Source organism: Perognathus longimembris, chromosome 17, assembly GCF_023159225.1.
Source record: "Perognathus longimembris pacificus isolate PPM17 chromosome 17, ASM2315922v1, whole genome shotgun sequence".
NCBI lineage: Eukaryota > Metazoa > Chordata > Mammalia > Rodentia > Heteromyidae > Perognathus > Perognathus longimembris.
Window position 1 is genome coordinate 48501080 of NC_063177.1, and position 144179 is coordinate 48645258.

At 38.9% G+C, this 144179-nt stretch overlaps 2 protein-coding genes and 3 long non-coding RNA genes across 5 annotated transcripts; 3 read left to right on the forward strand and 2 right to left on the reverse strand.

Annotated features, from left to right (window-relative positions):
* Positions 1-48: 48 nt before the first annotated feature.
* On the forward strand, positions 49-9059 carry LOC125366213. The gene is made up of 2 exons (XR_007213819.1): positions 49-2013; positions 7295-9059. It is a non-coding gene; the product is annotated as an uncharacterized LOC125366213 (long non-coding RNA).
* A 15586-nt stretch (positions 9060-24645) lies between these two features.
* On the reverse strand, positions 24646-26212 carry LOC125366212. Its single transcript, XR_007213818.1, has 2 exons — positions 25855-26212; positions 24646-25790 (listed from the first exon to the last, which is right to left on the reverse strand). It is a non-coding gene; the product is annotated as an uncharacterized LOC125366212 (long non-coding RNA).
* A 14338-nt stretch (positions 26213-40550) lies between these two features.
* On the forward strand, positions 40551-41849 carry Kcnj16 (potassium inwardly rectifying channel subfamily J member 16). Its single transcript, XM_048366761.1, has one exon. The coding sequence runs from the start codon at positions 40552-40554 to the stop codon at positions 41845-41847; it is 1296 nt and encodes a 431-aa protein (XP_048222718.1). The 5' UTR covers position 40551; the 3' UTR covers positions 41848-41849.
* Positions 41850-42142: 293 nt separating this feature from the next.
* On the reverse strand, positions 42143-66355 carry LOC125366211. The gene is made up of 3 exons (XR_007213817.1): positions 66343-66355; positions 63430-63437; positions 42143-42294 (listed from the first exon to the last, which is right to left on the reverse strand). It is a non-coding gene; the product is annotated as an uncharacterized LOC125366211 (long non-coding RNA).
* Positions 66356-68745: 2390 nt separating this feature from the next.
* On the forward strand, positions 68746-76211 carry Kcnj2 (potassium inwardly rectifying channel subfamily J member 2). Its single transcript, XM_048366016.1, has 2 exons — positions 68746-68915; positions 74060-76211. Exon 2 carries the CDS (start codon positions 74280-74282, stop codon positions 75561-75563), a length of 1284 nt encoding a protein of 427 aa, XP_048221973.1. The 5' UTR covers positions 68746-68915; positions 74060-74279; the 3' UTR covers positions 75564-76211.
* Positions 76212-144179: the final 67968 nt, after the last annotated feature.

Here is a 144179-nt window from a genome sequence, read left to right on the forward strand (position 1 = left end):
CCTGCTCGGGTTCCTGGGGCTTGAGGTAGGAGGATTGTTTAGCTCCCATCTTTCTCTTCTGTTTTACCAGGCATAACTACAATGCTGCTGAGATGAATAATTTTTTTCAGGGCATATGGGGAAGAGGAAGAAATGAGTGGATGATTAGTTGATTCCAATTGTCCTGTCTCGGTTTTCATTGTCATATGCAACCCCAGACCTTCCCTGCCCAGGTACAGACAATGTGTGGGTAGAAAGGATTTCTTTGCATGATTCCGATGAAATTGGAAAACTGACCTGAGTATTTCCATCGTTAATTCTTGGCAATCCTGTTTGTAAAATATGAGTCATTGACTGGCCTTGTTGAGGATATCTCTGGCTCAGGAATTCTTCCTCCTTTGTATACCTGACTATAAGAAAACTTAGTCAGGGTATACTTGAGTGACCTTCAGTGGTACCGAGGCAGTGAGGTCATCTCTGTCTCAGCTGACTGGCTATCGCCTGGGTTGTACAATGCCAAGGGCTACCTATGCAGATTCCCAAGTGGAATTATAGGAACAAGTCTATGTCAATGGTTAACCCAAGTTCTTGGTGTCTGGAGCTTTTCTTCCCTTTATTATTAACCAAAGAACATTCTTACCATTGCCCAGCTGAGAACAGCCAGCTCATAGCTTCTCAATGGGAGAGGATGCATAAAGGTAAGTATCATAGCATTTTACTGTTATGTAGCCATTTGTCTGAGATTTTTTTCTTGCCATCCTCTTTGTTTAGAAAGCAGCAATGGTCTGTGTTCAGCAAGGCAAATATTAATGCTGAATTAAATGCTGGTGAAAATGGTCTCATTTCTTATACAAGTGTTTAAAGTTGGAGTCAGGTTGTATGGCATATTAATTCATTTCTTTTGAGGCTTTGGGTAAAAACAGTCTTTGGTGTTGAGATAGTCTGTTAATATACTATATGTGTAGATAAATAGATATAGATAGGTAGAAGTGGAGAGAGAGATAGGTAGGTAGGTAGATAGATAGGTACGTAGATAGATAAATGATAGTTAGATAGATGATAGTTATCTCGGTAATCTCATTGTGTTCATACCATATGGAATATTGTATAATTCATTTCAAAGCCAGATTATTGGATCCTGTATTTAGCCATATGTATTTATTAACATGCAACTTCAAGCATTAAAAGTGTGTGTGTACCATAAAATCAACATGAAAAATAGATGAATATTATCTTAGAGAAAACTCAATGTTGATTCTTCTAGACTTGTCTCAATGTAAAATAGAAATAAATATTTCTTCTAGAGCTTTCTTTGCTCCTTTGTTTTCCTGTTTATTATTCTCTTAGAATGCTTTATATAAGTATAATTTTGAAGGATTTTATGTGGCCATTTGATTCTAGATTATATTTCATAATATATTTGACTTTTTTCATTGACAAAAGAATCCAGTTGTTCCTTTTTCTTTTTTTAAGAAGTGTGTTTTTAGCCAGCCTGACAAAAACACATATTGCTTTAGGAAAAATTTAATTTTTATTTGGTTCCAATTTTAGAAATCAGAAGACCTTTTCCATCCCATCAGTAATCGCGTATTGAATCCTAGTATTCTAGAGAATCTCATGCCCCAAATAATCAAGACCAGGTCCTGCCCCAAATATCTGGCCAGAAAAATCAAATCTGTTAAGGGCAAGACTAGTAAAGGGCAAGGCAATGATCTGGTACCCAGAGAACATGTCAAAGAAATCAGCAGAACTTTTGTCCAGAAAGCAAGAAATTTGAGTCAAATTTGTGACAGGTTGGTGTGGTCATGAGTGTGTGGTTGGAATTCAAAACATTTTCAGACGCTGACAGATTGTTTTCACTCTGAATTCACTCACCAGATTTTCCATCCTGAAAATCTTTCTAACTTTCCCATTTCATTATTGTCTTTTCTTCCCTATAATTTGGTCACTATATTAGTCAAGGTTCTCTAGAGATGTAGAGGTTCTCTGCATGTATGGAGAAGGAAGGGCAGCAAGGTGTGTCTGTGTGTCTGTGTGTGTATTTATGTATATGTGTGTGTGTGTGTGTGGAGAAAGAGACAGTCAAAGAGGCTATTTATTTACTTTTACTAGTACTAGACATTTCAACTCAAGGTTTTGGCTTTCTAGGCAGAGCCACTCAACACAGCCCTGAAATTTTTTTTTTTTTTGATGTTGATGTTTTTGTTGTTGATGTTTTTGTGTTTGTATGTACTGGTCCTAGGACTTGAACTCAGGGCCTGGACACTGTTCCTGAGCTTTTGTATTCAAGGCTAATGTCCTACCACTTGAACCACAGCTCCACTTCTAGCTTTTTGTTGGTTAACTGGAGCTAGGAATCTTGGATGGTATGCAAGTATATACAAATGCATTAACTGAAAGGGGGTAGATTCAAGGGAAAACTAAAATAGTGTAATTCCTTAGAAAGGCAAAGTTCAGCAAAATGAAACACAAGGAGAAGGGTACTTAAGAGGGGTGGGGTGGGGTCAAGAGGAAAGGGGTAGATGAATGAAGGGGAGAAGAGGGAGAATGAAGTCAAGAATCCAATGTATACCTTACAAAATTAAGAAGAGTGAGGGGAGTGAGTAGAGAAAGGGTGGGTGAGAACCTAGAAAGGAGTTGCATTGATCAAGATACATCGTGTTCATAAACTGCTTTTTTAAATGGTATCTGCTTTGTACAGCTACTTAAAGATAACAACAACAATAAGCATCTCAAGGACTTGTTTGCCTCCATTGGCTTCAAATTGTAAACCCTCATTATCTCAGCCTCCTATGGAGCTAGGGTTATAGCTTGATTATTTTTAAGACAATGTTTCATTTCCTTCCCTAAGCATAAGCCTGGCTGTAATCTGTCTGTTTCAGGCTCCTCGTGGTTGCTGGCATCACAACGAGTGTCACCAGGCCCTGCTTCTTTCCATTGAGAAGAAGTCTCATGGAGCTTTCTGCTCAGGCAGGCCTGGAATCCTGACCCTCCCAATCTTCCTACATCATCACTGCACCCCACTGTGGGTGGAAAAGGGGTCTTGGGAAGTTTCCTGCTGAGACTGGCCTCAAACTACGGTCTTCCAGTATAAGCCTTCAAGATAGTTATGACAGGTGTGAACGGGACTTATTTTAAGAAATCGGTTCATATGATTTAGAGACTAGAGTTTCTAACCTCTGTAGTGCAAGCTGGGAAAATCTAGTATTAGTTTATCTTCCAGCCTTCAGTTCAGATTTCCAGGCTATGCCAGTAGACAAGAAAGAACCAGGGTTTCCAAAATACAGTGTTGAGTTGAGGAAGGATTGTCGCTACTTTTCTGGGAAGGCTGCCCTGGCTCTCTTGTGGTCTTCAAAGGATTGAATGAGACCCACCCATGTTTTGCAAAATAATCTGCTTTACTCAAAGTCTAGTGGTTCATTAATGCTCATAATATCCAGCTTATGTCATTGGGATAATAGTCAGACTGCTTTTTTTTTTTTTATAACCAGATAACCAAATAACTGGGCAACATCGTCTATTCAAGTTAGCATACCAAATGAAGTGTCACAGAAATGTGGGGCATTTTTATTCTGCTACATTTATGCCATCCAGTTGTAAGACGTCATGAGGAAACTCCAGTTTCTGTAAAAGAAAGTAAGAGTTATAATTTAACTATATATATTTTCAAATTCCACAACATGGATCTACCTAAAAACGACATCATTTGCATGCAGTAGCAACCACTAACTTAATACATCATTGCCAACTGTATAGTTTCCTTTTTTTTTTTGTCAGTCCTGGGCCTGACTCAGGGCCTGAGCACTGTCCCTGGCTTCTTTTTTTGCTCAAGGCTAGCACTCTGCCACTTGAGCCACAGCATCACTTCTGGCCATTTTCTATATATGTGGTGCTGAGGAATCAAACCCAGGGCTTCATGTATACGAGGCAAGCACTCTACCACTAGGCCACATTCCCAGTCCCTATAGTATTTTTTTTTTAGTATAGCTTTTTAGTTAACATAACTTGACAGAGATTTATTTTAACTGAGGCAAAGAAGCAGTCATTTTAATAGATACATAGTCTTTGCAATCTAATGCTATTACTTCTGTTTCAATAAAGATATCTATGTCATATATTTTGAGCATCATGTAACCTTCTTGTGCTTTCTTTTTCTCTATTTATTTATCTTTGTGTGTCAGTAGTGGGGCTTGAACTCAGGGCCTTACACTCTTCCTCTGTTTCTCTGCTCAGGTTGGCTGACGTTCTACTACTTGACCTTTGCCTTCATTCCCAACTCTTTGCTAATTTATTGGACAAGAGACTCATGGACTTTTTTGCCCAGACTGGTTTTGAATGTCAATCCTCAGATCTCAGCTTTCTGAGTAGCTAGCAAGCATGAACCATGAATGTCCAGCTCTGTACTTCTTGAAATTCTTTTTTTATTTTTTTCTGTCTGTCATGGGGCTTCCAAGCTGTTTTTGGAAAGTAGTCTTTTTTGTGTGTGTGTGTGCCAGTAATAAGGCTTGAACTCATGCCTGGGCACTGTCCCTCAGCTCTTTTTGCTAGCATTCTACCACTTGAGCCACAACTCCACTTCCAACTTTTTGTGGTTAATTGGAGAAAAGAATCTCACAGAATTTCCTGCCTGAGTTGGCTTTGAACTGCCCTTCTCCGATCTCAGCCTCCTGAGTAGCTAAGGTTACAGGTGTGATCTACCAACACCAGTTTAAAGTTCATTTTTTGTGTGTTTTATTTTTACTTCGCAGTAACTGAGTTCACAGCAGTAGTTAACAGTCAAGAGTTATGAGAAGCCACAGATTAAACATTACCCAATTAACTTAACTCAATAGCTTGGAAGGGGAATAAGGGACAGTCAGAAATTTAACCAATAAGCAGTTAAAGTCACGAGATTTGCAATACAATAATTATTTTGTTATGTAGCACAACAAAATCCAAGGCTCACACACATTTTAAAGAGAAAGATCCTAAGAGAGTGGACTGTTTTGTATTTAGATCTAATCCTTAAGGTTATATCTTCAGATTTCCCCAGGAGTTTGGGTTAAGAATAACTTCTATTTTGTAAAGTTATTTTTCTCTCATGGAAAATTTTGAGAAACATGATCACAGGGTGGTTTTTATGAGACACAAATCTTGGGTTTGGTTCCTACTTGATTAGTTTGTTGGCTCAGCCCCAGAAAAATATCTATTCACCCACAGGTCTGGCCAGTCTTTTCACAACTATGCTCTTGTCTCATGTGAGAATGATCCAAACAATGGGTAATTCAGGACATTCTGTCTCTACTTTGGGAAAATAATCCGAAGTAACCTCACAAAATAAGGCACCTGGCATAATAGTCTGACCGCAAAAAAATTATTCAGCCGATCGCTGCTTCAGTTAAGTGGGTTTTCTGTGGAGAGCTACATAGATCTCACAAACCAACACCCCAAAGACATACTTTAGAGATCTCTGATGAACTACCTAGACAATGAAGTGGCCCTTTAGTGCCTTGATATTGGGTTGTATTTATAGATAACTCTGTAAAATCCTTTGTAGATGTGAAACAGAAAGTGGAGAAGGCATATGAATGATACTCTAGTAAGAGTCCCATCAGAAATGTAATTTACCTTTTGTTTGGGTCAGACTTGAGCTAGCTTGGGTGTGGAAGTTAAAGATCCTGTTGTGGTCAGTGTGAGCAATTTATTAAAGACTGGACACCATGACTAAGCACTGTGTTTACTGTAGACAGAAGGCTGTATACTGCACAAATGACTTATGTTGGCTTATCCCAGATCTTTGCTGCTTGTCTGTTATGCATGGAATTTGGCTGTCATCTATTGGGTAAAGTTGTACAACAGAAGCACAGATGAGCAGTTACACAAAACTAGCAGATGAGAAAAAGTCCCAATTAAGTCCCATTGTTTGTTTAGTCACGGTGATATCTGTGAATGTGTGTGTGGTGTATAAATGTCTATATGATTGATTCTTTTTTTTTTTTTTTTTTTGGCCAGTCCTGGGCCTTGGACTCAGGGCCCGAGCACTGTCCCTGGCTTCTTCCCGCTCAAGGCTAGCACTCTGCCACTTGAGCCACAGCGCCGCTTCTGGCCGTTTTCTGTATATGTGGTGCTGGGGAATCGAACCTAGGGCCTCATGTATCCGAGGCAGGCACTCTTGCCACTAGGCTATATCCCCAGCCCCTATATGATTAATTCTTGATAATTGCTACACCATGAGTTGGGATGTTTTTCTAGATATTAAAATCGTAACATACAGTAACTGACTTTCCATTCAGTAACAGAACTTTTAATATTGTCTTTTGTTTGTTTTTCTTTGTTATTGTTGTTTTGACAGTCCTGGGATTTGAACTGGCTTTATGCTAGCTAGGAAGGTATACCAAGACATTTTGTTTTTCTTCTTACTTTAAAAATTTTATTGTAAAGGTGATAAACAGAGGGGTCACAGTTACATAAATCAGGTGATGAGTACATTTCCTTTTGAACAGTGTTACGTTGTCCCTAGTTCTCTCCCAGGGTTTTTCCTCCCTACTTCCCTTCCTCCCACATCATGTAGTACATTTCCTAGTGGGTTTCACTGCTGAATTATTTCACCCATTGTCCCACCATTTCTGTGCTTCCCCTTCCCTTCCCGAAATCAGATAAACTTATATACAAGACCAAGGGTACAGAAAACAAAAACAGTGACAGAAGGGAGTAAACCAAAGGAAAAAGGAAAGAAGAAAAGGGGAAAAAGAACTACAGATAGTATAATAAAAGACCTCTTACTTGAGCTGCTTGAGTCTTGAGCTGCTCCTCTAGCTCTTTATTTATTTTTAGTTATTTTAGATAGTTTAGTTATTTTCTCTTCGATTGTTTTTAAGAAAAGATCTTGCGTTTTGCCTAGCCGGGACCATCTTTCTTCCATTCATGCATCCAACGGTAGTTGGATCTTATTGGGGCTTTCATCTTATTGGGGCTTCACAAACATGTTTTCCAGCCTGGTCCTAAGCTGTGAGCTGCCTGATCTTAGCCTCACCGGATCGTACCTGAGTCGGTGGGATGACCGATACATGTCACCTATTTTTGGTCAGAACGTTGTTCTCCCACAGTCTTCGCTAGTGAAAAGTATATCATCTCCTTGTCTTCGGAATTCACACACTGACTCATTCTGTTGGACTTTGAAGGTTGGATCCATCAGTTCCTTGCCATTGGGAAAGCCAGACATCTAGCAAAAACAGAGGGAGTTGGGAAATTTATAGAGGATGTAGTACTTGTACTTGAGCCTAAGGGAAGGACAAAGACATCTGCTGGACAATGAGGAACTTACCAGTTAGGAAAGTTGTGTGTGTGTGTGTGTGTGTGTGTGTGTGTGTGTGTGTGTGTGTGAGAGAGAGAGAGAGAGAGAGAGATGGGAAACAGTATGGTAAGAGGACAATATAGAAGAGAGTGTAACCTCTGTGGCAACTTGCATGAGAGGAAGTTTATAGTGTCCTTCCTTCTTAGGATTATGGTTCCATGACTCTCCCTGTTTATCTGTGGCTGATTCAGGAAACAAAGAGAATTTATGAGGACAACCTGAATACCGAGAAACACTAGACGAATCTAATTATCTAACTAGTGATGTTTTTATTCATTATAGAGGATACTTTGGTTAAGCTGGGAGGTGGTTTTCTGAAGAACTACAGCGGTATCCAGAATAGGAATGCAAAAATTGCTGATCAGAGCTCTTCATCCTTCTATGCTTTACTATGCTTTACTATATATGTTGCTGTTGACTCAGGCTACCCTTTTGGGAGCCAGTGATCAGTGTCTTTTCACACCTGGATGGAGTTCACCTACAAGAACCCTGTTTCTTGGTCTAGCAAGGATTGAGTGAGATAGACTAGGGGAGGCATTGTGAGGCACCAGGCAGGATACTGGGTTTAAGTCAGAGGTCCTCATTCTACCAGTGCATTGATTATTCTTGGACAACAAACCATTCTCTGTGATTAGCTTCCTCATCTGTCTGTTGAATGATGGCTCTCTTCCACTTTGCATGAGACACATAAAATGACTCCCAGATCTCAGGCTAACCCAGACCTAGGGAGAGAATAGAATTATGGGGCTGGTACTCCCCAGTTTAGCTCGATTGGTTCAACCCAACTGTTTCATGTTTCATATCCCACTTAAGAGATGGACAAATGGCGAATGCAGAGTTTCCTATGTGCAATGCTTCACTTCATAGAAGCAGAGTCTTCATCTGGTGGGTGTGGTAAGAGGACTGCACTTGCCTCCCTCACAGGGACAGTGTGACATCCATACATGTGGAGCTCTATATTGGTTCCACTGTGGTCTGCTTCTGTTGCAGTGAGTTCGGGCTCTGTAGAAGTCACTGGCTCTTCACCTTTTCCTCATATTAGAATGGTGGTGCTGAATGGATAGCAGCTACAGGAACTAGCTAACTGGAGGAAAGATCCTTCATAGAATGAAGTCCAATTTTCCAACCCCCCATCCACTTTTCCCAGATAACATTTTTCCTGCTTTCCAATGACGCAGTCCCTGGAAGCCTAGAAAAATCAACAGAGGTATACCAAAGAGAAAGAATAGTAACAATATGTGTTTGTTAATAACTGAAGGAATATAGCAAACAGGCTCTCAAAAGGTCAGACCAAATCAATGTTAGGAAAAATGACTCACCATCAAACTATATTCTATTGAGTTTTTCTTCTGTTTCTTTATTAGTTTGTGTTTGACCAATTTTTTTACCCCAATCTTCTGCCTCAATTCTCTTTCCTCCATGTGATCTAGTAGGGTGGATTTTGTAAATTTCCTATCGCCATGTTCTACCGATATCATCAAGTGCCACAATAATTGTTTTAATATTTTCTTGAATCATTTGTCTCTACCTTCCAAGAATTTTGTTACCCAAGTCATGAAAACAATGCTATTTCTGTGTCTTTCACAAACAATATGAGAGGCTGTGAGAATCAAAGCTTCGTTTACTAAGTTACAGGTGATAATTCACAACTTCATGGTACTCTCACTTCTCTGAGTTAGCATAATGTGTAATCGAAGGAAAGCAGTGTTTCACTGATGTGGAAAAATGAAATAGTTATTTATTTTTTAATAATCCTAATAGACTGTAACAATTTATTGCCTTAAATATCAAATCTTAAACTGTGGCATTATTTATAAAAAAAGTAGATCTCAATAGTCTTTCTTAGTTTCTAAGAGGTTTCTTAGTTGACCATGTAAAGTTTCTCAATTAACCTGAGATAATATTAATATGTTTAGACATTGTTTGGCATTGATGCTCTTGAAACAGAAGGACTTATTATGAGAATTTTTTTTTCATCAGGATATGGGGCCAGCTTAGATTTTGTTTTTATATTAGAAACAGTTAATGCAGGGTAGCCATGGAATGAAACCACCCACCAATATATTATGTGCATTATTACATAGCACATATGTCATTATTTAAGAAGATGTGTTATCAGTGACATCGAATTTTCATTTTATGAAAGACTCTCAGACAGAAACTTGCAGTTAGCCATGCTTGGGATCAAACTCAGGCCCTTGTACATGTGAGACAAATAAGATAGACCTGTCCAGCATCCCCAACCCCTGTATTGTGTTGGACTGGTGTTTTCACTTGCTTTTGTTTGTTAGTTTGTGGTCTTGGTGTTTGACCTCAGGGCCTTACCCTTGTTATCCATGTAGTATGTATGCTATGCCTCCTGTCCTTTTTGCCTCTTGTATTATTTGAATAGATGGTAATGCTTGATGCTCAGAGACAGCTTCTGACTGCTATTCTCCTACTTATGTTTTATAAGGTACTTTCCACCACATTTGGTTTGTTAGTCCACAGGTCTTGCTCATTTTTCTGCTTGGACTGCCATTAAATCACACTTCCCATTTCCACCTCTGCACAGCTGGAATTTCAGTCTACACCAACATGTCCTGGCCCTAGCCCCTTCCTGCCTTTGTTTAGACATCGTATCTTGTTATGTAGCCCAGGTTGGCTTTGAGTTGAACATTCTACATTTTCCACCCCCAAATGATAGAATTATAGGCATATACCATTACATTCATCCAGAAGGAGCACCTTTTGAAAAGGAAAATAGGTTTAGTATGTTCTAAAGGATAGGAAAGTACTGGGACTAAGAAGGAAAACCATGACCCATTTTTTTTAGTGACCCCAAACCAATTAGATTCAAAGGATACTTAATTAGATTTAAAATTCCTCACAAGCAGGAAACTTCTCTGGGGAAAAAATCGGATGTTTACTTTTCTAAGTTGAAGGCAAATGGTATTGGGAACAAAATGATATGTGTTTTCTCTACCCTGAAAACCATTAGCCTGTCCATCTTGGAGATGACTACACTCCTGAAGGTTCCAATAAACTTCTTTGTTATATTCAACATTTCCTTTTACGTAGTTGCAGCATGTAAACTAAAGATCAGACCGCTCACTGGCATATTTTTGTTGTCTCTTGCTTTGTTCATCTTGTTTTGATTTATAATGAAAGGAACAAACCACATTTGTGGAGCATAGAACATTTTTTTTCTACACAGATTGACACACTATTATCTTCAAAACTGCTCTGGGAGAATTCTTAGTCTAGTAGAAATCTTACGTTAGCAATAGAAATGCCAAGGATTAGGTAAAATAAATGATAGGACAGTATATGACAGATAAGGGAACCCAAACTCCAGGGACTCAACAGAACATCCGTTCCTCTTTCCTTTGCCATCTAACTATGAAATGCTACAAGTGCCTGATGTGGCAACTGGACCCTGTAATTCTAGCTACTTGATAGGTAGAGATCAGAGAAACATGGCTCAAGGCCAGTCTAGGCAAAAACATAAGTTTGTGAGATCATCTTCCATTAGGACCCATTGCTGACTGTCCTGTCTGTGCCTGATATCCCAGTGCCACAGGAAGCACAAATAAGAGGTTCACAATCCAAGCATAAAGGGAGCCATATCTCACAAAGCACCAACACAAAAAGGGATGGTGGACTGACTCAATGCTAGAGCACCTCCCTAGCAAGAGCAAAGCTCTGAGTTCAGAGCCCAGTAGTAGCATGAGAGAGAGAGTATGTGTCGGAGAGACGCAGAGAGATTTCAGAGCTTACGCATGCCTTTTCTGTTGTATCAGCATGAATTTTAGATTCTGGCAGCCCTGGCTTTCAATGTAAGATCTGCTGCTTATGAGCAGCAGATTTAGCCTTCATGGTTTAGGCCAGTGATTCTCTAAGCAGCATCAGTACCAATCCAGGGACTTATAAGAAACGGATACATTTCAGCACTGACGTAGTAAGCCAATGACTCTAATGTTAGGGATGGGTGTTAGCAGAGCTGTGTCTAATTCTGATACCCATTACAATTCGTGTAGGCCAACAGTGAAAGACAGTATTTTACTACTATAGAACTTCTGTTTCCTTTTGTTCGTTGGGTCAGTAACAGCTATGATACAGAACTCCCAGAAAATGGGCCAGTAAATATGGAAAAAAAACCCCACCACAGAACACATAGTAGCTACTTCTTTTTAGGGGATTCATGCTTATTGCAGGAGCTAGGTCTGAATCATTCCTTAAATATAATCGCCTGTGGGAAGACAAGTAAAGTGACCACCAGTTTTTGATGCAATGATATTTTTGAATCTGGAAGCATAGCTTGTTCTAACTTATGGGTAACTTATGAGCTATATGAAAGTAGTGAATAGTTTCCTTTGAAAGGAAAGGAAAGAGCAGCCTAGGGATTCCATTTTCCCCCCAACTAGTAACTTTAGGGGAAACAATGGGGCACAGCTATTTCTTTGCCAAAAGCACTGAATTTGCTATTTCTATGATTCGGCCCACGTTATCACAATAGCTTTACCCTATAGTCAGTTTTAGTCACAGGGTTTGATTTGGTTACGATTTGTATGCCTAAATACAACTCAGTAACATAAAAAGTCACCAGTTTAAATTTCTGTGAACTACAAAACTCAACGAGAAAAGGGTTTCAGTTTTGGCTGATTTCACCAAATCACTTGAAAGTTTTTAGTATTTTTTTTTAAATTTGTATGTTTTATTGTGATGTACAGAGTGGTTACAGTCATATAAATCAGGTGATGAGTACATTTGGGACAATGTCACCCCTTTCCTGGCTTTCGCCCAGTGTTATATTATTATTTAATGCTGGTGCTATCCATGAGCTTTGGTGACTCATGGCTAGCACTCTACCTCTTGTACCACAGCTCCACTTCTGGTTTTTATTTTGCTAGCTATTTGGACATAAAAGTCTCATGGACTTCTTTCCTGGGCTGGTTTTGAATCTTGAACTTTATAGAGCTTAGCCTTCTGAGCTAGGATCATAGGTGAGAGTCACTGGCACCTGGCTAAGTTTTTACTCTTTAAATCTCTTCATTCTACAATCAACAGCTCTGTTTTTTTTAATATATATATATATAATATATATATACATATCTATGTGTATATACCCTTAAGACACCATCATGAAGAGTCATAAAAAATGGTTACTCTTGGTGTGAAAAGAGAATATTTAAGTAAAACAAATGGTATCCCTAGACGAATTACAGAGATGTAAATGAAAACATCAATCCAACTCCTCAGTACAGAACCAAACTATCTACCCTATGCAAGGTAATGGGCCGCTGTGGGCTTGGGGCTATTTTATCCTCAAGTACATGCCTCATTTTAAAAGGTAAGCTCTAGAGCATTGCAGAACAGGCATTGGGGAACTAAGCTAAATAAGTTCTTAAGTTTTTATTTTTAAATTAATTCAGTCTAATTCCGGAATCTACTATAACTGATACTTTACATACTAGTTTTTAGTGCAAGAGAATACAGCATACTGTACATGCTTTTATGTAATGCCAAGAAAAACAACATCCCAAACCCTTTATTCATTATAATTGTTAATTATTATTACTTGTTTCTATTCTTCCTCAAATTGAGATCCTAATGGAGGGAAGACAACGAGAAAAACACTGTGTCCTAAATCACTGGAACAAGAGACTCCAGGGTTTTCACAACTGTAGTAGACCTCTCCAACTCCAGAGCATACCTCAAAGAAACTTAATTTGCAAGGAAGGAGGGAAAATATTTAGCCGTAAACTAGACTTACAACTACATGTAATGTTTTATTTTAATCTGTTTATCAAATCTAGGTGCACCTAAGAAAAGATTTAATATAGTCATTCCAGTGTTTACAGGGAGCACAAATCTCTGTTTGCATCACAGTCAAGATCAAGGCAGAACTCAATACCGCAAACACTTGGTAACACAAGAAATTATTCTGTTCATCCAACCTAAATTTCACACTATTCTAACTCCAGGAGACCTCAACAGGGATACTGGTTGATTCCAGTACTGGACAGCCTGGGCTGTTTCATTGAACCTGAAGGTTGCTGTTCAATTATTTGCTTAAGCATTTATATTTTCAACTCTACTTCAGATTTAATCACTCCCTTATCTTCCTGCTAAAGTCTGTGCCTTGGGAAAACAGGGTAACTCACCCACGTGGAACCTGCTGTTTCTGCTTCTGTCCAAAGGGTAGTTGGAGATAGACTCAGGGCAGGGATTTTTATGGCTGAAGGGGGCAATTGTTCTGAAGGGTTCTTTTTTTTTTCTCTCTCTCTTTTCCAGAAAATACTACAAGCTTGAAAGCTCTGAGATAAGGAGGGAAGTCTACTGAGTGTGTATTTACCATCTCACAATCCTTCAATGAGGGAAGACAGATTAGCCTTATTTCTTGTTGGCCAGATACTATTGCACACATTACTTGAGTACTTGAGGTCAATGAAAACAGAATTTATGTTCCCAGGTAACTCTTTCTTTGTGCTCAAGGCTTGCGCTCTACCATTTAAGCCACAGCTTCACTTGGTAACTCATTCATGAACCAAGCGATAGACATTGTTTCAGTCTATAGCCTTATTGACAGGCTGTACTGTCACCTCCCTTGGTGCAAAATATGTTCATATGAGTGACATTTAAAAGCTCATAGATACCTCATTTTGATTTGCCTGAGGGGTATCATTTCTCTTCTGTATTATATGATCTTTTTTTCTACTCGGGTGTTACTGTATTAAATATCACATAACTTTACTAAATATGTTAGATAAAATATACCTTAAGAGTTCCCTTTTCTTCAGTGTCTAGCCACTCTTCTCTCTGCCTCATGTCTCTGGCAAGTGTAATGAAGGACACTTGACTCTTGCTATAGTATGCTCTGGATAAATAACTTCTGCTTGTGTTTGGTTTGGATGTCTTTGTTTGCGCTCACACTCTCGATTGTACTTTACGAAGAAAGTATTAAGTTGCAAGATTATCCATGGGCAAGTGGGACCATCATTTGGGGAGGGGGTACCAAACATCAAATGTAATATCAATAATTCTGAAAGGCAAAGAAATCGTAGGACGGGGCTCAGACTGGGGTTGAGAGTCCTTCGACCTAGATCAAATCTCAGATAAATTGATGTGACTCAGTTCCCTTCCCAGATATATCACCAAAAGTTGCACTTCACTGAGTCTCATATATGCAGTCTAACTTGGGCAGTTGTATTGTTTGTGGAACTACCCAGAACCAATATGACGTTTACATGTGGATAGTTTAACGTGGCTCCATTTTTTTAGAATATCCATTTTGCCTTTATCTACTGAAAATAATGCAGTCTCTCGTATAGAATTCTTATACAGTCTCAATTTTCTTACCTACACATTGCTCTAACACATACTTTGTAAGTTTGCTTAAGAATGGAAGCAATTGCTATGGATATCAAAGTTCTCATCTGCAATATTCAATATGTAATAGCTACAGTTCTTTGTTCTCTTGCTATGGTTATATTTCCAAATGAACACATTTTTGGTACATTTTTGAACATATTTTGTACACAACATTCAGAAATCAGATTTGGAAATGGCTTTCTACTCACTAATGTTTGAGATTTGATTAACTCTCAGGTAAGCACTGTTAAGTGAAGCAAAAGATTAGGATACTGTCTTCATAATTCAGATGATAGTAACTATCAACTGTTAAATCTCCCAGAACTAGCACGATTGAATATTACACAAGCAGGAATGTATTTTTACTTCCCCGTGACTTCTACCAGTTCTAACTTCATCAAAGTTATCAGGGATCAACATTGTTTTTGTGCAGGACAGAGAAACCTATATTTAAAATATGTTATTTCAGAAATGCAGAAGGGATCGCCGAGCAGAAAGGTCACCTCTTCTAACCTCTGAAGTATTCTGTATTCTCTTTTGAACTCCAAACCTATTAAAAAAAATAATCCAACACCAGTGAGACACTCACTGTGCAGACATGACGCACACAACATTTAATATCCGAATCAAACAAAGGAAAAATTCCTGGGCATTCTAGGTGCATTTTTGTGACTGCGATCACCAAATTCAGCGAGCCACTCAATCTCAAATGAGACATGACCTCAGGAGAAGTTTGTCTCTTGACTGAATTACAGAACTCCTGCAGTGTGCTCCTCTCTCCCCAGTGACGTCAGGGAATTGTAGCTCAGAGGTTCAAGCAAATATCTCTGCAACAAATATCCTGTGGGCACATCACTGGCTTTTTGACACAGAGGTGATATAGTGGTTGAACTTGAAACCAGGATTGGAAGGAATTCCTTTATGAAGATTCTAAAGTCAGAAAGTGTTTATTTTTGCCTGGTAGGTTCTAGTAGAACTACTTACGGCAGCTTATGATGGAGAAAGATGACATGCAGTAGCTCTTTCTAAACAGCCATGGTCTGTTAAATTCTATAGGGAATGCCACTCAGGGTAGACCTTCAGAACAGTTCCAGGGTGATCACTAAGTTTGCTACTGTCCTACAGTAGCTATTTCAAATGGTTTTGGTTACTTTTAAATCTAGATTCCTGTTTGCTCTCCTTACCACCCCCCCTCCTACGTAAAAGCAAATTACACTTCTCCTTGTTACTCAACCACAATTCTTTCCTGTCCCCCACTCCCTCTGGTCTTCTTTTCTCTTTTACTTTCTTTCCCATGTCCCTGATTGTGGATCGACTTTCCAGTATCTCTTGAGCCTGTTCCTTTTCCTTTATTCCTTGAGGTTAGGCAATGAATTCCTTACTTGTTTATTATTTCCCTATCTTACATGTTGGTCAATCTATTCTCACCCTCAGAACCAGAATTTCCAATGTTAAAGATTTTATCTCGTATTCTCTCGTGTCTCATTATCTCGTATTTCATATATCTCATATTGTACTAATCTCTTCTCTTTCTCCTCTGTCTCTATCTCTGTCTGTCTGTCTGTCTCTTATCTGTCTCTGTTCCTCTCTGTTTCTTTCTCTCTCTGTCTCTGTCTGTCTGTCTGTCTGTCTGTCTGTCTGTCTGTCTGTCTGTCTGTCTCTCTCTCTCTCTCTCTCTCTCTCTCTCTCTCTCTGTTTCTCTGTCTCTGTCTCTCTCTGTTGTGGTATGCGAACACTAGAGCTTGAACTCAGGGCCTAGGCATTGTCCCTTAGCTTTTTTTGCTTAAAACTGGTGGTAGATTACTGGAGCCAATGCTCTACTTCTTTCCTGCTTTTGCCAGAAATAAGACTTTTTTGCCTAGGGTGGGCTTGAAACCTTGATTCCCAGATCTCAGCCTCCTGGGTAGCTAGAATTATACATGTGAGCTACCAGTGCCCAGCGGTGTGCATCTCTGTATCAAAGCCTTTTAATACTTCCTGAGAACAACTCATGTACATTACAATGCTTTAGCACTGTAAACTTGCTCTTCAGCTCCTTCACATTTTTGTTCCCTTTTCAGGTCCCCAGATCAAGCCAAGTAAACAGGATTTTTCCTGCTTGCTCCTGTTCAGTGCTAACAGGGTCTTTCTCCACCAGTTCCATTTAGTATGAAGAGAGGAAGGGTGGAAATTGCACCCTCGGGAAAATGTGACTCAACAAGTAACTACTGTAGAATAGATTCACCAGAGAACAAAAACAAACATGTCCATAGATATGAAAAAATTTAGGAGCCTACCCAAAAGTGAAAAAAGGCTAACTGTGAAAAATAAGCTTAGTCATTAGTGTGATTTTAAATTAAATATTTATAGATTTTTTTTCCAAAGTTCATGATAAGGACATGAATTGTTAGTGAATTATATAAACACATTTTAAGACTCTGAAATAAATCTCTTTTTTCCATACCAGCCTAAATAAGATAATTTCTTACCAAATCTAATTCTTATCATGCTCAGTTTCTTTTCTTTTCCACTAAGAAAAAAATTTTAAAAAAAAAACAAAACAAAAAATTTCATGAGTTATGGCTTAGTGGCTTATAAGAGTTTGGCATAGATATGTCTAACTTCATGAGAAGATACACTTACTCATTGATTTTATTTGTAAGCATGAGCTAAAGTGGATTTTTGTGACTCAAGTATTAGAAGCCAGAGGCTTTCCTTGCAAAATTTGTTTATCTCTACATTCATAGAAACTTGGAAGTAAAATGTTGAGTGAAGTCTGGACAGGTTTTTGTCCCATCAAAAGCACTCCACTAATTATGAGTTAAAATATATTTTATGCTAGGATCCCAAACATGAGGACTGTGGTTCAAATCCAGCCTGGGTAAGGGAGTTTATGAGACTCTGACCTCCAATTAATCACCAAAACCCTGGAAGTGGAGATGTGGCTCAAGTGGTAGAGCGCTAGCCTTTAAGTGAGAAACCTAAAGGACAGCACCCTCAGACTCTATGTTCAAGTCCTACTACTGGCACATACATACATGCATTCATACAAACATACATAAATATGTGTATATATATATGTATATATATTCCTAAAAGTGACAGTCACAACACAACTAGGATGTTGTAGCAACTCTGAAGACATGAATTAAAGTAGGGCATGGAGCCAGAGGCGGTTCAAACCAACTCAAAAGACCATTATTCACGCATCTTAACAACTTACATCCTGAGGTCTCACATTGGCAACTTGAAATCAACTATGCTTGGAATAGTTACTCCATGGAATAAGAAACTTTGCAAATCTGTCTTTTCTTTTTTTCCTTCCTAAAAGAGTTCATTGTTAGATTTGACCAAAACAGGTTGGGGGTATAGCTCAGTGATAGAATAATTGCTTAGTATCTAGCATGCCCAAGGCCCTGAGGTAGAGCTCCAGTATTAAGCAATCAAAAAAAAAAAACAAAAACAAAGAAAAAAAAAAGCATTCCGTTGCTTAAAATTAAGTTAATCTTAGGTCAAACAGCCCCAACTGTCTACTGTTTTGCAAGTTATTTAGCAGTATGACATTGGCCCCTTTTCCTTGTCACTACCCAAAGTGACAGATTGCGTCAACACTCTAGGTAGTGGGAACAACAGGAGACTTTGGAAACTTTTTTTTTTTCCTGGAAGAAGTGAAGCTAGGGTTAGAGGGTAAAAAGTGAGGACCAGATTCTTAGCTTTATTTATCTGAAGAATTGCCTGTTGCAAGGACACAACTTGTTTTGCCTCCTGTCAGGGGACAGCACAAGGACCGGAAAGTCTTCTGAAAGCCAGGAGGAGGCATGTTATTTATCTGAGTTTAAGGAAGAATTTCCTCTTTCATTATTTGGAGTCATCATAAAATAGGAACAGGGGTGTGCGTGGGGACCATTGAGGACCTGCTCTATGAAAACTCACTTGCAGAGGAGCTCAGCCAATTATGTCTTGCTATATTAATTCCCTTCTGTTGATCCACACCAAGACTTCAATTTTCTCTCTCGATGATTTGACTCACATTTGACAGTACTCAGAGGGTCTTTGCACCGTGAGGTACACATGCATGTTGGGTATAAGGTGCTACCACCAGCTGACGAAACATAATCCACTCCAATAGGAAATTGTACACTGTTTCACTGTTCAGTTCTAAAATTAAATGATTGTCATCGTTGGAGAGGAGAGGCTTGCTGACACACTCACTACTAACTTACTTATGATTTCAGATTTTGAGTTCTGTTAGGGTAAGCCTTTTCACACCGGCACACTCTTGCTGAAAAAAGGAAGGTATGCCAGGAAGATTGAAATGACTTGAGAATCAAGAGTAGTGAGAGACTTGGGGGAGAAGCATTCGTTTCCTAAGTAGGACTTCCTTCTTTCTTCTGATTCCCAAGGTAGCTAGGCAGAAAGAATAGCAGGAAAACTTGGAGCTGGAAAAAAAATGGTAGCTATAAAGTTTGTTCCCATCACTCTATGGGTCTGGTTTCAGCAGGGGCTGAGGCTCACCATAGCAACTTCATGGTTTTCATTACATACAGAAAAATCAAATGGATGTGTCTATCCATTACCTACCACAGTAGCTACATGGGCTGCAGAAAAAAAATGACACTGGTTTTATTTCTTTTCCTCTGCTCAAAATAATTTCACTGATCTATTCTGTTTGATGAACATTTAATTATCTGAAAACATCTATTTCACTTAGTTTGCACATTTTTGGACTCCAAGATTAGTGTATTTTATTAGCTTCCTTTTTACTTCTCCGACCATACTTGTTTCGAGCTAAGTTCTTTAAACATTTTCCATTTTTCTCCTCCTTTTCACTACTCAGAACATTATTCTCCCCTCCATCAACCAGCCGACACCACTCTTTATATTCTCTTAATTGGATCTATTTCCACTAATTATATAGCACTTATTTTTATCTTTGAATATTTTAATATTGAATTCTCTATTTTGATGAGGTGCTTCACCGCTTAAGCTAAGCTATCTGCAGTTCCTCCTTTCATTTTCAAAAAGGACCTTCCATTGTTTACCAGCTGGCTAGGAACAGTCATCTTATTCATGCTTTGAGTGTCTCTGGATGACAGGAGCAGGACTACTCAATACTTTTCTGCTATTGTTTTGTTTTAAAATATAAGTTCATTTATGTCTGCTAAAAGATAATGGAGACAGACATTTGTGTTATTTTCCTCTTACAGATTAGGGGTGTGAGCACAGAATGGTTGTACTACAGTTAATCATTCCAACTGACATGATGGCACAGAATTCCCACGTCTTACTGTTCTGTGTACTCTCTCTCTAAAAGAAACATGGGACAAGTTGATTCATCATGTAACAAAATTAGCATGATTCTCAGAGGAAATAAATTAATGTTTTTACTCTTCCTTTCTGGGAAGTGTGCCTCTCTACCTATCTTCCTTGACATCTAGCTTCTGTTTGGAAAGATGTTCGCATAAGCTTGGCCACAGAGCCCTAATAAAGTCAAGCATTGCTTTCTGTGGTTCAGTTTTTGCAATAGAGACCATCTACTTATAGAATTCCTCTTCCATAAGTTTGACCATGCATGCATATATATGCATATGTATTGGTGTCTGTTTTCATATGTGTTTATATTTTGGATCTAACTTAAGACATATGAGAGAAAACCATGCATCCTTTGTCTCTCTATACCTGACTTATTTCATTTAGCCAGTTTTGTCCAACGGCACCCATTTCCCTGAAAATTACAATTATTTTCCTTCCCGGGTGAATTATATGTAATTATATATCATATATATGTTCAAGTGTGTTTATTGGTTATATCCTGACTTAGAAATATGGTAAACTCTGGGATAGTTTTCCATGGTGTAATCCCTTTGTATAATTCGAAGACTGTTCAATAAAATGAATACCAGGAAGCTGAAGTAATTCTTGTCTGAGGAGCATGGCATTGATTAGAATGGAAAGAAGAAAGGTGGGTTGATACAGTCATAATACTCAATGTACACATGTGAAAAAGGAACTGGGAAACTTGATGGGATGGGTAATGTTGAAATAGATGAGGAGATGATAAAAGGTGACATTGATCAAGATGCTTTGGGCTTTCTACTCCTAAAGGAACAATGTTGATTTGAAATCCCTTTGTGCAACTATATAAAGTTAACAAAAATTAATATATGCATAGATATGTGTTCCACTTAAAATTAATTCACCTTATTGTATTTTATGAAGAAAATTCATATATTCATATATATATATATATATATGAGCCAATCCTCTATTACAACATTTACTCATTTACTCACCTGGGGCAAAATTCACATCTGTGGTATTACGTACCCAGGGGCAGCTTTGATCGTGGGAACATGTTTAGCAATGTCTGGTCACATTTTTATCTTTTACATTTGGGAGTTGAGCTTACCTGACAAACAGTGGGGAAAAGTTTGAGGTGCTGTAGGCATCGAAACTCTTCATACAACAAGTACTACCTGCAAAAAGAAAACAGAGAAACCCAAGACTAAAATGCTTATATCTAAAAGATTCTACATGTTGAAGAACAATTCTGCTAGAAGAAATCTCACCACTTTCTTCAATGTTGCTATCAAAGCTATCTAAAAATTATATCATTACCTATGTAGTTTTATATTATCAGTTAACTACGTTTAGTAAATTCAACTCATATCCCCTATGTCCTATTTTTGCCATGCAGTTTTTCAAGGACTTCGTCTTATCAATGACTCAATACTAATGCCAATCTTAAGGTAAATGGGTATAATTATAGATCTTTTGAATTGTAGGTGGTTCAAGCCAAGTATTTCTATATGACAGAAGAATGAAGAAAGTGACAGGAGCAAAAATAATTAGTTCAATTCTTCATTTTTTACACAATTATCTGAAAACAGGTGGATAGTGACATGGCATTCATGAAGAGAATCTAGTGATTGCTTCAGTAATACTGTTAAATTCTCTGTCTCTCTCTACATACACATACACAAACACACACACACACACACACACACACACAGTGCTAGTCTTGAGGCTTGAACACAGAGTCTGGGTATGTCTCTGAGCTTTTGTTCTCGGTGCTTGAACTCTATCACTTGAACCACAGCTCCATTTCCAACTTTTTGGTGGTTAATTGGTGGTAGGAGTCTCATGGACTCTCCTGCCCAAGATGGCTTTGAACTGTGATGTTCAGATCTGAGACTCTTGAGTAGCTAGGATTACAAACATGAGCCATCAGTTCCTGGTTCTCCCTATAAGTTTTCAATGAATCTATAGGACTAAAAGAACACCTCTTCATGAACCTCAAACACTTGTTTTCAATACAAATGGAACACAAAACCAATTGGAAGGTATTTGCTCAATTAGGGAATTAGTCAATTATCACATCTTAGGTGACAAATTATACTATCTCGCATGTTAAAACACAAGTGGGCTGGGGATATGGCATTAGTGGCAAGAGTGCTTGCCTCGTATACATGAAGCCCTGGGTCCAATTCCCCAGCACCACATATACAGAAAACGGCCAGAAGCAGTGCTGTGGCTCAAGTGGCAGAGTGCTAGCCTTGAGCAAAAAGAAGTCAGGGACAGTGCTCAGACCCTGAGTCCAAGGCCTAGGACTGGCAAAAACAACAAACAAACAAACAAAAAACAAACAAGTAGGCTTGTTCCTATAAAATCAAAAGGAAAGAAAAAAAAACCACCTCAGATGTCTTCCTTTCCATCTGCACACTTTTCTAATAACTTCAACAGCAGAACATTCTGAAAGTACAATGTAAACTCTCTCTGCCTCCTCTCAGTCTGTTTTCCTTCTTCCTCTTACTTGGGCATATTTCTCCAAAACCTTATGGTAACATCTTTCTACAGGGTCATCAATGATGTCCCCAAGCCCAAGTCTCATGCTCAGTCCTTAGAGCTCCTCTTGCTATTAGGTCCGGAATGGATGGTTCTGCCTTATTTCCTTCATTCCACATCTGAGCGCATGGCTTCCTGTCTGCTCTAGGCAGTTCTCCAGTTTCTGCCCTTGCTTCTCCCTTATCTTCACCTTCTTCCTCTCAAATTGGGTTGCCGGAGGCCTGAGTCATTAGAATACTTCTCTTTCAGAATTACCCCTTCTGAGTCATCTCACTGATGGCTTCAAGTGCTGTATATGTACTGGTCATTTCCAATCTTAGACTTCTCTTCTGAACCTTCACCATTGTCTCCCGCATCTCATGTTATTTTGCTATCTCCTGAATATCATCATTTAGTTGAAGAGGATATCAAACTTACCTCAATAGCAGTCAACTGGAGAGTTGTCCCCTTTGTAGCTCGTTGACTCAGTGCTATCATCCTGTTAAAAGGCACCAGCATTCACCCATTTTCCTAATAACAAAAAGATCCACATTTTATGACTAATTTATTCCAAATAATGTCTTCATAATGAATGAGAAATGAACTTTTGAACAACTTATTTCTTCTCTCAAATATAAAGGAAAGCAAACAAAGGAAACCATAACATGACACCTGCTTCTCAGAGAACATCTGAAAGTTTGTCCTTGGGATCATGACCAAGGTTGTTTGTCCACTATCTTTCCAGGGGCACACATTTCCTTGCAACCAAAATGAAATGAATTGGGCAAGAGACTGTTTGCCTTAGGTGTAGAATTACATCCTCAGAATGGGTGTGGATTTGCATAGAAAATGCTTGACTGTGACAAACCATACTTAGGAAGAACAGTCTTGGAAGAAGTTGGACAAGTCCCCAGGTGGTTAGGAGAAGGCCCAGTTTGCTTTCTGGGTCAGGCAAGTTTCAGGGACAATTTGTAGCTACTTTGTGATTTGGGAGGGAGGATTCTTGTTACTGAAAAGGCTAATAGAGATATGATCAGGAAAAATACCAAAGATTTAAATGGACAAGAAGAAAGCATAGTTCTCCTGGCTTCTTCGTTTCCAGTCAGCCACCATTGGCAAGGCTACCTACCATGAGTAGGCATGGGAACCAATGAAAGAAAGTGTTGATTCACTGGAGAGAAGCTGGGAGCTCAGTGTCCTTTGTCTGTGGTGAATGTGTCCGGAAAGGCAAAGAAGAGCAAGATTTTCCTGTGGGCTTTCTCATCTCCATGGTGGTAGGTGCTGACAGCTTCAGAGAATATACTAGAAGGGCAGAAAGGAAAGAATACTGAGACCTGTCCGAGGCAGTGTGATTATAACGTGCAAGGGACACAGAATTTGGCCCTGAATCTCCCCTATCTGTTTGTAAGGTAAGACCGAGGAGTAGTGCTTTACAAAGTGATCCACGCCTGAACAAATTGCTCCCCTGCTCTCCTGCAGCTCATTCTGTGTGTGTGTGTGTGTGTGTGTGTGTGTGTGTGTGTGTGTGTGTGTGTGTGTGTATTCTGCTAACAGACATCTCTATCCTGCTCTCAGGGAGCACTAGCTACCCTTTATTGCTGTACAGTCTGTTGCTGGGAATAATTTTTGCTTTCTCCTTTCATCTATGGGGTGTTCTGAACCAAAAGAATTAAGAACGCAAGCACTGTTTGTAGAACCGTGAAGGGAAATAGCATTCAGAGAAAGAGGGCTTGGAGGGATGATGAGTTCGGCAGCTGAGTGGGGCTGACTACGGTAGGACAGCACGGAGGAGGCGAATCTTTTAATTTCCTGTGGAAACAGGCATTCAGAAACCCGGCTCGCTGTCTGTGTGTGGCACTTTTCCAGCAGTTGCAAAGTGACAAGGAAGGGATATTAAGAATTTGCAACTGTGATAAAATATGTTGCTGTTGATCTGGAATTAATTCCCTCCTCCTGACGAGATAAATGCTGAAACCATGCTTTGTGAAATGAACAATGGTTGGTGGATAACGCCACCAGTAAAATGCCTGAAGTCTCAGAAGCTATGAAGGCACAGGACTTTCTAACTTTTAATGTTTTCCTTCTATTTACTGATTTCTTTCTTGACTGTTTGCTATGGAGTAAATAACACTTTGCGTATGCCAAGCCTGCTGATTCTCTCTCTCTCTCTCTCTCTCTTTTTCTAACAGAAGGGGCACAGTTAGCAAGACTGCAATGTGTCTATGAGGAAGGAGACTCTTAAGACTATGTGAAGGTGTCCTCATGAATTTAACCATAAATATTTTAGATAGGAAAAAGAACTTTAACTCTTTCCTTGTAAAATAAACCTCCTTTTTCTCTCTTCTCTTATCTCCAATGAATCTCGGAATAATCCTGAGGACTCAGAGGAAATTAGAGGCAACCACCCCCAGAGACTCTGATAACCCATAATCTGAGAGATAGAGGCTAAATTAGTTACTCTTCAGCTGAGTGAATTTTCCTGATTTCCTGTAATCTCTCTGCCATTAAGTGGGCCAATCTCTTAGATACTGCTTAATCTTTTTTTGATATAGAGGCTGGCACATAGGAAGCACAAACTTAATGACGGGGTATTATTATTATTATTATTCTGAACTCTGTTTCAGAAAGGAGAATAATTAGGATACAACGTGTGAACATGTTTTAAGTGCTTCCACTCAAAGACTAATATCCCAAATGGCTCACGTCCAGGCAACACAAGCATGATTTATTCTCAGGTTTAGGAAAATGCAAGCCAACCAATTGCAATCTTGTTGTGAGGAAGGTGGAATATAGTTATAACATCAGAGGCAGCTTTGGAAACTCATGTTAGTGATGGTTTCTTCCATGGTTTTCAACGTTCAGCTTGTAGACATCCACCGTTGGCTTCACCCCTCTGTGGCCAGCACTGGAGCCAAGGTTGGAGAAGATATGCTAGGATGGGCTGGCGTGAAAGATAAGCAGTCAAGGAGAGTTAGGGCCAAGGACATTTTGTTATGCGTGCAGAGTGTAATAGAGACGAATTGTTTCACATTTTGATCTTGTCAGATAGGGCCATACCAAAACATCTGTTTTGAACTAACTCTGCCCAAATGGACTTGTTTGCCATCACCACCATGACAGCTTCAAGTCAGTCAAGGCAGAAGTTCCTGTTTCATAAAAGCACCAAGATTCAAGTGAACATTTCAGAACCCTTGCTGTTTTACAAATCTATCTCATTTAATGTTCATAATCACACCGTTGAAGGGATAGGAAGCCAAGAGGGAAAATAACTAATTTACATTACTAGGTCAACAAGAGAGGTGAGATACAAACAGAAATCAACCTGTCTCTTAGAGCCAAATCTAAATGATTAAGGTATAATCATTATTTGGTTTGCAACATAATACATAATTTATCTGGAATGGCCCCATAAGGCCCTCACAGCCACTTGATAGTTAAAACCAGAATTTGATTCACCTTCAAAAAGTAGTAGCCCCCAAAACCCAATATACTAGGTATGAAGAGTCATTGGCCCAGAAACACCGCCACTGTTGGATGCTCTTTATGTGTGTGTGTGCTGTTATCCGGGTTTTTCCTTGAGAGTTGCTCAGAATCAGTGACTCAGTCTGAATGGTTTTGTTGGGGTTGCTGTTTGCTTTTGAAATTTGAGATCTCTGCAGAATTACAAAACAAAAATAGAAACAAGTCAACTGCTGGGCACTAGTGGCTCACGCCTCTAAGCCTAGCTACTCAGGAGGCTGAGATAGGAGGATCATGGTTTGAAGCCGGCCCAGGCAGAAAAGTCTCTGTGAAACTGTTACCACCCATTAAGCACTCAAAACCGGGAGTGGTGCTGTGGCTCAAAGTGGTAGATGCCAGAGCCCAAGCTCCATGACCAACAATTAAAAAAAAGTCAATGGAAAGAAAAAAGTCAATGAATTAGCACACGACAAATAACAGCAAAGTAAGCCAATGTCCTGTTTAAAAAATTAGAAGATTTTTGGGCGTGGGCATAATGACTCACACCTGTAATCCTAGCTACTTAGGAGGTGGATAGAAGAGGACTGTAGTTCAAAGTCAGCCTGGGTCAAAACATTAAGGCTTTTTCTCAGAGAATAAGCATGATGTGTTGTGATTCATGTCTTAATCCAGGTATGAGGAAGGTATTGATTGTCAATTGTGGTCTGAGACTGAAGGCAAAAAGAGTTGGAGATATGACTTAATTGGTTGAGTGCTTGCCTCATTAAGCACAAGGCCTGAGTTTAAACCCCAGTATTTCAACAAACAAACCAACAAACAATGATAAAAATTAGAAGACTTGGGTGCTTGATGATGTCTTCCTAATACTATGTACTTTTAATTCTTTCGGATGGATGTTTACCACTGGTCATCTCATAATACTGTATTAAAAGCTATACACTGTGTATACAAAATAAAAACAGCATAACCCTGGGGTCTACTGGCTAAATATATGGCATCTCTTATGCCAGCTACCTGGAGAGAATTCATGTTCTCATTATTGACACAACTAGACGGCCATACAACATGTATTCAACAAAGTTTTGAATACAGGAGTGTATATCTTTTAACAGTTTATTCTAGTATTTATTCTAGTATTATTTCCAACCCAATTCCTTCATCATTCCAGGGACTTCTATTACAAAGTAAGACACACAAAAGAAGACAGAGTCAACCTTTCCATTGTAGATAGGAAATATCTCCAATTATACACAGTGTTATTACTTTCACTGGATGAAAACCTACTTCCTTTGAATCCATGCCTTGATTTCCGGGAATGATGTCTTTCCATCCCACTCCCCTGCTCTCTGTCTCCCTGCTCATCTCTGGTATCCTGGGTTGGGTGTGGATGAGTTTTCAACACAATCCAGATGCCCAAATATCCCTATGCCTGGGACCTTTTCCAGTCCCTGGAGGGCAAGATCTTTGACACATCTCCCTGTTCCTGGTTCTGAGATGGAGTATTCCTTTGTTCTCCCATGTAAGCGGGTGAATACCACATCTCTGGCAACTCAGGCAGTATTTCTGATAGTTAATTCCACTTTGGCTCAAGAGATTGTGCCATCCCTCTTTTTCAGAAGTCAAGTCTGAAATACAATAGATTCAAGACAGATCTCAAGTGAGTCAAATCCTTAATAGTTTGTTTTGGTAGGGTTTCACTGGTTTGATAATCATTCATTATAATTGTATACACTGCTCTGTACTTGCAAGATGGATATTATAGAGACCATAAATTGATGTGTCTCAAGAAAATTTGAGAGCTACCTTTGATGCTGAAATATGTCCCTCAACCTGGTGTCTGGAGTTAGAGGAATGGCATATAATCTTAGTTCTAGATACTTGTTTCAAGCCTTCTACACAAATAATAAGCTTATTCAAGGGTATGACATCAAGCATTATGTACCATTTGTTATCTAGTTAGAGAGACCGAGTTATAATTCCATATCTTTGACAAACTTTAGGTCATATAGTAAACTACTCATTTCACTGTCTTATCTGGGTAATTGGCAAAACATTAAAAAATTGAAAGCTTGCTGTTTTGGGTTGTTCACTGGCAGTACTTGGGGTATGAATTCAAGGGCTCACACTTGCTAGACAGGTATGCTACCATTAAGTCATGCCTTCAGCCTGTTTTTGCAGTTATTCCTGAGATAGGGTTTGGTGTCCTACCTAGACACTCACTCGAACCCCGAACCTCTTAGTCTAAGCTTCCTACCTTTGCTGGGATTATAGTCTTCTACCACCACACCCAGCTTCTGTTGTTGAAATGAAACAGAAGAGTGATCCTTTTTATCTCAGCCCCTAATCTAGCCAGGATGATGAGCACCAGTTATTATCTCAATAGTTATTTTATTTTTGAGATAGGGTCTTGCTAATTTTTGTCTGGGGTGGCCTTGAACGTCTATCTTCCTGCTTCTGCTTACCGAGTAGATGGGATGACAGCTGTGCAGAAACATACCCAGTTAGTACTGTGGTTGGGGTCAGGAGAGATTAATCTGGTACCAAGTGCCTGACAAGAACGGTTGAGCTGGGCTGGGGGCAAGTTGTCACCAAAAGCAGAAGCAGGGAACACAGACATATCTCAATGAACATCTTCAATGGTCTGCACGCTAGACTTGCAAGCTTTGTTCTTCCTTTGATTTTCCCACCGTTTTCGATTATGAATGATTCACGGGACAAATGTTTCCTTACCATATTGTGATCTCATCTCTTAACTATGTAGGGACATAAGCTTTGGCATGAGAACATGCAATTTGTTGGGGGGGGGGTGGGGGAATCTGTATTTGAAGATGGATTTTGAATCTGAGGGAGGAGTTGTCTATGGATTGAACACAGGGGCTACTGCCTGGTATGATACACTTTCTCCTGGATGAATTTACCCAAGGAATTGAGCTTTAAATTCCTGAACTGCCTTTTGCTCAATTACCTGGATTTTTTCCTCTGGATTGTATCATTCTATGGTAATTCAATTAAGGATAACAAAATACACTATACAAAAATGGGGTCTTCTTTCTAAAGAATATGATTTTTCCCAAGCTAAATGCAATTGGATTTCTCAGTACTTCCTTTCAACGACCTAATTTTCTTCCTTACTCTCAAAATTAACAATTAAGCAAAAAATAGTGTGCTAAGAAGTACCTTTGACTCTTAAATGCTGGGGCAAAAATCTAAAACCCAGCTTCCTTTCCTTCCTTCCTTCCTTCCTTCCTTCCTTCCTTCCTTCCTTCCTTCCTTCCTTCCTTCCTTCCTTTCTTCCTTCCTTCCTTCCTTTCTTCCTTCCTTCCTTCCTTCTTTCCTTCCTTCTTTCCTTCCTTCCTTCCTTCCTTTCTTCCTTCCTTTCCTAATATAGCAAACTCATGATCACTTTGGTACTAGCATACTGTAGAAATCTTCATTCTGAGAGCTGTCTGGGCAGAATGTCTGTGGTTCTTTTGCGGGGTTGGGGAGGGGGGGAGGCGTCTTTGAACTTAGGGCCTGGGTGCTGTCCCTGAGCTCTTTTGCTCAAGGCTAGCATTCTATCACTTTTAGCCACAGCTCCATTTCCAGTTTTTAGCCATGGTCCTCAGATCTCAGCCTCCTAAGTAGCTGGGATTACAGGTTTGAGTCACCAGTGCTGGGCAGTCACAGGTCTTCAAAGGTAGTAGAAGTTCTCATAATCCCTAATTGCAATATTTACAAAATCTCAGATAGATTTAAATTTAAATTGATTAAATAGAAGAATATGTAAGGTCATTTTCTGTTGTTTTTTCCCCAGTCCATTATAGTCATCAATATTGTTGACTATGTCATACAAACTCTTATAGAAAAGCCTTTGAGGGAAGTTTTCCCTCATCTACACTAAATTCAGTATCTCAGTGCCTATCAAAATGAATATTCCAGCCCAGGGTGTGTTGCAAAAAAGCACTCCCCACTTTTTTGGTGGAAGATATTACTGACTCGGGTAGAATGATTTACATACCTATTCAAAGATAATGCAATTTAAGCCTTCCAAATTAGAACATGGTGATGTATTCTTACTCTGTAATACCATAGTGGAAACATTCAAAATACAAGTGGGGAAGGAAACAGAAAATTAGATGCATGGGAAGCTGGGAGTCTTTCAAATGCACTGTCTTGGCAGGTACTTCTATCTTCCATTCTCTGTAGCAAGTGGCAATGCTTTCCTAGCTAAGGAGTCTGGAGTGGGCAGACACAAATAGAAAGCTAAGCTCCTATGATAATAGCTTGGGGTGTACGGTATTGTTCTCAGAGGCCATCTATCTGGTTCTTCCTAGCCTGGATCTTTTGTCTTGTGTTTTTAAGTCCTTCACAGTGTATCTGTATACACAGGGGAAATGGGAATTGAGCCAAAAGCTAGCTAGGCTTGCTTTATTTTCCTTCCCAATAAAGATGTCCTAAGTTTTCATTTTGACAGCTTAAAACAGAAACTGAAGCATTTAAAGGTCAAAGGAGTTGTAGACACTATCCAGGGAGTTTCTGGTCCACAAGTAAATCATGTCTGTGAGTTGAATGATTCTTGGCAGTTAAAAGAGACTAATAAATAGACTGTAAATTGCCAAAGAGGACCATTTACAGGCCTTTCTCACAAGTGGGGGTAAAAAATGCCCAGCCACCAAGAGATAGGACTTGGATTTCTGTTGGAATACCATAAATACCAATCAATGCTTGAGAAGGTCAAAAGTCATGGCACATATGCTTTCCATAACTTACATTTGTTTGGGAATGGATGGCTAGCTTAGTCAAAGCAGCTGCAATGCAAAACTCTGTGAGGTCTATTAAAGGTCAGTGGCAGGCAACCTGGCATTTGGAAACTCAGTGCGAAGTGTTGTCATCGGTGAAAAGTGAAAAGTGAGTGATTGTGTCACAGGACTAGTACTTTAAGTGATACTTGCTGTTCTTCTGGGCAGCTCTGTCGTGTCTTCCTGAAAATTATGAAGGTCAAGGCAATTAGGCCCTAAAGTGAACGATATATCCAGTAAGTCTCGAAAATGGCTCATTTGATCACTCACCTCCCTCATAAATAGTCTGCAGTCAACTTTCTTCTTAGAGGGATTTGTATTTGAATGATAGCATTGCTTTGCATAACATGAGTCAACTTTCTCTTACCATTTGGTTCCTTGAGAATAGAAGCAAGAATATGTTCCCTGTGATTAAATACTTACCAAATGCCCAGTGCTCTAAGGAGGATGGGGCAAAGAGCTTCATTTTTACTCTCACAGTAAGTAATCCTTGCATTTGGATTTTCTGGTAGGCAAACATGAAGTCAAAGAGATATATAACCTGTACCAACATGGTTGCCCTACTGGTTTGGTTCAGATTCATATCTTTCAGAATCTAGTGTCACATCTGAAAAAATTCAAGGTAGTAGTAGTAGATGTCAGTTTTGAGGATGGATGAAGATCAAGTGGAATAATCAAATCAGGAGGAATGAGACGGACACCAGAAATCTACACATGCCATCAACTTCCATTCAATTTTAGAGGCAAATTATTAGAAGGGCACACTTTTAAAACACTGCCACCTGTGCTGCGTGTAGGTTATCTGGGTGAGGTGAAGTATGTCATCAGTATGTGTTTTTTGACTTGGTGAGGGTCAGCAACTTAATTAAGTAAGTTGCTCCTTAATTCATAATTGCCCTCAGAATTCATGTATTTCTTTGATTTTAAAAAATTGGTCAGTATAGATCTTAAAGTTGTACAATAGCAAAACTTTTTAAAACATTTTCTTTCCAATACTATTTAAAACACTAAGGTTAAAAAAGACTCCTTAACTTGAGGCTGGTAGCTTATGTCTCTAAGCTTATGTCTCTTATGTCTCAGGAGGATGAGACCTGAAGATGGCGATTTGAAGTAACCTGACTAGGAATGCCCGTAGGACTCTTATCTTCAATTAACCACCAAAAAAGCATGAAGTAGAACTGTGGCTTGAGTGGTAGAGTGTCAGCCTTGAGCGTAACAGCGCAGGGACAGCACCTAGGCCCTTAGTTCAAAACCCAGTACCAGCAAATACACACACACACACACACACACACACACACAGAGAGAGAGAGAGAGAGAGAGAGAGAGAGAGAGAGAGAGAGAGGGGAGAGGGAGAGAGAGAGAGATTCCTAAAATAGACTTTACTGTATGTAGGCAAGAGATGGAGATAATGGAAGTATACTGTGGTCTGCAATAGGGAAGGGGTAAATGGGGAAACTGAGAAGGGAAACTGAACATCAATGCCTGTTTAGTTCTTACTCTGCAATATGTTGCTCTGACTTGTTACTGACAGCTTTCCTGATTTCTGCAATGGGTCTCAAGTGGCTAAATCTGATCTGACTCCCTTTTTTCTCCACCTTCTTATTTCTAATGAGATCTGGTTTTACTTAGATGAATTAAATGTCACTGTATTTGTTTCTGTAAATTGTTCCAGAAAAAATTACAGCATCAGTCTGATTTTAAATGTCTGTAAGACTGTCTGCCTCTCTGGCTATTTATAGCTGCTTTTAAAAGTTCTAATAAATGCTTTTAGATTACAATTGGTTTGTTTTCTCCTTTCTCTGCCTCAAAATTGGTACACTTCAAAGTAGGAACTGAAGAATCTGTTTTGTTTTGTTTTCTTTTGCAGAGGATGCGTGTTTTTATTGAAAAATTATAGAAACACAGGAAAAAGATCACACCAAATGTAGAGGGCCACAATTATCATGTTGTACATTATTCTGTCTTCTCTTGCTATTTAACTATATTTAAACTTAGAATTTTTATTATTCTGGCTGTTTTATAATCCTGTTTTTATCTGCATGAAGCAATTTGGTACAGATTTTTCCCGTTAGTCTTGACCTTCATCACTTTAATGGTTACAGAGTAATTATGTGATTATTCCACTACCTATCAACCAAACTCACAATTATTAGATGCTTTAGCAACACTCACATTTTGTCAATTCCAGTAGCGCTCCAATGCACCAGTGTAGTCAAGTCTTTGTGTTTATTCATGGCTGTGTCTTTGGAATAGCTTTTTACTAGTGGAATTTCCGTATCAGATGGCATATCAAATTCAGGGTGTGTGTGTTATCACAAGTAGCTATTGACCTTCAAAAACACTTCAAAGTAAAGATATTGACCTATAGATAGAGAGAAAGTGAGATGTATATTAATAATGCAACTTAATATTGGCAGGATAATATTCCCCGTAATTTAATTGTAAATCATATAACATAAATATGTAATTATGCAGCATATAGTATGTTAATACAGATATAACTAACTTAACATATATTTTAAATCCTGATTTCCAGAGAGTTCTGACACATAGTGGCAAGTAATTATTATGCTACAAAACTACAATCAGTTGCAGGCTATCCACTTAACACTATAGTATATCTTTTAAAAACTGTCCGTCAATCCAGGCAGAATGGTTCAAGCCTGAAATCCTAGCTACTCTTCGAGGAGGTTTGAAGCCAGCACAGTATCAGTTGAGGTGGTTGACAAAGTCATATTAGTGTACGTAGAAGGTATTATGAAAATGCACATTCATCTAATTTTTTTTGCCAGTCCTTGGGCTTGAACTCAGGGCCTGGGTATTGTCCCTAGGCATTTTTGTGCTCAGGAATAGCTCTCTACCACTTGAGCCACAGCACCATTTCTAGCTTTTTCTGAATAGTTTAGTGAAGATAAAAGTTTCATGGACTTTTCTGCCTGGGCTGGCATTGAACTGTGATCCTCAGATCTCAGCCTCCTAAGTAGCTAGAATTTATAGGTGTGAGCCACCAATGCCCAGCTTTATCTAAAATTTATCTGATTGTGTTTCTTTTCAAGTTTCCATTGGTTCACAAGTAGAAAAAAACATCCACAAAGAATTTTTTTTTGCCAGTCCTGGGCTTGAACTCAGGGCCTGAGCACTGTCCCTGGCTTCTTTTTACTCAAGGCTAGCACTCTGCCACTTGAGCCACAGTGCCACTTCTGGCCGTTTTCTATATATATGGTGCTGGGGAATTGAACCCAGGGCTTCATGGATGTGAGGCAAGCACTCTTGCCACTAGGCCATATCCCCAGCCCCCCCACAAAGAATTTTTTAAAAAGCAAAACATCTCAAATGATTTAGGAAGCAAAGATACTTTTTGGAATAGAAGCATAAGGCAGGACAAAGTAAAAATATGATCATGAAGACTGTCTCCCTAAAAGGAATGACATGTGTCCCTCCTTCTCCTTGAATATTTAGGTAGGTGCCACCCCATCATTTGTCATTATGGCTCTCCATTTTTACCTTCAATGATACCATTCAACACACTTTTGTCCATCTTGCTTGCAATGTTCTGATTGGTTACTTCCTCCCCAGACAGAGGTGGAGGAACCATTGTAGTGAGAGAGGGCTCCTATTTACAATCCTAGCGCCATCTGCCATCCTAACCCCAGACATAATCACTTCTTACTTGACCAGTATCTTCCCCTGTCCATCCTTCAATTTCTCCAACCAATTGTCCACTGCACAGCCAGTAACCATTTAAAAATGCAAATGTTATCATGTGCTTGCCTTAGGTAAGATACTTCAATCGCTTTCACTGTTGTTGAAAGACACAAAATTCACATCAACCTGTAAGATCCTCGGTGCTGCGGCTCCTTTTAGCCTCAATGTTGCTCTGCTCCTATTACTGGTCACACTCAGTTCTCTGGAAAGTTTGCTTGCTGTATCTCTGAGCCACAGAACCTTGACAAATACTCTTTCTTCTGCCTGGGAAGTTTTTTCTTTCCTCTCTTATCTCATGAACTCCTGCTCAACTTTCACATCATATCTTAGAATCAATCTCTCTCTCTCTCCTTCTCTCTCTCTCTCTCTCTCTCTCTCTCTCATAGGATAAGATCCCAGAGTAGAGGTATTTATTGAGTTAGAGAAAGATTGTAAAAAGCTAGAGTTCCCAAGGTTGCCTGCCATCTATTATACTGTTTTGTATTATATTATTTATTCATTGTGAAAGCCATTCCGAGATAAATCAGCTACTGTTCTTAAGGGTTAAATGAGTACAATGAGGCTTACAGCATATAAGAAAGATGATAATTTCATGAAGCTAAGGTGTGGTGGAGTCCAAACTAGAGCAGGAGTCTTTGATCTCCCTTTTACTGTCCCTCATCCACTTTCATGTAGGAATCATATTATGATTTGGGACTGTGCTCCATAGTAGCCAAGGTTGAATTTCAGTTTTATGATGGTTTCTCTGGAAGAAAGAGACAAGAGATGAGTGAGAAGGTAAATGGTTATGTAAGCTAGGTGAAATGAGGTGACAGATTGGGAAAACCTGCAGTCAGTGATAAAATGCCGATGAGTTCTTGTAAGGATGCTCTGTTCTTATGAGAAACAGGTCTTGTTTTAGCTTAGAACAAGGAGCACAGCAGAGAACTACTCACATACATCAGGAGGGCCTTAACAACCAGATAGTGACTACCATCTTAAACAAACAAAATAGGATATAGCAAGCCAGGTTGGAGTGAAAAGCATTTTACCTAAGGCTAGATGAATGGAGCATGCTGTGATTTTGAATGTCAGGCTCCCCGCCAAGCCTTTTCAGATGGTACCTGATATGTAGCAACCTCCTCTCTTGCTTCTGGCCTTTCTCCACATTGACACTTTATTTTGTTTTCTGTATGGTTGTTATGACTATCACAGATTCTTTTGCTCTATTCTATTTGTCTTTATTGATGTGTAAATTCCTGAACATAAACTCAACAAAGATGTGATTGTGTCCTTCAGTGTTGACAAGTGAGTTTGGCACCTAGAAAGTATTCGATTTGTTTGAAATGAATTTTAAAGAATACGTGAATGTTGGGTGTTGGTGGCTCATGCCTGTAATCCTAGCTAATCAGGAGGCTGAGATCTGAGGATGGCAATCCAAAGCCAGCCCAAGCAGGAAAGTCCATGAAACTCTTAGCTTCAACTAACTACCCCCTCCAAAAAAAGCTGGAGGTGGAGCTGTGGTTCGAGTGGTAGAGAGCTCAAGGACAGTGTTCTGGGTACTGATTTCAATCCCCAGGAATACATACATACATACATCATACATACATACATGCATGCCATAAGACTAATTAGTACTAATTTCAATAGGGAATTTAGTGGTCATTGAGGAAATGCTTCCTTTGTGCAACAAAAAGATTGAACTATGTCTTTTAAAGGGACATAGAATCTCACTCTAATTTCTATCCCTACCTAGATTTAGCTTAAAATAAAAATCTCTGCAATTTAGGCTATTATCCAACCAAACAGAGATGGGTAGGCTGATTTTTCAGAATAAGAACAAGAGAAATCACTAGGTCGATCTTAGAGGACTATGGACACACAACTGTGAGAAAGAATAAGTAGACTAATTACTTTATACTGTTCACTTTGCTACCTAGTCATGTTTCTATTAGGTTGGCTCCTTTAGACTAAATAATTGTAAAATTCTTATGCTGAGTTGTGTGTGTGTGTGTGTGTGTGTGTGTGTGTGTGTGTGTGTGTCTGATGAAGAGTTCCCAGAAAGACAACCCTTAGGCATCTTTCCAAAGCAATAAGTTGCAAAACAAGTTGGGGACAAAAATCATAAAATAGCTGAACTTTTAACAGTTTGTCCGAACTCACTCAGCAAAGCTCTCTTAGTCCTCCTCAGCAATGGGATCCCACCCACATCCTGACTGTATTCTGCCTTACTGCTCCTCAGAGAAGCCTGTTTTTCCAGGACAATGGGCTGCCTGAGGAATGAGGACACCTTTTCTCTCCACCCCATCAGGGATCATATTTCCACCAAAACTTATCTGATCTCATAGCTGCCAGCAGAGTAATTTGATTAGTGGTGACTCAAGTGTCAGCTATCTCAGGTTCTGCATGTGCTAAAGAAGGGATTCTTTAGCCTCAAACATGAGAGACATAATCAGATTTCACCAAAAAATACTTTCCACCATTTTAAGGGTAAATCTCAAATTTTACATGGTCAATAAGTAATATATTTAGGCTAAGAAAATGCTGAAGATGAGACTGACATCTGTCAGTGTTTTTAATTTTTGGGCTCTGCATATGCTAAGGGAAAGTTTATGTATGAAGAAGAGCTAGCTCCAAGAGCAGTTTTCCTGCCCTGGCTTTGAACTACGGGCCTCAGATCTCAGCCTCCTGAGTAGCTAGGATTACAGGTGTGAGCCATAGGCACCGGAGTAACTTGTCATTCTTGTCTAGCAGGCATTATTGCTCCCATAAGACCTATTTATAGAAGAGTCGACACCACAGCCAAGGTGTCACAGTGTTGTTAGTTATTGAGAGAATAGATTTCACTTAGTTCAGTATTTGTCTATAATCCTTATGTCCTATAATTATGGAATTATATTTAGTTAACTTCTAATCCTAATTTTCAAAAGAAATATTCGAATCCCATAGAAATAGAGATGATCAGTTTCTAGAGAGTACTATGCCAAATATTCCCTCAATTAAGATTGCAAGAGCATTTTAATGGTAGGCTGAATGGTGGAGTCAATGTTAAATCTGGGTTTTAATCCAAAAATACAAAGATATCAAATAACCATCATTCAAATGGCAAGCCATTGAAAACTGCACTCAACAAAAGCCACTAAGCATGAGATTAATAAATGTCTTTTACACTTCTTTGCCCCTTGTAGGCCGAGAGATGAGAGGTGACTAAAGCTGACTGGGTTTAGTTTCGATACATTCTATCATATGCCGTGAAGATAATTGTCTTTAAAAATGCATCATTTAGGTCAGGTGCAGGTAGCTCGCACCTGTAATCCTAGCTACTCAGGAGGCTGAGATCTGAGGATCGTGGTTCAAAGCCAGCCTGGGTAGCCTAGAGTACAGGAGACTCTTATCTCCAATTAACCACAGGAAAACAGGAAGTGGCTTTGTGGCTCAAGTGGTAGAATGCTAGCCTTGAGCTGACAAACTCAGGGAGAATGCCCAGGCCCAGAGATCAAGCCCCATGACTGATAAAAAAAAAAAAAGCATCATTTATGAGGTTGAAGATTCAAACACTCAATGAATAACATGTATGCTTTAAATCAGAATCCGAATACTAATCTGTGAATAAACTGAAATGAACACAATAAGGAACCACAGAAGATGCATTGAATTGGGGGAAGAATTCTCACAAATGTGTCTCTGAAATTATTATTCAGCCAAGAATGCCTTACACATTCAAATTTGCTCCACTGTAACTTGTATTAGGTGAAAATTAACTCACTGGGGAGTGCAATCTGGAAGATGTTTTAAAAGTGGCTGAGGATAGCAGTTGTTGGCACCAATGAAATTCAAAATGATGCCAACAGACCCTTATTTCAAATGAAATCTTTCTTTTTCTCTTTTGGCAGCAGACAAAAGGCAGAGTCACACAGTAGCTCTTGATTTATGAACTATGTTTGCTCAGTTTCAGCCCCTCTTGTGATGGTTGAGCAGTTCCCTTTAAGGAAGTGGGTTGAAGACATTTAACAATTCTATCTTTAGGAGCTCCAGTGGTAAAATTGGTTAGCATTGCGGTACTTATATAAAAAATTCTATCTCTAAATCTGTTCTTTAATTTGAAATCATATTTGCCTTTGAATAAAATTCATCCTATTCTGAGAGTAGAGTAATTCTTAGAAATGGTACCTCCTGTTTGGGATATCATTTAATGACTTGTCAGATTGAAAACTTGAGTAGCTAATAACTGGTGGATATTAAGAACTAAATTCACAATAATACTTCCTTTTCCACCTTCCAAAATGAGTTTTGGTGGTCATGATTCATGTCCTGAAATTATACATTTTTTCTCCCTCAATGCTCAACTGAAATGATAAGCAAGAAGTGATAACTACCCAGAACAGATTTGAGGGATGGGTAGGCAATTGGGTTGATGCAGACAGACAGGAAGAAATCCACAATGTTTTACAGGATTTGGGGGATACAAGCACAATCCACCCTTCTAAGGGACCCACTGCACAATGAGCTCATTGTACAATGGCCTGGTCCCTGGAGAAGGAGAAAAATGATTCTTTCTCACAGAGAAGAGGTTAACTCTTTCTGCCCTTCTGTGATTTGAAGATGCTGGGTCAGTAGTGATTCATTTCCCTGGTTGGTTCCAAGAGGTCTCAGTGTCGAGGACAGAATTTATTCATACTGTACTGTACTTTATGTGTGGTGAATAGAAGAATTTTTTTGTATATTTCCACCTACACTCTCTTCTCTCACCTGGAACAGTTAGGGCATTTTGAGCCATTGTGGAACCATTACATAGGCACACCTATTTCTGTATTGCACAGCGTCACTGAAGATTACTTTTGATTATTGCATTTTCTAACATTCACTTTCATACTTCGGCTGGGAAATCCATGGATACAATAAAGCATATAAGAGCTGTATTGTTTTGATCTTTTAAAGATTGAATTTGCAGGGGGAATCACAGAATAGCAGAGAGGTCCAACTATATATAGCCTTGCCTTCTCCCTTTAAGAGTGAAACAAGATGAGCAACTTTGGCAAATGTTCGGGTTCCTATTCAGAGGGAAAGAGAAGAGCTTCCAGTGTCCAAGAAAAAAAAAAAAAAAAAGAATGATGGATGTAGGAGACAAGGGCCAAAGCAACTTTACACCTTAGTGAAAGCTTAACTGGGAGTGTTTTTTTAACTTCTATGCCTTTTTTTTTTTTTTGACCAAGAGAAAAGGTGGAGCTAGGAGTGTAATCTTTATTGAATGTGCCTGTCACTTCTGCTCTTTCTGGGGAAGTGCGCAGGAAGAAAAGCCTATGTGAGGTAAAGAAGAGGCAACAGGTGAGAGGCTATCTATTCTAGCAACCAATGGGTACTATGCAGGCTAAGAGATAAAGCATCTTTCTTTATAGAAAATCATTGGAATTAAGTAGTTGGAAAGCTTTTAAGATTGCTAGGCAAGTCTTGAATTCTTGTCTGCCACTGTATATTAATGATTGCTTTGTTTTGTAGATGTTCTCATGCGAGAAAAGTCTGAAAACAAAGCAAAATATTTTCTATGTCAGGTCAGGAAGGAGTAAGGCATCATTTTGGGGGCAATCATTGTGTTTACTTAATCCTTCTGCATATATCAAAATGTTATCTTCTCTAATTGCATATTTTCCTCTGGTAATGACTGAGTTGATTCTATGCTGAAATGAGTAATCAATACTGAGTGTCTCTATGGTTCAAAAGAAGTCTTAGCTATTTTAGATAGCATAAAATTGCTTCCAATTTGGCAAACTGCTGTCATGATGAAATTAAAAGCAAAAGTGTGTTTAATTTCTCTATTTTCTCTCTCCCTCTTTTTTCCCTCCTTTCTTTTCTTCCTTCCTTCTTTTCCTTCCATCCTTCTCCCCCCTTCTTTCCCTCTTTCCCTTCCCTCTTTCTTCCTCCCTCCCTCCCTTCCTTCTTTCCTTCCCTCCATCCTTTCTTCCTTCTTTCCCTCCCCTCCCTCCCTCCATTCTTTCCTTCCTTCCTTCCTTCTCTTCCCCTCACCCCACCCCACCCCTTTCTTTTCTTTCTTCCTTTTTGTAGGTTTTGACTGAAAAATCAAGGCACACCAAAAAGTCTTTCTTGGCTACCCCAGACCAACATCTGGATGCCCCGGAGGGGGGTCCGGCCCGCCCGCCCGCCAGGATGAGCTACTACGGCAGCAGCTACCGGATGGTGAACGCGGACTGCCGGTTCCCGGGTTACCCGCCCGAGCAGGCGGTGGCGGAGAAGAGGCGGGCGCGCCGGCGCCTGCTGCACAAGGACGGCAGCTGCAACGTCTACTTCAAGCACATCTTCGGGGAGTGGGGCAGCTACGTGGTGGACATCTTCACCACGCTGGTGGACACCAAGTGGCGGCACATGTTCGTCATCTTCTCTCTGTCCTACATCCTCTCCTGGCTGACCTTCGGCTCCATCTTCTGGCTCATCGCCCTGCACCACGGGGATCTGTTGAGTGACCCGGCCATCACGCCCTGCGTGGACAACGTGCATTCCTTCACGGCGGCCTTCCTGTTCTCCTTGGAGACGCAGACCACCATCGGGTACGGCTACCGCTGCGTCACCGAGGAGTGCTCGGTGGCGGTGCTCATGGTGATCCTCCAGTCCATCCTCAGCTGCGTCATCAACACCTTCATCATCGGCGCCGCCCTGGCCAAGATGGCCACGGCGCGCAAGCGGGCGCAGACGATCCGCTTCAGCTACTTCGCGCTGGTGGGCATGCGCGACGGGAAGCTGTGCCTCATGTGGCGCGTGGGCGACTTCCGGCCCAACCACGTGGTGGAGGGCACGGTGCGCGCGCAGCTGCTGCGCTACGCCGAGGACGCGGAAGGGCGCATGACCATGGCGTTCAAAGACCTCAAGCTGGTCAACGACCAGATCATCCTGGTCACCCCCGTCACCATCGTGCACGAGATCGACCGCGAGAGCCCCCTGTACGCCCTGGATCGCAAGGCCCTGGCCAAGGACAACTTCGAGATCCTGGTGACCTTCATCTACACGGGCGATTCCACGGGCACCTCCCACCAGTCCCGCAGCTCCTACGTGCCCCGCGAGATCCTCTGGGGCCACCGCTTCCACGACGTCCTGGAAGTGAAGAGGAAGTACTACAGGGTCAACTGCCTGCAGTTCGAGGGCAGCGTGGAGGTCTACGCCCCCTTCTGCAGCGCCAAGCAGCTCGACTGGAAGGACCAGCAGCTCCTCCACGTGGAGAAAACCACCGCCGCCGCCTCCTCCTCGCCCGGCCGCCCGGCGGCCTGCACCACCCCCGCCGCCGCCGACCTCAAGGTCAGACGAAGGTCATTCAGCGCCGTGGCCATCGTGAGCAGCGGCGGCGAGAACCCGGAGGACCACACCGCCTACGACCCCGATGAATGCAAGGAAACGCCCTATCAGAAGGCCGTCCTGACTTTAAATCGAATCTCGGTGGAATCCCAGATGTAGCCTCCCCGCGTTGCGTTGTGATGAAGAACACCACCCCTGGCCTGGGTCGTTTTCTTCTCCGGCCATTGTTCGCCAGAAGGCAAGACATTGCAAACGCCGCTCCCTTCCCCCCCACCCCCCCCACCCCCCAAATGATGAAAGCCATTATTTTGTGACAGCGCTCAGTATTCTACACAGCGAGTGAAACTGGGTAGAACGACATCATCTCAAGATTCCATCACTTTCCACTACTAAAAGCGGGGTTTTCATAGAAAATTTTATCCTTGGATGCTATTGGGAGCATCATAATTGGTTTAAAATAATTCCTACCCTTTTCAGTATCTCATACGTTCATGTCTACTACTGGATAGTATTTATTCAGTAAAATAAGTGAAAACAGAAGCAAGGTGCTGGAATAAGTGAACATGGCGAGATGGGTGAGGTAGAATGATGAATAAGTTTTTACCTCTATAGAAACTGATAATAAAGTAAGTGACTTCTTGTGAAAGGCATCATCTCCTCCAACCCAGATAGACAAGGTGTGCCTTCAGTATCAGAAGGCTGCGGCCTGGAGCCATGAGATCTATTGGTTAGTTCGAGTCACCCTGTTTTGCCTTTTCACAGCATCTTGATATGATCGGCTAGAGATAGTGGTGGTCAGAAATGGACCTGGTCATCGATTCGTACATTTCTTCCACTGCCCTTTGCTCAGCAATACTCGAGAGCCAGAAGCTATGCTTTTGTTCTTTAATTTACCTGGCAGAAGACCAGTTGACATCATCATTTAGAACAGTATCTCTCTGTTCTGTGATTTGGTTGACCCTCAACCAGTGGAAAGTGAAAACAACACAACCATTCATAAGTTCTCTGTCAAGAGCTTGCCTCTGCTCTGCTCACCTCCTGCTTGTTTCAAGGATATGGTGTAAGGACGGACAAAAATCACAGGGATGGACTGAAGCATACGGCCTGCTAAGTGAAAGCTTTGCTTGGCTATGTTCTAAGAGACAGCATGGTAGGCTGTTACCCTGGTCTTTGTGGTAGAGCCTCTGTTAAAGGGGAGAGGGGTGGTATGGCTGGAGGTGTTTACTGTGTCCTGATAGATTGAAATGTGCTCTTGATCATTTTATACCACATCCATGACTTGAGATGTGAATTTTAGGAATCTCTGAATCTGGAACAATCACTGAAATATTTGAATGCTTTTGTGAAGCGTAATACAACTGGGAGGAATCTAACATACAGTAAGTAAGAAATCTCAATCTTAGAATTGTGCAAAAATATTAGGACATACGCATTGATTTTTTTTTCAGCACAAACCCAATCACTTAGATCACCTAGGAGTGAACCGTCAGCTTTATAAAATGAAGAACTATCTGCTACACTCAAATTATTTGTGTGATTCCTAGTGGTCCCCAGCTGTCAATTTATATATGCCACATCTTTTAATTTTTGATTAATTTATGCACATACATTCACAAGTTTTGCTTAATCTGGAAATTCTTTTTTTTTCTTTCTTCTTCTCTCCCTCTCCCCCTGTACTTAAGACTTATACGTAAACTGAATGAAATCACAAAGTCCATGATTACTAAGAGGAAAATGCAATAGGTATAGGGTTTTCTTTTTCCTTTCCTTCTCTCTCTCACTTTTTCTTTTCCTTCTCTCCTTTCCCTCCCTCCCCCTCCTTCTCTTCCTTCTTTATCTTCTTGCTTCCTTCCTTCTTCCTTTTTTTCTCTTTCTGTTGTATAAAGCAATATAGCTACTTTTAAGTTAATTTAGGAGTGAGATGTTAGTTTAGTTCAAGTTACAAGTTGCAGAATTGAATAGCATAGTCCAACTACTTACTGTACTCTTTTCTGTCTCCTTTCAGGAATGCAAATTTCATTTTTAGAAAACACAGACACAGACACACACAGACACACACACACACACACACACACACACACTAGATTTGAATTCCGAGACAGCACTGAATTGACTAAAGTTTGAAAAGAATTAAAAATGCTTTCCTTCACCTTTTCTTGGTTGGTATCATTCACGTCCAGGTTTCTTTCCCTGTCCTGTGTTCTGGGGACTCGGTCTGTCCATCATGTCTCTGTGACGATATCAGAATGGAGACATCAATGTCCAACTAAATAGTTCTATTGTGCTTTGTGTTTCTAAGTAGAAGAGAATGCAGAATCAGTATCCCCATGTACTATTTATGTCTAATTTTCTGGATAGATTTGTAACACACTTCGAAACCGTCAGTGAGTTGCTGAATAATAAAGAGCTTAACATGCTAAAAGTGTGTGCTTGTACCTACATCTCCTATAGTGTAAATACTATTTGCTGAAAATCTGAATATTGCCTCCTGCACTTAGAACAAAGACAGCACAGTGAACTACTTCTATGGGTTTGGGACAGTATGTCAAATAGTTGTATTTGAAATAACACATGAGTTGCATCTGTCGGCATTACAATAAGTCTTTGTGCAAAGTAGCATTTCTAATTGCAAATGCTCTGTCAACCTCTTAAATGGGTTCGGTATGTCTTTCTTACATAATCTACTTCCCCCTAAAAATGTCAATTATTTATCAGAGTTAATTAGAAAAATAAATTGTACATCCAGTAATGCTCCGCTGGGTGCTATGGCTTTTGAGCAGAGTCCTGGAGTAGGGAATAAATTCAAGGAGAGAGGGAGATGGGGAGGGGAAGACAGGGAGTATAGACAGAGCTAGAAGGATGAAGGGGAGAGGGATAAGGGAGGGAGAAGAAAAAGGAGGAGGAGGGATGGAGAGGGAGGAAGGGGAAGAGGATAGGGAAAGGGGAGAGGGAAAGAGAAGGAAGAGTAGAGAAGGAGAGAGAGTGAAGGGGAGAGATAGAGAAGAAAGAGAAAAGGGGGAGAAGAGATTGAGAAAGAGAAATCAGGAGGAGGAGAGGGAGGGTAAGTGGAATGAGAGGAGGAGAGGGAGGTCAAGTGGGGGAAGGAGAGAGAGAGAGAGGAAATACTGTGTTCCCTTGCCACTAGTGTACTAAGCACATAGATACCCCTAGCCTCTACCATAACCTAGTAAGATGGAAACCTTAAGTTGCTTTTTCCTCTGGTGCCCAAAAGTCTGCTGTTTCCTGACTCACAAATTCCTCACTGGGACAACAATATTGTCCCATTTTGTTTTTAAATGCAACCATTTTTCCTGGACATTTTCGATGCTAGATTTGTTTCATGGCAGGGGGAGGGGGAAATTCTAACCCATGGATATCCGTCAGTGAGGTCAAATTAATTGCCAGAACCCTTGCAGCCATGCTGTGAGAAGCCAAATCAAAGAGAGAGTGGAAATCAGGGAGAATTGTGTCCGTGAATGACATGTCTCTAGATTTTCTTTGCATTTGTGAGATCTAACCTATTCTTTACTGCATACAATAAGCAATATATCTAAAGAGAATTACCTAGACCATAGGCGGGTATGAGAAGTAAGTGAGCAGCTTACGTTTAACTTGAACCCGATTTTGCTGGAGTTGGTCACTGTGGAAATGACATCTTTTCTGGGGAGCTGAGGAAATGCGGCTGTTAATGTAAAATAAACACAAAGGGAATTCACTGGGGTTTGAAAATGCCCTTGAGACACTTGGATTTGAGTGACCTTGATAACCCACGGCTTGCTTTATTCCCTGAAACAGAATTATATAAATTCTGCACTTTTAATGGGGCTTTCACTATAGCTAATGACCTGAATCTACAGAGGCCTTGAGCAAAGCAAGCACTGGACAGCTCCAAAAATAAAAATAAACCCTCTCAAACAACAACAAAACGAAACCTGCTTAAGTTGCCTCAGCATACCTGAAGAAGACACAACACGGCATCAACACAGGATATCTGATGAGGCGTCAAATGCACCTCAACCAGCCTCCATTCTTACTTGCATTTCTTACTTGGATACAAATATAGGACATACTCCAGGTGATTTCTTTTCTTTTCTCCTTCCTTCCTTCCTTCCTTCCTTCCTTCCTTCCTTCCTTCCTTCCTTCCTTCCTTTCTCTCTTTCTTTTTTTTTTTTTTTGTCAGTTGTGGGGCTTGAACTCTGGGCCTGAGCACTGGGTCTGAGCTCTTCAGCACAAGGCCAGCGCTCTACCACTTGAACCACAACACCACTTCTGGTTTTCTGGTGGTTAATTGGAGAGAAGCATCTCATAGACTTTCCTACCTGGGCTGGCTTTGAACTGTGTTCTTCAGAGCTCATCCTCTTGAGTAGCCAGGATTACAGGTGTGAGTCACTGGTGCCCAGCTCAGATGACTTCTTTTTAACTGACTAGCCAACACATTCTCCTCAGTTTGAAATATTGAGTCCCATCTGCCGCAGAGTTGGAGTCTTCTTCTGAATGTCTTGCGAGGCATGTTCAAAGCCTTGTGTTTTGTTTTGTTTTTTTGTTTTCGTGTGTGTGTGTGTGTGTGTGTGTGTGTGTGTGTAAAGGGGCTTGAACTCAGGGTGCTATCCTTTTGCTTTTCAGTTCAAGCCCGGTGCTCTACTACTTGAACCACAGCTCCACATATGGCTTTTTGGGTGGCTCATTGGAAAGAATAGTCCAACAGATCTTCCTGCAAAATCCTGCTGCTTAGGATGAGTTTGGGAGAATTCAAACCATACTTTGTGCAATGGAAAAGAGCCTTAGCCAATACACACGAGATAAGGACAAACAATTGTTTTTTCTACTGCATCACATATTTTAGTAGGAATGTCTTCCTTAAATCTAACCAAAATGAAGCTATATGCTGTTGGTGGCTCATGCTTGTAATCCTTGTTTGTCTTTTTTTTGGGGGGGGGGGGGTACTGGGGATCAAACCCAGGACGTTACACTTGCTAGGCAAATGCTTTGCCACTGAGCTACATCCCAGCCCTCATGCTTGTAATCCTAACAACACAGGAGGCAGAAATTTGAGGATCATGCTTCAAGGCCAGGTCAGGCAGGAAAGTCCATTAGACTCTTATCTAAAATTAACCCCAGAAAATGCCAGAAGTAGAGCTGTGGCTCAAGTGGGAGAGTGTTAGCCTTAAACAAAAGGAGCTTAGGGACAATACCCAGGCTCAAAGTTCAAGCCCTTGGACCTACAAAAACAAATATAAAAAGCAAAATCTGGCAAAAGATACTGTTCCATTCGTAAGGAAATGGAAGGACTTGGAAAAAATCGTATTAAGTGAAGTGACCCAGACTCAAAGAAATATAAACCCTATGTTGTCCCTCATAGGGAATAAATAGCTAGTACATGATTAGGTTAGTCATGGTAGAAGATCAAAATAACCCAATAGCTACACCCATATGATCACATAAGATGATGCCAAGTGAAATGAAATCCACGTTATGGAAACAAGAGTTATAACGCTGTTGTAATTATTATCAAAATGCCGTGTGAAACCATATCTTTTGTATTTTTTTCTTGTCTGTTTGTTTGTTTGGTTGTTCAGTTTTGTTCCTCTTATATTCCCTTCCTGTGGTTGTACCCCCGCTACCACTATATCTCATCCAAATACCCTCGATACTGTTTATATGGGTATTAGAAGTGAGGAAGGGAAAGGGACAAAGGACAAGAAGACAAACCATTTCAAAAGCAATACTTACAAAAACCACTTGGTGTAAATCAATCATTTGGTGTACAACTCTTGGGGGAGAGGAGAAGGGGGAGGGGGGAGGGGGGAAATGTGGGAAGAGGTAACAAGTTGAACAAGAAATGTACTTATTGCCTTACATATGAATCTGTAACCCCTCTGTACCACACTTTGACAACAAAGAAAAAAGTTTAATTTTAAAAAATGGCTTCAAGTTCCTGTGGCATACCAGAGAGATGTGTGAACTTGAACAATTTTTTAGCTGTCCCTCAGTTTCTTCCTGTCAATATTTACCTTCTGGGATGTTTAAGTCTTTTGGTGGTGCTATGGAAAAATACCAGGGACTGGAAAATTTATAATACATATATAAATAAGAGAAGTAAAAACGGTTCTAGAAACTGGGAAGACTGGGACTGAGGATGTCTCATTTGATGAAGTCCTCATTGCTACCCCTTCCTGTACCAGATATTAGGTATTAGGGAGGAAAGAGAGAGAGAGAGAGAGAGAGAGAGAGAGAGAGAGAGAGAGAGAGAGAGAGAGAGAGAGAGAGAGACAAAGAGGAGCAAAGTCACCATTTTATGATTCCATTCCCATTGTAATGGCATTAATCCATTCATGAAGAGGGTGAAACCCTTGTGAAATAGACATCTCTAAGGGCTCATGTTTCAATACCCTGAACAACAGCAACTAAATTTCCTTAGGTATTAGAGACAATGAAGATCCACATCCTAATATGGGTGAATCATGTGTACCTCATAAGGATTTTCTGCCCATATGCACATATGTACACACGTGCGCACATGCACACACACACACACACACACACACACACACACTATCCAGTAGATAGGAATTGCTCCACAGATCAATATTCCCTCTTTCCTTTCCAATGTTTTTATAACAGTATGCATCCAAGAAATTTGAGAGTAGAAATATAATTATCTATAGGAGAGCAATTCTTTATGAATAATCAAAAACAGTTGTTTCAACACATCCGTGATTTCATTTTGCAGTGGTAACAGATGGCTGAGGCCATGTTTCTAAACGTATTTTGTTCATGCTTCCAAGAGAGCTTGATGTCCATCTCACTTCTGCCACCACTGTGCTGTGAGTTTTGTGAGGAAAGACTTTTACCTCACTGGCACACTGTTTTTGAGTATGCATTACATGGATATTCTTTAATGTGATCATAATTCTTTGTGGCCAAATTTAAAGATAATGTTAATGACAGTAATAATAATGAAACACTAAAAATGTATCAGGATTTTTTCCTCACCTACTTCTACTTCTTTTATACTTTCTTCCTGGCTTTTTTGCTTTTTTCATATAGATAGATGATAGATTACATACAATATATGAATATATGCATCTGTATATATAATGTCTGAGTATTTACATTCTGTCAAATTTACATGTAGAAAGTTTAATGCCCAAAGAATCACGTTAAGCCGTGTGCCCCTTGGGTGGTGATCAAGAGTGCAGAGAACTCAGGAGAGGTCTGAGTGCTATTACAAAAGAAGAGATCTACAGGGCTTCTCTTTCCTCCACCACACAGGCACAGAAGGCTCTGTCTATGAGCCAGAACCAAGCTCTCACCAGACTTGATCGGGGTCTTCTCCACCTCACATATAGATTCCCACTGCCAATTAACCACCTAGTTTATGAGATTTAGAGCAGCCTGTTCTATGAAGGCATGCATATCACTTAGCACAGTCTTTCTCTTCTTTTCTTATTCTGGTCAAATTTAGCTGGGAAAAAGTGGTTGTCCTTTTATACCTTCCCAATAAGTAGCTACGATTTTAACACTTAAACTATAGCTTTGTAGTCTCCTGACTCCACAAATGAGGAAAAAGTTGATCTGTTCTCAAAAAAAAAAAAAAAAAAAAGCAAGCATAAAGTGAATAGAGATCAAATTGAAATATTTTGGGTTACATTTCCCAATATCATATCTAGCATGGATCCCAGAGAAATCGTGATTTGTAAACAACAACAGTAATAATAAATTTTTTCACTAAAGCAACTATTATGAAGTGAGTTCTTTTATTCCTATATTGCAAATAAATGTTAGAATAATCATGGATAGCTTCAACTGAACTGAAAACAACCTTGGAGCCATCAAACAACAGAAAGTTTTGTTTATCCTCCTCCAGAAATTTATCATTGAAATTATTATTCATCACTCTGGACAACAACTAATGCAGAGGAATTTCAGGCCTACTTGACTTCTTGGGGTTTGGGAATACAAAGAACACAAAATATTAGTGATTTTTTTAACCAGAAGGGAGAAAATAACAACAAAAATAGGCAAGTACAATTTTTATGCCAAGGGCTAGGGTGATACTTTCATGATGTTCCTGAGAAGTACTGGAGTTATAATCACCGTAGGACTAATAATTATGGAAATGCCTCTGGTAATTGCAGCTCTATTAGGAGGTTGAATGTTCCAGATCCTCTGTGTGCCACCTTGTGGTCAGAGAGGCAAATAAGTTTTCCATCTAGTAAATCTGGAAAGTATTCTGATTTTTCCTCCGCAGCCACGGGATCATATTTGGAAGATTAACTTAGTAAGCATGTTGTCAATCATAGCTACAAGATACAAGGGGCAGGCAGCCATTCAACTCAGAAAATAGCATACAATGAAAACCAGCAAATGGTTTTGGTCTCAGTATGGATTTCATGGGGTAGATTTTTCTTTCTGCTACTTTAACATGAATAACCTGTCTAGAAAAGGAAAGTAGAGTCATTTTAAAGCTGGCCTTTCAATCTACAAATATAGACATGGAATTCTGGATAGCTTCCATTGATAATCTAGTGTGCGTGCAAACACACACACACACACACACACACAATCCCAGAAAACTATTTATTGCAAGAGAAACCATCCAGCATTTAGGTGACCAATTACTAGGATTGTTTCAGAATTGTGATGCCAGAGCATATATAGAAAGAGCTTAATAAACAAAATCTTAAGGATTGAGTAAAGATTTGCTTTGCAAGTGTGTGCAATATCATCTCATAATTTTATCCACTTCAAAGAGCTGTGATATTTGTTTAAAGGATTTTTTTTGTTTGCCAAATTCCACTTTTGTCAGTATCCAGATGTGAAGAACAGAGAAAGACAGGATTGGCCACCTTCCCATAGAGTGCTGTCTACTAGGGATTAAATGTTATATTTTAAAATGAGCTCAGAAATGAAATAGTCATTGTCTTATACCATCAGGGCTTGTTTGATATATATGTATTATAGATACAAATATATGTACATATGTAAACATGCACATTCATACATGTTATATATATACACATTGTTTGTATATATGTGTAGTCAAGATGAAAATATTAGAAAATAATAAATTGCATCAAGCCTCCAACCTTAAGAAGAGAGAAGACAGTCCATAAGTGATTTCAATTCATTGTCTCTGCTGTGCTGCTATGCTGATACTGGTATAAGCCACTTAATCCACGTTTTAGTCTTCATCTCCTGGTCTCTATCTCATTGATTTTTCTATCACTTGATCTTCTTTAGCTCTTTTATGTCTTATTCTCACTCTATATTTAGTCTCTCTGTCTCTTGCTGTCTGTCTCTGTCTCTTTGTCTCTTTATTTCACTCTCTAATTTAGATGGAAATCTAGGAGGCCCACTGACACAAACTTGAATCTCAGCCTACAGATTGCTTCATATGGCCTTAGGCAAACTACTCAAACTTCTAAGCCTTTTCTGTATCTGTTGAATAGGGGTTAAAGTAGTTTCTCATAAACTTGTGACAATTACATGACACTTGGTATGTAAAAGCCCTAAAGACAATACCATGCATGGAGTAAATAGCCAATAGATGATGCCTATTTTTGTCACGAAGTGAGAGATGTGTGTATTTTAATATTATAATCCCTGTCATTTTAAGATGTCCTAACAGCCTTATATATAGATAGGATGTCTCTGTAAATCAGAGTTAGTATGAAATGTGTCTCATAGAATTTTAGAACAGAAGTTTCTAGGCACTTCTTCTAAGTACTTTATTGATGAAATATACAGAACTAGAACCATCTCATATGTAACCATATGTTAATTACAGAACCAATAAAAGACCTCTTCATCCCCAGAGTTCTCGACAATGAATAATAAATACTCTAACTCGAGTAATTTCATTTCTCCCATTTGATCTTCTGGCCTTGCTTCTTATCTCCCTCCCTCCCTCCCTCCCTTCCTGTCTTCCTTCTTTCCTTCTTCCCTCCCTCCCTCCCTCCTTCCCTTCCTTCCTTCCTTCCTTCCTTCCTTCCTTCCTTCCTTCCTTCCTTCCTTCCTTCCTTCCTTCCTTCCCTTCCCTTCCCTTCCTCCTTACCTCCTTTCCTTCTTTTCATCTTTCTTTCCTCCTCTTATGTATGTAAGACAAGAATTAATGGAGCTAAAATGAGATAAAATTTTGACACCAGACCTTGTTTTTTAATGCCTGAATTCATGCATTCTTATATTGAGAATCTACCTTGGATCAGGACATCCATAGATATTCTAAAGCGATGATAAACTAAATGGATAATGAAAGTTTTGTTATAGAACATAAACTGGGAGAGACAGAAAGCAAAGAAATAAATATATAATTTGATGTGAAGACTGCAAAGTGATACTAAAAAGAAAGGAATTCATCCATTCATACAGCAACAGGCTCAGACACCAAGAACAGAGAAAGTAAAGCATGTGAATACCTGAAAAAGAGTTCCCAGCCCATACAAATACCCTGAAGCAGAATTTGAGAATCTGTTGGAGTAGCAAAAATTCAGTATTGAACAAGGTGTGTTTCACATAACTATTTGATACCCAAGTAGGAAGGAAGAGTACGAATCTGTATTTAAGAACTTAGAGTGCACAGTACAAGTAATGTATCCAATGCCTAACATATGAAACTGTAACCTCTCTGTACATCAGTTTGATAATAAAAATTTGAAAAAGAAAGAAAGAAAGAACTTAGAGTGGGGGAGAAGGTCATCCATGACAATAAATCTTGAAGCCATCTGCCTAATTGTTTGAAAATACAGGCCAGCCTGGGGCCTCCTGGGAATAAATACAGATAGGGACCAGCAGTACAACACTGAGGCAGGACACTGCCATGTTGTACGGATGAGACATCAATGAACTTAATAAAGAGAAATGAGAATGAGCAATTTTGAAAGTGTATGAAACGGCAGAGAAATATTAACATACAAGCCAGATGCAGATGCCAAGAACTGATGGCCCTGATGGATAAGATTAGATGTAATCTCATCTATTTGCGAGTCTGGAGACAAGAGGAGAGGGCGTTCAGGTCAATTCCTGACAGAAAAGTACATGTGACTCCCTCACTACAAAGGGAATCTGGACACCACAATGCACTCAAGTGACCCCAGCAATGATGGGAAGCCTAAAAGTACATGGATCACAGCTCATAAGTGAGACCCTAGTTCATGAATAACCTGCAAAAAACAAGGTTGGAGGCATGGATAAGTTGGTAGACCATCTTCCTTCTAAGTACATTGTTTTGGAGTCTAAATCTCAGTACTACTAAGTAAAAAGAAGAAAGAAGAAAGAGGATGAGGAGGAGGAAGAGGAAGAGGAATAGGAGGAGGAAGAGGAGGAGGAGGAAGAGGAAGAAGAGGAAGAAGAAGAAGCTGACAAATGAAGAATGTGTTCCAAGGAATGAAGCTGGAATGTAATGTTTGATGACTGGAGAAGAATGACTATAGTGAATACCTGATGGAAGGAGAATCCAGAGGAAATAAAGAAATGAAAGACTGCTGGGGGATAATTTTCAAAAAGCCTTAATGTAAAAGGGAGAAAATACATGAAAGAATAGTTGGGGGCGGGGGGAGAGATAAGGACAAATGGAGCTTAAAAATTTTTTTTTACTTTTTTTCCCTTCATATTTCTTTTGTCAGTGGGAAGTAGTTCAGTGTGTTTATGAACAGATGGGAATGGTCCTTCTCTTAAGGAAAAAATAGATAATGTAGGAGAGAGTGGATAACTGCAGATACAGAGTTTGTGAACAAATGGGATGGGGGAGGGATAGCAGCCAATCTGCAAGTAGAGTATGGAGTGGTGGTATGTTGTTTTAGCTGCAGGCATGCAAGGGAAACAGCATAGATAGGAGACACACAGTGGAATTTCTGTTAGCTTAGAGAGCACTAGAAATGGAAGTCATTCTCTTTATCTGACTGCAGTTTTACAGTGTTCTGAGTGGCAAGGCAGCTGAATGAGGATAAAGGTGCTTATGATAGGTTGGAGTGGAGGTAATCAAGGTTCAAATGCAAATCTTCAGGGCTAGAATCTTGACAGACTGGGGCAATACACTAGGTTTGAATATAAGAGGATGAACTGGAAGTCTCCCTGGGAGCTTTATGATCAGACTATTTTGCTCCTTCTTTTTGCAGAGTGCTAAGGTTTGAACACATGGCCTTTTGCAGGATGGACAACTGGTCTATCACTGATCTGTTACCACCATAACCACCAGCTCTTGGAATCACACTTTTCAATAACTCTGCCCAAGTGTGGTTGTATGCTTTTCTTCACCTGTAACATATTTGTTATCAAATCTAGTTTCCAAGAAATAATACAATCAAAGAAAAGAAATCCAGCTATCCAAATGGCAATTTGGATGGGTTCACATCCAGCTATGGGGGTACCTATATTTACTATGTGCATCTTCAACTAATCTGGGTATGTGTATAGGTATATTGGTGTCCTCTTCTGTTTAAGAATTCTTATGTATTACTTTTGTTTATGGAAAACAGTAAACTATTACTTGTTTTGATTGCTGAGATTTTTTTTTTTCTGTTTGGTTTTGTTTGGGTTCCTCTTAAATTTTATACTTGAGCTGTCAGGGTCTTTAGCCCACAGTGCTCTCCTTACCTGCAGGAGAGAGGGGGAAGCTCGCCTTGACCAGGGTGGGCCAAGAAAGGAGAAAGATGGACCGCCCGCACCCAGTCTCCCCTCACCAGAGGACAGTCAGATGCATCTGGGAGAATGTCTGCACACTTCTTGCTTTATTGAAATAAGCTCCACTCTTAAATAGGTCAGAGAGCTGCAGGAAGGGGAGGGGCATACACACACCTATCTAGGGACTGTGAAGGGAGGCCTGAGCTGTCCGTCAAGGGTGGAGGGCCGAGGGACTAATCCTAAGAGGCGGCCTAATTCTACCTCACAGCCCACAGGACCGCCTCCGGGTTCACCACCAGGCGCCATCTTGGCCACACGTGGTCCCAAGACTGGGAGGCGGGGCCAGCTAGAACCACCTTTCCAGGTTCCATGTAATAGTCACACGTGACCCAGGGGCCAGAAGACAGGTGGGGCCAACTAGGACCGCCTTTCCAGGTTGCAGCGTAACAGCCACCCGTGGCCCCAGAGCTGGGAAACAGGCGGGGCCGGGTGGGACTTCCTCTTTCTGATGCAAGGCATCTGGGCATGCCCCACATTGAGCTAAATAATTCCTTTGACTAATTCTAAATCTGACTAGCAAGACAAATGTGTAAAAAGATACAGGTATATCAACATTGATACAAAGAGATGGAGAATTTTCCTTTCTTAAAGAAATGAAACTTCATCAGTTCCAAAAAGGAAAGGACAAAAAAAAAATACAGCTACAAGAAATGAAATAATTCCATAGTGCTATCTGAATTCATTGTTTTTGCTACAAAATAGTCCACTTTGTTCAATTATTTTTATGTTGCTTTAATAGATATACATTCCTCACTGCAACGGTTAATGCTCACTAGTTCAAAGTAGATGGCTGAGTTGATGCAAGGCAAATTTATTTACTTGACTTGAAAGTTCCACAGTGTGTAGAATACCTCTAGGGAAAGCCAAGTGCAGCTTTGAAAAAAAAAAAAAAAACCCAAGAAGCTATGCAGTATTAGCAAATAGGTCAAAACTTAATCTCCAGGGAACCATTTTTCATATCCATTAATTTTTAATCATTAGTATTATTAATAACTTTAATCCTATTTTATGAACCCACTTGGAAGCCACTTAATTTCAACACGCAAGAGCATTTAATCAAAACATGTCAACCATAATTAGCCTGAATAGAAAACATTCCTTGTTTGAATACGTGTTTTACAATCATTACATTGTTCATCCTAAAATAAACCTATGAACGTTTTTATCTCTGCTTTAATGAGAGGGTACGCACAGTTAAATGGTTCAATTGAATTTACTCAGCCTCCAACCATCAGGCATGAGCAATAACATTGATGTCCTTTTCAATCGATTTAACTGAACACTCAGAAGCACTATTCCAGGCCAGAGGTCAGCAATTCTTCTTATAAAGAATCCAGTAGTCAATGTATTAATGTATGTATGTATGTATGTATGCATGCATATACATACATACATACATATATATATATATATTACTTTCTTATCACTTAACTTTGTCATTGTCAGAGGCAATGGGTAGCCAACACTTGTGTTCCCATTGAAGTTGATGAAAACAGAAATTTGAATTGCATAGACCTCTCAAACACTACAAAATACACTGTTTCCCTGTTGATTATTTTTTCCAGCTTAAAAATGTAAAATCATGGGCTGGGGATATAGCCTAGTGGCAAGAGTGCCTGCCTCGGATACACGAGGCCCTAGGTTCAATTCCCCAGCACCACATATACAGAAAACGGCCAGAAGCGGCGCTGTGGCTCAAGTGGCAGAGTGCTAGCCTTGAGCGGGAAGAAGCCAGGGACAGTGCTCAGGCCCTGAGTCCAAGGCCCAGGACTGGCCAAAAAAAAAAATTAAAAAAAAAAAAGTAAAATCATTCCTAGTTTCCTGGTGATGCAGGTTGGGAGTCTGATTTGACTGCTATGTTATTTTATAGCCATGGATGGAAAGCATGATGCTCGGAATTGCGCATCTTACAAAGGCCCAAGATTTTATGTCTTACGAGTCTAGTATATAAGGATATTCTCCAGTAATGCAGGATCTTTCAACCTACTCATTTTCTTGATGGAGATACTTGACCATCTATAGTACCCAATCCTGTATTGTATTCCATGAGCAAAAGGCAAGGCAAGTGCTGGTGGCTCACACCTGTAATCCTAACTACTCAGAAGGCTGAGATCTGAGGACTGTAGTTAGAAGCCAGCCCTGAAGTAAAGTCCTCATGAGATTTTTATCTCCAAGTAACCACTCCAAAACTGGAAATAAAGCTGTGGCTCAAAGTAGTAGAGCACTATCCTTGAACAAAAGAGCTCAGGGATAGTACTTAAGCCCTGAGTTCAACTGCCACAACCACCACCACCAACAACAAAAAGTCAAGGAATATATTAGGGAAGTCATTCTGCACAAATAATGGCATATTTGAAGAGTGGATTTTTTTTAAAAAAAAGAAAAGCCTCCCAATGTTGCTATGTCTTCATGGAACATGATCTTTTATTGCTGTTTTTTCCATTTTAATTCTGTTTTTAATCAACACTTCCAGTAGAATTGATAGTCTTCAAAAATCTACAGGAATGTTCTTCCAAAGTGTGCTTCTCTAATGATCTGAGTCCTGTTAAAACTCTTTCTAAAGTTTTCTTGGAAGATTTTCTATGTAGACAGCAAGAAGGAGAAGAAAGAAGCTAAAAACAAACAGACAACACGGGTGGTATATTGTCACAGCAGTAGCTGTGCTGTGCTGGTGTCCTTGGGCTTTCTAGGCAAATCCATGGCTCTCCTGAGACATCCTTGGCCTAAGTAAAATGTGCAACTTATCCCAATGAGGCAATCAAAGAAAAGTTTTAGAGAAGGAAAACAAGTGAGAAAAATGGCAAAGGATTGTGCAATGGTTAAGGAGAGAAAGTCGCTGGACACCTCTGCCAACTTCTGCCTGTCCCTATTGAACACTGTTTTCAGGGTTCCCAAGATTGGGCTTGACAGGGTCCTGTCCACTTGCTCTTTGGTACATTTCATCTCTCCTGTAAGGGAACACAAATGTGTGTTCTTTTTACCACACATTAATATGTTTACTTCCCTAAAAAGTCTATTCCTGTATTTTGTAGAAAAAAAATATAGCATCCAGCCAGATGAAAAATAATAGTATCCTATGGAGATTTTGCCTGGGTTTGTTTTAATTTCTGTTTTAGCTGAGACCACTAGAGAAGCTTTTATCTGTTCATAGGTCTCTGACAGTTCAAGCCATCTTCCTGTATAGCAAGTTGTGATTGAAAACAGGGCGCCAATAATTCTAGAACTCCCAGAGAGACTTGGGCCATCATAAACCAATCATAAAAGGTTGTGCCCTTCAGTTCAAGTGTCAAGAGTAATTTTTTTTCCATGACATAATGGACCTTTCAGACCCTTTGGAAAGAAAACTCACCAGCCAGACCATTCCTTTGTCTATAGAGCCTTTCCAACTGTGATGCAGTTGAGGTCATCTAAAGAGGGTGAGTGAGCACATGTATTTAGGCACAGGGCTTTCTAGACCAAAAGCATTAGTTATGGAGGTGGCCATTGTTGTTGTTCCAAGCAAGGAAGAGAATAAAAGTATAATCACACTAGGTCATGTGTAAATTTATGCTGTTTTTACTGGCTCTTAACCCTTTTCCTTCCAGGAATTGTTAAATTCCTTTGCAGTCATATATCAGCCCTTGGATATGTTCTCACTGAGGGTGACTGACGGTAAGGTCCCTCAGTAGACAGACCCACTGAATAGAAATCAGATCAAGCAACCAGTTGCCTGGAAATTACGTAAGAGAAAGAAATACCCTGGTATTTTCAGATAGGAAATTATGAAACTCTCATCGAACATGAATTCATAGACTCTTGTAAATTCTCCTGTGAGAAAAATATCATTATTGGTCTGAGGAGATCTTCAGGGGCATCGTTATGGATAAACCTTATCTGAGGAAGTCATCTGATTTCTACGTTGCTGGCAATGAACTACAGGACAGGCTGCCTTTGATGGAGACCTAGGAGGGGGAGAGAGCCTCTGTTCATAGTTAAGAGGTTTTTTTCTTTTCTAGTTCATTATTTCTTCCCCTCTCCCCATTTTTGTTGTTTTATATCATGACCTGTAAGTCAATTTGACGACAGTCACTTTCCATTATGAAGAAGTGATTGTGATTTTCCTTTTTTAATTTTCCAACTGGACTGTCTCATCATGTAGGTCTGGCAGGGTTTCATGGTGTCGAATGTTCCTGGTGATTTTCTGCCACATCACGTTGGTAGGTAAGACTTTTCAATGGAACCTGTAGAGCTAAAGTCATGCAGGTCTTGAACTATATTTCGAGAGATGGATCGAATGCTAAATCATGGTAGCAATGCAATTCAGAGAACTCCGCCAGATCACCTGTCAAACTTGAATCCTAAGACCCTTCTTGTAGGATGTATGGACTAGAGAATGGGAAAAAAAATACCCCAGAGGCAAGCAAGGAGTGCATGAGGAAAGAAGACAGAGTGTAGAAAGCTGGAAACTAATTTCTGTGCATAATTCACTCAGGGAAGAGCACTGATTCATTTTGAGCCCAGCACTAAGGAGACTTGCATCAATTTCCACTGTACTATGGGTACAGAATCTGCTGTGCTACATGTTGGGTTGACTAGGTAGATGTTTAAATTACTTCTAGAAAGAACTACAAAGCATATTCTCACCATCTTCTACTGGAAGGGAAACTGCTTTAGTTATCTGTTACTAACTACTGTTCTACTGAAATTCTGAGATACTGTTTAGTTTCTGAGCCTTCTAGATGTATTCTACTTTTCAAAATTTCTGAGAGGTGGCAGTAGCTAATTTGAATTTTTTCACATTTTCAATGCATAAGAAATGTGTGTGCTATGGATGAGTAGATAGCTCTTTAAACTGCAAATTGTGAAATGTAATTGAGTTGAAAGCATTCTAAAATCAGATTCGGGCTGGCAAATTATGGAAAAAGCAAATCTCAGAGCTGACCATAGCTCTTCTGCCAGAACATTCTAAAACCAGAATCAAGCAGACAAATTATTGCAAAAGGGAATCTCAGAGCTGACAGTAGCTCTTCTGTCAGAACATATAACTACACAACCATGCTAGTCTTCTTTTTCCTTCTATGAGATTTTTTGGATATGTCATTCTGGAGCAGTTGATGCATATATGTCTATGTATATATGTTTATATATACTTTGGATTTGCTTTCTGCCAACTAAATTACTAAGTCTATTGCTTTCTTACTCGGTACTAAGAAGGCATTGTATTTTATGTCAAGATATCTTACAGTTAAAGCAAGAGTTTTGGGGTTTGATTTATCCAAGTGGAAAATGGCATCATTATGTTTCATCATTATTTTTCAAAGAAATTATTATGGTTGTTTTTCTGTTTTTTTTTCGAAAGCACTATGGCATATGTTAACACATAAACAAGGTTGAATCCTAGTAATCATGCAAGTGAACATTCCCACTTAACTTTTGTTTGCCACGCTGAGTTAACACTTACGGCATGTCTTCACATATTTCAGTTTACATGCAGGGAAATGACAATCATATTGCCAAAACAAAAACAAAAACAAAAACAAAACCAGCATTACTTACAGTGTCAGTTCCTGCCTTGTTAAAACTCAGTGACTCGAAGAATAGACTTCTGTATAAATACAAGTGTTGAAATGAGAGCCTTGATGACAAAGAAGCTAAAAAGCTGGTGAAAGATTTTAAGTTACTGTCATAAAATTCAGAGCGGATTGCTAACCCTAAAAACAATTTCTCAAACACTTGTTTAGAGTTATAACTCCTTTGAGGTTTATGAACAATTGTGAAGAACTGGAGGAATCTCAGATTTAAGTGTAGCAGAATAAATATCTGGATTCAATACTAACAAGTTCATCAAGATATCTAAGGACCTAGAAAGTGAGTAATCATATCATTTGTATTTCCTCTTAACAGTGATCTGATTCTTCTCCTGATGAGCTGTTCACCACCAGTGCTAGACGTTATTTGGGTAGGGCTTTTTATTTCTATATAGTTATAATACAAATTTTACTTATTTGGAATTTATACACAGGAGATTTGAATAGAAGAACATAGATTTAACAAGAGATTGGAATTAAATGTCAATTTAAAAACAGCTATTAGTCAAAGACAGAGGAAAAGCCCAATTAAATGTACACATAACAACCAAATTTAATCTTTAAATGGCAAAAGCACAAGGAAGCATGAATTATGAGCCTAATATTGGGAACTTCGATCTGTAAAAGGAGCCAAAAGCTGAACTTCTGTGTATTTTAGATTTGAGGAAGAAATAATTTTAGGGCAATTAATAAGTGGCTCTGAAAATTTGTGGTCCAATGCTGGTCAGAGTTGCTGAAGCAGAGATTCTGTGAGAAGTTGTCTTCTGTTAAAAGCAGAGGAAAGGGATGGTGGATCTGGAATAAGCAGGCTCAAAGCCATATCTGGTTTCTCCATTCATAGGAAGATGTTTGCTAGAATGTGATTCCTATATTTTGTTTTCTTATTAATTAAAATTGGGTTTGGGAAATCATGTTGAGACAAAAAGAACCCAGAAAAGGCACATAATATGGTAGAGAAATATCCAGAGGCTAAGAAATACCAATTTGATAAGTGTTCCCACCTCGCTCCTTGCATTTCTTACTTTTCTTCTTGGTTGTTGGTAGACGCTTCCTTGTGTAAAGAATAAAGGGCTAACCCATCATCCTGGCTTTGAAAATCTAAAACTCAGACCCAAATTTCCTATTCAATTTTAATATTCCTTTAAGAAATCCATGAATATGTTCAAATATAGAGATTGTGAAGTGGAAAGTACATTTTAACATTTGTCCTTTGATTTAATTGCAACCTGTACTTCTAGTCATCTTATATACTCCATTTTTTATTTATGACTGCTGGAAGAAACCAGGCCCTGTAATGGATTTCTGTGTTTCTTAGAGACTTCTTGTATAAATGATTTCTTCCACTAACTAATTTATATTTATTAACATTACTATTTTGTCATCATTAATAGATAGTCTAGTACTACCAAAAAAAAACCACCCTACATTGTATTTAAGAGATTGCTATTTCTCCAAACACAATTTGTATCTATGACTGTTATTCCCTTCAACTTTCACAGCTAGTCGGTGGCAGATCAAAGTTACAAACATCTGTCAGGATGACCCAAATCTCAATACTACCCACCTAAACAAAAGCATTAAAGTCACATAATTTAGAACATTCTGAAAGTTCAAAATGTGGATTTCATGTGAACAAAACTACAATGAAGAAAAAGGGTTGAGAGTACAAACTTCCCCATCCAGAAATCTATTCTAAAGCAGTGGTTAAAGATGAAGGTAAAATATTATTGCACATGAATAGTAAAGGCATATTTTATACACAATCATGAAAACATATGCTTTCAGCCAATTCTCATTGCATGGAAAATGCTTAAATATTAAAAGTATGGCACTCATGCATTTAAAAAGCATGATGGAGTTGATCTTAAAATTGGGGAATGACTTAAAAGTAGAAAGGAGAAATAGAAGGAAAAGGGGAAATCATCTATCAAAGCATTAGGTTACAATGGTAGAGATTTGAATTTATTTCATTTTTTAAAATTTTTTTACATACTTGTACATGTTGAAATGCTTTTCAAAATCCTTTACATTTTTTTCAGAACAACCATTCAATGTGTTAACAATTTTTCAAAAAGACCTGAATTACATTTTTTTAAAGGCCACCCATTGCCAAAGCCCTTATTCTAAAATTTCACCATGCAGGTACCTAGCCTTTCTTTCAAAAGTATTAGTATAATGTTATTGACCTGACCCACCATGTGGTTTTCATTTTCTATGTAGACTGTGACATAGTCCACAAATATCTACATTAATGACTAGCCTTGGTTTTTGAAGTCTTTGTTTTCTTTGTTGTTGTTAGTTCTGGAAAATTCCAAGTTGCATGCGATCCTAAGATGTTCCACTGAAATAGTACAAAAGAGGAAAGAGACATCCTTACAGGTGTTGTTAGAGAAAAGAGACATCCCTTCAGATGTTTTTAGACACTAGATTAGGTTTCTAATCATCATAGGTCTTACTGGAAAGTATCACTTCCCTTGCCAAGTCATAGGACTGTGGTTTGCTAGAGGACAGGACTTTGCCTCCTTTTGAAAGAACACATTCAATAGAATTTTCAAAGAATATGTTGTCCTCTCCTTCCTCCATTTTGTCCTGCCCTCCTCTGTCTTTCTCATCATTTCCTTATGCAAATGTCCAGGCCATGCAGAAGCACAGGGTAGCACAGAGCAGGGCTTGCCTCTTGCAATGACCTTAATGTTCTTGGCCTTCTTATTGTTTTTATTTTGATTAATATTTCATCAGAATTATTAAACCATGATACTACTGAAACTCCAGTAATAAGGCCTGCCTTTCCATAGTGCCTGTAATGAGCATTCCTGTGTTTCTATTGGGACACCCTGCCCTGAGAAACTGCCACCATGGCTCAGTGCCTTTGAGAGAACTAACCCACTGCAGATAACACAGATCAAGCAATCATCATAATCACTGTGGGAAGAAACAGTAATACAAGGTTTGGTCCAGGGATGAATATGGTATTTTCAGAGTATAATTGTCTCACTCATGGGAGATAAATGAAGTCTCCCTGAACATGACAGAAGAGGTAATTTACTAAAATAATAACCTGTCTTGCTCTAGCAGTATAGAATTCTTAAAGAACACATTGATGTATTATTCTTGTTAGTTTTAACAGATTTGATAGAAAATAAAGACCAAGGTAAGATGGGGACAGAGTAAACACAGAAATAGTCACGGAACAAACACTTGGGATTTTGTTGTGCATATATATATATATATGTATATATATATATACATATATATATGCGCAGATGCAAACACTCTAAGGTTCCATCTCACTCAGAGGACTTCAAGTTAGGCGGTCTTGCGAGCAAATACACTTGTCCACGTTCATATCTGAAAGCTCTTTTATCCAAAAAAGAAACCAAATGACTTCCAATTCAGCATCTGCTCGTCCATGTCAAAAACAAAGAAACAAAACATACTTTTAAATGTCTTAGGTCCTATTTCCTTTTACTCTTTATACATTGCTAAGGACAACTATCTCTACTAATGAGATAAAGCATGTGGGCAGCCTGAAAGATTCAAAGCAGTAGAGCATCACTGAATACAGAGGAAGTAGGTTCACTGTACTCTCCTGGGCCCCAGGGGATTTCAGGCCAAGGTGAACTAGTTTGTTGACATTCATACTGAGTGTATTGGTAAGATGTCACATTGCTGTGACAAAAAGCCCAACACAAACAAGAGAGGAAAGATTTACTTTGTACCTGGTTTCAGAGGCATCAGCCTACAAGTCTTTGGCTCAGCTGATTCTGGGTTCGTGGTGAGTCTGACAGTTATGGTGGTCAGAGCCTGTGGCAGAGGCTAATAGCCTCATGAGGGACAGAAAACAGAAAAAAGAGGAAGCAACTGGGGACCAAGTGTAACCTTCAAAGAGCCTCCCCCAGTGACCCACTTTCTCCAAATAGGTCCCACCTCTTAAAGTTTCCACCATGTCCCCAAATGGGGCCACCAGCTGGGGACATTCAACACATCCATCTGTGGGAGATACACCATATTCAAACCATAACACTGGATCATCATGCGAGTCATAGCATACTGGAAAGTAATATTTCTTTGGTTTATTTCATATTCCATGGACATTTACAAAGAACGACTTATGTACCTAGCCAGGTACAAGGGGATGAAGATATGGAGATAAGGAAGATAGAGCACTGGATTTTGAAAAGCTGGTGATTGGAAGACAGTCATAAATACATAAAAATATTTTAATGCCATGAGAGGAGCAGAATATGCCTGTAAAATACAGAGCAATCACTGCAGAGCAAGGTATGATGTTCAGGTGCCAGTGGCTCACAGCTGTAAACGTATCTGCATAGGAGCCTGAGATCTTAGGATCATGGTTCAAAGCTAGCCCAGCCAGAAGAGTCCCTGTGTGATTCATGTTTCCAATTGACCACGCACAAACCGGAAGTGGCACTGCGGCTCAAGTGGTAGAGGGCTCTCCTTGAGCACAAAGAGGCACAGAAATAGTGCCCAGGGCCTGAGTTCAAGCCTTACAACTGACAAAATAATTTTTTTTAAAAAGCTATGATGTCTAATGCTACATTCCTAGGTACAAACGACACTGATGGCAATCTGTTGGTTTAGTGCATCTGCATGAATAAAAGCACTCACTAGGAACATGCTATGCCTAGAAGCTACTTTTAAGTATATACATGACTACATATGACTTTGGCTTTATGGGTATTTCAGCATATCAAATGAATGAGGACTGAGTTGTAGCTTTTGACTTATTTTCAAAACACTCAATAACACTGCATCTGGCCATAACTCATATGTATTAAATCTTCTAGAATTTACTCACTGAAGTGTTATACTTGTGAAGTGCTTTTGTCTTCCCAAGTCACAATTTCAAACTCTGTAAGACAAAATTTTTCTTCTTGGTCTCTTCTGTCTCCGGTTTTACCTGGTTTATAGCTAACAATGTACTTAATTGGCAGATATGTTTATTGAATTTAATATGATGATTAAATATTACCTGAGTGGTGAGTGAAAACTTAAGTTTTACAGCCAAAGCAGTTCTGAAAATGCAAACCTGTGTCCCAGTAGAGAGGTTATATTCAATGTTTCAAAATATCATACTAGGTAGTTTGTTCTTTTCTGTTTGATTTTATTTTCTTGGTCATGGGACTTTAAAGCAGGGCATGGGTACTGTCCCTGAACATTCTTTTGCTCAAGGCTTACTTTGGCACACCTCCATTTCTGTTGTTGTTGTTCTTGTGTGTGTGTGTGTGATTAATTTTAGAAATAAGAGTCTCACAGCCTTTTCTCCCTGGCCTGGTTTTGAACCACGATCTTCAGACCTCAGCTTCTTGAGCAGCTAGGACTACAGGTGTGAGCTACCAGCACCTAGATGTGGTTTGGTCTTATAGTAGCAGCCTAAAAACATATCCTGTCTACATCTCAAACTGCTGTGGTGACATATTATTGTTTATTACTATCGATTATTATTCAAAAGATCAGTCAGTGAGTGAATGCAAATGCGAGGAGCTTTTCATTTCTCATTGGTGTGAGTATGAATCGAATAAATATATATAAATATACAATATATTAATATATTATTAATTAATTAATATATTATTATATAATATATAAAATATATTTACATATAAATATACATATTTACTGGTACATGTATATTTCTGGTGAGTAGAAGTCCTAAAATAGTCTCATTGTTGATGATATTTCTAGAAATGCAAAGGAAAGATTTGTATTCCTAATGGAACACTACTTCTATGCGTCATGTATCCATTCACAATTGGCCTGTGGATACAAATTGTGACTAATATTTGGTGCTAATATTATAAGTGGTTGCCGTGGAGCAGATCAGTAGGAGCATCATTGTCATTTCCTTGGAAAAATTTAATCCACAGATGGATCCCAACACCCAAGAGTAATGGTGTCTGAAAATAATGGGGATTTTTCTAAATAGACCTGACTCAGCTAAAAAAAAAAATTCTGACTAGAGAAATCTCTATCATGCATCACTCCAAAAAAAGCATACTTACCCAAGTCCTAATGCTTTGGAACATTAAAAAAAATTCCTTATAGGGATAGAGTTAAAACCATTTATTAATTAGAATGCATATATATACATATTTAATTTTAAAGTGAAACAATGTAGCTAGAAAATGCTCACATAAGATAAGGTTTGTGTTACAATATTTAATCCTTCATGTATTAATTTGCATCAATGATTAAGGTAAACATATTTCCCCAGACTTGAAAACTATTTAGTAAAATCAGTACATTTGCTGAGACTTTTTCCTTCAAGATATAAATGTTATTTAGTGGGTGGAAGTGGAAGTGAAAAACAATGCTGGTGGGTGAGTGAGAAAAAGTAGGGGTACATTTATTATGTGTCCCAATAGCGCCATAAATATAACTATACAAAACCTTAGCATTCTGGGCTCATTTCCCTAGTGATTCTCCTACCATATGAACCCATTTTCATTTTACCTACAGTAGAATATTAAAGAATTTCAATCCAAGCTTTGGCAAAATGCTTTCTTTTTTCTAGGTGACTGATTTTTTTTTCCCCAACAGAACTTAATGCCTGTGAGACAAAAAAAAAAAAAAAAAGGAAATTGCATTACCTCTCTGAATTCACATAATTTGTAATATTCTTATGTATATCTATAGATGCCCTCTCATTAAATAAATAATACAGATGAGAAAAATGCATGAAAGATTATTTTCATCCCCCCCCCCCCCCGCCCATTTAGCTTTGATATGTTTTAAGGGATTGGTTTGACATTCAGCCTGGCTTTTCGTTTTTAATTTTTTTTTTTTTTTTTTAGAACTCCAAGAGGAAGTTCAATGAACTGAAACCAGCTATTAACCCGTTCTCCATCCTTGGACTAATACAGAGTTAATCCGTGGCTCTCCAGATCCTTTATTGCCTGCAGCCTGGGTTCTCACACATCTACTGGTTCCGATTTCATGCTAGCTAGCTGACGTCCCAAACCTGTAGCTTGCAGCCCTCCCCTTGTGGGGCCAGTGTTCCCCAGCGCAAAGCTTTCAAAGGCATCTGAGGCTTTAGTCATGGAGCTCGCTGGACTCCAGAATCCCAACAGTCGACACGGGTCAGCAAGGCGCGGGGCTAGCAACACAGTTCACAGCGCCTGGAGACCTTCTCCACGCCCTGGCGACTTAAGTGTCCTGCTTCAAGTGCTAGGACAAGAGACACACTTGCTAAAGCAGGATTAACTACGGGTCTTTAAAAAAAAAAAAAGGGGGGATCCAAATGTATTTCACCAGCACCTCCTAGGGGCCACATGGAGATATGAAACTCTGAGAGGAAACCGTGTCCCCTCCCTCTACCCAACTCAAACACCCTCCCCCTACCCACCCACCCCCACCCCCTCACTCCACCTCCCCCAGGCTGTCTTTGCCTAGAATAAGAGCTAGAAGTCAGTTGGGGAGCTAAGGAGACCTTTGGAGAAAATAAACCGTACCGTAGAACGCCTTTAATCGCTCGGAGAAATGAAATGCTAAAGTACATATACATACATTTGCATGTGTATATTAAGAGTACACGCAGGGATTGCAAATGCCGTGGAAAGAAAAGACTCCTGATAAATCCCTCCCGGGCCCCTAGGATTGAAAACTTCATAACGATACTGAGAGCGCGTGGAGACAGCGAGCATTTGCATTACGGAACACACGCACACGCGGGTGAACTGATGTAAACTCGCAGGATTTTACTCTCCAGTTGGTTATTTTTTTTTTTTTTTGTTAAGCCTGCCATGCTCTGCCTCTGTCTCTCTCCTCTGTCTCTCTGTCCACCCCCCCGTCCCCCCCCCCCCCCACACTGGTTGCTGAGAAGGGAACAAGGATTGAGCTGGGAGGCGCTTAGTGCGAAGGCAGAGCACGGTTGTAGGAGTTGCATGTTCCAGAGAATTCATTACTCTCTAATTGTTCTGATTTTAGATCAGCAGAGCGTGCCGGGCGGTGGCGGTGGATGGAGCAGGAGGAGACAGAGGAGGAGGAGGAGGAGGAGGAGGAGGAGGAATTGAGGGCGGACAAGGCCAGCGGAACGCGGCGGTTCATCCTCCAGAAAAGTCTAGGCGTTTTGTAAGGAATTCAGCAGCAGCCTGGAAAAACCGAATAGCCAAGCAGACAAGCAGTTGCTACCTTTCTTTTTATGTTTTATTGCTTCTTGTGTGTGTGTGCGCGCGCGCGCGTCTAGACCCAGCTGGATTCTCTGGCCCGGGTTTAATTAGCTGCTGCACGGCGCGCGCTGCAGGTTCTGGGGGAAAAGTGGTGGGGTTCGAAGAAAAGGAGGCTTTGGGTGGGAGGGGGGATATGCAATCCTGTTGGAAGTGCAACTCTTCCCCCCCCACCCCCGCCAACGTCATGCTCTCCTCCCCGCACTGGCACCCCGCGCGCCCTTCTAGGAGCGTGCACAGCACCGAGGAGAACCCGGGAAACGTGTGGGGTTTGCAGAGGGGTGGGAAGCTTTGCCCAAGGCTAAACTGCAATTAGACAGCCACGGAAGCCTGGCCGAGAAGCTTCCCACCTGCTGCTGTCCCAGCTTGGCCCGAGGACTTCCTGCTCCCCAAACCCTGGCCCTGTGACTCCCCGAATGTGCTTGGGAGGGGTGGAGGGGGAGGAAGCAGCCGCAGGTTCCCGGGATTGGCAGCACCTTCCCCGCCTCCCCCCCCCCCCTTCCCCGCCTCGCCGCGGGAGGGAGGGGGAGGGATTAGGCGCCCTGCGATTGGCTGGCTGCAAGCAGGAGGCGGAGCGGAGAGGGCCGGTATCGCACCGACCGCCTCAAAAGAGCCCAGGATAGCGCAGAGCGCACTGGAGCCCTGGCCAGCGCGCAGCCATCCGAAGCTTGGGTCTTTTCTTGGGAGTTCTCCATTGCTTCGACTCACTTATTTATACACACCACTGGATCTTACATGCTTCTGTATCCCTCCACTTCTACTCCATGTCCCCATGCCACTGTGCCAGCAACAGGTAAGGGGTGTGGGGGCGGTTTCTTCCTTCATTCGGTGTCTCTGGCCGTGCGTCTTGGAGAATAAACTCGGGCCAAGGTCTCTCGCCCTTACCCTGCCCCGCTGCTCCCAAGATGCCCAGCTGTCATGCTTCTGTCGCGGCCCCCACCCCCTCACCCCCCCACGCCCCTCCTCTCAAGCGTCCTAACTCATGCCTGGGTAGTTTGTGTGAGCCCTTGAACATCCTCGGAGCTAAAAATACTGAGACATGCTTGGAACAGTTGAGCAACAGACACAGATTTCTTGCAACGTCTGTTTGTGCTCATAACTTCCAATGTACCAGCTGTAGCGAGATACCGGATTTGCAGAGCAAGGGCGAGTCTAAGTTTGTTTCTTCCTCTTTGGAGAAAAGATAGAAGAAAACAAAAAGACAAAGGGGAAAAAAATGACTGGGGGGTGGGCAGGGAAGTCTGGAGGTATGATATGAGATCTCCGATCCAGAATCCCCCCCGCCCCCACCCCCCCACAAAAGATCAAAACGTCTTCTGGATTCTGATATCTATTTATTTTATTATTTTATTTTATCTTTTTGGGTGGTTGTTTCAAGTGGGGCCTTCCAGACTAAGCATCTTAAAGTTGCTTTGCTGGGGGGCAGAGAGCCCCAGTTTGTATTTTTGAGCCTGAAGATCACAAAACTTACCCATCATATGTCCCTCTGCCATAAGTACTTTGATATTCTTAATCATAATGGTATCAATGTCTTTTCTTGATTGCACTTTGGTTTTAGGGAAGCAAAGATCACTACAACTTGAGTCTGCAAAAAGATTGCATCAGAATGTGGATTCATCATGACAACTGAAAAAAAATTAGAGATAGGGAATGGGTAGTTTAATGTTTAATGTCTGTCTGGGTAAATATATTAGCAGCAAAGCCATGATGAGGAGAATTCTGGGCATTTTCATAAACTTGGGATGTTGGGAAATAAGGTGTTGTTGGAAAAAAATCTGTTTTGGACATGCAAAGAATGCCTATTTCCTTTTTAATTCGGTTTTTATCTTTACACTAATAATCAATAGGCTGTCAGATTTCTTTTCTAACCATTGTTTTGTGTCCGCTATGTAATACCATTACACTTGTTGGCTTCTTCCTGTTCCTTTCCGGGTCTTTTATTTGTATTTGTCACGATCCACAAAAATCCTGATGCTTTAGAGGAAAGAGATATGTTACTTGGAGTATAATGGGAGGGGTGAGAGTTGAAGTCAAGGTCATCTAACTTGGCTTTCCACACCTTCCCTCATGTTTTGATGGCACTTTATTTTTTTATGATTTTACTATCCCTAAGAAATAGATGGTTTATACCTTTGGGATTTTTTTTAAACCATTTATCTACATCCTTCAGACTCTTCATTTTAAGAATTTTTCTGGCTAATGGTAGAGTCCTTGTATGACTTTTGAGTAGCCTGAACTACTAGCCACATGACCTAGGCATCTCTACCATTTCGAGACCATTTTTGTGTGCATTATTATTTACCAAGTGTTTGCTTTTCAAGATCTGCAAATGCTGGGCACCGCAGCAGCATGCCTTGGCGAACATAGATGTTGAAGACAGAGCTCACATAGATAAAGGGGTGTTCTCCCTCCTCTCCCCACTCCCCACCCCCTTCTTCTCTTCCTTTCTGTTTACTGAGCTACATAGAGGTTGCTCTGAGAGCAGTTGGGCTCACATAGCAACTTGTGCCCAGAGCTCACTTAGGCTGGTCTATATGGCGTCAGCTGGGGAATAGCTGCTCTAAACACTCATTAGCAGACCTCTCACAGCCCAGCGCATTTTCTTTTGCTATCTTCTATCCTTAGGCAGAAACTTTGTTCTTTGCCTATAATTATGAGACATAGTCATTCTCTTTTACCCCTCCTGATTACCTTTTAATTCTATTCTTTAAAATAGATTCTATTGGTACTATTTCCCACATACTACTGAAAGCAATTTGGTGTCCCTCATTTATACTATGTGATCTCTTTGACCTTGTATCTCCTCTCTCTCTGTCTCTCTGTCCCTCTCCTTTCATATCTACCTAAGATTGAAGCGCTGAACTATTTTTTTCCATTGCTTATGCTTAATTTGGGCTCAGCCTATAAATAGTCTTAACATGAACAGCCCCACATGTAGCCTCTCAATTTCCCAGAAATACTTTCTACATCATTGGCTGTGGCCTGGGCAAAAATGATCTTTGTATCCATTGAGTTTACAGCCAGCTCTTTATATATTGAGGCTGAAAGGGATTTTTATACATTGTTCACCAAAATCAACTATCAGCTCTCTGGCGCTTACAGCCATCAACTGATTTAGTATTCTTATGTTTCTCTATTTTGTTGTTTCTCAGTACATTGTTTCAAATAAAGTTACATAAAAGCCTTATTTATTTTTAAATACTTAGTTTAAATAACAAAACAAAGCTTTCCACAGATGCTCATGGATTGGTGATCTCCAATGAGAGAGGAGTGGGCAAGGACATTTTCTGCCTACCTAAAGCCACTGGGGCATGTGAGAAAGTCTACAGTAAAAGCAAATTTTGTAGTGGATTATTAAGACAGTTACCCTATTAGAATTTGGAAGGTTCTACACTTTTGTGATATAATTACCTCCACAAAGTCCAAATATATATCTCATGAGCATGCACACATATATACTCATATAATTAGATATCTGGAGGATCTATTTGAAGTTACAAACATTTCCATTTTGCCTCAAACAATAATAACAACGAAACCACTTATTTTTCCTTTCCAGAAAGAAATGGTAAATTTTCTAAATGGTGCTCCATTTAGGAAACAAATTTCTACCATTAGCAGTGGAAATGAGAGACAAGCAGAGTCCTTCTATATAGGCCTTTTCCAAGGCTCTAAATGGGGAAAGCTATTCATAGGAAGCTAGTATTGTGTGATTTGTGGAATTCAAGCAATCTCATCCTGATATCAGGATTTTTGGAAAGGGAGATTTGAGCCGTTCAATTTCATATGGTTGTTAGACTGTCATCTAAAAAGAGTGTAGAAGTATGCCAAAATAAATTGGAGGTGATATACTACTCATGTTCCCCCTTACAGTAATTCAGACACAGAAGGATTGATTATTTTGAATCATGTAAATGGCATTTCTTGGTGTCAGTTTATAATCAGGTAGTTTCAAGTCAGTTTGAATTCCAGGCTTCCATCCCTTTGTAAATGAAGATTCTTTTGTCCTTGCTTTATTGGAAAAGAACACCTGCATCGAGTGTCCCATCACTTTCTCTGTCTTTTGTAAAATTGCCTGACAACTTCATGTGAGCCAATAATCACTGTTTTATTTTTTTTAAAAGAAACCTTTCCATATTTTAGATCTATAAGCTTGAGGCCTAAGATTCTTTTCCCCCCATTTTGGTCCAAGTTCAAGTTTCATAGGGAAGCAGACAAAACATTGAAGCAGGTGGAAGGTAGGGAAGGCACAGTACCTTCTTTTTAGAAAGTAATTCAAAGGCACTTTCAAATCGGGGCATCATTTAGGTGTCAAAAGCTGCCAAAATGTAACACACATTGCAATTTTCACAGATGACTAATCTTAGGAAAAATGTGTTGGGGCACATTCTTGCATAATCGCTTGGATGTGGAAGGAGAAGTCAAAAGACTGGAACGAGGCATTTTCAAAGACAATGCACCTTGCCTCTTTACAAAAGGATGCATAAAACTGGGATAAATGCTTTGCTTCATTTGTCTTCAGTGGGCTTGACTGAAAAATGATTCTGGTGACTGCTTAATCTTTAGTGTGGTTTGGAGGAGGAGAAAGAAAAAAAAGAGGGTGTCTTCCTTATCAGAGCTTCAACAAATTTCTGATGTTCCCCACATCTGGCTTGTTGTCTCCCTTCAAAACAGGACATATATTTGGTTGTTGCAAAAAAGTTGAGAATCACTTTTATATTTTACTGCTAGGCTGTATTCGTTATGAATGTACACTTGATAAAGAAAACACCTTTGGCTTTCTTTTAGGCTGTTGTTAGCCAAAGAATAATGTATCTTTATCAGAGCCAAGATGGAAAGTTAATGCTTGTAGGTAGTTCTTAACCTAGGGGAGAATGAGGCAATTGGAAAAAGAAAATGAAAATTGCCATTTGTTCTTGTTAAGTAAAGGTGAATGCCTTCCCCATAGGAACCTACAGCAAACAGCAGTCCTGGAAGCGAAAGTGAGCTGGCTGGCATTTATGAGCTGCTTAGATTTTACAAAGTTGTCTCTGTCTGAAAGAACCCAGCATTGGACCTCCATGAAATGAGTTCCTGCCTTATCTCAATCAGCTAAAGACCTGGTCCTTCGGCACAAAGGTGCTTACTTCCTAGCCTGTCATTACACATGGCAATCCCATCTCTGGAGAATTTCAACGACTCTGATTGCTAAGCAACAGAATCGCTCTCTATCCCCCAGAGCAAACCTGTGTCTTAAGTCAGAATCACTCCCACTAACTGAGATGCTATCAGGCATACCTGCACAGTGGCTATTCCAGGTGTGCCTGTGCGAAGGACCCAACCCAAACCCAATCTAGAAATGTCCATCTGTTCCACTGATTCCCAAAGACTGCTCAGTTGGACCATTGGCACAAAATTGTCTGCACTTTCTGATGTCAGCCTTATCAGCAAGGGCTCGAATATTCTCCCATCATGCATTGCATTGCAATTAATATCACGGCTGCATTGATATGCAATGTTCTGTAGACATGTTCTAGTTCTGAGAGCTCCGTGACAAGCCTCGGAGTCAGAAAGGCTTTCTTCGGTTTAATGACTCCAGATCCTCGCTTTGCAGGAAAGGCAAAAAAATAAAACAAAACAGAAAGGAAGAGAGTAAGAGCTGCTAGGTCAACTTTGAGATGGAGATCAAATAGTCTAGAGAGGTGGCCGAAAGTAAGAGAGGGGCGAAGTGAAATTTGGGCTGAATGAATGTGACAGGTAACTTATCTTTGTTCAACAGTTTTAGAATCTTAAGCAACCACGGAGGGAAGGAAGCAGTTTAGGGAACAAAGAATGAAGGTGCCTGCAATCCAGCTGCAGGTTCTCTTTGTACACGATTCTATGTTTTTGTTGGGGATGTTGCCCAACTCTTTGAAGAAATGGCTTCTTTTGTAATGACTGCTCCATCTTCTCTCGCAGGACAAACGCTCTGGATGTCCGCTGAGTTCCGAAGGTAACTGCATGTCCGTGGCGAGGCCTTAGTGGAACCCCAAGGCTCCCGGAGACCCCCATCTCCCCTCCTTTTTTTTCTGTGTGTGCCTGTGTCCTCACTGAACATTCAAAACTGTTTCTCCAAAGGGTCTTGCAAAAACTCAGACTGTTTCCCAAAGCAGAAGCGCTGGCGTCCACAGCAGAAGCAATGGGCAGTGTGCGCACCAACCGCTACAGCATCGTCTCTTCGGAAGAAGACGGCATGAAGTTGGCCACCATGGCCGTGGCCAATGGCTTTGGGAACGGGAAGAGCAAGGTGCACACGCGCCAGCAGTGCCGGAGCCGCTTTGTGAAGAAGGACGGCCACTGCAATGTGCAGTTCATCAACGTGGGCGAGAAGGGGCAGCGGTACCTGGCGGACATCTTCACCACGTGCGTGGACATTCGCTGGCGGTGGATGCTGGTGATCTTCTGCCTGGCCTTCGTGCTGTCCTGGCTCTTCTTTGGCTGTGTGTTTTGGTTGATAGCCCTGCTCCACGGGGATCTGGATGCATCCAAGGAGAGCAAAGCCTGCGTGTCGGAGGTCAACAGCTTCACGGCCGCCTTCCTCTTCTCCATCGAGACGCAGACCACCATCGGGTACGGCTTCAGGTGCGTCACGGACGAGTGCCCCATCGCCGTGTTCATGGTGGTGTTCCAGTCCATCGTGGGCTGCATCATCGACGCCTTTATCATCGGCGCCGTCATGGCGAAGATGGCCAAGCCCAAGAAGAGGAACGAGACGCTGGTGTTCAGTAACAACGCCGTGATCGCCATGCGCGACGGCAAGCTGTGCTTGATGTGGCGGGTGGGCAACCTGCGCAAGAGCCACTTGGTGGAGGCCCACGTGCGGGCGCAGCTGCTCAAATCGCGAATCACATCCGAGGGGGAGTACATCCCGCTGGATCAGATCGACATCAACGTCGGCTTCGACAGCGGCATCGACCGCATCTTCCTGGTGTCGCCCATCACGATCGTGCACGAGATCGACGAGGACAGCCCTCTGTACGATCTCAGTAAGCAGGACATCGACAACGCGGACTTTGAGATCGTGGTGATCCTCGAAGGCATGGTGGAGGCCACGGCCATGACCACGCAGTGCCGGAGCTCCTACCTGGCCAACGAGATCCTCTGGGGCCACCGCTACGAGCCCGTGCTCTTCGAAGAGAAGCATTACTACAAAGTAGACTATTCCCGCTTCCACAAGACTTACGAAGTCCCCAACACCCCGCTTTGCAGCGCCCGGGACTTAGCGGAGAAGAAGTACATCCTCTCCAATGCGAATTCCTTTTGCTACGAAAATGAGGTTGCCCTCACGAGCAAAGAGGAAGATGACAGTGAAAACGGGGCTCCTGAAAGTCCCAGTACGGATTCACCCCCTGACCTGGATCTGCACAACCAGGCCAGCGTCCCCTTAGAGCCCAGGCCCCTAAGGCGAGAATCGGAGATATGACTGCCGGGGTTCCTGGGCTGGGATCTGCTTCACTTGGCCACGCAGTGTGTTGGTCAAAGGCCTGAAACAGTTACAGAGACCACGGCACTGGTTCAGAGGCGGGACGAGGCATGCGCCCAGCGGGCACTAAGGCTCGCCAAGGGGTTTCCAGGAAAAGACTGCAAGCGCCATGATGGGTGGAATGCACTTAGCACGCCTCCGTGTGACCCCAAGGCACCTGCGTGTTGTAGAATAAGTTATGGGTGGTTGTTGTTGTTGTTGTTTTGTTTTGTTTTGTTTTTTTGAAATGTGTTGTTTTGTGTTTTTACAAAACTTGAATCTGCAGACAAGCCTTGCTTGGATATTCAATGTATCCAGAATGCTTCTCTTTAGGGGAACAAGAATGTTTTTAATGGCATAACAAAGGCAGCACTCTGCCTTAATTTTATGAAAAGCTGCTAACTACGTGAACACAGATCGTGTATTTGTTGCCGTGTAGTTTTTCTTTTGTGTAATTTAAAAGTCAGTGTTGAACTCGGTTGAAAGCTCACGATGTGATTCAAAGTGGCAAGTATTTGGCTATGAACTGCCAAAATAAGAGCCTGGTTTTCTGAGGCTAGTAATTTGTGCTAGGATTGATCTCTTTATCTCTCTGTCTCTGTCTTTCTTTCTCTCTCTCTCTCTTTCTGTGTCTCTCTCTCCCTCTGTGTCTTTTTCTCTTTCTCTCTCTCTCTAGTTACATAAGGGCATTACGTAACACTAGCCAAATGGTAGCCTCTGGGTTTTATTTTTATTGTTTTCTTTTTCTCTCCATGATGTTAATGGGTTATCTCAAAATTTAAGTTAAAAGAAATACCAAAGATGATGCACATTTTTTGCACAGAGCAGCTTATGCTAAAAAAAAAAAAAGGAAAGAGAAAAAGAAACAAAGCTCCAAAGGTTGCCTTGACATTGAGAGACAATAACTTTGAACCTCAGTAAGACCTTGAAGAGCCTGATTGTTTTGCATCTTTTCTCAAAAAAAAAAAAAATAACCAGAACCCCCCTCCCCAAAACAAAAACCAAAGCAGCAAACACATGGAGCCTCAATAAGTGTAGTACTTTTAAATTTTTATTTTTTCCTATATCCTCTATATCTTGCTTATTTGAAGAGGAAGAAAAAAAGGGGAAGTATCCCTTCCACCCACCCACACACACACACACACACACACACACACACACACACACGAGTATATACACACACAAACACACATGATAGCAACATCTTTTTCTTTCTTGATAGGGAATACTGGCCAGGTTAATGCATTAAAGTAAGAAATAGCAATGTGCTTCTTGAATTCTGGGCTTTCTTCTTTTTTTGGGGGGGGGGTAACAAATTCCAACATTGGTTCCATAAAATCTTGGTTGCATTTGTTGGCATCCTGGCACCCTCCAAATAAAAGCCATCTGACATAGAAGATAAATAGATACAACATTTTGTAGGTGATTTCTTTGCCTTGACTAGTAGAATGTCTCCAGCTTGACACCATGCTAGGAAATACGGTATCTCCTCATGCTTGGTCTCTACTTTCCTTTCTCTGTCTCTTTTCTTTTTCTTTATCTCATCCATCTGGAGTGAATCCTGCTGTGTCACAGAGAGCTGTAAAATGCCAAAGACAGGGAGGTGAGGACAAGCACTTTGCTTCAACACTTTAGCTTAAGTATTCAGGAGGGAGATGACATTTGCTTTTTGGGTGGCAGAGGTAGGGATGAGAATGATCTCAGTATTTCAGGATTGAAAAGAGCCATAAAGATATAGCACAATCACAAAGTTAAGGAGGTAATCATTGAAAAGGCTTGTGTCATTTCCCTCCAAGTTTGCATCCTTGTGATGAATGTGAGTTGATCATCATCTCCTGTGGAACTCCAGCAAGTTATTAGGGGTAATAATAACTAATAACTAATAACTTTTCTTCAGGCTTCTGCTTGGCTACCAGCCTCCCTAGAAACACCAGACCCTTCCTGCTCTAGCTCAATGACAGAACTATTTTAATTTTATTATTATATTTGTTTTCTTTGGTTTTTAAACCCTCCTTCCCCTACATGTCCACTCCCCCCCCCCTTTAAAAAAATTTTTTTTTGGTGAATTCTAGCATTGCTGACTTTTCCTTTTTAGTTGGAGTCTCAAAATAATCAACTCTCTCATGGTATTATATCCTGGTATGCCATTAAAAAACAGCTTGTTCTAGAATCATGTATTTGTTTTTGTTTTGTTTAGTTTTTTTAATGTGTTGTTTGTGATGGCCTGTGGTTCTTGAACAGCCATATCTGGATTCAGTGCCTGCAAAAGAAAAAAAACTAGAAGATTTTTTTTTTCTGTGACGCAGCCTTCTATGTTGATGTGTGTGAAAACTGTGGGGTTACGTTCATTGGAACGAAGAAGAAGGAGATACTCAAGAAAGTTGGTGTTCTTTGTTTAAATCCAAATTCACAAGGAAGTTAGGGAAGTTGTTGAATTGGAGGAATTGGGAGCTGCTGCTATTATCACGATGTTTTTGCAGAGGAAAATAATCAAACCAAAGAGTATTCAGTGATATCATAAATTAAATGAAGATATAGTGAAGATTGAGGGTGATCATTGTGGACACCCTCATACACACAATGCTACCACTTAAAGAGACTTCAGATATTGAAAAGGGAGATGATGCAGGATCAAGAAAGAGAGTGGGCAATCTTGCAACTTATTTCTGAAAAAAAAACACAAAAAAAGAGAAAAAAAATCTAAAATTTCTGGTGCACAGGTTTGTTTGTTTGTTTTTTTCAAGAAAAATTTTGCAGAAGCTATGTTTTTAAAGTGTACATTTTATAAAGTTTATCAGATATTTTCATATTTAAAGCCAAATGTAAATAGGAGTGTGTAAAGGAAAAACAAAAAGATAATGCCACAGAGAGTATGATTTCCGTGCCGCAATTTCTGGGAGCTAGTTCCTATATGCTACCGGTTAGCATGGTTTTAGCTAATATTTACCGACCTTGTAAGATTTGTATTGCTATGTTCCTCTGTTATTTATTTCAGCATGGACTGTTCAGTTGAAAGCTTTTTATAGTTATTAGCATTTTATTAGTTACAAGCTTTAAATGGCTTTTATTTTTTCTTGTCAAGAGCCAAGACACAGGTAATGCACACTATTTATAGCATTTTACCTTCAACATTTTTGTCCTTATTGACTGGGTCTGCCTAACTAGTGCACACTGGTCTCTAGAACACAGATAGAGGAGACTCACCGTGAATATCTGGGGTTGATTCTCAGATGCATGTTGCTTCTCTCTTGTAAGCAGATCCTGATTGAATTTCTTTACCATGTGTTCCCTTTTAAAGAATGTTTGCCCCTATCTGGAAGGGCGTTATTCTATTTTTTTTTTGGTGGGGGGGAGGAAGGGAGGCATAGATTCTTGGTTATTCTATTTTTAAATAAGAGGTAGACAAAGTGAATTCTATTTTGATTACTGAGAAAGGAATAGTTTTCTATCCCTCTAAGAGTATACTTGAACCAGACATGCTAAGGATGTCACTACAGCACTGTAGCCATTTCAAAATTCCTAGAGAAAGTTTGTTGGACTTTTTTTTTTGTTCTAGTACATGCATTATTCTTTCCCTTTGCTTCTTTCCTTCCCAGTAGCACCCCACTCCACTCCCAACTCTTGATGTGTATTGGGTTAGTTCTGTCCTCAAAATCATGTTAACCTGGCAAATAATAAATGTCACCCTTTGTTTTATAATAAGTCACTCCATAAGGGGAAAAGACCCTGAGAAGTAAGAGTGAGCTTGTTTTCACTCTGTGTTTAATAATGTAAAAGTGGAAATTTACAAAGTGTTGAATTGTTAACTCTTTACTTACAATCCAATCCACTAGATTTAAAAAAAATAATGTTAGGTTTCAGCTCTGGGCTCTGGTGAGCCGATCAGCTCTGGCCTTTGACAATCACGATAGTTATTAATTTTCCCATTTGCCATCTCTCTTTTTTTTGTACCTAAAGTCTTCCTATTGTACTGCACAAACCATGGATTGTACATATTTTTATATATTATGTCTTATTTTATTATTTCTAAATAAAAAGTAAAAATTGAAAACAAATTTGTGCCAAGTCTTATCAAGTCTCCTGTATAATTACTGGGGAAACACTGAGATAGAAAGCAAATGTTCCCAAACAATGGAACATAAATCCTGGTGCTTTGGATGAATAGGGCCATAGAAATTTCCTGAACACACAGGTGTGGTGGAGTTACAGATTAGTTTAATCCAAGTTAGAGGAAGTCCAGCTCATATTTTGTTTTTGGACAGAATGGCTTTGTATAGAGAGAATAGGAAAAAAACAAAACAAAAATAAGGCAGAAAATGCCACCCAACAACAAAACAACAAGCCAATAAAACTATCAAAGAAGAATAGTACAAGGTTTAGACTTTGATTCCACCATGATAGTAGTTACACTGGACTGTGCTTCTATGGTGTGTAAATTCTACCTGTGTATCTCCTCATTCCTAACAAAAGTTATATCTGGATATTCTTTTTCTCTTACTGGAGAAGTTGGTTATATTAAGGCCCAGGAGTAAGTAATTTTTTGACTTTTCAGGGCAGTGGGTCTTTGTTCTCTGGTAAGATAGACTTTTGTAGTCCAAAAGCCCTCACAGACACATAAAAACAAATAGCTCACTGTGTTTGGAAAAAAAAATAAAACAATATAACCCTTTGCTTACAATAATGATGGAAAATGGGCTAGATCTGGCATGTACCCTATCACTTGCCACTTGCCAGTTCTTACCATTGCTGAAGAAACTGAGGATTTATTTTAAAGCCATCTCAATCAAACTGAAGTAGGTTTGATCAGTTTCTAAACCTAGTATACTCCATGAAGCTATATAGGATTTTAAGGTACATATTTTGCCTGGTAACCTTAAGGAGAATGCGACTTCCTCTAGCAAATTAAATGTTTCCCAAAGCATAAAGACAAGATTAGTTTGCACAAAGAAAGACGAGTTTTTCCTTCATGTCATTTGTGTTTTACAAATACCCAAAGAACACTGTCAAGACCATGGCTATCAATTCTCTATAAACACTCAATACAGTGATTTCATCTTCACAGAAGCCATGGTTTTATTTTTATCCCCGAAAAGAAATGAGGAAGAGAAGTCCCAGAGGAACACTTTGTCCAAATGCTTATAGGTGGGTGTAGGTATTCAAGTTGAGCCTGGGGCCTGCTACCCTGGGGGATACTCCACAGTGACTGCATTCCACGAGGAGTAACTCTGGGGAAAGGAGCTCTATTTAATCTAAGCTGCTTCTGCCTCTCCATTTTGTTCTCAATGATGGAAATTTATTATTTTTTTCCTCTTTACAGGGCACAGGGACAAAAATCAAGATTCCTAACTCGTTCCCCAATGCTCCTCAATCCCTCCTTTTATTATTTGAAGAGTAGGAACATCTCACAGGGAGAGAATAATTACACACCTGAGTATTGGTTGTAGGATTTGGGTACACTTCAAACTTCAGATTCATTTCAGTTCACCAGGAATTGCTTAGACCTGTCTCCAGACAAAACCACAAGGTTGTGCCACTAACCAAACTGTAGGCATCTAACCACCTCCTACACTTCTGCTTTTTTCATTCTGTGGACAGCCAGAGGGAGTAGCAAGATTTCCTGTGGTCGTTCTGAGTAGGGAAAGGGAGGTATAGCAAATCCATTCTTACTTATTTAGTGATTTTTTTTTCTTTTTTTTTTTTTGGCCAGTCCTGGGCTTTGGACTCAGGGCCTGAGCACTGTCCCTGGCTTCTTCCCGCTCAAGGCTAGCACTCTGCCACTTGAGCCACAGCGCCGCTTCTGGCCGTTTTCTGTATATGTGGTGCTGGGGAATCGAACCTAGGGCCTCGTGTATCCGAGGCAGGCACTCTTGCCACTAGGCTATATCCCCAGCCCGATTTATTTCTTAATTGTTTATTCATTTATTTAGTTAGTTGACTATATGCACATATCCCACACTACTGTGGGGAGTTTGAGAGTTCTGTGTAGACTCCATTGAGTGGCAAGCAAGCCACGTTTCCAAATGCAGCAGTTCCTCAGATAATACTTGCAAAAACCATAAGCACTTGTGTATTTTCTTCGAGAAATTACCATTTTAGTACTGGCAAAAAAATCCTTTGGTTTCCCCCAAGTTATTTAATTTGCATATGCAAAAAGGAACAATGATATCTCCAGCTATTTCAAGGATAGAGTTCATTGAGTTAGCATATTCCCAGATCTCAGCCTTTTACAATTTTTTTTTTCCAAAATAGTTCAGACAGGAACCAAGTGATCCAAGGATTCCATTCACTCTACAAAGCTTGCTATAATAACTTTTTATATAATCACAGACTAATCCATACCAGGTATAGGTGCAATAAAACTGCCAAGGAGCTGGCTCTGAGAGAAGTGGTCTCACTGGACTGAGGGGTTGTCCAGGGTGCAGGGCCTCCCTGGAAAAAACCGGAAAAGTTGTGGGAAGACTGGAAGGAGCCATTCATCTTGATGTGGAAGCTAGGAAAGTGGACTTGTTGAAGTGGGGGTATGTGGAAGGGAGATCTAGTGTACGAGCCAGCCTCAGTGCATTAAGTATTACTAAATACTGAGGACATTAATGGTGAATAATTACACATAAGTGCTTCTCCCTAAATAACCGAAATGTGTTGCCCCGTGGGCAATTCATGGTTTTGGAGGAATGATTTTCTAAAACTATAATTCTCTGCCTGATTTAAAAAAATGATACATATTTATTGAATATTTCTTTGGGTGACTGAAGCTAGTGTGTGCATCTCTTTCTGGGCAGATGTTGTTTTTAAAGGTTTTTATTTATCATGAAACTGTCACCCAATGTATTATTTATTGCCAGAAGTATCTTAATGCCATTTAAGTTTATGCTTCTGATCCACTGTATCAAGAAATCAAGTTAATACACCATGTTACAGATTAACTGTTTCATGCATCATATACCATAGCATTTCATAGGTATCGTATCCTTTATCATTGTATCATATAACACATGATAGAGATTATCAGACAGGATCATCAAATAATCATATTTGATTAATAGCAGAATATTGGGCAAGTCAGAAGGGCCACATGAGAAACAATGACATGCTTTTAACCTGAGTTATTTTTTGTGGGGGTAGATTCCACTAATTTTCAGAGATTCTTTATATTTTGGATTTGGGATTCTATTCTGAGAGCTGGAAGCTGTTCAGGGATTTGACTTATAGAAAATTACTTTCAACGCAACCAAAAAGTTTGTTCAGGGATTATATAAGGTTAAATTCTCAGAGTTTTCTATCTGGGCTTATTTTTCTTTTTTCCTTAAAAGATTCATGATTGGAGAAAAGGAATAGCATGATTATATTTTCTTAGAAAGGAAAAGCATATATATATATATGAATATACACAACTACTTATAAATATATCTGAAAGCTAACTAGTGATTATTGATACCTTGGGATCTATGAAGCACTATGCAGAGAGACACAAAGCTGCTCCTCTCCATTTATAGAAAAGTTCACTTGGAAGATTAAATATTTCTTAGTTGTCATTATGTACTCAAATATTTATATAACACCTCAGAAAGAATTGTTATTACTATTGAAAAAAAGTCACTAAGAACTTCAGTTGAGTGACAAGGATGGATAGTTAAAGATGACAAGTACATTTTGCACATAACAACCAATGTGTGGCTGTAATGAATGTCTAATGAAACAATTTAATTCTTATTTAATTGTTGATGTTTCTGTTATGGCTCCAAGTGACCCAGGAAGCTTTATGTAATATGTTGCCCTAAGGAAGTAAAGCTGAATTAAGTAATCAGCCCTTTATAAGATGACGTCCCAGGCTCTCATACTTACATATGAACTCCTCTACCCCAGTATTTATTTATAACTTGCTCCCTGTTGTCTGTCTGTCTGTCTCTATTTCTTTCTGTTGCTTTCTCTGTCTCTCTGTTTCCCATCCCCTTTTGTGGATGTCCTTGTTTCTCTTTCTTATAAATATTGATGGCAAGTCTTACTTTTGATTTTTATTTTACTCTTGAATTCTAAATAAATTTTATCTGGAAACCTTCATGCTGACGTATAAGTTCAGCAAGACAAACCTATTTTGCAACTTCCTGATATTTTAGAATTAAAACATGTGAAAACCTTTAAAGTATACGAAGACATACTGTTTTCTTCTTTTCCAAATCTCCCTCCAAACATTTCTTTTAATCAATTGATTCTATATCATTTGTTAAAACCCTGTTAAATAAACAATTTAATGCTCTCATAGACACAAAGTCACAATCAGAACAGATTACTATGAAATTTACTTTTTTATTACCTCTTACAAAGGAAATGTCATACTTCAAATCTTGCTTTTAAGAAAAAATTAAATATCTATGTGTGTTTGGTTTGGTTTTGATAAACTGCTTTATGAAAACAAATGTACTCCCACTCCTGCAGGAGTGAAAATTGTTGAATACTGTGGCAGAAAGTGTTACTTAATTTCTTGTTAAAAGGAAATATAAGAAAGTGAATGTAGAGAACCTAAAAAGTCCGTGGCATTTAAAAAAAAGCTAGGCTACCCTCCCTCGCTCCCTCCCTCCCTTCTTTCCTTCTTTCCTTCCCTCTTCCTTTCCTTGTCTCCCTTTATTCTTCCATCCCTCCTATCCTCCCTTCCAAACATGTTCAGTCTATTATGTGGCTAACACTGTGTTTCTTGATGCAATTATTCATCCTTTTGGAAGTCATTTTTAATAAAATTGTAATAATACTACTAGGAATCAAAGCTGCTCATAGTAATGTTTAATGTAACACAAAGAATGTTTTTTCTTGCATTTTAAGGAGATCCTTTAAGTGGATCCTTTGCTCCTGTGGGCTCTATTCTCTCCCTGTTTTGTGCCAGCTACTGCTCTGACCCAAGATTTTGCAGTGATTAGATCTGTGAATCACCTTTGCCTCAGTACCTCCCCAGTCCTGACACTAGGGCCAAAGAAGAGCTCTTGAGTAAGTATTCGGGTTCACTCCTACCTAATGAACCAATGCCTCAAGTCTTGGACTTCATGATTTCATTTGACTTTGGCTTCTCAGATTTTTGGTTAATACAATGTAAAGTCCCAGCTAAGCCACTCTTTATTTGACCTTGCAGCAAAGAGAATGCTTCACTAAACTGTACCCAGAAGTTTCTTTGAAAATGCATGGACAACTACAGCAAGATCCTACTCATACAAACAGATTATTTACCAGCAAGGAAATTTCAAAGGCAAGTATATACACATCCCTAGCAAAACAGTCTTGGGAAACGCATTGTCAAACAACTACCATTGTTAAGCTGAATGGATAGGACAGTCCTAGCATTTGTTTATCTAGTGGTCCTGAGATCAGCAAAACATTGCAGCTGCCTTTTCCAGAATTGGCTGGAAGTTGTAGCATCACTTGGGCATGATCAGTCAATGGAGACTGAAGAAGATGCTCTGGGGTTGCCATAGAAACTGAGAGAAGCACAGAAGTACCTTCTCCTGTAAGCTCTTAAATTTCATCTGAGTGACTTTATTTGGAAACCAAAAAAAAAAAAAAAGTGCACAAGGATGTAAATATATATATATATATTAAAAAACAACCCTACATTCAATTATAGATACAATATGTAATTTTGCTTCTGTCTATGGCCCCTAACTCCTTCCATTTGAAAATACTTGTACTATTCAACGACAAGTCCTTCAGTGACTATTTAATTAATGTGAGGCCAGATTTACCAAGATAAGGGGTTATAGCTTATTTGCTTTTCTACAGACTCAAACTAGATGTCCCTTTCCTATAATATATTCATATTGAGCTACCCAATCTGATGAGGGGCTACTGAAATTGCTCTGTCATTAAGCTTTCACTAGGCTAGAACATTCTGTAGGATTATGATCTTTTTGTAGGATAATACGAAAAAAATGGACAGGAGAATGCCAAAAAAGCAATTAATGGAGGAGGCCAACAAAAATCTTTTTTCTTCTTTAAAAATAACTCCTGTTGCTACTTGCAATAAACAGTTCATTTCACAATGGGGTGGGGGGTGATATTTGTGGTGAACTCTAAGTACTTCAACAGTGATTCTATTGCAAGACTCCCCTGAAAGGGGGTGGGGGTGGGGAATATGTTCAGAATTGAGAGGGTCTCTCTTCGTCTTTCCACCTTCTAATTGAGCTGATGGATTACATTTGTTGGAAGAAAAAAAAAAGGGAAACGTCTATAACCTCTTCTTTGTCAAGGCAATCCTAGACCTGCACCTTGGCATGATTTGGAAAGTACTTAGCTAGTTACTTCCTGCTAGTGATTTGCATGAGGTTGTGTGCAGGACAATTGACTGAGAAGAAAAAAATGCAAAGATACAAGGTGTGTCTGATGAAAAAGGTTGCAGTCTGTTTGGCTGTTTGGGACGATAGTCTGTCTGAGCATTAGATTTCGAGGACTATATGCATAGGGCTTTTGATTTAATCTGTGCAAGGCAAATAAGTCTTTTACATGAATAAAATATGCATGACTTTTTCTTTCTTAGGAGAGCTGGCAACCTGCAGGCAAAATATGTAGCAGATTCAGCTAGTACCATTTGTAGAACCAGACTGGCTATATACTTTAAATGCCTGCTAAAATGAGCCACATGCTTGCAAAAAATAAATAAATAAAAAGGAACTGAGGAACTTCCTTGATTGAGGTTGAAAATTTATTTTAATGGATGGAGAATTTCCAGACTTCTCTGTCTAGGGGAACATCACAATGGCATGAGGGAGGTTCTTCAAACACCACTTACAATATCATCAGTGTCCTCTGCCTCTGAGGAAAACGTATGGATTGGGTGTTTCCATTTGTTTTGCATGATTTTTTGTTGTTGTTGAATTGTTTCTGCTCTTGATCGTATTTCATCTCATCTCATCTCATTTTAGTTTTCAAAACTGTATGTCTTGACCCACATCAGTCTGTAACCACCACTCACATCTTCTTCAGGTTTTATAAGGCAAGCGACATAACCATACATCATTTCACCAGTGCCAGCTTTCTTTTTTTAAAAATTTTTTTTTTGTCAAACTGATGTACAGAGAGGTTACAGTTTCATATGTTAGGCATTGGATACATTTCTTTTACTGTTTGTTACCTCCTCCTTCATTCCCCCCTCTCCCCCCGCCATGAATTGTTCAGTTCATTTACACCAAACAGTTTTGCAAATATTGTTTTTGTAGTTGTCTTTTTTACCCTGTGTCTCTTGATTTTGGTATTCCCTTTCAGTTTCCTGGTTCTAATACTAGTATACATGGTTTCCAATGTACTCAGATAAGATACAGAGATAGTGCAGGCACAACCACAGGAAGAGGATACAAGAAGATCATCAATAATAGAAGCTACGGTTACACATAGCAAGTTGAAAGTAGTTACAACAGTGATATAACAATCATTTCCATTACATGGAGTTCATTTCACTTAGCATCATCTTATGTGTTCTTAAGGGTATGAATATTGGGCTCTTGTGATCCTTTCCTGTGACTTGCCTAAACCTGTGCTAATTATTTCCTATGAGGGAGACCATAGAGTCCATGTTTCTTTGGGTCTGGCTCACTTCACTTAGTATAACTTTTTCCAAATCCTTCCATTTCCTTACAAATGGGGCAATGTCATTCTTTCTGATAGAGGCATAAAATTCCATTGTATATATGTACCGCATTTTCCTGATCCATTCGTCTACTGAGGGGCATCTGGGTTGGTTCCAAATTCCAGCTATAACAAATTGTGCTGTGATGAACAGTGTTGTGATGGTGGCTTTAGTGTGTTCTTGTTTGTGGTCTTTTGGGTAGATGCCCAAAAGTGGGGCTGCTGGGTCATAGGGGAGCTCTATGTTTAGCCTTCTGAGGAATCTCCATACCACTTGCCAGAGTGGCTGAACCAGTTTACATTCCCACCAACAATGAAGTAGGGTTCCCTTTGGCCACATCCCCTCCAACATTTGTTATTGTTAGTTTTTTTGATATAGGACATTCTTACTGGAGTGAGATGGAATCTCAATGTTTTTTGATTTGCATTTCTTTAATAAAAGATGTAGAGCACTTTTTCATATGTCTCTTGGTCATTCTCATTTCCTCATCAGAGAAGTCTCTTTTTAAGTCTTCAGCCCACTTGTTGAGGGGGCTATTGATTTTTGCAGTTTTGTTTTGGAAGAATGTAATTATTTTAGTTCTGCATATATTTTAGATATGAGGCCTTTGTCCATTGTATGGCCTGTAAAGATCTGTTCTCAATCTGTGGGAAGCTATCTTTCGAGCTATGTCCTTTGTCCTGCAGAAGCTCTGCAGTTTGACGCAGTCCCATTTGTCCATCCTTTCTTTGATTTGTAGCATTTCTGGGTCTTTGTTAAGGAAGTTCTGTCCTGTGCCAAGGAGCCCAAGTGTTTCTCCTACACCTTCCTTTAGTGTTTTCAGGGTATTTGTTTTAATTTCGAGGTCTTTGATCCATTTGGAATTGATTTTGGTGCAGGGTGATATATAAGGATCTAGTTTTAGTTTGTTGCATGTGTTGAACCAGTTTTGCCAGCTTTCATTGACAAGGGGATTCTCCTCTTGTCCTCCATGGAAATTGCCAAGGGCACTTGCAGATCCTGATTCTGTGGGCTGTGGGCTGGGGCTGGGTGCTGAGGGTGAGGGTGGGCCTGGGGGGGCTTCTTTCTTTGCTCCCCCCACTTAGGGTCCAGCCAGACCCATCCTGCTTTCCTGCTGAAATAATCCCGTGGTCCTGAGGTTAACTGGGACCTCATCTGTAGAAATAGTTAGCTCTAGAACTGCATACATTCTTTGCATTTTACACAGTCACTGTGCTGCTTAGATGTACAGGGTCATAAAGCTTAATTACCACAATGTAAAGTTTGACTTCATTCTCCCAGCTCAGAAGTCTGATTCTGTCAGCACATTAGAACTCAGCTGAACCAGCCTTGGAGAAAGAAATGGATGGACCGGAAATACCTTCAGGGCCAATGATGGAGCACTGTACTGGATGGTGTTTGGGATCATAGTGAGGAGAAGGCTGGTAAATTACCACAGGGTGGTAGCAAACAGAGACACCTAATTCAACTGAGTCTTTGCTGAGCACTTAGAAAGGACCCCTTTCCTTGAGAATGCAGAGATGCAAGATTTATCCTAGGAACTCTTTCTTCTCGTTTGTTTTGTGATTTCTTCAGGCCCTCTACCACTGGAGCCATAGGGACAATCCTCCTTTTTAAGCATGGGAGCGGTGGACTGCCATCGCCCTATTTGTGTTTCGCCAAGTCACTAAGGTAAGAAGCAGATGATCAATTCCTGCTCAACCATTGGTCATGACGGAGTCTGGTGAGCCTTTTTTTTTTTTTTTTTTTGGCCAGGGCTGATATTGAATCATCACGATTTAACACTCTACTTCCAAAGGTGCTAGGATTACAGGCTTGAGCTACTGTACCCAGCCACATAGTAAAGAATCTTCTTTCAAATACCTCCAAGGCTAACGATGTCATCACTCTCCTCTTCTCACTAAGTCTTTATTTACATAATCAGACATGCTCAGTACATTTGAATTTCAGATTCAGAGTCTGGAAATCAATCTCTTCTCCTTCATCTTCCTTTTTCTCCACCCCCTTCTCCTCTGCCTATTTCCCCCCTCCCCCTTCCTCCGGAGGTCTTTATTTATTTATTTATTTATTTATTTATTTATTTATTTATTTTGTCTGGATGCAGGGATTTGAGCTCAAGCACTTGAAATCACTCAGTTTGCTTGCTTGACTGGCTCCCTCTCTACCACATAAACACCCAGACCTAGGGGAAAAAAAAGTTAATATTTTATTCTGTCTGTAACTTTCTTCATTTACAATATTCTTTTTTTACATACTGGAAAACACATTTCTGTGTCTACTTTTATGACTTTTATAGAAGTGTCCATGCTTGTTATCATCATCACAATAACCACAATATTATCTCCATCACCCAAATTTATTTGGTCCCCTATTTCAGAAAATCTTTCCTTTGCTCACACATTCATCCCCCCCAAATCCAGATTTCTGTTTTCTGAAGAGATTTTATTCTAACTTTCTTCTTTTGGCAGTACTAGGGTTTGAACTCAGGGCTGTGTTCTAAGGAGTTCTCGTACTTGAGACATACATTTTTTTTTCTTTTTGGCTAGGGATTCATGTTTTTGCCTATGCATCTTCAGGGGTGATCTTCTTATCTCTACCTTCCATAGAGCAGAGATTACAGGTACACACTACTCTGCTTGGCCCTGTTCCATCTTTTAAAGGCATTGTGTATCTCTGCTTTAATATAGCAAGTCTTGCTTTTACCTTCTAACTTCTAGAAGAACTATTACTGTCTAATTCTCAAAGTACTGGAAGATTTGAGAGCTCAATACACACCATTCCTTCATCCTTTCTCAGTCAGACTCTAGACCACTGACATGGTTTGTTGTTGTCGTTGTTATTTGTTAAATTTGTAGCAGCAGAACTTTGAGAAAAACGTATGATTGTGATTATATATATATATAGTATGACCACATACAGACATATTTACCTGTATGCACACACACACACACACAATTTAGCATATATTTTCCCTAAGAAAATATTCATTTATAACAATTTTCCAAACACATTCCTGTAGGTTTTGTAGCATTTTTAAAAATCTGTATAAGTTGCATTTAAGCTGGGGATGGGTGGCTCATGCCTGTAATCCTAGCTGCTTCAGAAACAGATCTAAGGATTGTGGTTCAAAGCTAGGTAGGGCAGAAAAGTCTCTAAGACACTTATCGCCAACCAACCAGTAAGGGTCCAGAAGTGGAGTTGTGGCTCATGTAGTAGAATGCTAGCCTTAAGGATAAAAAGAGTGAGACCTTGAGTTTGAGCCTCGCAATTGGGACACACGCACACAAACATATTCATACACATAAACATTTAGTCTCATGTAGTAACATATTTTAAACTGGTTCATCTTCCACAGATCAACATTGCAAAAATGCTTTTCATAAGTTACTTAAGAAATTTGAATTTTGCACATTGGTTGGCACATTGGGAAACAAGTAGGAAAATTTGTGAAAACTGAAACATGGAAGTTTGTGTAACCGTGCTTGATGAATTATACAGTATTATGCATTCATTATTTTTATATTTGGAACAATAGCTTTTCATTTCTTCTGATATTCTTCTAAGCACTTCAATCTATTGAAAGCAAAACAAAAACAAAAACCTCCAAAACTTTTCTTCCTTTGAAAAACATTTGCTGAGCCTTAGGTACCCAAGGCTGAGAGAGGTACTTGGGATCCTATGGTAGTCTTTGGAGAAAGATTGCAGTGGAGTTAGGGAGAAGAGAAGAGCAGCAATTACAGTAATCTAATTTTAGATTTCTATATTTGTGCTCTGACCTCAGCAATTAAGCCCAAGACCTCCAATAAAGTGTCTGTGTAAGACATGTAAACTAAGCAATCTTCTAGGCTCTTGGCTCAGACAATCTAGGCCATTACCTATCACCTTGTAATGATTATAAAGTATGCATTTGTTTTGTTGCTCCATTTTATTTCCCTTTTTCTGTTACTTTTCCTTTTGCTACTTGTGTCTCAAAGTTTGGAGTTTATGCTCTTGGTCTCTAGAAGTCATTATTCTTGGCAACAGGTTCTTGAACAAGCCTATCAGACTACAGAGTGCATTTCCTATATCTTGGGGCATTGGACTCTATTCAGGGGGCAGCTTGTTTGGACATGCTATTTGTTTCTTATTATCGTCCTTTCGGAGAGAAAAGTACATGCATTTTAGTAAGGTCAATGTTCAAATGAGAAACATGTTTGGTGACCTAGACTCTGTTACTGTCCCCAAACACTGTCATGTTCCCAGAGTACGAAGCTGACCCTACCCAGAACTTGCGTCTCAGGTAGGGTTCCTGCAAGCCTGAGGTAGAGGTTTAGCTGGAATGTCTATCAGAATGTGTTATGCAAGAGAACCTCTCTTGCCTCATCCTCTCCATAGGGGTTTCCCCTTTTTGCACTCTAGGGGAGTCTCTCCCCAGCACTTCCTTGTAGATGGTTTTTTTCTTAATCTCACTGCTTGCATCATTGCATTTTGCAGGGCAATTCTTTCTGGAAAAAGATTCATTTGCTACTTGTTCTCTCTAGGAGGTAAGCCGTTTAAATTTTCCTGTAAATAGATATGGGAAGGCAATCATTGCAAACACACACACACACACACACACACACACACACACACACACATACACATTCACAAACAAATAACCAGCACACAAGGACACACACACACACAGGTTCACAAATGACCAGCATACAAGGACACACACATACATACATACATACACACACACACACACACACACTAATGCACACCGAAAGGCCCCCAAAATCCTAACTTAGAATCTCTCTTAGGATTTTGGTAAGATCCCAGGGACTACATAGCCCTGAAACTGTAAAGCATCACCCAATTAGGGCTATTTGGCCTGATTTATTCATTATCCGCTGTCTGCAGTTGGGGGAATGGAACAATAACAAAAATGATACTCCATTACTGTGGAATACTCCATTTTAGTGCATATTTCAATAAAACCTGCCTTCTTTATTAGATCACTCAATATTGTTAGGTGCCTATACGTTCATTATTGTTAAAACTTACTGGCATGTAGACGACTTTTAAATAAAATAGAAAAACTTTTGGGTTTAGTTTTGCATATTTTTGATAGATATGGACATAGTAGTTCTGTTTTAACTTTTTGTGGTGTTGGTTCAGTATTTTTTATTTCTCTTCCCCCTCCTTTTTCAACGTTTCTATATCACTTTTATTTCTCTGATTTTTGCAACTAATTTGCTTATTCTGAATACTGATATGCTTCTTATTTTCTTTGTGTCTTTCCTCTTCACTTTTGTACTTTACTACATCAAATTACTTTTATAATTTTTATTTTGTTGGCACTGGATCTCAAACTCTGGGCTTGGGTGCTGTCCTTGAGCTGCTTTTTGCTCAAGGCTAGTGCTCTGTGACTTGAGCCACAGCACCACTTATGGATTTTTCTGTGGCTAACTAAAGGTAAGAGTCTCATTAACTTTCCTGCTTAGGCTCGCTTCCAACTGTGATCTGTAGATCTGAGCCTCCTGAGTAGTTGGGGTTGTCTATGGCTGAAAGCACCCAATCTTGTCTGAGTAGCTGGGATTACAGGTGTGAGTCACTAGTGCCCAACTATTTTTATTTATTTTTATGTTGCTTCTACATACACATCTTAATTCTTTTATTACATATACTAGTAAACAACAAAATCAAACATTCTGAAGATGAACAGAGCTTGCTAATACACACAAGTGTGTATGGTTACACGTGTGTGTATATATATATATATATATACTCTGTGTGTGTGTGTGTGTGTGTCTTCAAAAACAATATACGTTTCTTCTTTCTATCCTATATCCCTGTATTTGGATTTCCTTCATCTGTAGCACATGATAAAATGACGAATTTCAATGCATTTTAAATTTAGTAGAAACATCATTTTACCCGAAAATGGAACAGATATTTTGGTCATAAAAGTAGATTAAAATATTTCATTGAATCAAGAAATGAACTCTGGATTAGGTTATAAATTCCAGGAAATGGGTTGGGTTGTTCATTTGATACTCAACACAGCTGCCTATTACTCTCTTTTTCAGGACCTAGAACAACTTAACCTTCTCCTAGTAGGGCACAGGATGAATAATCCCTTTATATCTGAACAAGTTCTTCAAGTCTTTCTGAAAAATGAAAATCGGAAGATCTATACTTCCCCAAACACAGACAAACCCTTTCCCCTATACTTTCTTACCCCATATGCTAGAGAATCTGCATTTCTGTCAGGCTCTCAGGTCATGCATTTGTACAGATCTGAGGATCCCCCATGAGGAATATAATGACCTGGGAATGAGAAAATCCAGAGATATGGTTAAAGGTGACAAAGAAGTTTTATCAGTAGCTCTACAATTGCCTTGCCCCAGGCTACCCCAGAACTAGGTGCAGTTGCAGCCTCCCAGGGGGAGGCTTTTTTTCTTTCTTCTTCTCTGTGGGCCTCTCTGCTCTTCACAGGCCTCTCTGTAGGCCTCAGGCTCCCCTGAAGGCCTCTCTGCTCTCCATTGGCTGGGCTTGGGCCTCTCCATTGCTCCACCGGCCTGGACTTGGGCCTCTCTGCTCTGCAGGCCCAACCTCAGGCCTCAGGGGAACCTCTTGCACCCTTCCTTTCTCCTTGTCTCTCTCTCTCCCCTCTTCCGGAAGTGCCCCTCTCTTATATCTTGTCCCCCGCTCCCCAAAGCCAGCCACCCAAAGGGAGGGCAGAGCGGGACTCCCTTTGATGCCCTTCTCCCCCAATTGGGGTATGTGGCAGTGATGTCATAGTGAGGTGTGACTTCCTGCCCCCTCCACCCCCAGGTTCTCACAAGGAACAACTCTATTTCAGTAAATTCTGAACAGGAGCCCTGAGCACCTGCAACAGAGCAGACCTCACCCCACAGAAAACCCATTTGTCTTCCCAGTCTTATAGTCACCTCACATAAGAGATAAAGGAGAAACCAAAAGATGTATAAGGCCCAGTATCTCTAGTTTTGGTTTCCATCTTTTCTTATTCTCTAGAAAAATTTATTTTCTTCCAAATCATTTTAAGAAGAGCATCATATAAGTGCATTTGTCTGTGAGATAATTGCACAAGAACTATTACTTCAGTATTTCTATGGCCATATGATCTTTCTATAAGAAGCTGAAATAGATGTATTGAAGACATTTTTTCAAAGAGGGAATTAAAGCTCAAAGTAGTAGACTACAATTTACTTAAGTCAGGCCATAAATATTTATACATTTAACTAGGAGGCCAGAAATTTTCTTCTGTGTTTATTTGTTTGTGTGTTTATTCATTTATTTGAGACATGGTTTCACCATGTAGATCAGGTTGGTCTCAACCTCCTTAGGGCTAATATCATAGGCATGAACTACCATACCCATATCATTCCGTGTTTATTTTATTTTATTAGCAGACAAATTAAACGACAAGAATCCAAATGACGACAGTTGTTTTCAGCATTATTTAAAGCACGCTTAAAACGTGTAGGTGAAGGAAAACAACTGCATTTGTAGATATACTTTAAAAAGATGTCAGAAATCTAGTTAAGGGTGTGGTAGAGATGAAACAGTAATAATGGAAAATGATTTTTATAGTGATTATACAGAATACATGTCAAGCCCCATGCCTACTTATAAATACACACATTGACTTGGGTACACACCTTGACCTGGGAAATATAGGATATAGTTTGATAAACTCGACAGAGCTATTTTGTTTAGCAAAGACCCTTTGCTCCCTGAGAATATTTGACAATGTCTGGTGATGGTTTTGTTTGCCACAACTGGGTAGGGGCTAGTGTTAAAACAGTCCACAATGCAGCCTCCTTCAACCAGCAACCATCCGGGCTAGGCTGTTGGGAGTACTGAAACAAGAAGTTTTGTTCTTTTAGTCGTTAATGGAGAATCTGTCTGGAAAAATAGCTAATGGATTTTAAGTGATAAGCAAAATAAATTTTGCTTAAAATTGAAGATTATGAGCAACCATTGAATTTTTTTGATGGCAGAAATGCTATAATCATAGTGCTTGTTGCCAATGTTGAACTGTTAAATCTGTATTGTTGATTGGAGGAGCCTAATGAGAATAGAAAGGAGTATTCTGGCATGAGGCGAGAGCCTCTGGCCAAGATTTCAGGGAGAGAGGTAATAAATGTTTCAACTTCACAAAGGATAGGAAGTGATCAGTTCCAGAGCTATTGCCCATCAGGAATGTCTGGAATTGGATAGGTGCTTAAATTATCCAAAGGGAGGAGGTGTCTAGAAGAGTCACTGATTAGCTAAATTAAGAAGTGAAGGTTTAGGAGAGAGGACTAAAAGGGAAAAATACACCTTGATTTGAGTTGTGCCCAAATCATGTATAGGTGGACATATCAAATAGACTGCCAGAAGGCAGAAAGGTTCAACCTACCTTTTTACCTGCCTTCCTGAACTCTTTCCTTTGAGTTGAATCCAAGTTACCACCCTCATTTGCAACAATGCAGTTTTTTCATCCTCAGAGAGGAGGGGACTTGGGTTTAGTTCTTCAGCTACTCACCAGGAGAGGCCAGCACACCCAGGCTCAGCTTCTGCAGTTTGGGATTAGAGTGAATGTTTAAACATTTGTCAGAGGTGCTAATGGCTTTTGTTTACTATCAATTGCTTCTGCAGGGTGTGCTCCTTCTCTTGATTCCAGGGCTGCAGATTTGCAAGTCACATTTGTGTTCTGGGCTTGAGATCACATTTATGTAAATCCTTCACATGTTGCTACAGATCCACTCTAGTCGACTGGTTTAGCACATCCCGACATGTACATTTGAGAGTTTTCCATGAATTACATTCTTTGTTTTAATCCAGCATTGAGTCATTCCCATGTATTTACCATCACTCTTGCTGTAACTTGACCACAGGGCTCTGTTAGTCTTTCTATACAGTGGACAGAGAATCTGTCTCTCCTCCTCTTGTGGAACAGTAGAAAGAGAGGAGGGCAGGGATTAATGACTGCCCACTGCTGTTGTGTACATCAGCCAGTCACAATCACTTGGATAGTTTCTTAAGATGGAAGCTTGGCAGGTTTGATTCTCTGACATATGCATGGCATTTTTGCTTCTTCTGCAAGATTTCTTCACTGTCTCAGCTCTACAGTGTGAGAAAAGTGCCGTTTCTATCAAAATCGTTTGCTTCCTTTCTGTGAATCTTGAGAGAATTTGTTTTCCTGAAGGGTTCCTGCTTTGGCCAGGCATCTTGGTCCTTGTTAATTACATTTTACTTATATCACAGCCTTTTTTTCTTGAGCACTTGAGACTTCCTGCTAGAAACTCCTTGAATTTTCACTAAGTCCAGTTAATTAAGCCACATCCTTTTGCCCATTGTGAACCTGAGCTCAGCCAATGGGAGCAGTGGGGCGGGGCCTGTTATGTTAGGGATAAAAAGGGACCACCCGCCTGCAAAGTGTGCTTGCTCACAGACTTTTAGCCAGTGGTGCTGCCCTTCTACAAAGTAAACTTTGCCTCACTGAGTTTTTTGGAGTTGATGTCATGGTTCCCAATTAACATCCCAACATCAAGAACTATATCTAACAATAGAATCAGGCAGTAATGGAATCTATGTGATAGAAGTTTATGCAATACACTGGTGCTGGTGGCTCATACCGATAATCCTAACTGCCTCAAATGGAAGGATCATAGTTTGAAGCCTGCCCAGGCATATGTACAAGATCCTTTCTCAACCAGCAGTTGAGTTTGGTGGCATATGCGTGTCATTCCATTTGTGACAGAGTCTATACTTAAAGGATCATAGTGAAGCTCAATTCTGAGATTGGTGCTATCTTTAAAAAAATGACCATGAGGGCTGAGTTAAGAACTGATTACTCATCTTAGCTCTTCTGACTCCTGAAACTTTTCATTTAGGTTTCCCAACTTTGCACTCAACTTTGTGCTGTGTGAAGGCATTCACAGAAGCCCTGGAAGGAGCTCTGCCTAGCTGCGTCATTTCTGCATTGAGCCTTTGGCAGTTTTGTATGGCACATTCTTCGCCATGAGAATCTTAGGTGAAAGAGCTTCACTCAAAGTGGTCACATAGATTTTCACCTAAGAACTGACAAAAGAATGCAAATAAAGATTTGTTAACTCTATAAATCGAAGTAAGTCACTGAAAGTTTCTTCTTAAACATAGTATCATTTAGGACTCTACATTAGTAATCAATTTATCCTGAGGACTTTAAGGTAATTCTTCAACAACTGACATGAGTCCAGACATTCATGGCAACTGTGTTTTATTGTTTCAGATCCTTTGAGGAAGGAACATGGTTGTGTTAATTAAACCAAATGAATCTAAGCTGTCAGCGGTGACAAATTCATAGTACTTTGGGATAAAGATATGCATTAACTAAACAGCCTTCATCTGTATTCATCTGCAATGAAATTGCAGATAAATATTTTTAGTGGCAAGAGAATGATTTTTCAAGGCTACCAACAGGTTCTTGGCAATATTGTTGTTAACTTTAGGTCTTCCTTTTAAAGAATGACAGGAAAGCTTAAATTGTTCAGGATAATTCTGGAGACCCTTTGAGACTTGTGGAAATTTCAAGGAAAACAGCAACGTTCAAAGAGAGCCACCACGATATTGAAAAAGCATGGCAAATACTGTTTCTCAGTTTTTGACAATCCTGACCATATTTACTTCGTAAGTATAAAAGCACCAAGAAGTGAATCACTTGGACACTTTCATAAAAACCACAACTACAGAATGAATATTAGAACCATAGAACAATGCTGTGCTCTTGAAAGCACAATTTGGGATTACATGTGTACAATATCCGTTATATAATATGAATTGTTTATATGTATTATTTTGTATATTTACATGTAAGATCATTGAAAAGGAATCAGGTTACCCCTTCTGGAATTTAAGGAACTAAGTCACTTTCTATATTTCTCATATTATCATCTCTACAACATCTTTTGCTTGTAGTGCCAAAAATGAAGGATTACAGCTGGGTGCTGGTGTCTTATGCCTGTAATCATAGACTGGGCTCTGAGGATTGTGGTTCAAAGCCCACCCAGGCAGAAAAATCTCAGATTCTTACCACCAAAAAGCCAGAAGTGGAGCTGTGGCCCAAATGATAGAAAGCTTAACCTTGAGCCAAAAAGCTAAGGGACAGTGCCCAGGCCTTGGGTTCAAGCCTGTGTACTGACACACAGACAAAATAAAAATAAATTAAGGATTATCGTTGGACTCAATGCATACTTAAGGAAGATTTTGCTCTCTGTTGGCTCCCTGTTAGTTTCTTCCCTCACCTTTTCCTAGGTTGAAACAAATAGTTTCCTCATATACCAGTAAAACAATGAGATATAAACACATTTGTCATGTGCCACTGACTGCCAGGAATGTTTTACACTCAATATGAAACCATATGATCTTGAGCAAAAATGTGAACATGAATCTCATTATGATTATTTCCACATGAAGAAATAGAATTAGACATGTGTCAGAAAATACACCGAGTATTGCTACCTATTGTCTAAACCAAAGTTTCAGCCAAGGTCTTTTTTTATTCTTATCAGCCCTAAATGCTGTAATATACCATTTGGAACCAGAATTAGTGAAACTACATCTGAACAGGGCACATGATTTTTCTCCTATTTGGAATTATCTGCCTGAGATGGATCCATTTGTTTTTACTATGTTATAAATTGTTGATCTTTCAGTGTTCATTGTACATATTGGCGTTGGTTTCTTCTTTTTTAAAGATATGTATTATTAATTTTATATACTAACTCACATGTATGTGTGTATGGCCCTAAACTTAATTAGTGGCAACTTACATTATAAATTATAGAAATGTCAATCACTTATTTGAATTGAAAGGGGTGAGTAATAGCAGGAAACACTTCTCAGAAGTTAATTTAAAAGTCTTCAAAAATAAATAAATTACCCACTATCACAGGACACAGGCTCAAGAACCTTTTAAACACAAACTGGAGTATTAATTCTACGTTCATGGCAATCTCAATACATAGTATACCTGGTTTTATGAAGCTATTATTTATTAACTTAAATCTTATTTCCAGGTTGTTTTCTGGTATGCTTATCATCTTTAAGGGGCATATCATGACTTATTTGTATATGGTTTTGCTTTTACCTGAAAATGTTCTATTTCTATATCCTTTAATCTAGACGCATTGAATTCAGGATAGAAAATATCTTTACTTAATGCCTTTAGGTTGAGATTTCAGATTCTCATGGCTCTATGTATAAACCTGAGTATGACCTTACTAACAACCTGGCGTGGAAGCCAATAAATCACACTATCTGTAACAAAACAAGAACAGGTATCTTGGATGATGTTTAAATGTAACAAATAACACTGTATCTATTAGTTCTATCCACTAAGTACTTTAAAAGAAGTTGCAGAGTAAAAGCCCTTTCAGTTGACAGTCCTCCAAAACAGATACCCCTAACAACAATGTAGAAATGAGAAACGATGTCGCAAAATTTTAAATGAGGAAATATCCACAGCTGCAATCATGACAGAAACAAAGACCTACCAAATGCAGAGAAGATTCTGTTGCTCTATGAAAAACCAATGAAAGAAACTAGATCTATAGAGCTTAAGCATGATGACTGAAGATCAAGACCGGTTATTTTTTTGTGTGTGTGTGTGTGTGAAAATTCAAACATTGTTTCATGAACTGCTGAAGAAAAAAAATCATATATTCACCCACAGATATGATACATACAGCACACACAAATATGTGTATAAACATGCATAGATATTCATATACATAGTTTAGTACTATATTTGATACATATATGTGTAATTTTCTATTCATATATACATAAACATATATGAACACACACACATATATGAGTATTTAGCAGTTCATCTAGCTATGTATTGCAAGGTATAAGGAGTTATCTTTGCTTTCAGCCAAAGATGTTACAAAAGTATTTTGAAAGGATAAGAGGAGGAATAGTAGATTACTGCAATCAGTAATTATTCCTTTTGTAATTACCAGGAAGAAGAAAAAGAAGTAGAGGAGGGGAGGAGGAAGGATAGCCAGGCTGATCGTGTTGAATGAGCCACTGACACCTACTTTCTCTTATACAATGTTTATATCCTTGCCACATGGTGTTTCAGTCTTGGCTCTTTTTAAAATTTTTTTCTAGAAAACAACAAGGGGCCACAATATTCTGGGTGCATCTCCATCTGGATCAGAATGGTACATTGTACTCTATCTTTAACATAAAGAACACACAGCAATATTCTGAGGCTCCTGAGAAGGCCTAAAATAATGTAATTTCTATTTCATACTTCTCTGAGAAATCATTAAAACTAGACAAAGTAAAGTTAATTTCAACAAAGAAGTTATCGTTGAATTGTTTAGCATAGAAAAAAATATTTTTATATTTTAATTGATGTGAAGATATATTGAATTACTTTGATGCTGTCAAAGTTAGAAATGCGTTAGTCTTTAAGCCCACACCTTTCAAAGAGGTTATACCGCCTATTGATATTTTATTTAGTTTTCTAATTTTTTAACTCGACATATATGTATATATGTAGACATATATCTCTATATATGTATATATATCTATGTATGTATGTATACATATATATGTAAGTATGTATACATATATGTATGTATACATACACATGTATACATATATGTATATATGTATACATATAAACACACACATATATATATACATATATCCCATGAAGGCTTTGTATAAAAACTCTATATAAAGTCAAAATTTATACAAAACATCTAATACTATGTATAATACAACATAAGGGTATAATTTCCCACCCTATAGATAGAACTTTGTAATTATTATTTATCTATTTTTCATAGAATACCTTGATTTTTTTTTTTTTAGCCAGTCCTGGAGCTTAGACTCAGGGCCTGAACACTGTCCCTGAGCTTCTTTGTGCTCAAGGCTAGCACTCTACCACTTGAGTCACAGCGCCACTTCCAGCTTTTTCCATTAATGTGGTGTTGAGGAATCGAACCCCAGCCCTCATGCATGCAAGGCAAGCACTCTACCAGTAAGTCCTATTCCCAGCCCTTGAGATTATGTTTAAAGTTGTAATTAATTTCAAAGTTACTGTGTCTAAATGAAGTCATACATTTCTAACATGCTTGAAATGATCCACTAAAATAAGAAAGTTAATACCTGAAAATGAAGGGTCTTATTTTTAGATTGAAGGTATAGTATATATTTTTACATAGCTTCAACAAAATGTGAAGTTAATTGGGTTGTTTATTTTTTTCTTCTAACTTCCTGTGAGTACTTCCTGTTTATTAAGGAAGGACAGAGATTCTGACTGTAGATCAGCTTCAGGCAAAATATTCTTAAATTGGAAAGGTTGGGACATAATTTCCTAGCATGCCTCTTTACAAAAGTGGAAGGAGCAAATAGCCGTTCGACATAAAATGCTATCATTAGTGAATTGAGCCCCAGGCTTTCTAGACCTCAGGGGTAGAGTTCCTCCCTATGGAGATCAGATAGTGTCAAGCTCCTTGAGGGCTTTCAATGTTGTACTGGACAGAGATTGTCTCTAATATTTAGTGCCCAAAGGCTCTGGATCATGTCTTCTTCATTGTGCTAGGAGCCTGGAATTGCAAACATATCCCATAAAATCTATCTTCTCATACATTTAAAATGTGAGTAGGTACACATGCATATGAGAATACAATATCTAGATTTAATATGTGCATAAAAGCAATAATGTTCATTTCAAAATATCAGCAAAAATCAAACCATATCAAATGCACTTCTTTTTACAGCTGAGCCACTTAAAGATTAATTCTATCTTTCTTGGAATGTTGAGTCTCAAAGCATTGTGGAGTGTTTCTCAATCACTCAATCCTTGGGGAAGGTATGATGTGACCCCATAATCCCCACTTCTGTTACATATTTAGAACTTCAAAGTATATCTAGGCATCATGTAACTGCCTTTTAAAGAAAATACACCTAATGGGTTAAAGATTTTCCTTCGAAGAAGTTATTGTCAGAAGGCCACTCTGGGTAGACACTGAGTCTGTATGTGAACCTACACTCTGTGCATCTTCTTTAGGACTGGGTGCTTTTTAAGGAAAGACTTTTGTAGGTGGTTCTTTTTTATTCTAGCATTGCATTTATATTGGGCTCCACCTCCACATTCTTTCATTTAGTTGCACGTTCAGAAAGCCAACTCCTGAAAAGATAGATATTTTTCTTTGTCCTATACTGAGCCTCTTATTTATATGCACTGTCCTAAACTGATGCTTTAGGAACACAAACTCTTATTTTTGGAGGGTTCTCATTTGTGCTAACCTCATGGAGAGTTGAAGAGAGGAACACCCTAAGAAAATAGAAGATTTCACATTGGTCAAAGCTCTGTTGGAGGGGGCTATTTGCTATGGTGCCAAAGTCAAGTGTTTCTGGAACTTCTTACCATGTTCTTCCTTGGCCCTTGGACCAGCAGGTTCATTCTATCCAAGGAGAATTCTCTCTAGCAGTGTCAGGGCCCTGCCTGATGCTTTCAAGCCAAAATTTATAACATTAAACAAAGAAATTAGTGGAGTTTTAGGAGCATTATTTTACTGAGTGCATCATAAATTGGGGTAGGGAATGATAACATGGACCAAACTCTTCTTTACTGTTCAGATTTTATATTGTAGAAATTGAAGAAGCATGTGTGATTCCCCAATTCTACAGCAGGCTCACCCTGTCCAAAAAAGTGTCCTAATGGTGGCTCCATGGCAAAGTGCTTGTCTAGCATGGTACAAGGCCCTAGTGGGATGCCCTTAGATTACCTATGCCCTTTCAAATGTATCTGTATATTGTTACTTTGTTTGAGACAATAATATAAATGTGTTTATGCTTTTTGATGGTATTTATATAATAACATGCTTTAATTCTTAGAGGAGAGATTATCTTTGAATAGGAGTATATTTTCATCAGAGTTCAATGCTTCATTAACCATATTATACCATTTTAAAACTCATATTTAGATGTTAGGCCCACATATTCAAAACCCATTTGAACATCTCACCTCAGTTCCTGCAAGAAGTGGCATCATTAACCAGAAATTCTCATGTCTTTTTATTCTTTTCTTTCTATCCTATACTACTTTCATATCCAATGACATTTCCTGGTTCTTTTGCACAGAGGAAGTTCTGTAATGCAGAAAAGGCATGCAAACTCTAGCCTTACTGGAAACAAGTATTAAAAGATTCTTAAAAGAAAGTTAAGCATCGATTGTGAAATTTCCAATCCAGTATCACAAATAGAAGTTTCTAGCTTAAACTTGTCCATCTGATATCACGTGGTCCACAATGAGAACAACCCAGGCTTTTGATTCAGCGCAGTGTGGAGAAATTTAGAGAGAAAAGGCTTTAGAAGTCCATCGACACACTTGCCAAAGAGTGACTGGCAATGTCCCAGTGACGTCCACAGCCTTCTTTGTCCTTCTCACTCCTCTCAGGGTGTGGCCTGGGCTCAACAATGTGGCTTGTGTGATTCATTTCTGAGATCTAAATAGAGGGTGGTATCTATGTATATGTTTAAATACAGGTTACATTGATCAAATCCATGCTGCATTGCCAATGAAATCCCAATGAGAATGCAAAATTAATCATGTTTACCATAGACTCTAATTTAGCAGCAAAGTAATTCTCCCTGAAATCTGTGCCTAAATGTAGATCAAAATAAATTAGCATTCTATTTTCCTTGCAAAAGAAAAAGCTAGTACAAAAAGAGAAAGTTTCATTTTCCAGGAATAAAGGATTTTCAATAATCACCATCATGATCGTCATCATTTGATGTAGAAACAATTTTATTTTATTTGTTTCCATTATTAGCATACATTAGTCATTCAATGGGGTTTTCATAGTGACATTTCCACATATGCATATACAGTGTTCCCAACAAACCTCACCTTTATCCCCTCCCCTATTCTTATAATAATTTCAGACAAGTTCATTATTCTATTTTCATATGTGCATATAAAATACATAGAACATGATCATATTAACCTCCATTCATTCTCTCCATTTGCCCTTCACCCTCCTGCTAATGCTTGCACCCCAATAGGGCTTATTTTACTTTCCTATCATTCTTTTATTTTACTGCATGTTCATTGTACCATAGGGCTTCACTATAGTATTTCACATTCTTTCTCAACCCAAATAGCATGCATCTCCCTTGAATTAAAATGACCATCACATTAGGACTCATGATTATAGCCATCTGTTCCTTTCCCTTTGACTTCCATAGATTCTTTCCTATGCTTAAGAATGTTACTTTTGTTTTTTATTTTTACTGTAGCATCTGTGTTGAAGATATAGCTTGATTTTCTTCTTTACATCCTTTGAAGACCTTAAGCTTCATTGATTGCAATTCTGAAAAATATTAAGTCTTTCCAAAGGTTAATATAAGAGTTTAGTTTCAACTATATTTGTAGATTTTTGTAAGAAGACAAATGTACTACTACTAATAAATACAGGTTGTAACTTTAGAACTACAGGGGGCTATAAACACTGACTTTTCACTTTGCAAAATAGGATTGTGATGATGGAACCCTAATAGCCAGCACCTTATCTTGCACATTACTGTTCTTGAGTATATACCATCAACATCATCGGCTTATCTACAACTCTTGGTCTCTGGTGCTCTTTAAGCACAGAATCAGCCTCCTGAGAAGAGTTGAGGGCAGAGCTGCGATGTAGATACCTAGTGAAATCATCTTGAATATTCTTAAAAACCAACTCCATTTAGGGAATTATTTCTCCAATTGAAGATTCTGTGGTTTGATGCATAACAACCTCACAATTCTTCATATAAGCTGAAAAGAGTACAAAGACCTTGGTTAGTGCTAGAATTAAAGTTAGTATATCATAGTGCTTAATTGCATGTGTGTGTGTGCACGCGCGCGTGTGCATGCTATATAATCATTCCAAAAGCATATAAAATACTTACCATAGCAATCTTTAATAATGAGGCTGTCATCATTCTACTTGCATTGCTAAATTTACATGTATATGTCAGCTTTTATAATGATAAATGTACATCATTAATTTCAGGAGAAAAGAGAGATTTAGAACATCACCAGTGAGTGAGCAGAAATTAACATTTGATCTCTGTTTGAAAACCTTAATTTCATAACTGGAATACAAAATTACTGGTCATATACATAGAGTTCTACACAGCCAGCACAAGCACATAGAAATAAAAATCAAATATGATGTAGCAGGGATAACAGTAAATAGTAACTAGTAGAAGTGGTAAAAAAAATAAGCAATAGTAATATACAATAATAAATAATAAGCTGTAGTAGTAATGTACAACTCAAAAGCAAAGGGAAACTTATAAATGAAAAGGACTTGATTTGGAGAGGGTTGACATCACTGATAAAAACTTGATTTTGCCTGGTAAAAGTATGTCCATTAATAGCCCACATACTACAGGTTAAGAGTATACGTCTAACTTATATCCATACATAATATTTATCCTATGGTTAGTAGTAATCATTTTAAATAAAATGTGGCTATTACTGGAGAATAAATACCTTTTTGAGGATCAGGTCCAGAAATATGACAATAGCCCTGAAGATTGACTGGTGTTTCTATAGGAAATCTGGAGTTGATGGAGGGTAAGGCGATTTGTGTAACTTGCTCCCTCCCCCATTTCCTAGCAGCATTCCATCCCTTTCTCCATTCTTCCCTCCCCCTCATCAATTCAGTCACACAGCGTTATCAATTTTACCCTTAGATTCTCTAAAGAAATTGTTCACTGTATTCACTCCTGCAGTCTCTTGCTTTAGTGAGTCTCTCATTTCTCCCCTGAACAGTGTCTTTCTTGTTCTATTCTGACTAGCCCCGTTTTATTGTAGGAGTCACATTAATTTTCTTGAGAACAATTCTGCCTCTTCCATTCTCCTACTTGATAGGAACCTTGTGTGATTGCTATACATGAACTACTAATATTTATCACTGATGCAGCTTCAATAATGTCTAATTTTTCTATCATCATACTTTTCAATTTTCCTTAAAGTGTACTTAGAAGGATTCTTCTCATATCTCTACATTTGAACACATTCCTTGTTCTAACTAGCCTGTCCTTTTTGAATTGAAGAAAATTATTTTCCTTACTTGCTAAATTATAGAGTACATTGGATCCTCGTTTTTACCCCTTTAGTAAGTGTCTAATTTTTAGAATTCAGAGTATTTCCTGAAGCAGTTAAGATGGATCATTAAAAAAAAACAACTTAGCAAATACTTAGCCAGTACTTGTGTTCTATGCTCTGTTTTAAGTGTTTTATAAATATTAACTTATTCAATCTTCACAGCAGATTAAATTTAATCTTCATTTACTTTTCCCACTGAGTAGAGGAGGAAATTTAGATGCAGAGCACTTCAGTAATGTACTTGAGGTCACACACAGGCCAGGATTTGAACCAGGGTGACCCAATCCCTGAGGGTATGCTGTTGCTGAAGTCGGCCTGACAGCTGCATCCCACATGAATGATAGCCGTCCATCAGTAGTAGAATTCAGACTAATGAATTGCTTCAGAGTAGTTATAGGTATCAACCTTCTTATTATGCATGAAACCAGATAGCCATAGAGTGGAGTCACCAGAAGTTCCCTTTGAAATGCTTGATTCAGTCAGCCACCTCAGAGTCACATAACTTTATGATCTAGCGCCCAAACCAGAACACCCTGTTCCCACCGAATCTAGTCTCTCCAGAAGTGGAGGAGATAACCAGTTCTCATTAAGCTTTATGAAGCTACCTGCTAAGTGGAAGTCAGGTTGCTTGGAGACCAGGTATCCTTATATCTTTTGGTTGCCTGGGATATTTCCTGGGATTGAGCTCAAGAGTTGAAAGTCCACAGGCTGGGGGAAGGGAAAAGCTGCGTCTCCCTTCCTGGTCTAATAGATTTCGAGGTGGTTAAGCAAGTCCCCAAATATGTAGGCTTTATCTGAATCATTTTTATAGTTTTTTTTTGGATATATTTCTTCTCTGATGAAATAGTACCATTTCAACTACATTTGAAAATTTTAGAGATTGATAGTAAGAGGTAGAAAATTTTAGGGTTTATTTGATCAATGTTAAATTTAAGTAAGATAGTTCATTACTGTTTAACAATTTGATACTGATCAGGTAGTGAATGCTTTAGCTGTGTTTTCTTCCATAAAAGTTATGTTTTCATTTCATTTAAAAAAATTACAGAAGTGGCTGGGAATATGGCCTAGTGGCAAGAGTGCTTGCCTTGTATACATGAAGCCCCGGGTTCGATTCCCCAGCACCACATATATAGAAAACGGCCAGAAGTGACGCTGTGGCTCAAGTGGTAGAGTGCTATCCTTGAGCAAAAAGAAGCCAGGGACAGTGCTCAGACCCTGAGTCCAAGCCCCAGGACTGGCAAAAAAGAACAAAAAAACCCCCAAAATTACAGAAGAATGTACCATAGGAAGGCCATAGAAAGATGTAAGCATGTTCTAAGAGAAAAAAAAAGTAATTAATAGTTCACCATATATACACTTTTGATTTTAATCTATATCCACATGTATGTCATAAAATTAGTGACATAATTAACTTAAGTCAGATTATACTATGCCTTTTGAGTAATAATAATTAATTGCAAAACCACACAGAAACTATTATATTACATAAGTTCCCTTGTACATGAGAATCTTATCTCTGAATGTTATATAATCTCATATCTAAAATATTCTGTTGCCTTAAAAATGAAGGAACATTTGGCATTATAAACTGTTACTCCCTGCAAGTTTCATTAAGTATCTTCTACTTTGCTTTTGCTTGCTTTGTTCTTGACCACTGAACAATAATAAATAATGCAGAATCTTTGTCCAATCAAACCTGGCATTCACAAGATCAATTTGCATATGCATTTCCAGCTATCTCTGTCATCTCGGGAGCCCTTATCCCTAATATTAATAGAAAAATTCGCCTGAGCAAACAAACATATACACACATAAGTCTTTCATATATTTTCCATTAAAGGGTTGAGGCTGTACCTCAGAGGGAGAATACTTGCCTAGTATGTATAAGTCCTGGGTTTGATTTCCAGTACAGCAAAAACAAACTCTTATAAAAAATTCATGATGAATAAGTTGAATAATTTAAGGTTTTTTGTTGTTGTTGAAAAGATTACACACAGGAGACTAGTTGGGAAGAAAGCACTTCTGTATGATCTGATAACAATGACCAGGGGTTACAATGGATAGTCTCTTCTTAGCCTCTTTGACATCCTCCAATTTCATTTTTAAACACATTAGAACACCTGGGGAATTTTTCCACAAGGGATAATTCTCCCATAACCAAATACAGAAAAAGTGAAATATCATTAGTAAATAGGGAACAGAAGTATATCTTCCCTAGAAGTTATGCTATTTGAGAAATGTTCAAAGAACATGGACTCACTTATCAGATCTTCCCCCTTTTTCTGTCTTTTTCCAACTTTCACTTGGGAAACCCATCTGAATGGAAATAAAGGTGAATCAAAACTGGTTAATAACTGAATTCAATCATTTTTTTTACTGAGACTTTTAAGATATAAATTAGAATAAATGGGAAGAAATTGCAAGGATGTATTTTTAAAGTAAAAAATCTTCCATATATGGATATACATTTGCATGCAGAGGTGAAAACCAATCGCAATGAATGATGCTAGTGATGAAGGAAATGTATTAAAAATTCTGTAGCAAACAATGATTAATTGATCATTGATAATTGATTATTGGTCACTGTCAAGTACAATATGTACATTATCTCATTTAATCCTTACAATAACCTCATGAAGTAGCAACTTTCACTATTCTCCTGGGCAGATTGTGGTGTTAAAAATTCCATGTCTTAAAATGATCAAGGATTAAAGACAGAGATTGGATTCTAAGTTATATCTAGGAAAGCATGATAAGGATTTATCTCCCTGCATAAAACCAGCTCATAACTACTTTGTTAGCTTGGATGACTGTGACCTATCTGTTACTGATTTAGCCACTGAAAGATTGAGAAAAATACCTAGCAAATGCTCCAGCAAATGGTGAAATTCATTCTGAAAATGATGAGATCATAAGACCATGGAGCCTATTCACCAAATAACTGGTGAATTATTAGATTAGGGTTCATTAGTTTTCATTTAATATTTTGTTACCAAACATAAAGGTCATGATTTCTTAGCTGGTAACTTTGTAACCCTTCTTCATATCTGCTCATAATTGTGGCATGCACGCGTGCGCATGCACACACACACACACACACATACACACACACACACACACTACAAGCAATGCCTGCTTCTCATTTAATCACAAAATACAACTTAAAAACAGGAGACTGACCTTGACCGACACTACCACCATCATAGTAGATGTAACATAAACTCATGAATCATTAGTTTGTCTTCAGAATTTCTTGTAAATGGGAGGGGGGTTCATTATACTGGTAGTGGGGCTTGAACTCAGAGCCTGGGCTCTGTCCTGTAGCTTTTTCTGCTCAAGACTGGAACTTGTATACATGAGCTGCAGCTCCACCTGGCAGAATTCTCTCTTAAAAGCTTATTGGCAACATCATAATGAAAGACTGCTATTCATTTCTGTTCTAGTTTATTCACTTGAAATAAGAAAGTCCCAGAGCAGTGTTAGAACCGTGCTTGACCAAATCTCTGCTTTAAATGGACCTCAGTTTAAATTGCTCCCATACAGAAGGCAAATAGTCTGTTATCAAGATGACTTAACAAATTGCACCATCTCATCATTACCTCAAAGTGGGAGATGACACCATGATTTCTAAGAACGTGATACCTTTGTAACAGGAATGTTCCTCTTGGAAGATGTGTATTGGATTCCTCTGTATTTTTCACTGTGTCGTATAGTGAGTATGGAAATTAGATGAGTCATTTCCTGCTTCTTATACTATTTCCTTCCAGCAATCTAAGAAGCTTTGTCTAAAAGGCATCATATTTAAAATTATCATTCAAATTTGGTTAAATATTTCAACCTCAGAGCCAATGGATACTTCCGATTTTTGAAAATTCTCAGATATCTTTCAAAAGCATTTCACATTCATGTCATGGTGTGGGTTGCCCTTGTGTGTGTTTATTTTCTATAGACTCTTTTCCACTACTCCCAACTACTGACTGCTTAGAAGGGACAAAAACGAGAAAGCCCTCTTTAAGGGAACAGAGGTAGCTATTGGTGCTAACGCATGCCTACATTTGACCAGTGCAATCGATGTGAATCAGTCATCTCTGCATCCCAGAGTTTAGATAATTCGACAGTGATGTGGTTGTGGGACCACATGACTATGCCTCCTCCTTTCCAGTAGCCTTGGGCTATTTTCCATGCCATTCAATTAAAAGTATTTCCATTCTGGTTAACTCGATGGATTCTGAAGATCTTTCCTTATGTTTGAAAATAGAAATGCCCATCAGAAATCTTTTTGTTTTCTTCCTATTGTCACACTCTGTTTAAAGAGTGCACCACACAGCCACAGGCCCCATTATTCTCATTTCCTGATGCTATCTGTTATTCCTCACCTCTACAAGGCTAGTCTTTAAAGTAAGGCTAAGGAACTGGCCTATCTGTGCATCTTTCTGAGCCCAGCTGATAGGAAAAGTACAGCTTTGGGCTGGCCTGTTATACTCTGATAGAAGATGGTGGTGCATTTCTCTAGGAAGACCTTGGAACAGAAGACTTTGGAGAAGTGAACAGGCATCACATGGCTGGCTCAGCCCCTCAAATTTTCCTACTCCCTTAATAATGTATAAATAAATTCCTAAATGAATTGTAGAAAGTGATGCAAAATAGATCAGATTAGTTGAGATGCATATTGCTTTAGAGGATTTATTAAGATCAATCCATCAAGAAAAATGATAGTGGAATTCACAACCTATGTAAATGAGTTATTTTTACTTTTATATTTACTTTGGGGCTCTAAATTGAGATCTACTTCTTAGGTGTATAATGAATATTTAGTTCTAACTTGCATGGAACAAAATGTTCATTTACGTGATGATAGATCTCACTTTATTTAATATTTGAATGATCTTACTGTGGTTACACATACCAAAGATATGAAGTAATTTAAAATAATAGAAATTTTCTTTTCATAAAGATCACCACCTATCTTTTAAATGCATACAGATTTTTGTCTCATTCTAAAGCAGCTGCTTCATTAACTTAAACTTAGGAGATTTTTGTCTAGATGCCAATCACATAATGGTTATCACTTGTCTCTGAAGCTTTTATCATTGCTGTTTCTTTTTAAACCTGATCAGCTTCTTCAATGCTTCATCTCAAAGCACTAAAATTTGTATTTGGCCTCTAATGACACCCAATATAACATTTCTCTACAAAATCTGTTTATACCAAAACTCAAAAACTGTCCAGGAACCTGCAGATATCCTGGAAGGAAATGGTATTCTGTACCACTGTTCTCTCCTTCAAGTTCAAAAATGAAATAAATCTCCTTATGGAAAGAGCTTTGTGTTTCATTAGCAGATCGATGAAATTCAAATGGCACATCAAGTCTTAGAGCTCTTAAATCTTAGATATTATAAGCCATTTGAAACAACAGTGGCTCTCTCATAAGCATAGAGTTCACAGCTCAGGTCAACTTCTAGCAATGAACAGAGTTCTTACAATGTATTAATCCACCGAATGACCTGTGCTAGGTTACTTTCTCAATATTTTTGGACAGCTTGTCCTTACTTCAGAACAGAGCAGTGTTTTTTAAATAACTTACTCTATACTGGTATCACTTTGTGCTACTTAAGGTGACATTCTAGCCTTGTGAATCATCTTACAACGATGATATTAATATGATATGTGAAAATTACTCCACAGGGGCATTCAGCTAAAAATAACTCTGACATGCTACACCTAATAAAATTTCATGTGAAATATATCATTAGAAAATGGTTTTAACCTGAAGATATTCATGTAAATGTCTTGGATTCTCCAACCAAAAGTAACATTGAGAAATAAATTTTGCACCTCTTTTTCTTCCTTTCTTTTCTCTTGTACTCCGTCTTTCCTTCCTTTCCTTTCCTTTCCTTTCTTTTCCTTTCCTTTCCTTTCCTTTCCTTTCCTTTCCTTTCCTTTCCTTTCCTTTCCTTTCTTTTCCTTTCCTTTCCTTTCCTTTCCTTCCCTTCCCTTCTCTTCCCTTCCCTTCCCTTTCTTCCTCTCTTGTTTTCTCTCTCCCTTTACTCCTTCTATCATCCCTTCTTTCTGTTTTATCCTTTCCTTCTCTCTTTCCTACCTATGATGGCAAAGCTGTCTTCAATGTCCTTTGCACTGTGTAAAATAATGATGAAAGAATGAAAAGAATCATAGCTGTTAATTGGTGTCAGGGTACAGCATACACCCAATGGAATATTTGTTTACTTGCAGTGGATCTAAGCCTAAAGAGAACTCAACAAGGCACATAGAATTGGGCAGTATTAATTACAATTGACCTTGTCCTGGAAAGCAAGTTCCTTCTGGACAACCATTACTTTCATGGCTTTCTATTTTGCATATAATCCATTGAAGCACATGCTTATTTCCATATAGGAGTTTCCTTAGGTGACTGATGTTGATGATGACGTGTTCTTCAAGATTTGGTCCCAGAAAGCTTCATGTCAGTTTGAGAACTTCTTTGAGAACCAAGAAGTCCTTTTTGAGCCCTTAGTAGCATCCTTAAGTACTTATGAAAAATAACTCATGTGGCCTATAGAAGAGGAAATATTTACTGTCTGTGTTTTCAGGACAAAGTTTTTGCCAAAATCTGATAAAATTGATTATTTTCTATTGATTTTATCCAAAAAATGAAACGATGTATTCAATAGATTTTACAAGTTACAAGAATTTACAAGTTGCAGAACCAGGAGGCTGACAGATATTTTTCTTATACAATTGAAAGCTAATCTAGCTAAGGCTGACAAGAACAGAGAACACATCAATCTATAGTGCTGTTTTATTTTTCACAAAGGTTGTTGAATATTTCAGCGCTTTTCCTTAATAAGACTTCTGAGAAACTTTCCCAATTCATTTCACAGATGAGACTGCATTTCGGAAGATTTTTTAAGAATGAAAACTTGGTTGTCTTTTTTGGGGAGGGGGGAACTGAAGAATTATTTAAAATAAGAATTGCTTTTCACTTTGACCAAGAAAAGGGAACATTCCCGGGGCTGGGGATATGGTCTAGTGGCAAGAATGCTTGCCTTAAATACATGAGGCCCTGGGTTCAATTCCCCAGCACCGCATATACAGAAAATGGCCAGAAGTGGCGTTGTGGCTCAAGTGGCAGAGTGCTAGCCTTGAGCAAAGCCAGGGCCAGTGCTCAGGCCCTGAGTCCAAGCCTCAGGACTGACCAAAAAAAAAAAAAAAAAAAAAAAAAAGAAGAGAAAAAAGAAAAGGGAACATTCCCACTGTTGGCAAATCGACAAGCATGAAATCCATATTTTGTTCCATGAGGCAAAAAATTAATCTGAGATGTTAACATTTGTTATCTTAAATGCTGAAGAGACAGCCACTCCCTAGCCATGCTTTTTTGCTATTAAGTCAGAGAGATGTAAGACACAGGATGTGCACAGATTGTGATTTTTATGAACAAGTGAATTTATCTGTTCAACCCAATTCAAACAGTGATGGGAATATTTCCAAATCTCTTGTTGATTCTGCTCTTTCCGTAGTACTGCCTGCTTTCCTAAGGGGTCATGTGAATATGGGACCAGACCTATTTCTCATAAATAGTATCAGTCTAGAGGATATGTACTGTGCATTCATTAGGTAAGCAAAAGCAAATGTCTAATGTTATTAAAGAATCAGTGGGTATAGAGGGAAAGTTCACTGACTTCTCTATTCACTTGAAAACTGAACCACATGCAGAGATGGGAGCTCTCCAGTGAAAGCTTTTCCCACTAGAGCCAACATAAAGACAAGATGTAGTACAGAGGTAAAGCCATTATTACTTTGCACAGCGAGCAAGGTAGAAATGTTTGCCTCCACAGCACATCATCAGGTAGGCGTTTTCTACCTTGCTTTAAAATACAATGTATAAAACATTTCCTCCTCAGGTAGAGGAGATCAATATGATTATACTTTTGAAGAGCGTTTTGGGTTAATTTAGGTCAAAGCTCCAGACTGAGAAGATCAAATGAAATGGACCATGCCTTCAGCAATTACGCTGTGAAGGATTTATTGACTATCATGGATTACTGTATCTAGGCCATGGTTAAACTGGAATGGGTTCATCTTTATGCATATTAGGGCCTTTTGCATTGATGCTGGAGGATGCAAGTATAGATCAAGGATGCCCTGTTTCTTTATATGCATTTGGTTTCATAGAACTCTTCCTGATATAGTGATATCCCCTATGTCAGATTGTTTACAATGAACCACCTAGGTAAATGGTGCTTCTTCAGAGAGCAGCTCTCTGGGGTGTATTCTTGGCTCTCTTTACTTTCCATGATTCTCTTTATATTTTTGGAGACAATCTCCTCTAGTTCTTCTCCATCTAATAAATTCATAATGATGATAGAAATATGACGTGTGTAAAAGAAGGTGGCAATTTAAGAACAGTGTTCAAGCTTCCCAGAAAATCATATGTTGATCTCATAGATCATACACACATTTGTCTGAGGGAAAATTGATGTTACATTTTTTTTTCTTCTCATCATGAATCTTAATAAGTCATGGTCATTAGCATACAGCATGTCTCATTTTACAATTGTAAGCGTCAGTGGTGGAGTAGAAAGGTGAGGGATAAGGAATTACCATGTAATTCCACAAAATCAGTGTAGAATAATGGATTTGGAGCTTGTTAAATCAACTCAAGTTGAGACTTCACTTTGGTTTAAACATTTCTCCTTTTCCATCAAATGGTCATCTCAATATTCACTTTAATACAATTTCAATGATCTACCTACCTATTCCCATGAATCCAGTGACTTTTCTTAGTTGAATCTATTTAAATTTCTAACTATTCTGAGTTAATATGTATGTAAGTACAGGGGCATGGATAATAAAACCAAGTAATCTCAAAATAGAAAAGTCAGATTTTCCCCTGGGGTGGCATGTAAGTTGTTATAGTGATACTAACATATTGTAGGCATGTTATTAAAATGACAAGGATCATGCCGAAGTATTAAATACTATTGGGAGAATAAATTACTTTCCTAGCTGGTATTTAACCAGTAAGTTTGACTGCTAAGTAGATATGTTTAACCTGATTCATCCTAAATAAAGTAAGACTACCCGGAGGACATAGTTTGTCCTGATGAACCACCTTCTACCAACCATAAAACCACAATTAATCGCATGAAAAAGACCGGAACATTTCTCATATCCAATATACTCAGATAAGTTGGAAATGGATCCCTACTGGTTAATGAGTCATAATGAAACAAAATTTCAAAGTTTTCCATTCTGCAAGATTAGACTATTTATCCTTCATACTTATTTGCCAAGCTGTGGTCTGTCATAGGAATCTTGAGAATACGAACAATTGTAGCAGGGCTGGGAATGTGGCTTAGTGGTAGAGTGCTTGCCTTGTATGCATGAAGCCCTGGGTTTGATTCCTCAGCACCACATAAACAGAAAAAGCTGGAAACAGCACTGTGGCTCAAGAGGTAGAGCAAAAAGAAGCCTGGAACAGTGCTCAGGCCCACAGTCCCAAACCCTAGGACTGGCAAAAAACAAAAAAAGGAAAAGAAAGAACAATTATAGCTACAATTTATTCAGTTCATCTTGGTCTGCATTATGTTTCTTTTACTCAATCACAAAGGACTGAGGTGATCCAGTCATCAGAGGTGTATTATGAACCAGAGGATATGACTATTTTCTCTTCATACATTAAAAAATATCAGAAAGTTTTGGTGACTTGACCAAACTCTCATTGCTGAAAAGATTTGTAGAATGGAAGCCAGTCCAATCAAGCACTGATGGCTATGCCTGTAATGCAAAGAACACAGGAGACTGAGATCTGAGGATCACAGTTCTGAGCCAGCCTGGCCAAGAAAGTCATGAGACTCTGATCTCCACTTAATGACCCAAAGCCAGAAGTCAAGCTGTGGCTCAATTGATAGAGCATTATGCAAAAAACACTCAGGGAGAGTACCCAAGCCCTGAATTCAATTGTAGAGGACACACACACGCACACACACACACACACACACACACACACACACACACACTGTACCTAGTTAACTAGTTACCTAACAATTAATATTTGTATCTAATTCTGGATATCTCTAGAACCAAATCGTGCTTTCTTTACTACAAGAGGTATTTTATTTTATTTATTTTATTTATTTTTATTTTTTGGCCAGTCCTGGGCCTTGGACTCAGGGCCTGAGCACTGTCCCTGGCTTCTTCCCGCTCAAGGCTAGCACTCTGCCACTTGAGCCACAGCACCGCTTCTGGCCGTTTTTTCTGTATATGTGGTGCTGGGGAATCGAACCTAGGGCCTCGTGTATCCGAGGCAGGCACTCTTGCCACTAGGCTATATCCCCAGCCCAAGAGGTATTTTCTTGGTAGAGTGGATTAGTATGTTTTCTATTATGATAACAAAAGTCCTGGGGCTAAACATTTTATGAAGAGGCTTATGTAACTGCCAGATCTGAAAGTTCTATGGCATTGTCTCTGATGAGGGCTCTCTAGACAGATCATGGTGGATGGCAACAAGGCAGAAGCACATTTGGGAAGAGATCACCTGACAAGTCAGAAATTCAGAGAGAAAAATGTGACACTTGTGCTATCTTGTAGTAACCCACTCTCACAAGAAAGAACTGGGGTTCCATATGGCTACTTAATCCCTCCTCAAAGATGCACTTCCAATAACTGTCTACTGGTGCCAGCTTCTAAAGACTCCAACACCTGAATACTGAGCCTTTAACACACAAACTATTAACCATCTCTAAAATATAGTATCCATGGAAGACTTTGGTCTCAGAATACCAGTTGTATTTCTTTCTCCTAGGATCCTCTTCTTATGTCACATAGCTGACTTCCTACTAGGTCCTTGGGTAACCTTATCCAATCATGGCCTTTCTCTAATATGATCAAAACCTGAGACCTTTTCTAGGAGTTGTCTAGATTACTTGTAGCCTTGGTGGCTTCTGTAACATGGTGAGTTCTCTAAATGTGGTTGACCAAAGGGCGGCTTAAATCTATAAACATGTCCTGTGCACACTTTATTATGCATATGTTCATGGTGTGGTGTTCTAATAGTCATTTCTCCATTCTAATAGTGTTCATCTTCATTGTCTGGGCAACCTCTCAACATTCCAAGAATTAATGCAATTCACAAAACAAAGGTTGTGTCTATGTGTAAATATGATACACTATTACCACCTGCTAACTGGATCTCCTTAATTAACCATTAGTGAGTCTTATGGCATGAATTGTTGGTGTTTACATTTCTGTCAGTATTGACTATGGTCAATAGTATTATGGTCATAGTCAATACTATTACAAACTTATCTATCTGAATGTAGATCCTGGTAAAGCTAATATGTATCTAAATGACAAAGATTTTTGCTTTTTTGATTTTTCTTGTACATGAATTTGATATCTTGTTATTGGTTAGGAGGATTGGTCTTTCTAACCTATAAATGCCAATGATATCTAAAGCAAGAAAACTTGCTCTGTTTGAGGACATCAACCTGCCTGGAATTGAGTTTGACAAATCTAGTTGGGGGAATGACTAAGAAATGAGCATGTGACTTTTCAGAAAGAAAAGGAAAAATCTGCCCCTTTGACTCTGAAGAAACAACTGTAACTGTCTAAAAGGATCGCAATAATGAGTGACTTTCAGTCATACATTTTAAGCTGAGAAGTAAATGGGCAAAACTCTTGAATAATATAATTGCATCACCACTCCCTCCCTTCATGAAACACCTGTCACTTAAGATTATAACTGATATTGCCTTGATTTTCTTCCAGTGCAAAGAAAGGTATTTGGAGCCCATTATATACATTTATTGGAATTTGTTAACTTTCTTATGTAATTCTAAACTGCATGCCTTTTTTAAAAAAGGAAATGACAGTGCTGAAGATTGAACTCAGGGCCTGGTGTCCTTTAGAGCCACAGATCCACTTCTGGATTTTTAGCGGTTAATTGGAGATTAGAATCTCATGGATTTTCCTTCCCCAGATGGCTTCAAATCCTAGCTAGGATTACCTACATAAGCCATCAGTGCCCAGCAACTGTACACATCTTATTCAACCATTCTACAATACTCCAAAATAACCTGTTAATTGGTAATGTTGAGCTCAGATTGGACAGTAAGACTCTGTCTGCCTGAGTTACTTTTTTATTATCAGAAATAAGTTTTCACTATGGTTATTCTTCTGTTGAGGTTGTTGGAACCATATTTATTTATAATGACTAGCATTTGATGTAAGACTGTTTGTATGGCTTAGATGTATAATCACCAGGGTGAGGATCAATACAGAAAATACAGCAAGTATCTAGATGCGTTTCCTAGTCACGCTTCTGCACTGTAGTACAGATTGTATGTACACGTGCATACATTTGTCATCATTTCTCTTCCTGCAATTTGAGAGTCTGGATACTAGCAGCAAGATGAAAAGTTTTCCCTTGGCAGATCCAAAAGGAGCTCTCACAACGCACACTCCTCATTGTTAACGTTACATATGTGACGATTGTAGCACCAGGATAAATCTATGATGAAAACAAGGCTCTGGGCAATTTTATTGAGTTATGTTTTGAAGAACACTTGAGCTAATTATCATCTGGGTATCTCTAACTCCTGTATATGATGCCAGTACAACTCCTCAACCATGCTTCTAGGATTTTGGACCATTTATTTTAAACTCTTGATTAATGATGATCAAGTGTCAACCCCTTTAGGTAAGTATTTTGTCCAAAGGAACTAACAATACTCCTTAGCTACAAACTCAAAATCATCCCATCACACACAAACAAAACCAGTCCAGGATTAAAATGGAATGGTTTCTGATTTTTCCGGTAACCTCTTTTCTCAGTTATGGATTTTTAAAGGTCACAATATTTAATGCTCTAAGATGACAGTTGTTTATTTGCCAGAACTGGAAAGAGATACACATAAAATAATATAATTCATTAGAAAGGCAATGTCAGAGTTTGACAAAATAAACACCAGAAAACAGGCATTTGAAAGGGGTGGGTGGGTCAAGAGAAAAGGGGTAGATACGTGAAGACAAAAAGAAGGGAAGAATGGAGTCGTGAATTCCATGGCCATCCCTTAATATTAAGAGGAATGAGGGAAGGGGTGGGAGAAGAGGTGAGTGAGAATGTTGAAAGGGGCAGCATTGATCACACTGCATTGTGCACATACACTGCTTTGTTACTTGGCAACTCCTTTGTACAACAACTTAAAGATAATAAAAACATATAAAAAAGTAAAACAAGAAGAAATGAAATAAAGCCATCTGTCCTCCCACAAATATATTTACACAATATTTTCAGGTGAGACTCCGTCTACTTATCAATGACTATCAAACGCTCAGGTGAGGCAATGAAGAGAAATGGTTTTTCTTACTATGTGCTTCTTTTACTCTCACCGAGGCTTTAACCCAGGGTGATGAATTCTTGCTTTCATTTGAGACTGGTGTTCTACCACTCAGTCATACCTCTCTTTCCATCTTTTTGCTGGTTCATTGGAGATAACATTTATCCCAAGCTGGCTTCAAAATTTGATCCTTAGATCCCAGCTTCCTGAAACGCTAAGTATTAGAGATGTCCAGGGGTACCTGCACAGTGGCAGGGAGATCTGTTTTACCTAATAAAATGCATGTCTTAATCTTTTGCACAATGGAGTTATTACCATCTCGCAGTTGTTACCTTTCTGAGAAAACCGAGGGACAAAAAGAGAGGGAGAGGTACAGAAAGAAAGAGAGACAGAGAGAGAATTTCTGGTACCTTGCCAGGAGAAAGCCTGCCTGGCTAGTTTAGGGAATTGACTCTCAATGGGGTATTTTGCTATAAACAGGATTGCCAACTTCTGAGTTGGCGATTTCCCATTTGGCAAGTACAATGTGTGTTGATTTACACAGTTGATATTATGAAGGCATAGACAGTAAAACTTAAAACACAACATACACATACACACATGTTAGAGAGCTAAGTAGCAATTGCAGTATCAATGGCTATTTTCTAAGAGTTTCTCCATAAGTGTTTTGGAACTGGAGAGTTAGATGCTTCTGGTTCTTGTGTGGTTTAGTAGCACACTTGAGGGCTGAATAGTATCTTTATTATAATATAAAATCAGAGGAAATGCAAACCCAGTAAACTTAATAAAGTCTTTTGGCTAAACAGGTTCTCACTGATAAAACTACTTCTATTAAAGTGATTATATTGCATTTAGCATATATCTGGGTTCTTAAACTTCCTGTTTCATACATATTATTGCATACGTTAGTAGAGTCTCCATCTGTTTTTTTCTTTTTGTTACTAGAAGGAAATATAATGATAGTTTACCACACTTGCTTGAACTTCTTTATCTCTAAAAGCACAGAAAAATCAAATTCCTAGCAAAGTTTGTCTCATTGAATGCTCCTCAGGATGTAAGCCTTCATAACCAAAGAGATTGTAGGAAAGCATCATCTAGATGTTTCTAGAATGTTCTCTCATCAGTGCCAGCTGAATTCAGCCATTTTCAGATATTCAACCCTTTGTATAGCCATACAGGCTCAATCATACTTTATTCCAAAATTATCTTTGGAACTCACTTTTATGTGGAAGGTTGAAAAAAGGAGAAAAAATCACAATGGATGAGATGATTTCCCATGTGCATTTTTAATTAAATTATTTTGAATAGTTATTCTACTATTAAACATGTACTTTTTCCAGCATTATACTCCAGAACATTGAAATCCATGTGCATGCACACACATGCAAGTGCACACACACACACATATACAGTTATACACAGCAATTATTAGTTACCCATATGAATGGAGGAAACTATGGAATAAACTTCTTCAAACTTCAAAATTTCAATCCCAAACAGTTGCTATTTAGAATATATATATGTGTGTGTGTGTATGTGTGTGTGTATATATATATATTACATATGTATATATGTGTGTGTATTTGCTGCTAAATTTTTCTTCCAAGTTATATTAATGTGGCAATGAATTTGCATTCTCTATTATACAGAGAGACAGGAGAGGCTGGGTGGAGGAGAAAGAGGAGGAAGTGGTATCTAAAGATCACAAGAGTGGGCAGGTTGTGTTCCTGGCCCACACAAGCATGGAAAATGACCCAATGGCTCCGATTTACCCTTGATGCAAGTAACAATTTCACACATCAACAACCATAGTTGTTTCGGCACAGATTATTTCTAGCTCAATCACCATCTTGACTCAGCCACAAATGAGGGAATAAAATAAATTATGCTGACACTGTTTTCAAACCAGAAACTCAACCCAGGGGAAAATTAGGTGTGCTTGTTAAAAAAAACAAGACTACAAAGTGGACTGAGAGGTCTAGAAAACTTCGTTTAGGAAACTCTCTGAAAGAAGAGAAGGAATGGCATCTGAGCATTGTTTCTCCTAGATATCAGAATGGAGAGCCAGAAGAAATACCACATTTATAATTCTTTTTAGCAAAGTCTGTCCATGTGATAGTCAAAGGCCAGGACAAGAAAACTGGCTGTGGGCTGGGGATATGGCCTAGTGGCGAGAGAGCTTGCCTCGTATACATGAGGCCCTGGGTTCGATTCCCCAGCACCACATATACAGAAAACGGCCAGAAGTGGCGCTGTGGCTCAAGTGGCAGAGTGCTAGCCTTGAGCAAAAAGGAAGCCAGGGACAGTGCTCAGGCCCTGAGTCCAAGGCCCAGGACTGGCCAAAAAAAAAAAAAAAAAAAAAAAAAAAAAAGAAAAGAAAAGAAAACTGGCTGTAACTGTGGACAAGGCAAAGACTTTCCTGGGGAAAAAACTATTTTATATTTTTTGTTTTCCTCAAATCTGTTAAAAACATGTTCATTTTGGTATTTTTTCAGCCTTTGTGTGACCTTTTTTTTTTTTTTTAGTATTTTACAGTTTGGGAGGATTAGATTACACCTTGTGACTAAAATGAAGGCTGGGAGCAAGTTACCTGTACTGTGTTAGAATCCCATAATTATGGGTTCAAGTAGAAAAAGTGAAGTAAGTCTAGATAAACTTCTTTTTGAGCATCTAATAGAACACACTGAGTGTGACTGAGGATGTTTACAATTCTGTGTTATATGGCTAGGACACAGTACATGTACCTTAACCTTACCATATGCCATGGATCTGACAAGCCATGGAAAAGATGGGTCCTGGAATAGAAATAGGAATTGAGCCTGATCACTTTTCTGAAAAGAGAATGCGTTAAGTGAAATTCAGGAGATATTTTCTTGTGGTTGTAAAAAATTTAACTGAGCAATGAGAATAACTCAGCTTTCCCGATTTCCAGCATGATTCATCTTTCTCTCATTCTCTCTAGATATTACATATGTGCATATATACATACACATACATATATATCTGTGCTAATTTGTAATCTTGCTTGAGATCAAATCTTCCTACTGTTGAAGTGCATATATGTCTGTGCATGGTCACACATGTATGTACACACACAATTACAACCAACCTAACATTTTCAAATGAATGAATTTTATTACTGATGTTTATAAAAGGGTGACTAAAAGTAGCACTGAATTGCTTAAGCAGCTTTGGAAAACAAAAATACATAACCCACAGGCAAACAAACAAGATATTAGTAAAAGGTGAAAGATTTATACAGTCTGTAGAGAAACCAGAGGACCAAACAAGATATTAGATAGAAGACAAATTCTTCCTTGTTGGAGCAAGCGAGAGAATGTTGAGCACTTTTTCAAAGCATGAACCAAATTTTGACCATTATTAAGGCAACGCCCTTCAATAGGAAGTAGACAATGTAAGAAGCCTTTTATGTAAGAGCTGTTCTTTTATTAAAGCTAGTAAATATGTTTCCCAAGATAAACACTATACTGAAAAAAAAATCTCAAGGGACATAGGCATCTTGTGAAACAACTCTTTGTTCAATGTCGAAAAGAAAGAAGCATATTTTTGCACATTTTTTGTTTACTCTTTAGATCCCCTATAAACCCAAGCAGTTCCCAAAGTAGTTTCTCTCTAAAGGCAGGGATAATGTGTGTAAAATGGATAAAAGCTATGTTTATGGAACAATTATGAGGAAGGTAGTAACATGTCATTCTTTGTTTTACATTTTTGGATATGGTTTATGATTATTATTTAAAGTTTCATATCTGTAATCATCTCATGCATGCTTCTCTTCTACAATCATCTTCCAGTGTGCTTAGAAAAGAAGAAAATTGTACTGAGGTTTACAACATTGCCAAATGGAAGATTTAACAGTGAAAGAAAGGACAATAGTGTGTGTGTGTGTGTGTGTGTATGTGTGTGTGTGTGTGTGTACATGCCTGAGAGAGGAAGAGAGGCAAACGCAGATAGAGAGATAGGGAGACAGAGAAATAGACACCAAGAAGCCATGACATCAGAAAGGTGAGATTCAATTTGTCTCAAATGACAACATGGCTACGTGATCTGGCATGTACTCTTGGCAATGGGAATAAAAATTGATGCTCTATAGGCAGCTGATTGAATGGGGAACTGTTTAGCTTGGTGTTGCAGGTTCAAACTTCATTTTCAAAATTATCTATTTGAAACCTCTCCTGTAGATGAGTATTACTTGACTCTGTTTCCCCATGTCCACAAAAGGTGCAACAGGGACGAAGCCAATGAAGAGAAAAGAGCAACAGACAGGATGCTAGCATTGTCCTTTGTGGCTAGATATTTCAAATGAAGTAGAGCTTTGTAAATAAATAATATAATACTATAGGATTTCAGAAACAAGACCTAATCATCTGTCCCCTATAACTAGTATCACAGCCAAGAGGTCATGAGATTGTTATTATTAAGAACAAATTGTTAGAAATGGGAGGAAATGGTTAAGGTTGGATACCACTAGGGAAAAATAAAGAGGATGTGACCAAGGCAAATGTGTAGCAGATTATTTATGCATGGTTCCATGTTCATTAAGGAAACAAGAAAGTGAGAAAACAGTGTGAACGTGAAGAAGTACATAGTAGCAAGATAGCAAATATAAGAATTGCTACATATATAATTTATATATAACAATTATCTATATATAAATTGGTATACATATAGGAACATATATATGTATATATACACACCATATTATGTTATATATTAATTTCATGGCTAAATTCCCCCCAAACAAAGCACAGTAGACAATACAGTCGTTAAACTATCATTTTGTTGGTAGTGGTAAGGCTTGAACTCAGAGCTTGGGTGCTTGCCCTGAGCCTCTTTGTCCTCAAGGCTGGTGCTCTACCACTTGAGCTACAGTGCCACTTCTGGGTTTTTGAATGGTTAATTGGGGATAAGAGTCTTGTGGGAACTTTTCTCTCTAGGCTCACGTCAATCTGCCATCCTCTGATCTCAGCCTCCTAAGTAGTTAGGATTACAGGCTTGAGCCACCAGAGCCCGACTTGAAACTCTCTTTTGACTGCTAAATTAAGAATAAAATATTTTACAGATCCCTAAATTAGTAGGTTTTTTTTTTACCCAAAGACATAGAAAAAGCAAGAGATTCTTGCCTTTATGGGTAGACCATAGTAAAGGGAAATTAGATAACTAAATCAAGCTACATTGGGTTAGCTTTTCAACATATCCCAGGTTTCATCTTCCCATCCTCCATCCTTCCTGCTCTCCCTTACTCTTTTCTTTCCCTATTTGTTGCCTATCTGCCTTCCCTCCCTCCCTCCCTCCCTCCCTCCCTCCCTCCCTCCCTCCCTCCCTTCCTTCCTTCCTTCCCTCATTTCTTCCCTCATTTCTTCCTGGGTGTGGGGGGAGTACTCAATCTTGAACTCAGGACTTCTCACTTGCTATGCAGGCAATCTACTCTGTGCCTCCAGATCTCTTCCTTTGCTTTCCTCTAATAGATGAAGACAGATGATACACTTATAACAAGATAATTTAGTGGCGGCTTCTCAAATTTCTATAAAGTGAAGTCTTCAGACTGCTTCTGCCATTTCCTTGTCCTCCATTTTGAAAGAGGATAAACTGTGAAGAAATGTGATTGATTGATATTCTTAACTTTCTGTCACTACAAATGCTTTTCTGAATATTTGCCTTGGTGGGCACTGTCATAAAAAAAGAAAGAAAGAATTATATCTGTAGAGAGAAATTATAAATTTAATCTTGGACATTGACTCCAACATGTCTCAAGATGTCTAAGTAGAAAGATCTAAGTAATAGGTGACTGAATTATTATTTGCAATCATAGGGGAAAAAATCCCTTAATCAAACACATAGTTTTAAAGGGCTCTTCATACAGTCATAATAAATGAAGCCAGGGGAGCATATGAGGTCATTTCAGAGAATATGCCAAACAAGGAGGCCAAAGATAGCACACTGGAGAACATTTGAGATGAGGGTAGAAGTATAAAATCCACAATGGAAACGGAGAAGAAAAACAGAAAGAATGATTCCAGTTTTGGTCCACAACGATTGAACTACATGAATCCTCCCATTGTAAACGACCATAAAACCAGACAACATTTATGAAGTTTCTTTCCTCAGATGTTGGGTCCTATGGTGTTTCTGTGGCCCCAAAAGAAGGGAAATGGTGACCCTCCTGACTAGCCCAGCTTTCTGCCAAGACTCATTTTCTGCATCAAAATACAGGAAGAAGTCTAGTCATAGAACAGTGCTCTTGATGTATTAAGGACAGATAAAGTTCAGGGCTCTTGATGCAGCTGGACTTTGTAGAGCAGAGCAGCGGAGTGGAGAATGAATAAAAAGTGAAGATAAAGAGGTGCTAAAAATCTTCCTGGGGAACCTAGGCAGTATTTTGTCAAATAGTCTACATAAGAACTGATCAGTTAAGAGCTTGAGCAAAGCAAAACTACTGAGTCCAAAAAAAATTACTGGGCAACTGTAAGTGGTGGTGATCACACATATGGACATGAAGACTTTAAAAGAACAGTTATAAATATGCTAACGAATTTAAAATAAATATGAGCACATTGAATGTGAATATCTACATTAATAGAAATTATTTTAAAACATGGAGATTTTAGAATTGGAAAATATAATTGGAACATATAATAAAATCTACTAGGTCATTTGCATAGGTGGTTGAACACTATAGGTTGAAAAATAAGTAATTTGAGTCTCCTTAAAAATATAGAGTCAAAGCAGAATCATGCTCATTGGAGCATTATTTACCATAGCCAAGGCATGGAATCAACCCAGATGCTCTTCAATGGACAAATGGTCCAAGAAAATGTAATATATATATGTCCTTCAGTAACATTTATAGATGTCTTTGATGTCAGATTTGTAGACGTTTTATAGTTTTGATTTCCCGTATAACATTTACTTTTCCATTTCAGTTGCTAAGGAACTACTGTGAGCATGTTATTAAAATGTATCATTTATTAAAATAAAACAAAACTATTGTTCTTGATAAATGTATACAATAACAAATATATTACTTAATATAATGGTAAAAATTGTAGAGTCAAGCAACATAATGTAGACATTCTACTTCTGCATATATACCCAGTAATGCAAAAATGCCCTCCATTTATTGACTAAACACATTGCACTAATTTTACCTTATTCTATTTTATCTTATTTTTTCAGTCACAATGATTATTTGGCAAACCATGTTGGTATTATTTCTGCACTTTTGCAATATTCAGTTCAAGATATGACTCATGGGACTGGAGAGGTTATTTAAGCTGTGGAATGTCATCAGAGTAAACATGAATACCACCAATACTATCAGAAAAGAAGGAAGGAAGGAAGGAAAGAAGGAGGAAAGGAAGGAGCAAGGGAGGGAGGGAGGGAAGAAAGGAAAGAAGAAAGGAGAGGAGAGGAAAGGAAAGGAAATAAATGAAAAAGCAAAACAACAACACAGAAAGCTTTCTTAGGGGATCATGTGTAATGCTCAAAAGCCATTTCTGGTTTTCACAGTTAGGTATCCTCCTTAGCTATTCCATTCTGAAGTCTGGGAGGATGACAAAGGGACCTTCAGTGTAAGGGTGTGTGGGAATCTCAGACACCAAAGTTGGGGTGAAGGGAGGCCAGCAGCCACCTGAGAAATGTGTTTCACATTCAGTGATATTTGACCTCAGATAGAAGAAAATGTGGCTTCTTATCCAATGCAAATATTGGTCAGTTCCTACCCCAGTAAGTGTTCTTGCTACTTTCTGTGGAGACAAAGTTTCTTCCTAATCAATCATAACAACACTCCTATTAGCCCCGGAGACCTATGTTTGAAGAGGAAACTCTCTCTCCCCATCTCTCTGTCTGTGGATGATTAAGAGAGTGTAAGCTATTCAGACTTATAAATATTTATCCAACATTTCTGGCGTTATCTCCACACTTGGTCAGGAAGGCACATTTTTATCTACAGTAAAAGAGGATAAGGAAGAGATGGACATGTCCTCCTGCAGCCTGGACTTTTGGTGCAAGGCAACAAAAGAGATTAAAAACCAACATGGAGGAAATGTTCTGATTATTTGCTCCATTCAGTGAAAGTAAAGGAAAGGTAGAAAATCTCTATCTGGTTTCCTCTGATTTTCTCCTTCCCAAAGCACGGATGTAACCAGAACCCAGACTTCCTTTCCTTCTCCCCTTGTTTTGATTATTCTTTCTTTAGGTTTCTAACTTTTTGAGAAAACTAATCTGAGTGTGTGATTTTGAAAGAATTATGGAGAGAGTATACAATGTTAAACTCCTGTTCTTTCTTGGCAATTGGGAAACAAGAGAAAGTGAGACAACTTGTGTTTGATGGGAGTGATTCTATGTTTTTAAATATGTATTTACGTATTTATTTTGCTCTTGAATATATATACTTTTTCTTTTTGGTGCCAGTCCTGTGGCTTGAACTCTGGGCCTGGGCACTGTCGCTGAGCTTATTTTACTCTACTACTTGAGCCTCAGAACCACTTCTGCCTTTTTCTGACTAGTCTATTGGAGATGAGAGTCTCACAGACTTACTTGCCCAGGCTAACTTTGGACCATGACCCTCAGATCTCAGCCTCCAAGTAGCTAGGATTACAGGTCAATCCACTGGCACGTGGCTTCTCTTGGCCTTTTCACTCAAGGCTGACGCTCTTCGATACCATTACTCTGTTGATACTTGAATCATACCTGCACTTCTGCTTTTTGCTCATTAATTGGAGATAGATGTCTCTCTGAATTTCTTGTCCAAGCTGACTTTAAACCTAGATTCTCAGATCTCAGCTGCCTGTAATTTTTAAGATTACAGACATGAGCTGCTGGCTTCTGGCCGTGGGTGTAATTTCAACATGGGAAATAAAGACTGGTTCTTGTCCAGAGGTAACTTTTCCAATAGAAGTGATGCCCTCACACAAGGGAATTTATTATTGTCGTCATCATCATCATCATCATCATCATCATCATCATCATCATCACATAAATGGGAATATACTCTGTCCCAGACATTGTTTGAAAGGGTTTTACATGTAGTAGTTTAGGTGATAAGCAGCTCATAGAATTATCTCACCTATAGCTTAATTTGTATATCTTAATAGAAGACTCCAAGTTTACAGAATGCAAAGCTTGTGATACTGGACTTGGATGCCTCCTCTAAAAGCACTTTGCTGTCTCGGTGCTTCGTATAGTAACCTGAAACCAGTAACTCAACACCTATAAAGGGTCATGTTACCCCCACTGAATGGGGACAAGGACTCTTCAGAATTGAGGTTTACTATCCTAGAATTGCTGCATATTTATGCCTTTGAAGTGGGGTTCTCACCATCAAAAAAGACAGACTCTCCCAACACTGTGGGCAAGTTACTCATGCTATTATAGGATATTGTAGTCTTGACGGAGAAAAAGAATACGTATTTGGCCAAGCACTGATAGCTCATGACTATAATCACAGCTATTCAGGAGACTGGCATTTGAGGATTGTGGTTCAAAGGCAGCACAGGAAGGAAAGTGCGTGAGACACTTATCTCCAATAAATTACTCAGAAGAACCTGGAAGTGGTACTGTGACTCATGTGGTAGAGTGCTAGCCTTGAGTAAAAGAAACTTAGGAATAGCACCTAGGCCCAGAGTTCAAGCTCCAGGACTGGCAAACAAACAAAAACATAATCCATTAATTTGGGATTCAGTCCTGACTATGGCGTAATGTAACTATTTAGGATGATGATACCTGAACATTTTGGTTAATCTTTATTTTATTATGATATGATTCTAATCTCAGATGTGCCTATTTTAATGTAAATAACCAGTGTACAAAATACAAATAATGAAGTTACTATAAGTGCTCATAGGTTGCTTTATACATTTCCTGACAGTAATTCCCTGAGAAGGGAAAAAGTAATATTTTCACTTTAGTTATAAATACAAAGGAGAGTGGTTACTTTAGCAAGTATGAAGATGTTAAAATCCAAAGTTGCTGAATTCACAACCATGATAGTCCAAATAAAACAAAATTATATTATGCATATGAAAAACATGTATCTGTAGAGTAGTACAGACACATTGCATGTGGGTGGGCCAAGTGTTTGGGATTTTTTGACAAGCATATTGAAAAGAAAGTTTATGGGTGGAAAATGACTTAGTATTTACTGTTTGGAGGAATTATTCCTTAGGGAAGATCCATACAGCTAACATTTATGATACATAAGAAACTGGTTAATTGGGTAAAAGTAAGTTTTCACTCGGCCAGAAAGTAGTAACTCTGAAATCTAGATTAGACCAGCCTCTTCAAATAACTTGAACCTCTGGTTGCTCTAGTGTGTATTACCAGAGGAAATGCATCTGTAAACAATAAAATTTTAAAAACCCACAAGCTTGCTCTCTTTTATTTTGTACTTTGCCTTGAAAGAGGAACAAAGGTATGACAGTCAAGGAAGTATTCAGTTTGTGATCCAATAGGCCGGTCCCCAAACATGTTGGTGAATCAGAGCACTCTTCCTTCCCTGACACTCCTGAAGCTGGATTAAAGAACTAGGACTCACTGGAAAGAAGATGGGAGTGACTGATTTGTGCAGGAAGATTAATTAAAGAATACAAGTACATACGTTTTTATTTTCCTTTGGTGCTCAATACAATCCCTAGTTTATGTCTTTATTTTTCTCATATCATTGATATGTGAGCTACACGGTGACATCCATGCTGTCCCCGGAGTAGACAGCTCTTGACAACATCGTGTGTGAGAGGGTGGCAGGCTTCTATGTAGACAAGGTTGAAAGTTTAAGTATTATGAAAAGTGACTGTGGAGTACTGCAGAGAGCAGAGGAAATGTAAACCTACTCAGTCCATCTCTTGGTTTCCTGTGGCCAAGATTGCATAAGGTGAAGTGAGATCTCTCGGATAACACTTCAGGCTGTTATATGTTGGCAAACAGACTAAATTTAGGTCAAGATGAAATGGTTTATCACTCAGGATTCAAGAAAAAAAATGGCCAAAAAAATAAACCTCTTGAGGATGCTAGATAGTCAGGGGGTGACTTTGAACAGATACAACATTTTAGTTTTTGTCAATATTTACCACTTTAATTTTTTAAAGAAAAAATACGTTTGCCTTACAGCAGCTCATGGCTATAACAATATAAGCTTCTCAGGAGGCTGAGATCCAAGGATCAATGTTTGAAGCCACATTGGGCTGACAAATCTGAGAAAATCTTACCTCCTATTAACCAACAGCAAGTTGGAAGTGGAGATATGGCTCAAGTGGTAGAGCACCAGCTGTGGCCAATAGCTGAGTAAAAGCATGAGGCCCTGAGTTCAAGCCCTAGTACCATCCCTTACACAAAATTATTTTTGTGTTTACTGTAATTATTAATTGCACAATAGGAACAGTATTACTGTGATATGTTTATATACTCTCACAATGTACTTAGATCATATTTGCTGCCTTATCATCATCCTCATCATCCTCATCATCCTCATCCTCATCCTCCTCATCATCATCATCTCTTGTCCCCTTGTACCACTAGTTCAACTTTCTTTTAAATGGGTTCCATTATGACCTTTTCATAGTGCATACCTGTATGCTGCGTATTCAAGAGATAGGTTAAGATAAAAGGAAATGTCTTCCTTAACTACTGTTGTGTAACTAACTAAAAAAAATTTAGCAACTTAACAGTGAGTTGTATTTTGTACTGCACATAGGACCAGGAGTCAGACATTGGGGTGTTGTTTGGCTGATGACTCTGGTTTGGGATTTCCTATGAGGTTGTGGCCACAATCCTGTGTGTCTTCCATCATGTAAAGGCTTGACCGAGGCTCATATTTCCATTTCCACTTCTGGGTCACAAACTGGCAAGCTGATGCTGGCTGTTGACCGTAAGTCTCATTCCTTTATCTCATGGACTTCTTTTTCTTCTGAATAATTACTTATTTATTGTCAAAGTGATGTACAGTGGGGTTATAGTTTCACACGTAAGGCAGGCAGTTGACTTCTCTGCAGAAGGATTCATGGTTGTGTAGCTGACATCCTCAAAATGAGTCCCAAGGAAGGGATAAGTGGAAGCCACACAGTCTCTCTTAGGACAGACAGGATTCACATGCCGCCAGCAATAACCTATTGCTAGAACGGTCTAGCCCTCTTCAACATGGGGGCAGGGATCTCTGCGAAGGTGTCATGACTAAGGCTAAAAGTCCCCGGAGGTCCACCTGGAGCCTGCCTACCTAAAAATCTCATGCCATTTGGTTTTATTTGTTGAACCACAGTCTTGCTGTACAGTCCAGATTGGCCTATAGCTCAAAGTCTTCCTTCTACAGTCTCCTAAGTGTGGAGATGACAAGCTTTTTGCCATCGTAGCTGGAGACAGCAAGGCATTAACCCATTTAAATTTATTTAAAAACCTGGCATTATATTATTGGGCAAAAAAGAGCTCTTTCTTGATTCCTCTCCCATAGTAAATGGAGGTATTAATCTAACTTTTAATAAAAAAAACATTCCTATCAATGTCCCTTCCACAGGTATCATAGTGAAGCTCTAAGGGTTTTGCACTTATGGATAACTACCATGTATCAAATTCTTAAACTTCCTACTCCTCACAACACTGTTCTCTACACAATAGGTCAGGAAATTGAGGCAAGCCAGTTTAATCCATCTAGTTTGCATAGCCAGGAAGAGATGGGAACCTCATGACTCCAGAGTTGAATATGAGAGCCCACAGATCAAGTAAAAATCAAAGTAAGAAACAAGAGACACAGGTAGATTGAGAACTTGGAGATGAATCTCCTAAAGGGGCAATTACAGCAGTGCCAGCATGTATAAAAACCCACAGCAACGGATCCTTCAATGTCTGCAACTAGCAACAGAGCGAAAACAGTACTACTGCCTTTCGGGGGTGAAGAAGGAGCAACTAAAGGAATTTAGAAAAGGAATCCTGCTGTGGGCACCTGGAAATTCTGTTTCAGAGTCCAATTCAATCATGGGGGAGAAAGAGAGAGGGGGAGGAAAGGGGGAGGGGCAAAGAGGGAGAGAAGAGAAAGAGAGGGGAGGAGAGAAAGAGAAGAACTTCGGTTTCTCTTTCCACTGTGCAGAAATTCTCTTAGCCAAATACAGCTAGAAGTCCCGGACAAGGGAATACTTTAATATGATAAATTCTCCATTTGAGTCTACAGAAAAAATATATAGAAAGAGGACCTGGAAATCATGAGCACATCTGTTTTCTACCACATGGTACACTGCCTCCTTAATTCAGCTCACTCTCTGTGTGTCATGAAGAAATTGAAAATCAGGAAGACTTTTATATGCTACAATTTCTGTAATTAGAATGTGGTCTAAACCAGTCTGAGATGGAAGTATGCACCTTCAAGGCACTTCAGGAAAATTGTACTTGCTAAGCAAGCGCTCACTGTACCACTTGAACCACAACCCCAAACCATTTTTGCTTTCTAAAGTATTTGTCATTGCTGTTGGTTGTTTGTGCATTTCCAGGTAGTTTCTTATTAACCTAGCCCAGTCTGGTATACAACTTGGGTCCTCTTATCTCTATTCTATTAATTGTGGAAATGTGAGGAAATTCAGTGTCAGTAACTGAGGTCATCTCTAAATTATGGCTCTTAGGCTTACAGATTGAGTAGATTATTACTAAGAATAGAGATTAGTCAAAGAATCTCTCTGGAGTTTGTTTTTAACTCCACTGGCCAGATTGTAAAATGATACAATAGATTTTGCTCTCTGCATTAACATCCCCAAAATTCAAGATATCTATACAAAAATTATCTAGTCAATATTAGATGTCTCTGTATGACTTAGTGGATGAATGAAAACTCAAACAAGGTGGCTTTATTCCCAATTTTCTTGGCTAGGTTTTAGGTATATCATCATAACACTGTTACCACTACCACCTTCATCATTTTAAATTATATTTAAGCAAGTGCCTGCTAGCAGGCATTGTCTATGCACTCTGTACTTTTTCTTTTTTTAGCATATAATAATTGTACAAAAGAGAAGCTGTTATTTTGGCATATCACATGTGTGCATGACAGAGTTTGAGCATATCCACAACCAATATTATCATCTTTGTTTGTTCTTTTTCCCACTGAAATTTACATTCTGATTCATTCAGTGCTATACAAGGCTTAAAGTTAAATACATTGTGTAAAATCACATATATAGTCAGTGGTAAAGTTGGAATTTGGTAAAGGTGAAATTTGAAGGCTGTTTTTCTCTAGGCTTGTTCATCTGACAATTGGAGTGTATCACCTCTATAACACTAGAGTATATCTGGAGTTTAGGTAGGAATAAATCATTAGCTAGAACATGTTAATTCTCTATTTCAAGTTAGTATTCTCTACTTGGCCTCCTTTCTCTTATTTTTTTATGATTATTATAGAGTCTCTCTCCTTTTAATTTTATTTTTTCCCAAAGATTGCTCAAATCATCTTGTCATCTTGTCAATAGAGATAAATTTTGAGTATAGCACTGGAAATTCTGGAAGCAACCTGAATATGTAGAATTTGTTTTTTCTCCCAAGCTTCTAGGACACTAGGAACTAGCTGGCTTTTTCTTCTTCTCCTCTCTCCCTCATTTCCTTTTTTCCTTCTCTCCCTTCCTTCTTTTCTTCCTCTCCTGTTTTTGGCTAACACTTTAGCCCTACCTCCAGCTCTTGTATCTTTCTTTAAAATATGTTTTGAATAGTATCTTTCTTTTTGCCTAGGTTGGCATGGATCACAGTTATTCTATTATGATTTCTGTGTTGCTCAGATGACAGATGTAAACCATGACATCCAAGAAACAGGGTCTTGTGGCCTTTTAACTCTTCCTGCCTGGATTATTCTCAAATCATGATCCACCTGGTCTCAGCCTCCTGAGCAATCAGGATTACCGGAGTGATCTAAGCTACTCAATTTCTTCCTTCCTTTCTAAGGCCTTTTGATCCCAGTGATTCCATAGAATGCTGTTCATGGATAGTTGCCTGCACTGCTTCTTATTCCTTTGCTCTCTGTTGTAGAAGAGCTTAAAACATTAAAGCATGTGAGAGATGAGAGAAAATATCTGTAGAGTTGCTTCCCTCACTAGTTCATTGTCATGAAAGTAAAATAAAGCATTGGAAGTTTAATCTCATATTTTAGTTACCCTGACCAGATACATTTGAAAACGACCACAGTGGATGTACCTGTCCTGGGGTTTAGTCATCTTAAATTAAGTTTTCGCCTCACATTGGTTCTGAATCTTTCTCTAGGAAAGAAAAATAATCATCGGTATCCATGGCATCAGATCTCAAACACTTCTTTGGAGCTTTTTATAGATCCAAACCTAATTTCCAACCCTCATAATGATTCAGGCAGTGTCTATACTACGCCAACACAACTGGTTAAAAAAAGGGAAAAATTCAGTGCCATAATTGTGGAGTTTAGTTGACAACAATTTATGTAAAATAAAGTTCACCTATTTAGGAATTTTCTGGACTTGAGACCCTTCTGATCCTTAGTATTTTAACTATTTAATATTAGGCATTAATATCTGAAATAATAATTACCTGGTTTGGAGATCATTCTAAAATGCTTAACAAGTATACATTCTAATGAAACAGCATACCAGGTGGCTTGATAGCCATTTTAACATGAAAAATCTAGAAATACTAGGCAAAATAAAAGACACATCCCCATATTCAAAAAATCAAAGGCGGAAATCACACTGAAGCAAACACCATTAGACTGTTTTTAGTACCAGAGTATGATGAATGAATTAGAAGGTACAAGAAGGTCTTGAGCCAATACTAAGAAGGAGGTTGAAGTAGACACTACTAAATAAAGTTATAATCTTTGAAATATTACAGATTCCATGTGGGAAGGTTCAAATAGAAAAAGTCTTCCCACTAGAGAAGAGAGATGACATAGAATCTTGGCGTTCTAATTTAGCCAGCTCTGGGGTTGGAAGAAAATCAATATTCTCTGAGAGCTCATGATAGAAATTCCACATTAATGCAGATGTCACAAGCAAGTCTATGCTACTTTTGTAGTCTTGGAAATCAGAGAGTTAACAAACCAGCATTAGCCACAAATAGGCCCACCACAGTTTGAGTTCAGTGTCTCCCACAGGAGTTACTATTGTTCAGGAAGCTTTTTAATTCAGGTCACAAATTTCTGCCTTACAGATCCTCCTGAAGTAGAAGTAAAAAAAAACAATAACTGCATAGAAAAGTGAAAAACATAATTTGGAACTTACTACTCAAACAATGACTAGAGAGGCCAGAAGCATTAGCATTAGCTTGTTAGATGTAAAGAAAAACAAAAACAAAAAAAACCAAACAGACAAATCTTATTGATATTCACTTAGAGCTATTCAATTGAAACATACCATTTTTCAACAAATTCCCATGCTGAAGAAAGTATTTAAAGTTTGAGCTCAACAAACCCAGACACCATAGGCAAGATCTTCCCTATAAACCATGTCAGTCTTCCAATGACTTTCACTAGAGCAGTTGTTGGATGTTAATTTAAAACATAAACATATTTGACATGGTGTAATAAAGAACCAAATGTCCAAATTATACCAGAGAGAATGGCAGCAGTGAAACGGACAGCATTGAAATAGATCTGAGAAAACAGATAAATTATATACATGTAGAGTTACATATTGCAACACAGATTAGATATTATTCATAAGTAATATTATTTATTTGCATAATATAATTGTGTACAGTCATAGTGGTGCGAGCAATGCTAGGAAATAAGCTCTTCTGTGCACCAAGTAGTAAATGGAAATGGTGCACACTTGCCTAATTTCTACTCCAATCCTTCCTCTCTGGTCTCTCCTTTCCAACTACCCACTCGATTGTTTGGCTGGCATTAATAAGTCATAGTCCATGTTCCTTCCCTAGACTGAACTTCCTCTTAAATGTATGGCTTTTGCCAATGGCTTCAATGTCCTGGTAACTGAGTCTCCAAGCTTGGACATTTTCCCACATTCCCACTCTTTCACATACCCACACTAAACCAGTTGCCAAGTCCAGTTGCTTCTGTCTCCAAAATATTTCTTCCAGCCTCCCACTTGGTCACATTCTTAGCGAAATTACTCAATTCTGAACCACATTATCTCTTTCCAACATGTGCCTCTATTCCACAAGGCAGAACGTTTCAGCTACTCGGTTTCACATACTTTGCCCTGTGAAGCAGTTTCTTATTGGATCTCTATTGACCTTCTTTGCATGGTAAAGATGAACAACCAGCATTGTTGTTCTTCATGATGGCCCTTCTGACAGGATTGAGGTGAAAATCTGAATGCTGTTTGACTTACATCCTTTATGGTCAGAGATGTGAACACTTCTTCATCATTTTATATTTGGTGGTGCTGAGTTACTGAAAAAAAACAAAACAACAAACAAAAAACACCTAAATAAAATGATTGTCACCGTTACAAATTACTGTCCTTCCATCTTTTAAATCCTTTCATTTGTACATTAAGACTTGCACAATTTTTCAAACTAATTTCAGTGTTCCATTAAAAAATTATCTCAATGCTCTCTTGCCATTTTTCCACATGTTCAGTGATTTCCTTCCATCTCTCCTGTATCTTCAGATCTTCAGTTTTCTGATTACTCAATTCAGAATACTAATCAACATACACAATCTTTTTCTCTGTAGTACAATCAACAAACGACCTTTAACCTGAAATGAACCCTTCTTACAACCTTGGGCCTGACTTATCTGTTTCCTGGTAACAGTCATCTACATTATCTGCATTCAACCATCCACATTGGAGGCTTCTCTTCTACTGCAATAAAAAACATGTTGATAATTCCTAACTGGGAAACTGGTAATGTTCAGACATTCCATGTGAGATTTGTGTTTACAGAAAAGGGAATTATTTCTCTTACAAAGCTATACACGAAGCAGGGTTAATTATGACAAAAGGGGAAAACTAAAACATGAGGAATGTTCATTTAAATATTACATCTGGTATACAATTGGATGCAACTACATGAATTCACTTTGTTTCCTCAAAAAAAAAAAAAGGGGAAAAACGAAAGCAGGTAGAAAGGAAAAAAAGGTGTGTTACATCACATACTTCTTTACAATGCCATATTTTTTTTAATGGTTGTGTGTGAGGTTGCCTTTTTTTTTTCTTTTTTTTGGTCTTTTATAGATTTTTTTTTCCCAGAGATGAGGACCGAACTCGAGGCCTTGCGCTTGCCAGGCAGGCTCTCTTCCGCTGAGCTAAATCCCCAGCCCCTGCAATGCCATTTTCATCCATAACACATGGATACTTTAAATTGACCAAGGGAATTGGCAAATAGTAAAAGCAATCAATGCTGATCTCTCTCTCTCTCTCTCTCTCTCATCATCTCATTATCTCTCTCCCTCTCCCCTCTTCCCCTTCACTCTTTCTTTTGTTCTCTCATCTGCTGTTTTCCTGTACCACAGTTTGAACTCAGGGCCTAATGCTTGCTCAGTTTACTTGCTTAGCTGGTGTTTTACCACCTGAACAATACCCCCATTTCACCAGTCTGCTGGTTAGTTTGAGATGGAATCTTTTAATCTTTACTGTCTGGGCTGGATTTGAACTGTGACCTTCTCAATCCTAGCCTTTTGCATAGTAAGCATTCAGAGCATAATCATAGAAATCAAGCTGAGGTATTATTTGTTGATTGTTTAGAATTAAGAAAATAATAATGGAAATGTCAATAATGCAAAATAAGCTTAAATATGCATTTCTATGGTAGCTGTTTGCTTTAAGGAGCATAAAAAGCTGAGAAAATTATTTTTATTACTCAAGAACTCATAGTCAATTCAGCAAACCTTCTATCATTGACAGGTATGCAAATGTCTTACATTAACAAGTAGAATCACCTCAAAATGTCAAGCTAATATTCAGAGAAATGGGTCAATTATGTAAGCGTGCATTATTTTTCATTTACCAAACAAAGATTGGATAAATTGACATGATGCTTACAATGACATGCGCTTTGTCTCTGGGGCTTCTTATCATGATAGTTAATTCACTGGGTTTTACAAACAAATTCCTAGTTTCAAATCCTAACCCCGTCATTTGCTAAATTTATAATTTGCAAAAGTTATTCTCCATCTCTTTAATGACACTAATGGCATTTGTGAAATAACTATATTTTATATCCCATGAATGGCAGAAGAAACACTGGTCAGCATATGTCAGGCTGACTAAATAAAGGCTTCTGTGATGATGTATGATTTACGATGTCCTGGAATTTTGTTTTCCACGTTTTCTATTGTGACTTTGTTTCTATGCTCATATCCTCATAACTGTACCATGTAGAGAAGAATTAGGTAATCTATAATTATCAATTTAGTTTAATATGAAATTTGCATATCTGCTCTGGGGATACCGTGGTGAATATGACTCTCAGGTCTCTATTCTAAAATAACTAATGACATGAACAAGCCATAAAGACACTACAGTAGAAGTCAATGAATCATTATTCAGTAAAGGTGCGAATTTAGTCATTGAAACAAAGTAATATTGCAAGAAGTGACTCAGTGACAGCACTCCGTTCCATTGACAGGAAATGTCTCTGACGAGGTAAAAGCTAGGACTCTCCCCTGCCTTCATCCCATGCAGGATTCATTGCTTTATAATCCAAAAGAAACTTGTAGATGTAAGCCAACTAAATTCTTGAGTCAGGAAGGTTGCTCTGGACTGTTAATTTGGGCTCCATCTAACTGAATGCATTCTTAAATTCAGAGGGCTTTTCTTGTTCCTTTTAGGTGGGAGGAGAATAATTAAATTGGCCTTAAGGACAGAGGAAGGAACTATTAGCCTAGAGCCAGGAGGGCCTCCTTAAAAGGGCAGTGGTGAGAAGTAAAGAAATGAATTTTCTTCTAGAGTTTCTACAAAGGAAACTTGTATGTCAGATCTCTTACCTACAAGAATGAAAAATGATCCATTTGTGTTTTTTTTTCATTTTTTCTTATTTATTGTCAAAGTGATGTACAAAGAGGTTACAGTTTCATATGTTAGGCCTTGGGTACATTTCTTGTAATGTTTGTCACCTCCTCCCTCATTCCACCGTCTACCCCCTTTTTCCTCTTCCCCCATGAGTTGTTCAGTTGGTTTACACCAAACAGTTTTACAAGTATTGCTTTTGAAGTCGTTTGTCTTTTTATCCTGTGTCTCTCAATTTTGGTATTCCCTTTCACTTTCCTAGTTTTAATACCAGTGTATACAGTTTCCAATGTACTCAGATAAGATACAGTGATAGTGTGGGTACAACCACAGGAAGGGGATACAAGAGGATCATCAACAATAGAAGCTACGGTTTCACATGGCATGTTGAAAGTAATTACAACAGTGATGTAACACTCATTTCCATAACATGGAGTTGGGGCAACTTGTTATAGCTGCAGTAAGTCAAATATAGACAGTATGATTAAAAAAATAAGTATCAATAAAAATCAGGGTGTAACATTTCTAACAGTGGAAACAGTAAGACAGTCCCCACAAATGAATGAAGAATATTAAGGACAGGAACAACTGTAGTTGAAGCACTCTGGACAATGGAGAAAAACAAAGCAGAGCCAGGTGGTGAAGAGTTTTATGGGCCAGAATCGTAAATGTATAGGAAAACTTTGGAAGGATGTGATGAGAATTATTTGCCTGAAAAACTTACAGTTAGCCAGCAACTAGTGCCTTATTTGTGCAATCCTAGCTACTCAAGGGGTTCAGGTCTAAGAATCATAATTTGAAGCCAGCCCAGGCAGGGAAGTCCACAAAAGGACTCTTACATCCAATTAAGCACAAATAAAGGCTGAAAGGGGAAGTGTGGCTCAAGCAGTGAAGCACAAATCCTGAGCACAAAAAAAGCTAAGGGAGGACGCAAGGCCCTGAGTTCAAATACTTGTACTAGCATAAAAATAAGTAGTCACTGTAGTAGGAGGATGGATTACAAATCACAACACGAAAGGCAGCAGCACCATCAGTTACAAGATTATGGAAAATCACAGAGGCATCTTTTATTTGTGAAAATGGAACAATGAAGGTGAGTTGAGATTAATTTAGGGAAAGGGTGATGGGGGATGAGGGAAAGTGATGGAGGGGTGAATCTGATCAAGCCATGTTATATGAATAAATGGACAATATCAAAATAAAAACTCCTTATATAACTAAGTGATGTTAGTTAAAATGTAGGAGAAAATGAATGAAAATATATTTTACTTAGGACCATTTGGTGTGGTAGAGTGGCTAGCCCTAAAGCTGAAAGGAAAATTATGAAGACCTTTATTAACAAAAATTCCTCTCCACCTCCAGGCTGTCACTGGAATGCATGACATCTATCTGGGCAGGTGCTGAAGAGATTCCCTTTGTTCTCTGTGACTTGCAAAGAATTTGTCTTAAGGTCCTTTAAGAATGAGTCTTAGACAAATGAATTTTGTGCTTCAATGTATTGCCCTGTGGCCAACTATAGTTAATTACAAAGGCTGTTTAATTTATAAAAGTCATCATGTTGATCCAGTCTCATTATTCTCCTTTACCTGTAGAAGCCTGCTCTGGATTTACGCCAAAGGCAATGGTAATCAAAATGCCATCTTACTGTTAATATGTTATTTTCAAATTTAAAAATCATGCCATCTCTGAAATAGAAATACATGTCAAGGATTGTGTTTAACATAAACTCGTCAGTACCTAAATAATGAATACCATAGTTGGGTCTGATGGATGGTTATATGCATGTACCTATGTACACTTTCATAGGTAAGAGTTAATTTATGAAATTAAGATATAAAATTATGATTGCTCATCATATACGAAACAGGTTAATTCGATAGAAGGTAATGTGAATCTGGTGTTGCTATTTTATTTATCACAGTTATTTGCTTTTTTTTTTTTACTGGAAAGGAGTCTACAATTCCACCAGATACTGGTGATTGATATGTGTTATCCTAGCTACTCAAGAGGCTGATAATTTGTGATCATAATTTAAAGCCAACCCAGGCAGGAAAGTCTATGAGACTCTTTTTTTGAATAAGCCACCAAAAAGTTAGAAGTAGAGGAGTGGTTCAAATGGTAGAGCATCAGCATTGAGCAAAAAAGCCAATTAAAAGTGTGAAACCCTGAGTTCACTCTCTCTCGTTCACATGCACTTTGTCTTTCTTTCTCTGACACACACAACTCCATTCTTTCTCCTCTAGAGCTGCAAGAAGGGTTGATAGAAGAGTCCGGAATTCCAATTGTAGGGGTAGTCATACGAATAAGCACATATGTTAAAAATTCACAGAATAAGAGATATATTCAAACATGTATACATAGCAAACATACACAAGAAATCAAATTTACTCAGATAATTTCCAATTAATAAAAAGAAGTCTAAACATTTGTCTAATCTCTTGAAAATTCTCCAAGAAAGGACTGCATTTGTAATAAAAGCAAAATATCTTCAAACTTCCCTCTGTCTGTCTCATTTGCATAGTAACAATGAACATCTCCCTCTTTAATAGAACTTCTGCAATCTGTGCCAGGCTCAGGCCATTTCAGTTATATTATTTTTCCATCTCTTATATAGGAATTTATTTATTTCTCTTTCACTAATTTACTATCTCTCCTCCCTTTCCTGCATAGACCACCTGTAACTATCTTTGCACTCTACCACTCAACTGTTTTCTAATTCTTTTTTTTTAGAGGATGTGCTCAGGATTCAGTACTAACTGAGGTAGGATTCTCTTAGTACAAGAGAAAGAAGAGGCTACTAAATGAATGAAAGCGATACCAAAATAATTAAATAACTCCCTTATGATAATTCAAGCTAACATTTCAGACAGGACATCCATCCTTTTAGTCCTCTTGAAATTTCATTCTATCTTATAACATATTTCAATATGTAGTGCCCAACAAACTCATCTGTACTAAAGTTCAAACAAAATTCCTCTGGTGTGATGTCTTCTCCAAACAGAATTCATCAGTCACAGTTGCTTAGAGATCTGCAGTAACCAAACTTGGTGGCTCAAGACTGCGATCCTTGCTACTTGGAAGCTGGAATGTCAATCTGGGTTAAAACAAACAAACAAGATTCCATCTCAACCAATGAATGTGAATGATATGAGTGGGGTGGCAATTTCTTGTCATCCCAGTGACAAAGGCAGACCCAAATAGGAGGATTACATACAGTCCAACAAAAAACCAATGGAAAAAGGGACTAGCTTCATGGTTCAAGTGGAAGAGCATCTGCCTATCAAATGCAACACCCTGAGCTCAAACACCAGTACCATACAATTTTAAATAAGGAAGGAAATAAATGGAATATTAGGTAAAATCTATAATGCAGATGTTAAAATATGTGCCAGTGATTTATGAACATATTCAACTGAATAGTCTCTTTTAGAGATTCCCAAACCTCTTTCCATCATCTGGAGGACAAAGATAGAATTTTGGATTAGACAATTTAAAGACACCCAGCATATCTTAATGGTCCAGTTTTCATTGGTTTTGTTGATCAATAATTTTCCCAATTGCTTCTTTTTTCCTTCACTCCAAGTCCATGGCATCTCTTACCACAGAAATCTGTAATTATAAAATTAGGGAGCTACAGTGGAATGGATAGACTAGAACTGAAACATCTCAGTCCCTGATTACAAACTGCAGGCTTCCTCGTGGCAGTAGAGTCTAACATAATACAGCATATGAATGAACACTTGGCAATTCTGCTTTCAAAATAATTAAAACCAACAGCCTGGATCAATACTACTCATGGAGGATGACCTAAAATCAATAATCCAATGTGTGGGTTGGATAACTAATTTCTTGTGGTATTTGATTAACCATCATATATAGTTTGCAGGTCACAAACAATAGTAACTTTTAAATTTAAAGTGTGTTTTCATGTGGCTGAGGCATTTGTTTTAGTACAGTGGACCAGAGGGAGAAGTTCTGGTTTGGATTAACTTTCCAGCAGAGAAGAACATGATGATTAAGTGATAATATCAGGTGAGATGCTCAACAAGTCCTTGGTCTCACCAAAAAACAAAAACAAAAATGTTAAAAAAGAACACAGAAATAGACCCACAGTCCAGTCTATAACAGAATACATTTATTTAAGCATAATCTGAGGATGATGCATTACACTTATAAACAGTTTTGTTGAAGTCAAAACTTTGGTACTAAACATAACTCCTTAAAGATCTGGAGCTTATTAAAGCTACAGATTATAGCAGAATTTATCAGAAAGCAGCAGTATACATGGAATAAAAACTGAGGGTGGACAGCTTAGCCAAGCAATCAAATATTCCAAATCCTCACTTTAAGCTGTCTAATGGATAAGATGAATGATTGTGCTAATGATTATGCTAATGGTATGTACATAATTCTGTGCTTTTCTAAGAAATGGGAGGGCATTTCTAAGAACTGGGGAACAGGCATTGGTTCACCTCATAAGATGCCCTTAGAGCCAAGATGGCAATTTGAGAGGAGGTATGTGCATAAAACCACAAGTGAATGAGATGGAAATGAAGCTTCTGGCTAACCTCTAGAGTGGGAGAA

Excerpts from the sequence above, each read along its gene's own strand:
- Kcnj16 (XM_048366761.1), top strand. The coding sequence starts at position 40,552 with ATGAGCTACTACGGCAGCAGCTACCGGATGGTGAACGCGGACTGCCGG.
- Kcnj2 (XM_048366016.1), top strand. The coding sequence starts at position 74,280 with ATGGGCAGTGTGCGCACCAACCGCTACAGCATCGTCTCTTCGGAAGAA.